This window comes from Heteronotia binoei, chromosome 13 (assembly GCF_032191835.1).
Source record: "Heteronotia binoei isolate CCM8104 ecotype False Entrance Well chromosome 13, APGP_CSIRO_Hbin_v1, whole genome shotgun sequence".
NCBI lineage: Eukaryota > Metazoa > Chordata > Lepidosauria > Squamata > Gekkonidae > Heteronotia > Heteronotia binoei.
This window is the reverse complement of record NC_083235.1, coordinates 5110929-5253331: the sequence shown is the minus strand read 5'-3', so window position 1 is coordinate 5253331 and position 142403 is coordinate 5110929. Positions and strand designations below refer to the sequence as shown.

Here is a 142403-nt window from a genome sequence, read left to right as displayed (position 1 = left end):
GGGGACTTTGGGGGGTGGAGCCAGGAGACTTTGGGGGTGGAGCCAGGAGGCATTGCGGGATGGATAGCCAGGAACAAGGCTGTGACAAGTATAACTGAACTCCAACGGGAGTTCTGGCCATCACATTGAAAGGGACCGCACACCTTTTCAATGGGAAATAATGAAGTAGATAGGGGCACTTTCTTTGGGGGCTCATAGAATTGGACCCCCTGGTCCAATACTGTTGAAACTTGGAGGGCGTTTGTAGGAGAGGCACTGGATGCTATGCTGAAAGAACTCAAAGTTGAACTTGTGGATCTTCTAACAAAAATCTGTAATCTTTCATTGAAATCTGCCTCCGTTCCTGAGGACTGGAAGGTAGCAAATGTCACCCCCATCTTTAAAAAGGGTTCCAGAGGAGATCCGGGAAATTACAGGCCAGTCAGTCTGACTTCAATACCGGGAAAGTTGGTAGAAACCATTATCAAGGACAGAATGAGTAGGCACATTGATGAACACGGGTTATTGAGGAAGACTCAGCATGGGTTCTGCAAGGGAAGATCTTGCCTCACTAACCTGTTACATTTCTTTGAGGGGGTGAACAAACATGTGGACAAAGGAGACCCGATAGATGTTGTTTACCTTGACTTCCAGAAAGCTTTTGATAAAGTTCCTCATCAAAGGCTCCTTAGAAAGCTTGAGAGTCATGGAGTAAAAGGACAGGTCCTCTTGTGGATCAAAAACTGGCTGAGTAATAGGAAGCAGAGAGTGAGTATAAATGGGCAGTCTTCGCAGTGGAGGACGGTAAGCAGTGGGGTGCCGCAGGGCTCGGTACTGGGTCCCATGCTCTTTAACTTGTTCATAAATGATTTAGAGTTGGGAGTGAGCAGTGAAGTGGCCAAATTTGCGGATGACACTAAATTGTTCAGGGTGGTGAGAACCAGAGAGGATTGTGAGGAACTCCAAAGGGATCTGTTGAGGCTGGGTGAGTGGGCGTCAACGTGGCAGATGCGGTTCAATGTGGCCAAGTGCAAAGTAATGCACATTGGGGCCAAGAATCCCAGCTACAAATACAAGTTGATGGGGTGTGAACTGGCAGAGACAGACCAAGAGAGAGATCTTGGGGTCATGGTAGATAATTCACTGAAAATGTCAAGACAGTGTGCGTTTGCAATAAAAAAGGCCAACGCCATGCTGGGAATTATTAGGAAGGGAATTGAAAACAAATCAGCCAGTATCATAATGCCTCTGTATAAATCGATGGTGCGGTCTCATTTGGAGTACTGTGTGCAGTTCTGGTCGCCGCACCTCAAAAAGGATATTATAGCATTGGAGAAAGTTCAGAAAAGGGCAACTAAAATGATTAAAGGGCTGGAACACCTTCCCTATGAAGAAAGGTTGAAACGCTTAGGGCTCTTTAGCTTGGAGAAACGTCGACTGAGGGGTGACATGATAGAAGTTTACAAGATAATGCATGGGATGGAGAAAGTAGAGAAAGAAGTACTTTTCTCCCTTTCTCACAATACAAGAACTCGTGGGCATTCGATGAAATTGCTGAGCAGACAGGTTAAAACGGATAAAAGGAAGTACTTCTTCACCCAAAGGGTGATTAACATGTGGAATTCACTGCCACAGGAGGTGGTGGCGTCCACAAGCATAGCCACCTTCAAGAAGGGGTTAGATAAAAATATGGAGCAGAGGTCCATCAGTGGCTATTAGCCACAGTGTGTGTGTGTGTGTGTGTGTGTGTATATATATATATATATATATATTTGGCCGCTGTGTGACACAGAATGTTGGACTGGATGGGCCATTGGCCTGATCTAACATGGCTTCTCTTATGTTCTTATATGCTGAAAATTGGGTACCTCTACCTAAAAAAAACAGTTCCTCCAGAGCCTCAAATGCCCATGCCCAAGTCATTGTTGGCCCATGGAGTGACCACACCTCCCCAAGTTGCCTTGGTTTTTAAAAAGTTTTCTTTTTGAGAAGGCTGAGCCAAGTTCTGGGCCCCCTTGCTGGGGTTGCCAAGTCTGTTTCAAGAAATCTCTGGGGACTTTGGGGGTGGAGCCAGGAGTCTTTGGGGGTGGAGCCAGGAGTCTTTGGGGGTGGAGCCAGGAGTCTTTGGGGGTGGATAGCCAGGAGACTTTGGGGGGGTGGATAGCCAGGAACAAGGCTGTGACAAGTGTAACTGAACTCCAAAGGGAGTTCTGGCCATCACATTGAAAGGGACTGCACACCTTTTCAATGCCTTCTCTCCACTGGAAATAATGAAGGATAGGGGCACCTTCTTTGGGAGCTCAGAGAGTTGGACCCCCTGCTCCAATACTTTTGAAACTTGGAGGGTGTTTTGAGGAGAGGCACTGGATGCTATGCTGCAAATTTGGTGCCTCTACCTCAAAAAACAGGGGCGCTCCAGATGCCCGCAGATTGATTCTTCATTATATCCTATGGGGATCAGCCTCCATAGGGAATATAGAGTGCCCAGCAGACATTCCCCCCCCCACTTGCTGATGACCCTGAATCGGGGGGAGGGCCTCCAAACCAGGGGGGTCCCCTGCCCCCACCTGGGGATTGGCAACCCTGCCCCTTGCTGATTGAACAAATGCTCCTGGATGCCTCCAACCTCCCGCTTTGCAAAGCCTCTCTGCTCACTCCGAAATTTTCGCACTGTTTAGGGGTTTTTTTTGGGGGGGATGCATAATCTCCCCACCAAGAACAACCCTCCATGGATTTGCCCCAGTGCACTCTGGTAAAGAAATGCTGCATGAAAGAATCAACGTATCCGCCTTAAACTGAGTCAGATAAAGGGTTGCTGGCTCTGGGTTGGGAAATACATGGAGATTTTGGGAGTGGGGCCTGAAAAGGGCAGGGTTTGGGAAAGGGGAGGGCCTTCAGCAGGGATGTGATGTCCTAGAGTCCAGTCCCCCCTCCAAAGCAGCCCTTTCCTCCAGGGGAACTGATCTCTGTAGTCTGGAGAGGAGCTGGAATTCTGGGGGATCCCCAGGTCCCCTCTGGAGGCTGGCATCCCTGCACCTCAGTGGGGCACAAGGCCACAGAGTCCCCCCTCCAAAGCAGCCCTTTCCTCCAGGGGAACTGATCTCTGCAGTCTGGAGAGGAGCTGGAATTCCGGGTGATCCCCAGGTCCCCTCTGGAGGCTGGCATCCCTGCACCTCAGTGGGGCACAAGGCCACAGAGTCCCCCCCTCCAAAGCAGCCATTTCCTCCAGGGGATCTGATCTCTGCAGTCTGGAGAGAAGCTGAAATTCTGGGGGATCCCCAGGTCCCCCCTGGAGGCTGGCATCCCTGCATCTCCGTGGGGTCCAAGGCCACAGAGTCCCCCCTCCAAGGCAGCCATTTCCTCCAGGGGAACTGATCTCTTTGGGGGCTCATGGAATTGGGTCCAATTCTGATTTTTGAAACTTGTGGTGGGGGGTTGTTTTGAGGAGAGGCACCAGATGCTATGCTGAAAAGTCAGTGCTTTTACCTCAAAAAACAGCCCCCCTCCCTGATCCCCAGATACTCACAGATCGATTCCCCATTATACAGTTCCTCTGGAGAGCCAACAACAGGGCAGAGAGTCCGAGGCCTTCCCCTGAGAAGAACATCGGAAGAGTCCTGCTGGGTCAGACCAGGGAGGGTCCATCTAGTCAGCCTCCCGTCTCTCACAGCAGCCCACCAGTTCCTTTGGAGGGCCAACAATCATGGTTGCCAATCCCCAGCTGGGGGCAGGGAATCCCCTGGTATGGAGCCCACTTCAGGGCTATCAAGAATTAGGGGAGGAGGGAATGACTATGGGGCACTCCATTATACCCTGTGGAGTCCAGTCCACGCAGGGTATAATGGAGAATTGATCTGCAGGTATCTGGGGCTCTGGGGAAGACTGTCTTTTGTGGCAGAGACGCCAAATGCCTCTCTTTAAACAAACCCTCAAGTTTCAAAAGGATTGGACCAGGGAGTCCAATTCTATTAGCCCCCAAAGAAGGTCTCTCTATCCTTCATTATTTCCAATGGAGGGGAGGCATTTAAAAGGATTTTTGGCCACTGTGTGACACAGAGTGTTGGACTGGATGGGCCATTGGCCTGATTCAGCATGGCTTCTCTTATGTTCTTATGTGACACAGAGTGTTGGACTGGATGGGCCATTGGCCTGATCCAACATGGCTTCTCTTATGTTCTTATGTGACACAGAGTGTTGGACTGGATGGGCCGTTGGCCTGATCCAACATGGCTTCTCTTATGTTCTTATGTTCTTAGGAGTGCAGTCCCTTTAAATGTGGTGGCCAGAACTCCTTTTGGAGTTCTGTCGTGCTTGTTACACCTCCAACGGATATGGAGGGGACAAACCTTTCTGCAAAAAATGATGGGAAATGTTAATGGGGAAGTACTGGGATTGTTCTTTATCAATGGTTTTTACTTGAACCAGGGGCCTCGCTGATGTATTTAGAGAAATGCGGACAGAGCGTGTGTGTGTGTGTGTGTGTGTGTGTGTGTGCATTTGTGTTGAATCTGAGGAAATTTCCACTTCCCCACACAAACCTAGCAGATAAATGCTACCCTTTGCTGTTGGGGCCAATTATTTCTACTGGCATTAAAGCGATTTGTTTTGGTTACCAAGCCGCCGACATCAAAAACCACCCGAAGAAACGCCTGTGTTGGATTTGGTGCTTCTAGTTAGGGAAGCGGTGATGGAGAAGATGGTTATTGGGGCTAACCGGGGGTCAAGTGCTAACAGATTAGTCGAGCTTGATTTAACTGGGATGGTAAGTGGAGCTTGAACTGCAAACGGAAGTATTTTGAGACGCTTAAGAAGGTTAATAGACACATTAGCTGTGGGAGGATCTGGTGCTCTCAAGTGCTGAAGGCAACTTTGCAATGTCTTTCCGTCAACTCTCCCTGGATTATGGACAGCTCCCATACTAGCCTTGTTGCCAACCTCCAGGTGATTACACAACCCCCCCCCCCATATAACTGTGAAACATAATAAATCAGCTAATTGATGATTAACATGAATTTTACTTACAGTATTAAAAAAGGTGAAGGTAGTCCGCTGTGCAAGCACCAGTCGTTTCCGATTCTGGGGTGACGTCGCTTTCACATTTTCACAGCAGACTTTTTTATGGGGTGGTTTGCCATTGCCTTCCCCAGTCATCTACACTTTCCCCCCAGAAAGCTGGGTACTCGTTCGACCGACCTTGGAAGGATGGAAGGCTGAGTCAACCTGGAGCCGGCGACCTGAAAACCCAGCTTCCGCCGGGGATCGAACTCAGGTCGTGAGCAAAGGGCTCCGACTGCAGTACTGCAGCTTTAACACTCTGCACAGGAAAGAAGGAAGGCAGGAAGGGAAAGGAAAGGGAAAGGTCCCCTGTGCAAGCACCAGTCGTTTCTGACTCTGGGGCGATGCTGCTTTCACAACGTTTTCACAGCAGACTCTTTACGGGGTGGTTTGCCATTGCCTTCCCCAGTCATCTACACTTCCCCCCCCAGCAAGCTGGGGCCTCATTTGACCGACCTCGGAAGGATGGAAGGCTGAGTCAACCTCGAGCCGGCTACCTGAACCCAGCTTCCGCCGGGATCGAACTCAGGTCGTGAGCAGAGCTTAGGACTGCGGTACTGCAGCTTTACCGCTCTGCGCCACGGGGCACTTTACTTACAGTTTTAATCGACGTTAAATGCCATGGGACAACAACATATGTTCTATCATTCAATAAAGATCAGGCTTCAGAGTACATTCTACATGAGTGTAATTAGGAATATACCGGCCTCATTTTGGGCAGGAACTCACAGGAATGGGGCTCCAGAACCTCTAAATCAGGGGTGTCAATGAGGCCCCCGAGCAACTGGCTCTTGTCAGCTTCCTTCTCCTTTTCTCTTGCTTCCTTCTGCATCGCAGCTTGCTTGGCAAGGCTTGCTCGATCGCACCAGAGCTACAGAGCAAAACCTCAATTTTTCTCCGTTGGCTGAGGCTCCTCTCCCTCCTGGTCCCCTGGGGAGGGAGGGAAAGAGCCGGAGTTGCTGACTACCTGGCTTATTAGCCTTTCATAGGGCCTGTAAAACAGAGCTGTTCCGCCAGGCTTTTGGATGAGGCAGTGGGTAGTTGTCCAGTAGATTGGTTGGCCTCCCCTACTGTGTTGTTCTGCGATATCATCCTGCTATACCATCTTGCTGGACCTTCCTGTTGTACTTTTACTAAATATCGTAACTGGTTTTTATTATGATACAACTGTGATTTTATTTTTATTATGATGTACTCCACTCTGAGCCCCCACGGGGGGATGGGCGGAATATAAATATAATAATAACAATAACAACAATAATAACAATAATACTTAATAAAGAGTTTCCTTTCCCCAGTTCCGTGGATCCCATGGGAGAAATACAAAAAAAAGCACCTTTAAGACCAACAAGTGTTAACGTTTTAAGCAGGTTTCAAGGATTTAAATTGTGTTTGCCTGTGTCCTTTATAACAGGGGTGTCAAACATGCGGCCCGGGGGCTGAATCAGGCCCCCGGAGGGCTCCTATCAGGCCCCCGAGCAACTGCCTGTCATCTGCTTCCTTCTTTCCTCTCTCTTGCTTCCTTCTGCATCCCAGCTTGCTCTGCCAGGCTTGCTCAATTGCACAGGAACTACAGAGCAAAACCTCAGTTTTCTCCATTGGCTGAGGCTCCTCCCCCTCCTGGTCCTCTAGAGAAGGAAGGAAAGAGCCAGAGCTTCCTTTGCCCAGTTCCCTGGATCCCATGGGAGAAATTTTTAAAAAGCACCTTTAAGACCAACGAGTGTTAATGTTTTAAGCATGTTTTATTTTAAGGTTTTAAAAAAAAATCTTTAGTCATGTTTGTGTCCTTTAAAAAGTTTATAAACCTGCTAACTAATCTTAAATAGGGCCCAACACGGCCCAACAAGGTCTCGTTTAGGTCAGATCCGGCCCTCATAACAAATGAGTTCGACAATATTATTGTGCACTTTCTTTCTTACTCCCTCCCCCTCCCCCCCACACAAATACTTGCTTCTGGGCTCTATCGTTCAAAACCCCCGGTGAGAAATTTGCTGAACTCTTTCAGATTTGACAAACTTTCAAATATTTTTCCCCACAAAAAAAAAAAGGGAAAATAACGAAAACATTTCAAGCAGACAGACGGAAATCATCATCGTGCCCGTGTAGCCGCAGAGGAGAAAGTAATTTTTAAAAATATGATGGGAGTCAGGTGTTGTTATAATTCAAGAAGCATTTTAAGGTAGATGCTAAGCGGATATGATTTAGTGCACCTTCCAGCGATGTCGGGTATGTGGTGCATGCAAATGTGTTAATGAGCTCCAGCACCTCTTTTTCTACAAAATGACCCCCGGGAATATAAGAAAGTCACTATAATATCACACAGGTAGCTACCATAAAATTGCACGTCCAACCATTTCGATCCAAGGTGTGATCGGACAACATTCCTGCCATATAACAAACACGACGACAAACCAAAAACGAAGGATAACTCAGAAACGACGTGCCGTTTTCTCCAGGGGAATTGTTCTCTGTCGTCTGTAATTTTGGGAGATCTCTAGATACCATCTGGGGGTCAGCAACCGTACCTGATAGACGAAGGACATTTCTTTCAGCGTGACCTTTCGTGAGTCGCAGCCTGTTTGTTCAGATATGGGAGGCTTGTTGGCGAAATGAGTGATGACTCACAAAACTTCACGTTGAAATACTCCGAAAGAGTGTGTGTACACATGAAGCTTATACCCCCTCCCCCCCCAAAACCCGGGGTATACATCTGCAATTCTTCTTCTTCTTCTTCTTCTTCTTCTTCTTCTTCTTCTTCTTCTTCTTCTTCTTCTTCTTCTTCTTCTTCTTCTTCTTCTTCTTCTTCTTCTATGATTCTAAGGTGGGAAGGAAGAGGTGGAACTCTCAGAAAGGCTCAGGAGCTGCGCTCCCGTGAGCTCCCGCTGAATCCGAGGCCTGCAAATTCACGAGGACAAGGGCACATGCAGCTGAGTCCTCACATATCAAACAGCTGCGGTCAGCGGTTTCTCGCCTTTGCCCACGCATTGCCTCACAGTGCTTTCCAGTGGACTTCGCTGCTGCATCCAGAATGGGGTTAGATACACCGTGTGCCACGCAGACGAGCCCCCGCACTGGCAGATCCCTCCCTCTTCCCTTGCCGCGTCATTTAATACGGTTAACCACATGACTCAATCCTGCCAAGAGTGAGCTAGCACTCTGCCTTGGGGTTCTCCAGTGGGGGTGGGGAAATGCGCTGTGAAATTCCCCCCCCCCCCCGCTTTAAATGTGATCCTGGGTGAGCAGACCTTGCTCACGCAGGTGTCGGCACGTGCTTTTCAGCGCTTCCCCGCGTAAACAGGAAACATACCCAACAGGAAGAGAAAGGGGCTAGAGCCGGACTCCCTGCTGCGCCAATCTTTGTTTTTCTTCCGTACAAGGAAGCATTTAAGACGCACACACACAGAGGGCTTTTTTTGTAGCAGGAACGCCTTTGCATATTAGGCCGCACACCCCTGATGCAGCCAATCCTCCTGGAGCTTACAGTAGGCCCTGTACAAAGAGTCCTGTAAGCTCTTGGAGGATTGGCTACATCAGGGGTATGCAGGGGTGGAATTCTAGCAAGAGCTCCTTTGCATATTAGGCCGCACCCCCCTGATGCAGCCAATCCTCCTGGAGCTTACAGTAAGCCCTGTACTAAAAGCCCTGTAAGCTCTTGGAGGATTGGCTACATAAGAGGGGTGTGGCCTAATACACAAATTCAGGGCTTCTCTTGTAGCAGGAACTCCTTTGCATATTAGGCCGCACACCACTGATGCAGCCAATCCTCCTGGAGCTTACAGTAGGCCCTGTACGAAGAGCCCTGTAAGCTCTTGGAGGATTGGCTACATAAGAGGGCTGTGGCCTAATACACAAATACAGGGCTTCTCTTGTAGCAGGAACTCCTTTGCATATTAGGCCGCACACCACTGATGCAGCCAATCCTCCTGGAGCTTACAGTAAGCCCTGTACGAAGAGCCCTGTAAGCTCTTGGAGGATTGGCTACATCAGGGGTGTGTGGCCTAATATGCAAAGGAGTTCCTGCTACAAAGAACGCCCTGCCTTGACTACTTACAGATGGGAAGTTTGGGGCGGATGCGAGGCATCCCAAATTGGGCCGGCGCAGAAAGAAACATCCTCAACAGTCCACACACTCACCCCTCGGGCCGTTTCCACCCCATCCGCGGCGCGGTCGGACGGCTGTCGCGCACCATCCCTGCCGCTTGGTTTGGGTTTCTTTTCCCCCATTCGTTTATCGGTTGTGTGCATGTGCGCTCATGCCCCTATGCGCTTGAAATCGATATTTTTTAAAACAAAAACGCCGGAAGCGGCTTGGGCCAGCTTGGCGGATTCACACCACCGAGGCGCCTCACTTGTGTGCTTACGTGTCTAGATGCTAGTGAGGCGACCGGCGTGTAGCTTAGAAATTTGCCAAGCCTTTTGAGCCACTCCGAGGATGCCAGAGGACGGGGTGAGTATGGGATGGAGGCAGGCGGGAGATGCACTCGTTTTGACGGGTTTTTCTACTTGGTTTCTGAGGTGTCTCTGGGTTGCCTCAAACCGCCTGTCTGTTAGCAGCTATTGTGTGGCTCCCGAAGCCCTCACCACCCCATTGGCTGACTTGGAGAAATCTCTTTAAATCGCTTTCCCAAGCCAAGCCAGCTGGCAGCTTGGAAAATGCATTTAAAGTTAAAGTTGCATTCTTTTGACCTCTCCTTCCCCCATCTATATCCTTCCTCCCTCCCTTTCCGTCTTGCAGTTCTCAAACATCTGGTTTATGCTTTGTGACTCTTATGTTAAGGAAGTTTGGCCACCCCGATAGAGACCCTTTGAATGTATTTTTGGGTGAATGAAACTGACGTATACACTTTTGTGCCGAATCGATGACCTTTATTAGAGGACTGTGAAACCTTGCAGAGTTTTGCAGTGCTTTTTCACGGTGCTTGCTCTCGTATTAACCAGCTGGATGTTAGCAACCCTAATTGAGAGGACTGAAAATGTTATCACCAGGGCAGGAACGCACGGGGACGCAGTCCTGGTTGGCTTGGCTTCAGGGGGTGTGGCCTAATATGCAAATGAGTTCCTGCAGAGCTGCAGAAAAATTGCTTTCTAACCCCCCCCCTCTTGGGGTATGAGGGTTATATATAAGCTCGGCCCTGGCATTTTGTGGTTAGCTTTTCCTCCTGTGGTAGGCATTTTGTGACCACGCCCACCACCCCATGTCAAGATTCCAAAGGCGCCCACAGGCTCAAAAAGTATTTGAGGCCAACTTCTTTGGCACTAAGGACTGGTTTTGTGGAAGACAGTTTTTCCACAGACTGGGAGCGGGGGGGATGGTTTCGGGATGATTGTGCACTTTATTTCTAAAGCGTTTGGTGTGGTGGTTCAGTAAGCGTTTGGATTCTTATCTGGAAGAACCGAGTTTGAATCCCCACTCCTCCACTTGCAGCTGCTGGAATGGCCTTGGGTCAGCCATAGCTCTCGCACAGCTGTCCTTGAAAGGGCAGCTTCTGGGAGAGCTCTGTCAGCCCCACCTACCTCTGTTGTGGGAGAGAAAGATAAAGGAGATTGTGTGAGCCGCTCTGAGATTCGGAGCGGAGGGAGGGATATAAATCCAGTCAAGTCGCACCTTTAAGACCAACCAGTTTTTATTTACAAAGCTTTTGTGTGCTCTTAAGCACACTTCATCAGACGAGGAATCCAGCACAGTGAGCAAAGCCATACAGAGGTGAACAGAGCCATACATAGCTGGTCGGCCGTGGCCCAGAATGCAGCATGGTACAGATTTAAGAACCAATGACAGTGAAGTAAAATTATCTGGTAGGCAGTGGTTTAGAATGCAAAATGGTACAATGACAGAATAGTAAAATTAACAAAATGAGCAAACTTTTGATCTGAGTAGCATGAGCATAGGAAAGCAACAAAACAGCTGTATGCAGTAAAATTAACATATGAACATATGAAGCTGCCTTATACTGAATCAGATCTTTGGTCCATCAAAGTCAGTTTTGTCTACTCAGACTGGCAGCGGCTCTCCAGGGTCTCAAGCCAGGAGAGCCAGTTTGGTGTAGTGGTTAAGTGTGCGGACTCTTATCTGGGAGAACCAGGTTTGATTCCCCACTCCTCCACTTGCACCTGCTGGAATGGCCTTGGGTCAGCCACAGCTCGGGCAGAGGTTGTCCTTGAAAGGGCAGCTGCTGTGAGAGCCCTCTCCAGCCCCACCCACCTCACAGGGTGTCTGTTGTGGGGGAGGAAGGGAAAGGAGATTGTGAGCCGCTCTGAGACTCTTTGGAGTGGAGGGCGGGATATAAATCCAATATCATCAAGCTGAGGTTTTTCACGCCTACTTGCCTTGACCCTTTTTAGTTGGAAATGCCGGGGATTGAACCGGGGACCTTCTGCTTACCAAGCAGATGCTCTATCACTGAACCACCGTCCTTCCCCTAAATTGAGCAAACCTTTGATCTGAGTAGCATGAGCAAAGGTTTGCTCAATTTGTTAATTTTACTATTCTGTCATTGTACCGTTTTACATTCTCAACCACTGCCTACCAGATAATTTCACTTCACTGTCATTGGTTCTTAAATCTGTACCGTGTTGCATTCTGGGCCACTGCCGACCAGCTCTGTACGGCTCTGCTCCGCTCTGTATGGCTTTGCTCACCGTGCTGGATTCCTCGTCTGAGGAAGTGTGCTTAAGAGCACACGAAAGCTGATGTTCTAAATAAAAATCGGTTGGTCTTAAAGGTCATACTTGACTCCTGCTTTGTTCAACTGCTTCAGACCAACACGGCTGCCCGCTTGGATCATTACTACATTGTAATATATAATGAAATAATTATACAACTCACAGCCCGGTTGCTAACAGGCCGTGGACTGGTACCAGTCCATGGCCTGCGGATTGGGGACCCCTGTTCTAGGATAAGAGAAATGGACCCTCCCTCTAGGGCAAGAGATCGAGGGGTTGGGAGCCCCTGGAGGGAGAGTGTTATAGGCATGCCCAAGATTTCTGGAAATAAGTTGCATCTCAGGTTCGAAGGATCTCGGGTGGCTCGTTAAGGAAGTCTTCTCCCTGCCCGAGTCCCTGGAGATCCGTTGCCAGTCAGACTAAACAATGGGCTCTGGTTGGGCCAAAGCAACCTTGTACATTCACAAGCGTGATCCGAATCCGGTAGCACCAGCGAGGTTTTCCGGGCATGAGCTTTCGAGAGCCAAAGCTCCCTTCGTCAGATACGAGCAGGAATGGCGAACCCTTTTATATCCCAATCTGAAGGTGGGAGGGGTGTTGCAGAGAAGAGAATCAGGATGCAAAGGTGCAATGCGAAATCTGTCGAGCTTGATACGTCTCACAGGAATATGAAAATGCAGTGACTCTCTATTCTGACTGTAGCGGCCCCGTGGCGCAGAGTGGGAAAGCAGCAGTACTGCAGAACTGTGGTCTGAACTCTCTGCTCACGACCTGAGTTCGATCCCAGCGGAAGCTGGTTCAGGTAGCAGGCCCAAGGCTGACTCAGCCTTCCATCCTTCTGAGGTCGGTCAAATGAGTCCCCAGCTTGCTGAGGGGAAAGTGAAGGTGACTGGGGAAGGCAAGGGCAAACCACCCCGTAAAAAGTTTGCCGTGAAAACGTTGCGAAAGCAACGTCACCCCAGAGTCGGAAACAAGTGGTGCTTGCACCTTTCCTTTCCTTTTCCTATTTTGACTTTCATTTCAAAAGCATATACCCTGAAACTCTGAAAGTCTTGTTGTTCACTAAAGGTGTGCTGGGCTAATATCTTGCTCATTAAGCTTGCTATATCTCATGGGGATATCAAAATGCAGCGATCTCGTACAGAACTATATGTACTAAATATTTGTCAAATCACATTACCAAAAAAAAAATGAAAAGGCTGTTACTGCATATTATTACTATAGCGAGGATACTGTATGCTAAATACTGGAAAAAGCCACAAACGCCAAGCAAAAACGAATTTTTGTCTAAATTAATGGAAGCAGCAGAAATGGATATGTTAACGTGTAGACTGAAAGGAGGAAATGTGGAAGAATGTAAAGAGACCTGGAATCCGATGCATTTATGGGCTAAACAATTAGGGTATGAAATGATTTGAAAAAAATGATAGCTATAGTTTTTTCTTAGCTCATTCGCTCCATTAAATGTTTTATGTTAGTTAGTAGATATTGATGTGTAGGTGTGTGTACTTTATTGTGTGTGTTATGTGTATGTTATATTGTGTATGTTGTCCCCATATGTAAATTGTTTTGTAATAAATAAAATTTGTTTTCGTGAAAAGAAAAAAAAAATGCAGCGATCTCTATTCTGACTCTCATTTCGAAAGCATATACCCTGAACGTCTTGTTCAGGGGTGGAATTCTAGCAGGAGCTCCTTTGCATATTAGGCCACACACACACACCCCGATGTAGCCAATCGTCCAAAAGCTTGCAAGGCTATTTTGAAAGCTCTTGGAGGATTGGCTACATGAGGGGGTGTGGTCTAATATGCAAAGGAGCTCCTGTTAGAATTCCACCCCTGGTCCTCTTGGTCACTAAAAGGGTACTGGACTAATATCTTGCTCATCTATTGCAGATCTTATGGCTGCCTGCTTGCAATTTTCGTCCATGCTCACGTGACCCATCTCCCCACAGGTCTGCCCTTGCTCTCATTTAACAGCATCACTAATAGGATCTTTCTTCTGATTTTGTTTTTCAGAAGGACCTTCCTCTGCCCAGGAAAAGCAGCAGGTAAGTACAGGATTTTTTTTGTCCGTGGTGGAGGCTGCACAGAGAACCCCAAGAGACAATAGTATTTCTTGAATCCATGGGGCTGTTCTCCCAGCTTAGGAGCCGGTTTAAACATTCTGGCCTCGCCTGTGGAGAGGGCCCTAAAGGCCTCCTGGTTGGCCAGCAGAATGTTGAAAAGCTTCAAAAGAGAGCCAGTTTGGTGTAGCGGTTCAGAGCAGTGGACTCTGGAGAACCGAGATTGATTCCCCAGCCCTCCTCCATATGCAGTTGCTGGGTGACCTTGGTCAGTCACTCTTCTCTCCGAGTTCTCTCAGCCCCACCTACCTCACAAGGGTGTCTGTTGTGACGAGAAGAAGGGGATTATAAGACGCTCTGAGACTCTGAGTGAAGGGTGGGGTCTACATTCAACTCTTCTTCTCCTTCTTATTCTTTGTCTCTTCCTCCTCTTCTTCTTCTTCCTCCTCCTTCTCTTCCTCCTCCTCCTCTTCTTCCTCCTCCTCTTCTTCTTCCTCTTCTTGAACATATGAACATATGAAGCTGCCTTATACTGAATCAGACCCTTGGTCCATCAAAGTCAGTATTGAGTATTGTCTACTCAGATTGGCAGCAGCTCTCCAGGGTCTCAAGCTGAGGTTTTTCACACCTATTTGCCTGGACCCTTTTTTGGAGATGCCAGGGATTGAACCTGGGACCTTCTGCTTCCCAAGCAGATGCTCTACCACTGAGCCACCGTCCCTCCCTTCTTCCTCTTCTTCCTCCTCCTTCTCTTCCTCCTCCTCTTCCTCCTCCTCTTCTTCCTCTTCTTCTTCCTCCTCCTCTTCTTCTTCTTCCTCCTCCTCCTCTTCTTCCTCCTCCTCCTCCTCTTTTGCTTCTTCTTCCTCTTTCTCTTCTTTGTGTGTCCTTAGAGTGAGGACTTTCCAGTGTTACCCCCTATCATACAGAGTACTACTGCGGGAAAGAACCTTCTGGAAGCTTCCATCATAATATTTCACAAGCCCCCAGCATGGTGCCCACCATGATACCCTTCCACACCTTTCCTGGTGTCCCCCCCCCCACCTCAAGTACTTTTTGACAGTGGAACGGGCAAGGCAAGGCCCTTGCCCCGTAGTGCTTCTGATTGGCTGTGCAGAATTTAAAAGCATCCCGTGAAGCAGAGCTTATGCCTGAAGAATTACTCTTCAGCTTGCCCCTGGCAGTTCGTGGTCAGCTCCGCCTCCAGTGGCAGCCATTTTGTGGTTCCGCCCACCATCCTGTGTCAGAGCTCCTAAGGGGTCTGCAAAGCTCAAACAGGTTGGGGACCCCCGTTTAAATATTTTAATTGGATCATAACAAGGGTTTTAAAGTTTCGGTTTTATTGAAATGTACAGCGTTTATATCTTAATCAGAGTGATTCCATTTCAGACATCCTCAGCGCCAGCTCTAATGCTCATTCCGTGTTGCAGATAAAGCCTCTCTCTCTCTCTCTCTCTCTCTCTCTCTCTCTCTCTCTCTCTCTCTCTCTCTCTCTCTCTGGATCTTTTTTCTAATTAATCAGCTTGAGACGATACTTGTAGAAAAACAGCTTTGCCTTAGATGTCTCAAGTTACTGACTCATAGTAGCGGGGGAAGGCATTGTATATTTATCCGTAGCTGTCTGGGTAGCGGTAACACAGAACTGGAATTTGGAGGTTGTTCCCTGAACCAGCTCCGTTAAAACATTCTTCATTCGGCACAGACAGAAATACTTCGCTAACTACAACCGCAATTTTCTGTATAAGAGGGCAATTGTTTGTTTGGGTTTTTCCTTTACCAATGCAGAAGTCTTCCGATGTTTTGAGAATTTTGCAGACGATTTTAGACTCCATTACTTGAATGGCCCAGTCTAGTCTGATCTGGTCAGATTTTGCACGTTCAAAAGGGACGTTAAATGTTAAAAAGGGACGGCCCTGGTTAGCACTTGGATCATTTGGAATACTGTCCAAAAAAAGATGTTGTAGCATTGGAATAAGGGCAGAAAAGGGCAACTAGAATGATTCAAGGGTTGGAACACTTTCCCTATGAAAAAAAGTTTAAAGCGCTTGGGGCTCTTTAGCTTGGAGAAATGACGACTGAGGGGGTGACATGATAGAGGTTTACAAGATTATGCATGGGACAGAGAAGGAAGAGAAATACTTCCCTCTTTTTCTCACAATATAAGAACTCATAGGCATTCAGTGAAATTGCTGAGTGGTCGGGTTAGAACAGATAAAAGGAAGTATTTTTTCACCCAAAGGGGGATTAACACATGGAATTCACTGCCTATGCTTGTATGGCAGATACAAGCATAGGCAGCTTCAAGAGGGGATTGGATCAACATCTGGAGCAGAGGTCCATCAGTGGCTATTAGCCACAGCGTATTGTTGGAACTCTCTGTCTGGGGCTAGTGATGCCGTGTCTTCTTGGTGCTTGGGGGGGGGGGCCACAGTGGAAGGACTTCTAGTGTCGTGGCCCCACTGATGGTCCTCCTGATGGCACCTGGGTTTTGGCCACTGCATGACACGGAGGGTTAGACTGGATGGGCCACTGGCCTGATCCAACAGCGTTTCTCTTATGTTCTTCTGTCTGCGGCAGTGATGCTCTGTCTTCTTGGTGCTTGGTGGGGAGGGCACAGTGGAAGGACTTCTAGTGTCGTGGCCCCACTGATGGTCCTCCTGATGGCACCTGGGTTTTGGCCACTGCGTGACACAGAGTGTTAGACTGGATGTCAGATGTTTGAGAGCCAGTTTGGTGCGGTGGTTAAGTACGCGGACTACTATCTGGGAGAATGGGGTTTGATTCCCCAATCCTCCACTTGCATCTGCTGGAATGGCATTGGGTTAGCCATAGCTCTCACAGGGGTTGTCCTTGAAAAGGCAGCTGCTGTGAGAGCCCTCTCAGTCCCACCCACCTCACTGGGTGTCTGTTGTGAGGAGAGAAGATATAGGAGATCGTAAGCTGCTCTGAATCTCTGATTCAGAGAGAAGGGCGGGGTATAAATCTGCAATCTTCTTCTTATCTGGGAGAACCGGGTTTGATTCCCCACTCCTCCACTTGCAGCTGCTGGAATGGCCTTGGGTCAGCCATAGCTCTGGCAGAGGTTGTCCTTGAAAGGGCAGCTGCTGTGAGAGCCCTCTCAGCCCCACCCACCTCACAGGGTGTCTGTTGTGGGGGAGGAAGATAAAGGAGATTGTGACCACTCTGAGACTGAGATTCAGAGTATAGGGTGGGATATAAATCCAATATCTTCTAGAGAGCCAGTTTGGTGTAGTGGTGAAGTGTGCGGACTCTTATCTGGGAGAACTGGGTTTGATTCCCTACTCCTCCACTTGCAGCTGCTGGAATGGCCTTGGGTCGGCCATAGCTCTGGCTGAGGTTGTCCTTGAAAGGGCAGCTGCTGTGAGAGCTGTCTCAGCCCCACAGGGTGTCTGTTGTGGGAGGAGAAGATAGACTGTAAGCCGCTCAGAGTCTCTGATTGAGAGAGAAAGGCGGGGTATAAATCTGCATCCTTCTTCTCGAGAAGAGGCAAGCCACTTTTCAGTTTAGAAAGCGGCTGACCTCTTCAGCCATTTGAGTTTGTGCAGCGAAAATGCCAAAAGGCAGCATGATCGGACTGTTTGGTGGCTCATTGACTGTCCTCGTACGTTACTCTTTGGATCATGGCAATTCTGCTTTATCTTCAGCGAGGAGTGCCCGGATGGAATGTATGCAGGAGATGCTGGAATTACAAATCCCCATGATTTTCTAGGAAATGCCCTCTGACAGACTAAATTAGTGGGCAGCTCTGTCCGTGAAATTCATAATTGACGAGCAAATGACAGGAGTGTGATGTTTTCTGTGCTTCTTGCTTTTCGTTTCTGCTCGCCCACGATGATTCTCGATCCAGCCTTATAAAACATGGCCGTCTTCGATGGCTGTTGGTTGCTAAGCAAGCAAATAGGCAAGCAGGGATTGGAGTCATAGAATCATAGAGTTGGAAGGGACCTCTAGGGTCATCTAGTCCAACCCCCTGCACAATGCAGGAAACTCACAAACCCCTCCCCCTAAATTCACAGGATCTTCATTGCTGTCAGAATGAGTCATGGCTGATGATGTCATAAAGGGTGCCCCCTGGTAAAAATGGCTTTTTCAGAGAGTGAATTGCACAGCATTGTACCTTGCTGAGTCCCCTCCCTTCCCCAAATCCCGCCCACTCCAGGCTTCGCCCCAAATAGCCAGGTATTTCTCAACCCACCGCTGGTAACCGTAGGGAAGGGGTGGCCAGACTTGCTTAATGTCAGAGCCACATAGGAAAAAAATGTCAGATGTTTGAGAGCCACAAGATATGAATGTCAGATGTTTGAGAGCTGCAGTACATAAGAACATAAGAGAAGCCATGTTAGATCAGGCCAATGGCCCATCCAGTCCAACATTCTGTGTCACACAGCGGCCAAATATATATATATATATATATATATATATATATATATATATATATATATATATATATATATATACACACATACACACATACACACTGTGGCTAATAGCCACTGATGGACCTCTGCTCCATATTTTTATCTAACCCCCTCTTGAAGGTGGCCATGCTTGTGGCTGCCACCACCTCCTGTGGCAGTGAATTCCACATGTTAATCACCCTTTGGGTGAAGAAGTACTTCCTTTTATCCTATTATACAGGAAGGGAGGGAGGAAGGAAGGGAGGAAGAAAGAAAGAAAGAAAGAAAGAAAGAAAGAAAGAAAGAAAGAAAGAAAGAAAGAAAGAAAGAAAGAAAGAAAGAAAGAAAGACGGGCGATGGGGAGGGAGGGAGAGATAGAAAGAAAGTAACTTTAACCTTAAATGCATTCTGCAAGCTGCCAGCTGGCTTGGCTTGGTGAGGTGATTTAAAGAGAGAAATTCCTTCATCAAAAATCAGCCAACGGGGTGTTGGCTACTTCAAGAGCCACACAATACGTTTGAAAGAGCCACGTGTGGTTCCTGAGCCACCGTTTGGCCATCCACGCCCAAGAGATCTGAGAAGTCTGTTTTGTGAGTTAAAGGTTGCAGGTTCTCCTAAAACCTTTTAAAATATATATCTTTTTTTTTTAAAGGTAATGATATATAAGAGATACAAAACAAAAGAAGGGTTATATAATAATATATAAGACATACAGAAAAAATACATTATAGGGCGTATAAACTGAAAATATTTCTCCCCTACTGCTCTTCATTATAATTTTAAGACATTTCATACATTTTTGAATCCCAGATTTCATAACTAATCTATTTTACAACTATATTATTAATTTCATCATTGCTACATATTCTGTATTAAATATTTCATCGTTTCTGTATTAAATATTTCATCATTACTAATTATTGCTTTTAATATACCAAAATTGAAAGGGAAGTCTATTATATATCTCACAAGCATAGACAGCTTCAAGAGGAACTGGATAAACGTCTGAGCAGAGGTCCATCAGTGGCTATTAGCCACAGGGTATAGATGGAACTCTCTATCTGGGGCAGTGATGCTCTGTATTCTTGGTGCTTGGGGTGGGGGGCAACAGTGGGAGGGCTTCTAGTGTCCTGGCCCCACTGGTGGACCTCCTGATTGGCACCTGGGTTTTGGCCACTGTGTGACACAGAGTGTTGGACTGGATGGGCCATTGGCCTTATCCAACATAGCTTCTCTTATGTCCTTATGTTTGGGGCAGTGATGCTCTGTATTCTTGGTGCTTGGGGGGGGCACAGTGGGAGGGCTTCTAGTGTCCTGGCCCCACTGGTGGACCTCCTGATGGCACTTGGGTTGGTTTTGGGGGGTTTTTTGGCCACCGTGTGACACAGAGTGTTGGACTGGATGGGCCACTGGCCTGATCCAACATGGCTTCTCTTATGTTCTTAATAAAGGATCTCTCTCCCAATGAAGAATTGTATAATTATATATCTCACAATAAAGCATAAAGGATGTTTTTGTTCAAAAATCAATTCCCTATGCTTTCATATTCAAAGCTAATACTCATTTTGCTTCTGCGTTCTAATTCATTTTGTGGCCTTGCCATACATTTATGCACGATTTTAAATTGTTGCTCATTTTAAGTTCTGAACTGTTTCTCCTGAGTTTGTCTCCTGCTTACATAATAGACATCAGGTTCCCCTGAAGACCTGTTATCTTTTCTCCTCCATGTTTCCAAAATCTCAGCAACCTTTGCGAAGCAGGTGGACTGGCAAGATTGACAGATTCCAAAGCAAGAAACGCTTGTAACATTTATTTATTTTCTGCCCAGTGAGGACCCAAAACAACTCTCACTCCCCTTTCTCTGTTTTGTTGTTGTTCAGTCGCACAGTCGAGTCTGACTCTTTGCGACCCCCTGGACCAAGTCACGCCAGGCTCTCTTGTCTTCCACCATCCTCCAAAGTCTGCTCAAATTCGTGTTGGTTACATCAGTAAAGCTGTCCAGCCATCTTGTCTTTTGCCGTCCCCTTCTTCTTCTGCCTTCTGTCTTTCCCAGCATCAGGGTCTTCTCCAGGGAGTGCTCCCTTCTCATTGGGTGGCCAAAGGATTTGAGCTTCAGCTTCAGCATCTGACCTTCCAGGGAACAGTCTGGGTTGATTTCCCTTAGGACTGACTGATTGGATCTTCTTGCAGTCGAAGGGACTCTCAAGATTCTTCTCCAGCACCACAGCTCAAAAGCAGCTATTCTTCTGTGCTCGGCCTTCCTTATGGTCCAGCTCTCACAGCCATACATCACTACTGGGAATACCATCGATTTTACTATACGGACTTTTGTTGGCAGGGTGATGTATCTACTTTTTATCATACTGCCCAGGTTCACCATAGCTGTCCTCCCAAGGAGCAAACGTCTTTTAATTTCATGGCTACAGTCACCATCTGCAGTGATCTTGGATCCCAGAAATGTGAAGTCCGTCACTACTTCCATGTCTTCCCCTTCTATTTGCCAAGGTGTGATGGAGCCGGATGCCATGATCTTAGGGTTTTTTGATGATGAGTTTCAAGCCTACTTTTGTGCTCCCCTCTTTCACCCTCAACAAGAGGTTCTTTAGGTCCTCCTCACTTTCTGCAATTGGAGTAGTGTCATCTGCATATCTGAGGTTGTTGATGTTTTTCCCAGCAATCTTAATTCCGGCTTGTGCTTCATCCAGACCAGCATTCCGCATGATGTACTCTGCATATAAATTAAATAAGTAGGGTGACAATATACATCCTTCTCTGTTTTACCCTCCAACAATGCCCCTGTATAAATCGATGGTGCGGTCTCGTTTGGAGTACTGTGTGCAGTTCTGGTCGCCGCACCTCAAAAAGGATATTATAGCATTGGAGAAAGTCCAGAAAAGGGCAACTAGAATGATTAAAGGGCTGGAGCACTTTCTCTATGAGGAAAGGTTGAAACGCTTGGGGCTCTTTAGCTTGGAGAAACGTCGACTGCGGGGTGACATGAGAGAGGTTGACAAGATTATTCATGGGATGGAGAAAGTAGAGAAAGTACTTTTCTCCCTTTCTCACAATACAAGAACTCATGGGCATTCGATGAAATTGTATATTTCTTGGAGGTTCTCTTTTCCAGACCTCTCCCAAAAGATCCAAATATACTTGTGCATCGCTGTGAAGCAGCCATTTGCATTTGTATGTGGCTGGGCTGGTGCGTTAGCTATGTTCTGGCATGTGCTCATACATTCATGTGCATAGAACCAAGTGACACAGAGTGTTGGACTGGATGGGCCATTGGCCTGATCCAACATGGCTTCTCTTATGATCCTATGAGACATAGAGTGTTGGACTGCATGGGCCATTGGCCTGATCCAACAGGGCTTCTCTTATGTGACACAGAGTGTTGGACTGGATGGGCCATTGGCCTGATCCAACATGGCATCTCTTATGTTCTTATGTCAAAATGTGAGAATGTCTGTTAATCACTCTATTATTATAAGCCTGGGCAAAAAAGAGGGCATTTCTTTCTCAGAGGTTTTCCTCATCCAACTAATTTACCTGTTAACATGTAACATACATATATTTTGCCATTAGAAGAAAAATACTTTAAAATATAGTGGAAGACGGGTTTAGTATATGCAATGAGATAAGCTCCTACTTTATTCATGTGCATACTTCCAGAAAACAATAACTTTTTTTATTATTTGCTTATTGATGCTATTTATAGTTCTCCTTTCTCAGTAAAGCCCAAGGTGGATTATGCAGAGCGGGCCGGTTCCATCCATACAGGATGGAATGTTCAGCAAATAAGGAGACAGCCTTCGGGTTGCGGAAGCAACTGGGCTGCTTAAAAAAGAACCGAAGCAAAGCTTGAGTATGAACACGACGCGTTAGACGATGCAAAATTACATAGCAGGATCCTACCGGTTGCAAGTCATACTCAGGCCACGGTCCTTTAATAATGTATCCAGGTCATATTGTGAATCATTTTTTTTTTTTTTTTTTTGCAACGTGACCCTATTGGCACAGCAGGAAAAGGCCCTGTGGAATAATTCAGGGGGGTTTTGCATCGAAAAGAACCAAACGCAGGAGCGCCTGCAGCTGCAGCTCTCCAAGAAGCAGGGGCCCTTTCGACATCCACAACACGGCACTCACGCTCAGTGTGCCCCCCCCCCCAGGGAAAGGATGCACCTGCATCTACCTGTGAGCTCCCAGAGCCCACAGGTACGAAGGTGCTTCTGCCCAAGTGGAGGCGCTCCCGGCTGGCTTGCGTTGGCACTGGCACGGCAGCGCCGCCCCCTCCCGCCTCCCCCCTCCCTGCTCTGCCTTTCCCCATCTCTCCCTCCCTCTTGCTCTCCCCCCCCCCCTCCGCCCCCAGTCCGCCTTTCTTCTCCACCGGGGAAGGCTCCAGCTGTAGCTCTCTGCTCTCCCCCCACACATACACCTCTTCCACCTTTTGCTCTCCCCCCTCCAGCTCACCACCATGACCCCCCGGGGGGAGAATGTCTGAGTCCCTCTGGACGGCGCTCTCCAATTTCTCTATGCCCGATTTCCTTGACAACAGCATGTTTCGACGCACCAAAAGGTACCCAGGCTGGGGGGGGGTGGTGGCGGCGGTGGAAGCATCTCTCCTTCCTCCATCTTCTTCCCCATCTCTGGCCCTTCCCTGTGCTGTCTCCGTCCTTGCTGCTTTTTTCCATTCTTTTACTGCCTCCTTCTCTTCTCCCTTTACCTCCTCTCCATCCTCCCTCCGTCCCTGGGTCTCCTTCCTCAACACTGCTTTCTCCCAAAGGATGGAGACCTGGAAGAAGCACTCTGGCTCATTTGTGGCCGCAGGGATGCCTGGCTGGGCTTAGATTTCACCCCCTTCCTCCCCCCATCAGGGGCTGGAGGCTCCGGGAAGAACAAAGCAGGAGTCAAGTATGACCTTTCAGGCTAACCAATTTTTATTTAGTACGTCAGCTTTCGCGTGCTCTTAAGCACACTCCATCCGACGAGGAATCGTGTGCCTAAGAGCCCATGAAAGCGTCCGTTCTAAATAAAAATTGGATGGTCTTCAAGGTGCCACTTGACTCCTGCTTTGTTCAACTGCTTCAGACCAACGCGGCTGGCCGCTTGGATCTATCTCGGGGAAGGTTGTGGCGCAGTTGGGGGAAGGGGAGAAGGGTTCCCCGGGCAACAGCAGGAGGAGAGAGGGTGCCATGGAAACCGTCAGGGACACAGGAGCAAAGGCTGCCTAGAAACTGAGTGGTCCAGGGATGTGGCTCTCTAACTGGTGTTGGAGTTTGGATTCTGGTGTGTGTGTGTGTTTGTGTGTGTGTGTGTGTTTGTGTGTGTGGGAGCCCTTCTTTCGGGCAAGGCAGTGGCTGAGCAAAGGCCGCCTAGAAACTGAGTGGTCCAGGGATATGGCTCTCTAACTGGTGGTGGGATTTGGATTCTGGGTGTGTGTGTGTGTGTGTGTGTTTGTGTGTGTGGGGGGGGCCCTTCTTTCGGGCAAGGCAGTGGCTGAGCAAAGGCCGCCTAGAAACTGAGTGGTCCAGGGATATGGCTCTCTAACTGGTGTTTGGATTCTGGTGTGTGTGTGTTTGTGTGTGGGGGGGGGGGGGCCCTTCTTTCGGGCAAGGCAGTGGCTGAGCAAAGGCCGCCTAGAAACTGAGTGGTCCAGGGATATGGCTCTCTAACTGGTGTTTGGATTCTGGTGTGTGTGTGTTTGTGTGTGTGTGTGGGGGGGCCCTTCTTTCGGGCAAGGCAGTGGCTGAGCAAAGGCCGCCTAGAAACTGAGTGGTCCAGGGATATGGCTCTCTAACTGGTGGTGGGATTTGGATTCTGTGTGTGTGTGTGTTTGTGTGTGTGTGTGTGGGGGGCCTTCTTTCGGGCAAGGCAGTGGCTGAGCAAAGGCTGCCTAGAAACTGAGTGGTCCAGGGATGGGCACTTTGTGAGGACTTTCTAAGACGGTGTTATGAGGGAGGAGGGAGAGAAATGTCTGCGGGGCACTCCACTATTCCCTATGGAGACTGATCCTCATAGGGCATAATGGAGAATTGATCCTTGGCTATCTGGGGCTCAGGAGGCTGTTTTTTGAGGTAAAGGCGCCAGCTTTTCAGCGTAGCATCGGATGCCTCTCCTCAAAACCCCCTCCGAGTTTCAAAAAGATTGGGCCAAGGGGTCCAATTCTGTGAGCCCCCAAAGAAGGTGCCCCTATCCTTCATGATTTCCAGTGGAGGGAAAGCATTTAAAAGGTGTGCGAAGGACAGAGATGCCCCTGGGCTGGAGCAAGGGGAGGGGGGAATGGGGGGCTGAAGATGGGGTGTGCATTGTGGAGGCAGGCAATGAGGTGGTGGCATTCTGGGGATGCGTGCAGCTGGGAGTCTTCCCCAAGCCTGTGAGCCTCGGTGCCAGCACCTGGTACCTTGTTCTAGCCCAGGGAGGCGAGGGGTGGATGTGCAGAATCCTCCGACGTCGCAGTAAATGACAGCGTTGTGCAGAACAGAGTCGCCTCCTCCTCCTCCTCCTTGCTGAGTTCCCTCCTAGCAACAGCCGCCACCCTTGTGTCTTTTCTTTCCCAGCCTGCCGGGGAGCAGGGCGAAGTCTGTGTTTTGAAGTCAGGCTAAAGGACATGCCCAGAGACAGCCAGAGGAGGTAGTGGCAGAGGACGCGGTTGAAAAATCCTTTCTCCCTGCTAGGTTGGCTTGTCAGAAAGAGGCTGGGTGGGAGCTGTTTGGCTCGGCTCAGTTTGATTTGTTGCCATTACCCTAGTGGCTCTTGACGTTCCTCTATTATCCTGGTACAATCTCAGTCTGTGCCTTTAAATATCGACGATGGAGGGAGAGAGGGGTTTAGAGGACAAAGTTTGGAAAGGTGCATGTCTGATGGGGAGGGTAGCATGTGTTAAATGTAAAGAGGACAGAGCGTGTGTTGTCACTGCGAGTAAGCACGTTTTAAGAATTGTGCACTGAACTGCAACACTAGAAGACACTGTGAGATGTGCTGGCTGACAGCAGGCTCTCTCCAAAAATTGACCACCACCACCACCACCACCACCACTCAGTGCAGAATGTTCCTAGCAGAGAAAGGCAATTGCTGAGCATCAAAGAAGGGACACCAAGAAAAGAGAGACAGAAAGGCAATTTCTTAATTAATCAATCAATTTATTTCTTACGGTGAGGCAGTTTCTCCCCCATTGCTCCATCAACAGCCAAGGTGTGTCCTCAGACTAGTAGGAAAAACTTGACTGGACAATTCCATCCATGTGGTTGGAAATGAAAGTTATGTGTTTCCTGTGTCTTTAATCCCTTTCTTCCTCCAATGATAGCAGATAAGAGGGGTGTCCCATTTTATCTTCACAACAACCCTGTGAAGAAGGCTTGGATCTCTGAGCAATGGAACTCAAGGTCACCCAGTTATATTTTTTCAGAGGGCAGTCACATTGATGTGTACATAAGAACATAAGAGAAGCCATGTTGGATCAGGCCAACGGCCCATCAAGTCCAACACTCTGTGTCACACAGTGGCAAAAAATGTTATATACACACATACACTGTGGCTAATAGCCACTGATGGACCTGTGCTCCATATTTTTATCTAAACCCTTCTTGAAGGTGGCTATACTTGTGGCCGCCACCACCTCCTGTGGCAGTGAATTCCACATGTTAATCACCCTTTGGGTAAAGAAGTACTTCCTTTTATTCGTTTTAAACCTGTCTGCTCAGCAATTTCATCGAATGCCCACGAGTTCTTGTATTGTGAGAAAGGGAGAAAAGTACTTCTTTCTCTACTTTCTCCATCCCATGCATTATCTTGTAAACATCTATCATGTCACCCCGCAGTCGACGTTTCTCCAAGCTAAAGAGTCCCAAGCATTTCAACCTTTCCTCATAGGCAAAGTGCTCCAGCCCTTTAATCATTCTAGTTGCCCTTCTCTGGACTTTCTCCAATGTAGTAGTAATGCTTTCTCCAATGCTATAGTGTAGTAGAACAGCCAGCAGAGAGGCTGAGGTCTTCCGTGATAAGAACATCAGAAGAGCTCTGCTGGATCAGACTAGTGAGGATTCATCTAGTCCAGCCTCCTGTCTCACACAGTGGCCAACCAGTTCCTCTGGAGGGCCAACAACAGGGCAGAGAGGCCGAGGCCTTCTCCTGAGAAGAATGTCAGAAGAGCCCTGCTGGGTCAGACCAGTGAGGGTCCATCTAGTCCAGCCTCCTGTCTCACACAGTGGCCAACCAGTTCCTCTTGAGGGCCAACAACAGGGCAGAGAGGCCAAGGCCTTCCCCTGAGAAGAACATCAGAAGAGCCCTCCTGGATCAGACCAGTGAGGTACCACCTAGTCCAGCCTCCTGTCTCACACAGTGGCCTGCCAGTTCCTCTGGAGGGCCCACAACAGGGCAGAGAGGCTGAGGCCTTCCCCTGAGAAGAACATCAGAAGAGCCCTGCTGGATCAGACCAGTGAGGGTCCATCTAGTCCAGTCTCCTGTCTCACACAGTGGCCAACCAGTTTCTCTGGAGGGCCAGCAACAAGGCAGAGAGGCCGAGGCCTTCCCCTGAGAAGAACATCAGAAAACCCCTGCTGAATCAGACCAGTGAGGGTCCATCTAGTCCAGCTTCCTGTCCCACACAGTGGCCAACCAGTTCCTCTGGAGGGTCAACAACAGGGCAGAGAGGCTGAGGCCTTCCCCTGAGAAGAACATCGGAAGACCACTGCTGAATTAGACCAGTGAGGGTCCATCTAGTCCAGCTTCCTGTCCCACACAGTGGCCAACCAGTTCCTCTGGAGGGTCAACAACAGGGCAGAGAGCCTGAGACTTTCCCCTGAGAAGAACATCGGAAGACCACTGCTGAATTAGACCAGTGAGGGTCCATCTAGTCCAGCCTCCCGTCTCACACAGTGGCCAGGCAGTTTCTCTGGAGGGCCAACAAGTCACAGATGCAGAGGCCTTCCCTTGATAAGAACATCATCTGAGCCTTAATGGATCAAACCACTGAGGGCCCATCTATTCCCCGCCTCACACATTTGCCAGTCAGTTCCAACAACAGGGTAAAGAGGCCGAGGCCTTCATAAGAACATCAAAAGAGCCCTGCTGGATCAGACCAGTGAGGGTCCATCTAATCCAGCCTCCTGTTTCACACAGGAGCCAACCAGTTCCTCTGGAGGGCCAACAACAGGGCAGAGAGGCTGAGGCCTTCTCCTGAGAAGAATGTCAGAAGAGCCGTGCTGGGTCAGACCAGTGAGGGTCCATCTAGTCCAGCCTCCTGTCTCACACAGGAGCCACCCAGTTCCTCTGGAGGGCCAACAACAGGGCAGAGAGGCTGAGGCCTTCCCCTGAGAAGAACATCAGAAGAGCCCTGCTGGATCAGACCTGTGAGGGTCCATCTAGTCCAGCCTCCTGTCTCACACAGGGGCCAACCAGTTCCTCTGGAGAGCCAACAACAGGGCAGAGAGGCTGAGGCCTTCCCCTGAGAAGAACATCAGAAGAGCCCTGCTGGATCAGACCTGTGAGGGTCCATCTAATCCAGCCTCCTGTTTCACACAGGAGCCAACCAGTTCCTCTGGAGGGCCAACAACAGGGCAGAGAGGCTGAGGCCTTCTCCTGAGAAGAATGTCAGAAGAGCCGTGCTGGGTCAGACCAGTGAGGGTCCATCTAGTCCAGCCTCCTGTCTCACACAGGAGCCAACCAGTTCCTCTGGAGGGCCAACAACAGGGCAGAGAGGCTGAGGCCTTCTCCTGAGAAGAATGTCAGAAGAGCCCTGCTGGGTCAGACCAGTGAGGGTCCATCTAGTCCAGCCTCCTGTCTCACACAGAAGCCAACCAGTTCCTCTGGAGGGCCAACAACTGGGCAGAGAGGCTGAGGCCTTCCCCTGAGAAGAACATCAGAAGAGCCCTGCTGGATCAGACCTGTGAGGGTCCATCTAGTCCAGCCTCCTGTCTCACACCGGAGCCAACCAGTTCCTCTGGAGAGCCAACAACAGGGCATAGAAGCCGAGGCCTTCCCCTGATGTTGCCTCCTGGTTCTGGGATTCAGAGGTTGACTGCCACTGAATATAGAGGTTCCCCTCAAGTCACCAGGGCTAGTAGTCATTGATAGACATCCTCCCTGAATCTAGTACCCTTTTAAAACTGTCTATTCCTGTGGCCATTACGACATCTTCTGGCAGCGAATTCCACATTTTAATCACTCTCTGCATACAGTAAAGACCTTTGACTCTCAAAAACTTAAACCACAAAAAAAGAGAGAGAGAGAAAGCGTGGGCTTTGTGAGACCATTCCAGAAAACAAATCGTACGGCTTTCTCAATATTGGACATGGTTTTTCCAAAGCACTTGAGGGAAGAATCACTGTCACGTTCTTCTGAGAGGAGCAGAGACCACTCTGAGCGTAACTTCCCCGTGTGTACATGAACAGGTCAATGTGAATGAGCCAACATGGCTGCCCTTTTCATGTTTCATGACAAGACTTTCGTGATCGGTCTGTCTCCGTCTTCTGACCTGGAGGGGAAGAAATTTTCCTCTAGAATCTGACCCTTTCCCGAGTTTGTCTTATGAATTCTTGCCTGCTGTCCCTGCGTGGAAGATCTTTGGTGGTGCTTGTTTTTTAGATATTGGATTTATATCCCGCCCTCCACTCCAAAGAGTCTCAGAGCGGCTCACAATCTCCTTTCCCTTCCTCCCCCACAACAGACACCCTGTGAGGTGGGTAGCTTAGGCTGAGAGTGTGTGGCTGGAGCAAGGTTACCTAGCAAGCTTCACGACAGAATGAAGATTCAAACCTGGATCTCCCAGATCTCACTGCACCATGCTGGACTTGGAGTCTTAAAGATCTGAGTTCCGGAATTCCCAGTCAGACCTTGGGCAAATGTCCAGCAAACATTTTCAAGTACTGTTTCTTATTTGCAGGGCTTTCTTTCTTTTCTTTTCTTTTTAGCAGGAATGCACAAGAATGCAATTATGGCTGCTTTAGGGTTGCCAAGTCCAATTCGAGAAATATTTGGGGACTTTGGGGGTGGAGGCAGGAGACTTTGGGGATGGAGCCAGGAGGTGTTGGGGTGGAGTCAGGAGCAAGTTGTGACAAGCATAATTGAACTCCAAAGGGAGTTCTGGCCATCACATTGAAAGGGACCGCACAACTTTTAAATGCCTTCCCTCCACTGGAAATAATGAAGGATAGGGGCACCTTCTTTGAGGGTTCATGGAATTGGACCCCCCAGTCCAGCCCTTTTGAAACTTGGAGGGTATTTTGGGGAGAGGCACAAAATGCTCTTCTGAAAAATTGGTGCCTCCACCTCAAACAACAGCCCCTCCAGAGCCCCAGATACCAGTGGATCAATGCTCCATTGTATCCTATGGGAATCAGTCTGCATAGGGAATAATGGAGTGCCCAGCAGCCATTTCCCTCCCCTCTCCTGCTTTCCGATGACACTGAAGCAGGGGGAGGGCCTCCAAACCGGGGGATCCCCTGTCCCCACCTGGGGATTGGCAACCCTATGAGGCTGGCTTGGTGTCAGGAAGTGTGGCCTAATAGGGAAATGAGGCCCTACTGAGCTTTTTCTACAGAAAAACAGCTCTGCTTATTTGTATTTCATGCAAGCCTCATTTTGGGCAGGAGCTCACAGGAGCAGATCTGTGTGGAACCCCTAAATTTTATTGTGCACTTTTAAAAATTCCTCACCTCCAAGAGCAGACTTGCTTCTGGGCTCTATTGTTCAAACCCCCCTCCCCTGTGAGAATTTTTGCTGAACTTTAAGAGTTGACAAAATGTCTAATATTGTTTCCCGCCTCCCCCCGCCACCAAAAAAAAGGGAAAGCAACCAAAACCTCTCAAGCAGACAGATGGAAATCTTCATCACGTTATTGTGGCCATACAGGAGACAGTAATTTAGAATGTAGGAGGGGAGCAAGATTTTCTGATGACAGTTATAATTCAAGAAGCATTTTAAGGCAGATGCTGAACTGACATTGTTTAATACATCTTCCAGTCATCTGGATGCAAATGAGTTATGCAAATAAGTTGTGCCAATGAGCTCCAGCACCTCTTTTTCCAGTCACCTGGATGCAAATGAGTTATGCAAATAAGTTGTGCCAATGAGCTCCAGCACCTCTTTTTCCACGAAACGATCCCCGATTCCATGTACGTGCAAGACAAAGAACAGGGAATCCGTTATTGTTTCGCTTCTGTCTTATAGTCACACGATGCGATATAGCTAGATTAGAGACCGACACAATTGGGGGGGGGGGAGGGTGTCTAAATTTTCGAGAGCTCCTTTTGTGAGATACGAGTTGGAATCCAGCTGTTCTAACACAGACCTCAAAGCACACCATAATGTCTACGTCAACCGCATGCAAGATGCATGGAACGTTTGCGCGCGTGTGCCAGGAAGGCAGGATTATCTGTACCCAGCACGTTCACACAGCAGCAACCATGCATGTAATCGGGAATATAACGTTGGTAGCAATCGCGCACGTAATGCATCACGCTTCTCCCAGCTTGTGGCAACTTCCCCTCGAAGAAGCGACCTGGGTCAGGCAGAGTTTAGCTGCGCGCGAGTGCTGTGGGAATACGGTTGCCAATTCTGTGTTGGGAAATACCTGGAGATTTTGGAAACGGAGCCTGGGGAAAGGTGGGAGGATAGAATGCCACATGTGGGTATAGAATGTCACAGTAACCACCCCCCAAAACAGCCATTTTCTCTCTTTTTAAAAAAATGTTTTATGAAGAAAAAAAATTCATTACAGATACATGAAAGTAAAAAAGACATCATTGTAAAGCTAGGAGGAAAATCTGCAAACAGTAAATTACATTTCCGATGAGAAAATCGGATAAATTAAAAAATAAACCCCATGACCGGTCTTTTCAGGGTACACCATAATTCAAAATAAACACGTCTTATAAAATACCAACAATATAAATGTATCAAAATAAGAAGGAAAACCACACCTTAAGCCAACATCTATAGTCATTATTTCTAGGCAGAAATTTATTTCCACTCAGGTAATATACAATGGGACTCTATACTTCCTCAGACGACTTCTTATCCAAAGGATAGACTGGCGCAGCAAAAAAATGGATTTTGGACTATTTTATCCATTAAACAAATCTCCCATATTTTCCCTTGCCTCTTTTCTATTGTTGGACCTCTGGAATCTTTCCAACGAGATACAATAACTAAACGTCCAGCCGCTATCATTTTAGAGTAAGCAACTTCCTTTGCTTTGATATATCGATACCTTTCCACAAGAACTCCTTTGCATATTAGGCCACACCTCCATGATGTAGCCAATCCTCTAAGAGCTTACAGGGCTCTTCATACAGGGCTTAATGTAAGCTCCAGGAGGACTGGCTATATCAGGGGTGGGTGGCCTAATATGCAAAGGAGTTCCTGCTACAAAAAAACCTCTGCTTATATCAAATAGACAAAATTGGTGATGATGATAATATTGGAGTTGTATCCCGCCCTATACTCCAAATCTCAGAGTCTCAGATTGGCTTACAATCTCCTTTATCTTCTTCTCCCCACAACAGACACCCTGTGAGGTAGGTGGGGCTGAAAGAGCTCTGACAGAAACTGCCCTTTCAAGGACAACTCTGCAAGAGCTATGGCTGACCCAAGGCCATTCCAGCAGCTGCAAGTGGAGGAGTGGGGAATCCAACCCGGTTCTCCCAGATAAGAGTCCGTGCGCTTAACCACTGCACCAAATTGGATAGACTGTAGAGGCTTAAATTTAGTTATTGTATATATGGCAGCCATTGTCTCCAGGGGAACTGATCCCTGTCTTCTGGGGATCTGTTGGAATCCTGGGAGATCTGTTGGAATCCAGGGAGACCTGGAGCTTTGCAACCATATGTGGGAATACTTTGTTTGTCTGCAAACAAAAAGGGATGTGGGCAGAACGTAGCATTGGGTGCAGGATTCTGGAAGAGCTCTTTTCAGCAAGCCTCTTTTTTCACCCTTCCGGTCGCAAAAACGCTCCTAAAAATGAGCAGGGGAAAATGCACAGTGAATTTCTGGAGCTGAAGGGGGAGACGGAGGGTGTGACGTCAGCGCCTTCTTCCCCCTCCCCTTGGTTAGCCGAGCGTGAAATAATGAAAGATGCAGGATAAATTATGCAAAACGGGAGAAAAGTCTGCAAATGGATGTAATTTGCATAATTCATACAGGTCACAGTGCCGCGTCTCTCCTCCCCGAATTATTTTCCCCTGTAGTGTGCCGTAATGGCCCTTGAAGATAATGAGTGGCCATTAAACCTTATTCTCTAATAAAACACAACAGACAGATAGAGCCCAGCAGGCAGGCTGGGGTGGATAAAAGGGTGGGTTGTGCCCTTTGTTCCTTGGTTGCATAAGGTCAGAGTTCAGTTCTGTGGGGTGGGGAAGCGCAGCAAACTGGGCTTTTAAAAATCCACACCTACGCAGAGGGTGAGGGGCTGTGGCTCAGTCGTAGAGCCTCTGCTTGGCATGCAGAAGGTCTCCGGTTCAATCCCCAGCATCTCCAGTTAAAAGGACCAGGCAGGAGGTAATGGGAAAGACTTTGACCTGAGACCCTGACTCAGTAGCAGAGCCTCTGGTCGGCATGCAGAAGATCCCAGGTTCAATCCCCAACATCTCCAGTTAAAAGAACCAGGCAGGAGATGATGGGAAAGACGTTGACCTGAGACCCTGGCTCAGTGGCAGAGCCTCTGCTTGGCATGCAGAAGGTCCCAGGTTCAATCCCCAACATCTCCAAAAGGATCAGGCAGGAGGTGATGGGAAAAACCTTGGCCTGAGAGTCTGGCTCAATGGCAGAGCCTCTGCTTGGCATGCAGAAGGTCCCAGGTTCAATCCCCGGCATCTCCAGTTAAAAGGACCAGGCAGGAGGTGATGGGAAAGACGTTGACCTGAGACCCTGGCTCAGTGGCAGAGCCTCTGCTTGGCATGCAGAAGGTCCCAGGTTCAATCCCCAACATCTCCAAAAGGATCAGGCAGGAGGTGATGGGAAAAACCTTGGCCTGAGAGTCTGGCTCAATGGCAGAGCCTCTGCTTGGCATGCAGAAGGTCCCAGGTTCAATCCCCGGCATCTCCAATTAAAAGGACCAGGCAGGAGGTGATGGGAAAGACCTTGACCTGAGACCCTGGCTCAGTGGCAGAGCCTCTGCTTGGCATGCAGAAGGTTCCAGGTTCAATCTCCATTTAAGAGGACCAGGCAGGAGGGGATGGGAAAGACCTTGACCTGAGACCCTGGATCAGTGGCAGAACCTCTGCTTGGCATGCAGAAGGTCCCAGGTTCAATCCACTTGCAGCTGCTGGAATGGCTTTGGGTCAGTCATAGCTCTCACAGAGTTGTCCTTGAAAGGGCAGCTGCTGGGAGAGCTCTCTCAGCCCCACCTACCTCACAGGGTGTTTGTTGTGGGCAAAGGAGAAGACATTAGATTTACACCCCGCCCTTCTCTCTGAATCAGAGTCTCAGAGCGGCTTACAGTCTCCTTTATCTCCTTCCTCCACAACAGACACCCTGTGAGGTAGGTGGGGCTGAGAGAGCTCTCCCAGAAGCTGCCCTATAATATAGTGGGTTCCATGCACTGGTGAGGCGAAGTGGTAGTGATAACAAGCTCTTCATTAGATACAGCATAGTTGAGGGCTGTACTCCAAAAGACTGGAGGACTGGGCCAGTGGGGCCAACTATATACAACGTTGGGTTCCACCGCCAGCACGTTATTGGTTCATTCAAACCAGCTGGGGGTCTCTGATTGCTGCAGGGCAGCCGGGGTTTGGATCCTGCTGCCCATTGTTGCCGAGTCCCCAAGCTCAGTTCGTGTGGCTCCATTGAGCCTGGCAGGAACTCCTAAAACAGTCTTCACTTGAGTGATGCCATTCCAGCAGGTGCAAGTGGATTGAACCTGGGACCTTCTACATGCCAAGCAGTGGCTCTTCCACTGAGCCCCACCTACCTCACAGGGTATCTGTTGTGGGGTGGGGTGGGGGGCGGTAAAGGAGATTGCGACTGCTCTGAGACTGAGATTCAGAGTATAGGGTGGGATATAAATCCCATATCTTCTTTATAGCTGGGCTGCTGGCTGCAGAGCAGGGGTGGCATGCATTTATATCCCACCCTTCACTCCGGATTTCAGAGTCTCAGAGCAGCTCACAATCTCCTTTACCTTCCTCCCCCACAACAGACACCCTGTGAGGTGGGTGGGGCTGAGAGAGCTCTGACAGAACCTGCCCATTCAAGGACAACTCTGCCAGAGCTGTGGCTGACCCAAGGCCATTCCAGCAGGTGCAAGTGGAGGAGTGGGGAATCAAACCCGGTTCTCCCAGATAAGACTCCGCACACTTAATCACTACACCAAACTGGCTCTCTAGAAAAATAGGTGGTGGAGCTCAACCAAAGATTGTTATGCAGCTGCACCTGCCATTCAGTGGACAAGGCGGGAAGGAGGAGGTAGAACTCTCAGAGGTTCAGGAGCTGTGCTCCTGTGAGCTTCCAATGAATCCGAGGCCTGCTTTTATGTGACATCTTGTGCCATGGGTTAAGAGTCTGAAAGCAAATCTTTCCCTGATGTTATCGTATGGAGAAACAGTTGGGTATAAAATCGTCTAGAGTACGTAGTTGGGCTCAGGAATGTGGGGTGGAAAATTTAGCAGTAGAATATTGCTGCCAATATGTTAAGTATTTTACAGCCACAGAGCTTCACAAGATCACAGCTTAGACAAATTCAAAATGACTAAAGCAACTCAGATGCAGTGGGAGCTCACAGGAGCACAGTTCCTGAACCTTTCAGAGGGTTCCACCTCCTCCAGAGAGTTCCGCCTCCTTGTCCATTGAATAGTATGTGCAGCTGCATAACAATCCCTGGATGAGCTCCACCACCAATTTTTCTGCAAAACGATCCTTAGTCCTGAGCATCATATACTGTCCATATACTGATGCTTTAGTCATTTTGAATTTGTCTTAAGTCATGAATCTGTCGAGCTCTCGCAGAGTTGTTCTTCAAAGGGTAGCTTCTGGGAGAGCTCTCTCACAGGGTGTCTGTTGTGGGGGAGGAAGGAAAAGGAGACTGTAGGCCCCTCTGAGATTCAGAGTGGAGGGCAAAATATAAATTCAGTTTCTTCTTTTTTCTGGGAGAGCTCTCTGAGCCCCACCTACCTCACAGAGTTTCTGTTGTGGAGGAGGAAGGAAAAGGAGATTGTGAGCTGCTCTGTGACTCTGAGATTCAGAATGGGGGGCAGAATATAAATCCAATGTCGTCGTCGTCGTCTTCTTCTTCTTCTTCTTCTTCTTCTTCTTCTTCTTCTTCTTCTTCTTCTTCTTCTTCTTCTTCTTCTTCTTCGTCGTCTTCTTCTTCTTCTTCTTCTTCTTCTTCTTCTTCTTCTTCCTGGCGGTAAAATGCTAATGTGTCACTCACTGAATGTTCATATTTTGTTGATTGTACTGGCACTCTGTGCAACCCACCTTGCGTCCCTGTGAGAGAAAGACAGACTATAAATAAAATGAAATAAAACAAGCCGTGCTTTTAGTGTGCCTTCCGAGCTCACCGTTATAGAGCGTTCAGGGCTCCATTTTAAGATGATCACCATGTTGAGGGCACCTTCTTATGTGATGGGGGAGAGGGATGTCAGAAGCTGTGGGTCAAATATGGGAAAGATGCAGGGCATGGCTACCCCGTCCGCATATCCACATCACCGTGCCCAGGAACTGGGGTGGCTGGGATGGTATAAGGAACAGCAAAACAGACCTCTGCTGTGTGCTCCCGGTCTTCAGTTGGTGTAGTGCAGAGGTGGCCGAACTTGCTTAAAAGAAGAGCCACATAGAATACAAGTCAGATGTTTGAGAGCCGAAAGACATGAATGTCAGATGTTTGAGAGGAGGAAGGGAGGGAGGGAGGAAGGAAGGAAGGAAGGAAGGAAGGAAGGAAGGAAGGAAGGAAGGAAGGACGGAAGGAAAGAAAGGAAGGAAAGGAAGGAAGGAAAGGAAGGAAGGAAAGGAAGGGAAGGAAGGAAAGAAAGAAAGGAAGGAAAGAAAGGTGGGAAGGGAGGGAGGAAGGAAGGAAGGAAGGACGGAAGGAAGGAAGAAGAAGATATTGGATTTGGGGAGGGATGGTGGCTCAGTGGTAGAGCATCTGCTTGGGAAGCAGAAGGTCCCAGGTTCAATCCCTGGCATCTCCAAAAAAGGGTCCAGGCAAATAGGTGTGAGACCCTGGAGAGCCGTTGCCAGTCTGAGAAGACAATACTGACTTTGATGGATCAAAGGTCTGATTCAGTATAAGGCAACTTCATATGTTCATATCCCGCCCTCCACTCCGAAGAGTCTCAGAGCGGCTCACAATCTCCTTTACCTTCCTCCCCCACAACAGACACCCTGTGAGGTAGATGAAGATATTGGATTTATATCCCACCCTCCACTCCAAAGAGTCTCGGAGCGGCTCACAATCTCGTTTCCCTTCCTCCCCCACAACAGACACCCTGTGAGGTAGATGAAGATATTGGATTTATATCCCGCTCTCCATTCCAAAGAGTCTCAGAGCGGCTCACAATCTCCTTTCCCTTCCCCACCCCCCACAACAGACACCCTGTGAGGTAGATGAAGATATTGGATTTATATCCCACCCTCCACTCCAATAAGTCTCAGAGCGGCTCACAATCTCCTTTCCCTTCCTCCCCCACAACAGACACCCTGTGAGGTAGATGAAGATATTGGATTTATATCACGCCCTCCACTCCGAAGAGTCTCAGAGCGGCTCACAATCTCTACCTTCCCCACCCCCTACAACAGACACCCTGTGAGGTAGATGAAAATATTGGATTTATATCCCGCCCTCCACTCCGAAGAGTCTCAGAGCGGCTCACAATCTCCTTTCCCTTCCTCCCCCACAACAGACACCCTGAGAGGTAGATTGAGATATTGGATTTATATCCCGCCCTCCACTCCAAAGAGTCTCAGAGCGGCTCACAATCTCCTTTACCTTCCTCCCCCACAACAGACACCCAGAGAGCTCTCCCAGAAGCTGCCCTTTCAAGGACAGAGTCTCAGAGCGGCCTACAATCTCCTTTCCCTTTCTCCCCCACAACAGACACCCTGAGAGCCAGTTTGGTGTAGTGGTTAAGTGTGCGGACTCTTATCTGGGAGAACCTGGTTTGATTCCCTACTCCTCCACTTCCACCTGCTGGAATGGCCTTGGGTCAGCCATAGCTCTGGCAGAGGTTGTCCTTGAAAGGGCAGCTGCTGTGAGAGCCCTCTCTAGCCCCACCCACCTCACAGGGTGTCTGTTGTGGGGGAGGAAGGTAAAGGAGATTGTAAGCCGCTCTGAGATTCTTCGGAGTGGAGGGTGGGATATAAATCCAATATCTTCATCTACCTCACAGGGTGTCTGTTGTGGGGAGGAAGGTAAAGGAGATTGTAAGCCGCTCTGAGACTCTTCGGAGTGGAGGGCGGGATATAAATCCAATATCTTCTTCTTCTTCTGTGAGGCGAGTGGGGCTGAGAGGGCTCTCCCAGCAGCTGCCCTTTCAAGGACAACCTCTGCCACAGTGATGGCTGACCCAAGGCCATTCCAGCAGGTGTAAGTGGAGGAGTGGGGAATCAAACCCGGTTCTCCCAGATAAGAGTCCGCACACTTAACCACTACACCAAACTAGCTCTCTTTGGTTATTATATTATACAAGCAGGAGACCTGCACGCACTTGTGTGTGTGTGTGGGGGGGGGGGTAGGGGGAGGAATCTCAATTTCCCTTCCCCCACTATTTTCTCTTTCCCTTCCCTAGAAGCTCCTACAGCCCCTCCTCTTTTTCCTGCTTCCTTCCCTCCTTCCCATTCCCCCCAGCCAACTTACCTTTATCTGCTCCCTGGAGAGCCAGTTTGGTGTAGTGGTTAAGTGCTTGGGCTCTTATCTGGAAGAACCGGGTTTGATTCCCTCCTCCTCCAGTTGCACCTGCTGGAATGGCCTTGGGGCAGCCATGGCTCTCGCAGAGTTGTACTTGAAAGGGCAGCTTCTTTCAGAGCTCTCTCAGCCCCACCTATCTCACAGAGTGTCTGTTGTGAGGAGGGGGAGGTAAAGGAAATTGTGACCCCTCTGAGATTCAGAGTATAAGGCGGGATATAAATCCAATATCTTCTTCTTCACCTCTTCCTCTTTCGCTCCCCCGGCACTCTCTCCCAGGGAAAATTCTGCATGGTTCTAGCTGCCGGTCTGAGCCAGACCCAGGTGCATGATGGGAAACCCCCCTCCCCACACTATTTTCTCTTTCTCTTTCCACATCCTCCCGTTGCCCTGCTTCGTTTTCTCCTTCCTTCCTTCCCACCAACCTTTGTTTTGCCTTCTTCTCTGCTCTATTTATTATGTTTATTTCATTTACACTCCACCTTTCCTCCCCATTGGGGACTCAAAGCAACTCATATCATTTTCCTATCCTTTTTCCTTACAACAACCCCATTAGGTGGGTTAGGCTGAGTGTGTTTGACTGCCCCGAGGTCACCCAGGGAGTTTCCATGGCCAAGCGGGGATTCGAACGTGGGTCTTCCAGATCCTAGCCTGAAGCTTGAATCACTGCACCATGCTGGCTTCTTGGTAAAACAATTTTTATTAGTAACGTATGGTAATAAATCTATATCTATATCTTACATCTTTAAAAATTTCTTTTATCTACCCCATATATTACTTTCCACCCATCCCTCCCCCCGTTACTTGACCTCCACCAGTGTTATTTACTATATATATATATATATATATATATATATATATATTTTAAAGGTACCCTTAACTATTAAAACAAAAATTTATATTCTTCTTCTTTTTAAAGCTTATTACCAAAAGTTGTTTAATATCCTTTTATTTTCCACTCTTTTTCTATATATCTTCTAAACTTTTTCCGCTCCGTCTTAAAAACTTCTAAATCATGGTCTCTTAATATTCTTGTTATTTTGTCCATTTCACTCCATGTCAAAACTTTTATAATCCAATCCCATTTCTCTGGTATTTTTTCTTGCTTCCACAACTGCGCATACAATGTCCTAGCAGCTGAAAGCAAGTACCAGATTAAAGTTCTATCTTCTTTTGGAAATCTTTCCATTTGTAATCCCAATAACTTTCATTACTTCATATCCCAATATCCTAGAAATTTCTTGTTGAATCATTTGCCAATACTGTTTTGCTCTTTCACAAGTCCACCACATATGGTAGAAAGAACCTTCATGCTTTTTACATTTCCAAAATCTCTCTGGCATCTTGTTATTCATCTTTGCTAATTTTTTAGGAGTCATATACCATGCACCATGCTGGCTTCTGTGGGGTAGTTGGTGTTGAGCAGAAGCAAGTGGCTGGGCCTGGTGGATCATGCCCAGTTGTAGTAGCCAGTTGCCTGCACTGGCCCCCTTGAGTCCTCCCTCAAAGGTCCTGCCTCTGCCTTTTCCTGACAGAACCCAAGGCTTGAAGGCTGGCTGTACTGTTGTGGTTGCCTAGCAACCATCACTGAGGGCATTCATTTCTTAAAGCTACAGGTGCTGCATCTATCATTATGGTAGATTTTAACCCCCCAAGTGTTCTTTTTTCCTTTAAGATTTCAGATTTTCTGCAAACCTGGGGCTTTCCTAAGATTGGAAGAATTTTATGCCTTGCCTATCCATGGCCCCGGTCTCCAGATTTAAGTATCCACAGATGGGGCCAGGCTGAGAATTAGAGCTGTTGATGTTCCATATGATCAAACGCCATAGCATCTTTGGTTGCCATCAATGTTCATGACTTTCTTAGTCTGGGCTTCTCAGAAGCCTGGGGTGCAGCTCAGTCAGAGTGGAGGCTTGAACCTGGGTCTTCTGGATCCTAATCCAATGCTGTAACTCAGATTTGGCCAAACTGTGGCTTGGGAGCCACATGTGGCTCTTTCACACATATTGTGTGGCTCTCAGATTCCCCACTGCCCCACCACTTCTCCAAGCCAGCCAAAGGCTTGGAGAATGCAAATTAAAGTTGCTTTCTTTCCCCCTCTCCCTCTGTGGTGCCCCTATCCTTCATTATTCCCTATGAAAGAAAGGCATTTAAAAAGGTGCGCTGTCCCTTTAAATGTGATGGCCAGAACTCCCTTGGAGTTCAATTATGCTTGTCACACCCTTGTTCCTGGATCTACCCCCATTGTCTCCTGGCTCCACCCCCAAAGTCTCCTGGCTCCGCCCCCAAAGTCCCCAGATATTTCTTGAATTGGACTTGGAAACCCTACTCAGAAGTGACATGCAGAGAGCCAATTTGGTGCAGTGGTTAAGTGGGAAGTCTCTTATCTGGGAGAACCGGGTTGAATTTCCCCACTCCTCCACTTGCAGCTGCTGGAATGGGCTTGGGTCAGCCATAGCTCTGGCAGAGGTTGTCCTTTAAAGGGCAGCTGCTGTGAGAGCCCTCTCAGCCCCACCCACCTCACAGGGTGTCTGTTGAGGGGGGAGAAGATATAGGAGACTGTAAGCCGCTCTGAGTTCAGAGAGAAGGGCAGGGTATAAATCTGCAGTCTTCTTTTTCTTGTTGGAACTCTGTCTGAGGCAAGTGATGCTCTGTATTTGGTGCTCGGGAGGCGGGGGAACAGTGGGAGGGCTTCTAGTGTCCTGGCCCCACTGGTGGACCTCCTGATGGCACCTAATTTGAGTGTTGGACTGGATGGGTCATTGCCCTGATCCAACATGGCTTCTCTTATGTCCTTATGATCATAGCAGACAAGGGTGGATCCAGAATTTCTGCCCATAGCTGAAGTGTCTGTGAGAGATTCCAGGTTCTGGAGAAGTAGGACTCAGTTCGGTAGTTCTCTTTTCAACTCACATTTGGGGGTGGGGCTGTCCCGTTGCTGTTAATGGTCACATCTCTTAACCTTAACTCTGCCGTTCATAACCCTTCACACAAGGATTATCTGCCAACCGATATGCTCTGTCTCTGGAAGAGGTTCGGAGCCGAATGGTGGAACCCGTGCTTTGTATTCTGTCTTCATCATCTCCTGAGTCTCAGGTGGCAACTCTCAGAATATCCTCCTTAGCTGAGTTTTTGAGATAAATTCTTCTGAGTAGGCCTCATTTTGGGCAGGCGCTCAGAGGAGCAGAAGTCTGGAACCTCTGATTTTTTGTGTGTGCTTTCTTTCTTTCTTACCCCCCCTCAAAAAAAAAATTCTTGCTTCTGGGCTCCGGTGTTCAACCCCCCTGTGAGAATTTTGCTGAACTCTTACGATTTGACAAACTTTCTAACATTTCTCCCCACAAAAAAAAAAAAAATGGGGAAATGATTAAAACATATCAAGCAGACGGATGGAAATCTTCCTCGTGCCACTGTGGCCCCACAGGAGAAAGTCATTTAAATAGTATGAAGGGAGTAAGGTTTTATTAGGGCAATTATAATGAATGAAAACTGATAAAAGGCAGTCCTTCACCCAAAGCGTGATCAACATGTGGAATTCACTGCGACGGGAGGTGGCGGTGGGTACAAGCATAGACAGCTTCAAGAGGGGATTGGATCAACATATGGAGCAGAGGTCCATCAGTGGCTATTAGCCACAGCGTATTGTTGGAACTCTCTGTATGGGGCAGTGATGCTCTGTATTCTTGGTGATTGTGGGGGGGACACAGTGGGAGGTTTTCTAGCCCCACTGGTAGACCTCCTGATGGCATCTGGGTTTTTTTGGCCACTGTGTGACACAGAATGTTGGACTGGATGGGCCACTGGCCAGTTTGGTGTAGTGGTTAAGTGTGCGGACTCTTATCTGGGAGAACCGGGTTTGATTCCCCACTCCTCCACTTGCACCTGCTAGCATGGCCTTGGATCAGCCATAGCTCTGGCAGAGGTTGTCCTTGAAATGGCAGCTGCTGTGAGAGCCCTCTCCAGCCCCACCCACCTCACAGAGTGTCCGTTGTGGAGGAGGTTGTCCTTGAAAGGGCAGCTGCTGTGAGAGCCCTCTCCAGCCCCACCCACCTCACAGGGTGTCTGTTGTGGGGGAGGAAGGTGAGCTGCTCTGAGACTCTTCGGAGTGGAGGGCGGGATATAAATCCAATATCTTCTTGATCCAAAATGGCTTCTCTTATGTTCTTATGTCCTGATGGCACCTGGGGTTTTTTTTGGCCACTGTGTGACACAGCGTGTTGGACTGGATGGGCCATTGGCCTGATCCAACATGGCTTCTCTTATGTTCTTATGTCCTGATGGCACCTGGGGTTATTTTTTGGCCACTGTGTGACACAGTGTTGGACTGGATGGGCCATTGGCCTGATCTAACATGGCTTCTCTTATGATCTTACATTCTTATGAAGCATTTTAAGGTAGATGCTGAGCTGATACAATTTAGTACACCTTCCGGGGATGTCAGGGGTGGGTGTCAGATGCACAAGTTATGTAAAACAAAGTTGCGCTAATGAGTTCCGGCACCTCTTTTTCGACAAAATGACCCCTGGATCGGCCAAACGTTCCGCGCGTTCTGGAGAAATCCGGCCTCCCGTGTCCTGGCGCACCCTGACTTAGGCCTGTCTTCTTTCCCTCTCCTTCTTCCCTCCTCTTGTTTCCTTACAGCTGCCGAACCAGTAACAGGAAGAGCTTGATCCTGACAAGTACGTCGCCGACACTGCCACGGCCTCACTCGCCGCTCCCAGGTCACATTGGTGAGTTCAGCCCTTGACCAGGCCCGGCGCTAGGTTGAATCCTGCCACTCCGCCCCCTGTGGTAAATTCGCTCACTCCCCAATGACGTCACCGCCACGCTCCCCCGACTTCGTCGAGGCCTCCCGGGGCTTGGGAGGCCTCGGTGAAGTCCGGAAGGCAGTGGGCGCGCTCAGACTTCGCCCTGTCAGGACAAAGTCAGGACGGCAACGGGCGTGCAGCATGAGGAGAGGGGGTGCCTCGTGGAGCACCCAGGCCAGGTGGCACCCTAGGTGGCTGTCTACTTGGCTACTCCCATGCTCCGGCCCTGCCCCATCCTACTTTCCTAAATTTCATCCCGGATGAGCCTCATCCGAAATGGACTGTGGCCTCCAAAGGGAAGCGGTCGCCTTGGGTCCTGTCTCTGGGTCTCTGCCCAGGTAGTGGTTTGCCAGGTTCTGCTGAGCTGCCCACTAGACTGTCTTTGAGAAGGCTGCCCGTTTCCAGGACTCGCAGGTCTCTGATTCCTCACCAGTACGATCCTGGTCTTAAGTCCTCTGTTCTTGCTCTTCAACAAGCTTTTGAAAGTTTGTAGTTCCCCCACAATTACCCCAAGGTTGTTTGAACAACAAGGGTTGTTTCGTGGCTAGTCACACATGGTGTATTTTCCACAACGTGGCAGGGTCACCCCATCACTCCAAAGAGAAATCTCACCACCTCAATTTTAAGATTATGTACACCCAGCAGCCATCATTAAATAAACTCCGGAGCACATCAGACTGGGCTTTTCCAGAATCAATGTTGGCTGTTTCGGGTTTCATCCATCTTTTCTGTCTTCTTGGGGAGGGGCCAGAGCTCAATGGTAGGGCCTCTGGTTGGCATGCAGAAGGTCCCAGGTTCAATTCCAGGCATCCCCATTTAAAAGGACCATGCAGGAGGTGATGGGAAAGACGTTGACCTGAGACCCTGGCTCAGTGGCAGAGCCTCTGCTTGGCATGCAGAAGGTCCCAGGTTCAGTCCCCAGCATCTCCAGTTAAGAGGACCAGGCAGGAGGGGATGGGAAAGACGTTGACCTGAGACCCTGGCTCAGTGGCAGAGCATCTGCTTGGCATGCAGAAGGTCCCAGGTTCAATCTCCAGCATCTCCAGTTGAAAGAACCAGGCAGGAGGTGATGGGAAAGACGTTGACCTGAGACCCTGGCTCAATGGCAGAGCCTCTGCTTGGCATGCAGAAGGTCCCAGGTTCAGTCCCCTGCATCTCCAGTTAAAAGGACCAGGCAGGAGGGGATGGGAAAGACGTTGACCTGAGACCCTGGCTCAGTGGCAGAGCCTCTGCTTGGCATGCAGAAGGTCCCAGGTTCAATCTCCAGCATCTCCAGTTGAAAGAACCAGGCAGGAGGGGATGGGAAAGACGTTGACCTGAGACCCTGGCTCAGTGGCAGAGCCTCTGCTTGGCATGCAGAAGGTCCCAGGTTCAATCCCCTGCATCTCCAGTTAAAAGGACCAGGCAGGAGGGGATGGGAAAGACATTGACCTGAGACCCTGGCTCAGTGGCAGAGCCTCTGCTTGGCATGCAGAAGGTCCCAGGTTCAATCTCCAGCATCTCCAGTTGAAAGGACCAGGCAGGAAGTGATGGGAAAGACGTTGACCTGAGACCCTGGCTCAGTGGCAGAGCCTCTGCTTGGCATGCAGATGGTCCCAGGTTCAATCCCCCGCATCTCCAGTTGAAACGACCAGGCAGGAGGTGATGGGAAAGACGTTGACCTGAGACCCTGGCTCAGTGGCAGAGCCTCTGCTTGGCATGCAGAAGGTCCCAGGTTCAATCTCCAGCATCTCCAGTTAAAAGGACCAGGCAGGAGGTGATGGGAAAGATGTTGACCTGAGACCCTGGCTCAGTGGCAGAGCCTCTGCTTGGCATGCAGAAGGTCCCAGGTTCAATCCCCGGCATCTCCAGTTAAAAGGACCAGGCAGGAGGTGACGGGAAAGACGTTGACCTGAACCCTGGCTCAGTGGCAGAGCCTCTGCTTGGCATGCAGAAGGTCCCAGGTTCAATCCCCGGCATCTCCAGTTAAAAGGACCAGGCAGGAGGTGACGGGAAAGACGTTGACCTGAGACCCTGGCTCAGTGGCAGAGCCTCTGCTTGGCATGCAGAAGGTCCCAGGTTCAATCTCCAGCATCTCCAGTTAAAAGGACCAGGCAGGAGGTGATGGGAAAGATGTTGACCTGAGACCCTGGCTCAGTGGCAGAGCCTCTGCTTGGCATGCAGAAGGTCCCAGGTTCAATCTCCGGCACCTCCAGTTGAAAGGACCAGGCAGGAGGGGATGGGGAGGACCTTGACCTGTGACCCTGGAGAGCGGCTACCAGTTTGAGTAGACAAGACTGACCTTGATGGACCGAGGGTCTGGTCCATAGACAGAAGTTTCATGTGTTCTTCATTCACACTATAATTTTCCCACTGATCTGTCTTTTTGTTTGCCTGTGTCTCTAGGCTGTCTGTCTCTCTTTTCCTCTGTACATTTAGCCATGAGAACACTGAAATCACCTTCTCATCTTCTCATTGTTCTTTTCATTCGTGTGTTCCTTCATCTAACTCCTCACCTTTTCCTCCGACTGCTTAACTAACTGCTCGATGCTTGGTGTTCCATCCATCTGTTCCATCAATTTATTAAAATCTCCCCCCCCACAATCTAATTTTGTTTCTCTCTCCACCCAGCATTCTGTTTCTTAACATCTCTGTGGCTTCTGTTTTGATGTGTAACCGGGGCTTTTTTTGGTAGCAGGAACTCCTTTGCATATTAGGCCACGCCTCTCCTGATATAGCCCATCCTCCTGGCGCTTCCAGTATGCCCTGTAAGAAAAGCCATGTCAGCTCTTGGAGGATTGGCTGGATCAGGGATATTATGCAGGGGTGGAATTCTTACAAGATCTCCTTTGCATATTAGGCCACGCCCCCCTGATGTAGCCAATCCTCCAAGAGCTTACAGTAGGCCCTGTAAGAAGAGCCCTGTAAGCTCTTGGAGGACTGGCTACATCAGGGGGGCATGGCCTAATAGGCAAAGGAGTTCCTGTGTTTAACCCATGCTGTTCGGTAGCTCCGGTCCTCAGGGCTGGTTTTTAGGATTGCCGTGACGCTCTCCATCCGCAATATGTGATGCCCTCTGTGTCTTCTTTTCCTGCCCTTTCTACAGGTAGTAGCCCTCTTGACAGTCCTCGGAATTTCTCCCCAAATACACCCGCCCATTTTTCCTTCGCTTCTTCCCGCAGGTAAGAGCTGTTCCTCCTTACTCAAGAGACTAAACTGGTTTTGTGGAGGCAGAATTTGGCCACTAATGAAGGGAGCTTTGGCTCTCTAGAAAACTTAGAATCGCTGAGTCGGAGGGGGCCCTAGAGGCCATCTAGTCCAACCCCCGGCTCGGTGCAGGATCAGCCTAGAGCATCCCTGACGAGTGTTTGTCCAGCTGCTGCTTCAAGACTGCCAGGGAGGGGGAGCTCACCACCTCCCTAGGTAGCTGATTCCACTGTTGAACATCCAGCCAGTACCTTCCCACCCTGAATTTAAACCCATGATTGCGAGTCATAGAATCGTAGAGTTCGAAGGGATTCCCCAAGATCATCTAGTCCAACCCCCTGAACAATGCAGGACATTCAGAAATACTTCCACCTAAGTCCACAGGATCCTCATTGGTGTCAGATGGCCATCTAGCCTCTGCTGAAAAACCTCCAAGGAAGGAGAGCCCACCACCTCCCCAGAGGAAGCCTGTTCCACTGAGGAACCGCTCTAACAGTCAGGAAGTTCTTCCTAATAGAATCCTAGAGTTGGAAGGGACCTCCAGGGTCATCTAGTCCAACTCCCTGCACAATGCAGGAAACTCGCAAATACCTCCCCTTAAATCCACAGGATCCTCATTGCTGTCAGATGGCCATCTAGCCTCTGTTTAAAAACCTCCAAGGAAGGAGAGCCCACCACCTCCCGAGAAGGAAGCCTGTTCCACTGAGGAACTGCTCTAATGGTCAGGAAGTTCTTCCTAATAGAATCCTAGAGTTGGAAGGGACCTCCAGGGTCATCTAGTACAACTCCCTGCACAATGCAGGAAACTCGCAAATACCTCCCCTTAAATCCACAGGATCCTCATTGCTGTCAGATGGCCATCTAGCCTCTGTTTAAAAACCTCCAAGGAAGGAGAGCCCACCACCTCCCGAGAAGGAAGCCTGTTCCACTGAGGAACCGCTCTAACGGTCAGGAAGTTCTTCCTAATAGAATCCTAGAGTTGGAAGGGACCTCCAGGGTCATCTAGTCCAACCCCCTGCACAATGCAGGAAACTCACAAACACCTCCCCCTAAATTCACAGGATCTTCTTTGCTGTCAGGTGGCCATCTAGCCTCTGCTTAAAAACCTCCAAGGAAGGAGAGCCCACCACCTCCCAAGAAGGAAGCCTGTTCCACTGAGGAACTGCTTTAGCGGTCAGGAAGTTCTTCCTAATAGAATCCTAGAGTTGGAAGGGACCTCCAGGGTCATCTAGTCCAACTCCCTGCACAAGGCAGGAAACTCACAAATACCTTCCCCCAAATTCACAGGATCCTCATTGCTGTCAGATGGCCATCTAGCCTCTGTTTAAAAACCTCCAAGGAAGGAGAGCCCACCACCTTCCGAGGAGGAAGCCTGTTCCACTGAGGAACCACTCTAAACTCACAAACACCTCCCCCTAAACTCACAGTATCCTCATTGCTGTCAGGTGGCCATCCAGCCTCTGTTGAAAAACCTCCAAGGAAGGAGAGCCCATCACCTCCTGACGAAGCCTGTTCCGCTGAGGAACCGCTCTAACAGTCAGGAAGTTCTTCCTAATGTTGAGCTGGAAATACTTCTGGTTTAATTTTGACCCTTTAGTTCTGGTCTGATCTTCTGGGGCAACAGAAAACAATTCTGCACCATCCTCTCTATAATAGCCCTTCAAGTCCTTGAAGATGGTGATCCTATCACCTCTCAGCTGCTTCCTCTCCAGGCTAAACATGCCCAGCTCCTTCAACCTTTCCTTCTAGGACTTGATCTCCAGACCCCTTACCATCTTCATCACCCTGCTGTCCTCTGCTGCCAACAGAAATAGCTCCCTGCCCTCCAATTCTAAGTGACAGCCCTTCAGATACTTCCAGAGAGCAATCCTGTCCCCCCCCCCTCAACCTCCTTTTCTCCAGACTGAACCTTCCCAACTCCCTCAGACTTTCCTTCAAGGGCTTCTTGGTCTCTAATGAGAAATTAATTTCAAAAGTATACAAATTACTCTTACAATGGTCTACAGAAGATGAAGTAGTAAAATCTCAAATGATAAAATGGGCAATTAATGTAAATAAAGAAATGAAGATGGTATCTTGGGAATATCTGTGGAAGAACTCTATGAAACTCGCAACATGTCAAAGTATTAAAGAAAATTGTTTTAAGATGATTTATAGATGGTACATGACTCCCAAAAAATTATCAAAGATGAACAACAAGATGGCAGACAGGTGCTGGAAATGTAAAAAGCATGAAGGTTCTTTCTACCATCTGTGGTGGACTTGTGGAAGAGCTAAAATGTTTTGGCAAATGATTCAGCAAGAGATTTCTAAGATTTTGGGATATGAATTCAGCAAAGATGCAGAGATTTTTCTGCTGGGATTACAAATGGAAAAATTTCCAAAAGAAGATAGAACTTTAATATGGTACTTGCTCTCAGCTGCTAGGAAATTGTACGCGCAGCTGTGGAAGCAAGAAAAAATACCAGAGAAATGGGACTGGATTATAAAAGTTATGTCATGGAGTGAAATGGACAAATTAACAAGAAAATTAAGAGACTATGATTTGGAGCTTTTTAAGTTGGACTGGAAGAAGTTCAGAAGATATGTAGAAAAAGAGTGGAAAATAAAAGGACACTGGACAATTTTTGATAATGATTAAGTTTTTATTTTTTTCAAAACAAAAGTATAATTTTAATAGTTAAAGTTCCCTTTAATAATTGTTTTTTCTAAGTCAATAACACGGGCGGGGGTCAACTAACGGGGGGAGGGGTGGGGGAAAAGTAAGATATGGGGTAGAAGAATTTTTTCTTTTTTAAGTCTTTATAAGATGTAGATATAGTTTTGCTACCGTATGTTACTAATAAAAATTGTTTATTCCAAGGGCTTCTTGGTCTCCAGGCCCCTGAGCGTCCTTATCGCTCTCCTTTGCGCCCGCTCTGTTCTGTCCACATCCTTCTTGAAGTGAGGCCTCCAGAACTCCACACAATTCTCCAAATGCGGGCCTGACCAGGGCAGTGTACAGTGGAACTAGGATAACGTCTCCACCCTCAAAATTTTTGTTTGTCTACGCCCCTAACCACCACACCAAACTGTCTCTCACAAAAGGCCATCTTGTGGCTTTTCAGGTGCTGCCAGATTTCCATTTTCTTTTACAACAGATTAAGGAGGGTCCCCCTCTGGAATTTCCAAACATCTGTCTGGCAAGGCAAAGGCCCAGCTGAGGGACTGCTTAGCGAGCAGTTCAGTTGGGCTAGGAAGGAAAATAAGAACATGAGGGAAGCCATTTTGGATCAGGGCAGCGGCCTGTCCAGTCCAACACTCTGTGTCGCACGGTGGCCAAAGCCAGACGCCATCAGGAGGTCCACCAGTAGGGACAGCACTCTAGAAGCTCTTCCACTCTTGCCCCCCAAGCAAGAATACAGAGCATCACTGCCCCAGACACAAGAATGTAAGAGAAGCCATGCTGGATCAGACCAGTGACCCATCTAGTTCAACACTCTGTCACACAGTGGCCAAAACCCAGGTGTCATCAGGAGGTCCATCAGTGGGGCCAGGACATTAGAAGCCCTCCCAAGCGCCAAGATGACAGAGCATCACTGCCCCAGACATAAGAACATAAGGGAAGTCATTTTAGATCAATCCAATGCCCATCCAGTCCCAGCACCCTGTGTCACACAGTGGCCAAAACCCAGGTGCCATCAGGAGGTCCACCAGTGGGGTCAGAACTCCAGAAGCCTTCCCACTCTTACCCCTCAAGCACCAAGATTACAGAGCATCACTGCCTCAGATAGAGCATTCCATTTTTTCCTTGTGGCTAACAGCCACTGATGGATCTCTGCTCCATCTGTTTATCCAATCCCCTCTTGGAGCTGGCTATGCTTGAAGGTGCCACCAGAGTTCCCTCTAAGCTGAGTTAGCATGAGATTTTTAGCCTCCAGCTCACACATTTTTGTCTTAGCTCAGGAAAAATGGCCCCAGAGCACAATAATTGATACAGTAGCTCCCAACTTTAATGCCAGTAGCTCACAAAGTAGAATTTTTGCTCACAAGATTGCAGTTTAGAGGGAACTTTGGCCGCCACGACTTCCTGTGGCAGTGAATTCCACATGTTCATGACTTTTTGGGTGAAGAAGGACTTCCTTGTCTCTGTTCTAAACCTACCGCTCATGGATATCATGGAGTGCCCAGGACTTCTTGCCTCGTGACAAAGGGAGAAAAGTACTTTTTTCTCTACCTTCTCAATCCCTGCCCAGTTTGCCAGCTTCCTATCTCTCACGCAGACCATAGCAAGATCCTCCTCTTCTTGTGGGTTTCAAAGAAATGTCGGGTTCTGACTCTGCATCTGAAGCTGGGTTCACTTTGCCAGGCCACACAGAGAGAAAGTGGTACACGGGAACACGCGAGGCGGTACTGCAGCATCTAGAGCTGCCTCCCCCCCCCCACTCCCCATCTGCTCCCTGTTTTTTTTTTAGACTCACGTGTGCCACTCCCTCCCTCCCACCTCCGCCCCACAAAATCCAGGGAACAGGCTGTGAAGTTCCACCTTGCGTCGATAAGAACATAAGAGAAGCCATGTTGGATCAGGCCAGTGGCCCATCCAGTCCAACACTCTGTGTCACATAAGAACATAAGAGAAGCCATGTTGGATCAGGCCAATGGCCCATCCATCCCAACACTCTGTGTCACATAAGAACATAAGAGAAGCCATGTTGGATCAGGCCAATGGCCCATCCAGCCCAACACTCTGTGTCACATAAGAACATAAGAGAAGCCATGTTGGATCAGGCCAATGGCCCATCCAGTCCAAAACTCTGTGTCACATAAGAACATAAGAGAAGCCATGTTGGATCAGGCCAATGGCCCCTCCAGTCCAACACTCTGTGTCACATAAGAACATAAGAGAAGACATGTTGGATCAGGCCAATGGCCCATCCAGCTCAACACTCTGTGTCACATAAGAACATAAGAGAAGCCATGTTGGATCAGGCCAATGGCCCATCCAATCCAACGCTCTGTGTCACATAAGAACATAAGAGAAGCCCTGTTGGATCAGGCCAATGGCCCCTCCAGTCCAACACTCTGTGTCACATAAGAACATAAGAGAAGCCATGTTGGATCAGGCCAATGGCCCCTCCAGTCCAACACTCTGTGTCACATAAGAACATAAGAGAAGCCATGTTGGATCAGGCCAATGGCCCATCCAGCCCAACACTCTGTGTCACATAAGAACATAAGAGAAGCCATGTTGGATCAGGCCAATGGCCCATCCAGTCCAACACTCTGTGTCACATAAGAACATAAGAGAAGCCATGTTGGATCAGGCCAATGGCCCATCCAGACCAACACTCTGTGTCACATAAGAACATAAGAGAAGCCATGTTGGATCAGGCCAATGGCCCCTCCAGTCCAACACTCTGTGTCACATAAGAACATAAGAGAAGCCATGTTGGATCAGGCCAATGGCCCCTCCAGTCCAACACTCTGTGTCACATAAGAACATAAGAGAAGCCATGTTGGATCAGGCCAATGGCCCATCCAGTCCAAAACTCTGTGTCACATAAGAACATAAGAGAAGCCATGTTGGATCAGGCCAATGGCCCCTCCAGTCCAACACTCTGTGTCACATAAGAACATAAGAGAAGACATGTTGGATCAGGCCAATGGCCCATCCAGCTCAACACTCTGTGTCACATAAGAACATAAGAGAAGCCATGTTGGATCAGGCCAATGGCCCATCCAATCCAACGCTCTGTGTCACATAAGAACATAAGAGAAGCCCTGTTGGATCAGGCCAATGGCCCCTCCAGTCCAACACTCTGTGTCACATAAGAACATAAGAGAAGCCATGTTGGATCAGGCCAATGGCCCCTCCAGTCCAACACTCTGTGTCACATAAGAACATAAGAGAAGCCATGTTGGATCAGGCCAATGGCCCATCCAGCCCAACACTCTGTGTCACATAAGAACATAAGAGAAGCCATGTTGGATCAGGCCAATGGCCCATCCAGTCCAACACTCTGTGTCACATAAGAACATAAGAGAAGCCATGTTGGATCAGGCCAATGGCCCATCCAGACCAACACTCTGTGTCACATAAGAACATAAGAGAAGCCATGTTGGATCAGGCCAATGGCCCCTCCAGTCCAACACTCTGTGTCACATAAGAACATAAGAGAAGCCATGTTGGATCAGGCCAATGGCCCCTCCAGTCCAACACTCTGTGTCACATAAGAACATAAGAGAAGCCATGTTGGATCAGGCCAATGGCCCATCCAGCCCAAAGCTCTGTGTCACATAAGAACATAAGAGAAGCCATGTTGGATCAGGCCAATGGCCCATCCAGTCCAACGCTCTGTGTCACATAAGAACATAAGAGAAGCCATGTTGGATCAGGCCAATGGCCCCTCCAGTCCAACACTCTGTGTCACATAAGAACATAAGAGAAGCCATGTTGGATCAGGCCAATGGCCCATCCAGCCCAACACTCTGTGTCACATAAGAACATAAGAGAAGCCATGTTGGATCAGGCCAATGGCCCCTCCAGTCCAACTCTCTGTGTCACATAAGAACATAAGAGAAGCCATGTTGGACCAGGCCAATGGCCCATCCAGCCCAACACTCTGTGTCACATAAGAACATAAGAGAAGCCATGTTGGATCAGGCCAATGGCCCCTCCAGTCCAATACTCTGTGTCACATAAGAACATAAGAGAAGCCATGTTGGATCAGGCCAATGGCCCATCCAGCCCAACACTCTGTGTCACATAAGAACATAAGAGAAGCCATGTTGGATCAGGCCAATGGCCCATCCAGTCCAACGCTCTGTGTCACATAAGAACATAAGAGAAGCCCTGGTGGATCAGGCCAATGGCCCCTCCAGTCCAACACTCTGTGTCACATAAGAACATAAGAGAAGCCATGTTGGATCAGGCCAATGGCCCCTCCAGTCCAACACTCTGTGTCACATAAGAACATAAGAGAAGCCATGTTGGATCAGGCCAATGGGCCATCCAGCCCAACACTCTGTGTCACATAAGAACATAAGAGAAGCCATGTTGGATCAGGCCAATGGCCCATCCAGTCCAACACTCTGTGTCACATAAGAACATAAGAGAAGCCATGTTGGACCAGGCCAATGGCCCATCCATCCCAACACTCTGTGTCACATAAGAACATAAGAGAAGTCATGTTGGACCAGACCAATGGCCCATCCAGCCCAACACTCTGTGTCACATAAGAACATAAGAGAAGCCATGTTGGATCAGGCCAATGGCCCATCCAGCCCAACACTCTGTGTCACATAAGAACATAAGAGAAGCCATGTTGGACCAGGCCAATGGCCCATCCAGCCCAACACTCTGTGTCACATAAGAACATAAGAGAAGCCATGTTGGACCAGGCCAATGGCCCATCCAGCCCAACACTCTGTGTCACATAAGAACATAAGAGAAGCCATGTTGGATCAGGCCAATGGCCCCTCCAGTCCAACACTCTGTGTCACATAAGAACATAAGAGAAGCCATGTTGGATCAGGCCAATGGCCCATCCAGCCCAACACTCTGTGTCACATAAGAACATAAGAGAAGCCATGTTGGATCAGGCCAATGGCCCATCCAGTCCAACGCTCTGTGTCACATAAGAACATAAGAGAAGCCCTGGTGGATCAGGCCAATGGCCCCTCCAGTCCAACACTCTGTGTCACATAAGAACATAAGAGAAGCCATGTTGGATCAGGCCAATGGCCCCTCCAGTCCAACACTCTGTGTCACATAAGAACATAAGAGAAGCCATGTTGGATCAGGCCAATGGCCCATCCAGCCCAACACTCTGTGTCACATAAGAACATAAGAGAAGCCATGTTGGATCAGGCCAATGGCCCATCCAGTCCAACACTCTGTGTCACATAAGAACATAAGAGAAGCCATGTTGGACCAGGCCAATGGCCCATCCATCCCAACACTCTGTGTCACATAAGAACATAAGAGAAGTCATGTTGGACCAGACCAATGGCCCATCCAGCCCAACACTCTGTGTCACATAAGAACATAAGAGAAGCCATGTTGGATCAGGCCAATGGCCCATCCAGCCCAACACTCTGTGTCACATAAGAACATAAGAGAAGCCATGTTGGACCAGGCCAATGGCCCATCCAGCCCAACACTCTGTGTCACATAAGAACATAAGAGAAGCCATGTTGGACCAGGCCAATGGCCCATCCAGCCCAACACTCTGTGTCACATAAGAACATAAGAGAAGCCATGTTGGACCAGGCCAATGGCCCATCCAGCCCAACACTCTGTGTCACATAAGAACATAAGAGAAGCCATGTTGGATCAGGCCAATGGCCCATCCAGCCCAACACTCTGTGTCACATAAGAACATAAGAGAAGCCATGTTGGATCAGGCCAATGACCCATCCAGTCCAACAGTCTGTGTCACATAAGAACATAAGAGAAGCCATGTTGGATCAGGCCAATGGCCCATCCAGCCGAACACTCTGTGTCACTCAGTGGCCAGAAAACCAGGTGCCATCAGGAGGTCCATCATTGGGGCCTGTACATCAGAAGCCCTCCCACTGTTGCCCCCCCCCAAAGTACCAAGAATACAGAGCATCACTGCCCCAGACATTTCCAATAATATGCTGTGGTTAATAGCCACTGATGGACCTCTGTTCCATATTTTTATCCAATCCCCTCTTGAAGCTGGCTATGCTTGTAGCCGCAACCACCTCCTGTGGCAGGAAATTCCACATGTTAATCACCCTTTGGGTGAAGAAGTACTTCCTTTTATCCGTTTTAACCTGACTGCTCAGCAATTTCATCAAATGCCCACAAGTTCTTGTATTGTGAGAAAGGAAGAAAAGTACTTCTTTCTCTACTTTCTCCATCCCATGCATAATCTTGTAAACCTCTATCATGTCACCCCACAGTCGACGTTTCTCCAAGCTCAAGAACCCCAAGCATTTTAACCTTTCTTCATAGGGAAAGTGTTCCAAACCTTTAATCATTCTAGTTGCCCTTTTCTGCACTTTTTCCAATGCTAGGATATCGTTTTTGAAGTGCGGTGTCCAGAATTGCACACAGTTTTCCAAATGAGACCGCACCATCAATTTATACAGGGGCGTTATGATACTGGCTGATTTGTTTTCCATTCCTTTCCTAATAATTCCCAGCATGGCGTTAGCCTTTTTTATTGCAATCGCACACTGTCTTTGAGTTATCTACCAATGAATTTGAAATTATTTCACAGTCCATTTTACAATATACAGTGTTTTTCTTCAAGTGTAGGACTTCGTGAAGTCCAATTCACCAATACAGCTGTTGTTGCAATTCCCAAACTGGGTGTGGCTGCAACTGGACTGCGGCTTCCATCCACTTTCAGAGAATCCTTCTTTAGGCAGCTCACCAAGGGACCGACGTGTCACAAAAAATTTTTTTCCAGTTAACAATATTCAAATGCATTTTCTAGAGTCTTATTCAAGGTACTCCCATATATACTCTCATATATGCTTGCTACACGCAGGGGTGTCAAACATGCAGTTCGGGGGCCGAATCAGGCCCCCGGAGGGCTCCGATCAGGCCCCCGAGCAACTGGCTGTCATCTGCTTCCTTTTCCCTCTCCCTTGCTTCCTTCTGCATAACAGCTTGCTTTGCCAGGCTTGCTCAATCGCACAGGAGCTATAGAGCAAAGCTTCCATTTTCTCCATTGGCTGAGGCTCTTCCCTTGGGGAAGGAGGGGGGAGGGACAGCTTGCTTTTGTCAGGCTTGCTCAATCGCACAGGAGCTACAGAGCAAAGTCTCTATTTTTTCCATTGGCTGAGGCGCCTCCCTTGGGGAGGAAGGGGGGAGGAATAGCTTGCTTTGCCAGGCTCACTCAATCGCACAGCAGAACTACTGAGCTAAGACTCTCTTTCTTCTATTGACTGAGGCTCCCCCCACCCCCAGTCCCTGGGTAAGGAAGGAAAGAGCCAGAGTTTCATTTGCCCAGTTTCCTTGATCCCCTGGGAGAAACACAAAGAAAGCACCTTTAAGACCAACGAGTGCTATCATTTTAAGCATGTTTTTAAGTTTTTAAAAAATATATATTTGTGTTCTTCATAAAGTTTATATTTCTACTATCTAATCTTAAATAGGTACTCACATGGCCCTGCCCAACATGTCTCAGCCCAACCGAACACGGCTCGTCCCAACAAGGTCTCATTTATGTCAGCTCCGGCCCTCATAACAAATGTGTTCGACACCCCTGTACTACAGTTTCTTTTCTTTTTTTTTTGTAAATCAGATTTTTATTATTTTTGCAATATATCGAAAAGTATACTTCTAACATAACCCAAATATAATCCGCCAATATACTACAAATTTTCCTCCCCCACCCCACCTCTAATTCATGACCTCCGCCGGTATTGAAAATATATAAACAACATTCTAAAGGTAAAATTCATAATTATAGAATCTTCACTAAATATTACTATTATTTTATCTCAAAGATGGTTATTATGCTTTATCCTCTACTTAATTCTCAGTTATCTAATTTGCATATTGAATCACATATCAATAATCACAGTTCTCTTCTCTTCTCTTTAAGTTATTGTTGTCAAAACCCGCTAAATGTCTCTTCGCTTTCCATTGTTTCTCTACATAGTTTTGAAACTTCTCCCAGTCTTCTTTGAATTTCTCTAAATTACAGTCTTTCAAGATTCTAGTAAGTTTGTCCATTTCACTCCAGTTTAGTACTTTTAAAACCCAGTCCCATTTTTCGGGTATTTTATCTTGCTTCCACATTTGCGCATACAATGTTCTCGCAGCTGAAAGCAAATACCACGACAATGTCCTGTCTCGCTTCGAAAAGCTTTCCATTTGCAATCCCACCAGAAAAACATCCGGTGCTCTCTTATATCTCAAGATTTTCGAAATCTCTTGTTGAATCAGAAGCCAAAATTGTTTCGCCTTTTCTCAAGTCCACCACATATGGTAGAAAGAACCTTCATGTTTTTTACATTTCCAACACCTGTCTGAAGCGTGATTGTTCATTTTTGCTAATTTTTTAGGTGTCATATACCACCTATACAGCACTTTAAAACAGTTCTTTTATATTACAGCACGTCGATATTCTCATACAGTTCTTCCATAGGTGTTCTCATGCCTCCATTTGTATTTCATAAGAACATAAGAGAAGCCATGTTAGATCAGGCCAATGGCCCATCCAGTCCAACATTCTGTGTCACACAGCGGCCAAATATATATATATATATATATATATATATATATATATATATATATATATATATATATATATATATATATATATATATATATATATATATATATATATATACACACACATACACACTGTGGCTAATAGCCACTGATGGACCTCTGCTCCATATTTTTATCTAACCCCCTCTTGAAGGTGGCCATGCTTGTGGCCGCCACCACCTCCTGTGGCAGTGAATTCCACATGTTAATCACCCTTTGGGTGAAGAAGTACTTCCTTTTATCCGTTTTAACCTGTCTGCTCAGCAATTTCATCGAATGCCCACGAGTTCTCGTATTGTGAGAAAGGGAGAAAAGTACTTCTTTCTCTACTTTCTCCTTGTTAAAGTTTATTGCCCATTTAATCATTTGAGGTTTCACCACCTCCTCTTCTGTAGACCATTTCAGTAACAGCTTATAAATCCTTGAAATCAGTTTTTCATTTTCACCCAATAGCATTTTTTCCATTTCTGTTTGTTCATGTCTTATACCTGCATTCCTAATATCATTCTCTACCAAGCTTTTAATTTGTTGCAGTTGAAACCAACTAAACTTATCTTGCAACTCTTCGGCCGATTTCAATTCTACTTTGCCTCCATGAATCTTTAGCAGTTGTTTGTATGATACACATTTTCCTTCCTGTGTACTTGAAGACAACTTTATAACTTCTGTTGGCACTATCCAAAGTGGTTTTCTCTCATCACCATATTTACTGTATTTTTTCCAAGTATTCAACAAGTTCTTCCTTATATAATGGTGTGAGAAAAATGCATCCATCTTCTCCTTCCCATAATACATATAAGCATGCCAACTAAAAACATTACCATGGCCTTCTAGTGCCAATAATTTTCTATTAAGTAAAGTTATCCATTCCTTAATCCATACCAAACAAACTGCATCATGGTATAACCTTAAATCAGGTAGTTGGAAGCCACCTCTTTCTTCCGCATCGGTCAGAATTTTCATTTTAATTCTTGGTTTTTTGCCCGCCCATACAATTTCTGAAATCTTTCTTTGCCAAAGATTAAATTGTCTCTTATATTTCACTATTGGAATAGTATGAAAAAAACCACATAATTCTTGGTAGAACATTCGTTTTAACTGCAGATATCCTCCCCAGCAGAGATAAATTCAATTTGTTCCACTTTAACATATCCTCTTCAATTTTATGCCAAAGCTTTTCATAATTGTTCTTGTATAAATCAGTATTTCTCATCGTAATCTCCACACCTAAATATTTTACTTTTGAGGTAACTTCACATCCAGTAGCATTTTGTAACTCTTTCTGTTTGCTTAGTGACAGATTCCTCCCTGCACTACATTTTCAATTTGGCTCTGCTCTGCTTCTCTCAAGGGATCAAGCACGGCTCCACATTTCTCTTTGTCCTTAGCTTCTTTTGAAAGGGCCGAATAAGAAATCCACAGGAGCCAAATTTATGAGGAGCTTCCCCCAGAGTTTCCAATTTCATTGGGAGTATGCTAACATAAGACTTCTAATTTCCAAAAAACCAGAAACAACTTAGAACTTTCAGCAATAACAACCATTTTTACAGAAGTCCATCAGTGGCTATTAGCTACAAGTATAGATGGAACTCTCTGTCTGGGGCTGTGATAAGAGCATACGAACATAAGAGAAGCCATGTTGGATCAGGCCAGTGGCCCATACAATCCAACACTCTGTGTCACATAAGAACATAAGAGAAGCCCTGTTGGATCAGGCCAGTGGCCCATACAATCCAACACTCCATGTTTACAGAGTTAGTCTCTCGTTTTCTTGGTGCTTGGGGACAGGGGGGCAACAGTGGGAGGGCTTTTTTAAAAAAATTGAATCGGGGCCGAGAGAGCTCTCCCAGAAGCTGCCCCCTTTCAAGGACAACTCCTGTGAGAGCTATGGCTGACCCAAGGCCATTCCAGCAGCTGCAAGTGGAGGAGTGGGGCATCTAACCCGGTTAAGAACGTAAGAACATAAGAGAAGCCATGTTGGATCAGGCCAATGGCCCATCCAGTCCAACACTCTGTATCACACAGTGGCCAAAAAATTTTTGTATATACACACACACACACACACACACACTGTGGCTAATAGCCACTGATGGACCTCTGCTCCATATTTTTATCCAATCCCCTCTTGAAGCTGTCTATGCCTGTAGCTGCCACCACCTCCCGTGGCAGTGAATTCCACATGTTAATCACCCTTTGGGTGAAGAAGTACCTCCTTTTATCCATTCTAACCCGACTGCTCAGCAATTTCATCGAATGCCCATGAGTTCTTGTATTGTGAGAAAGGGAGAAAAGGACTTTTCTCTACCTTCTCCATCTCATGCATAATCTTGTAAACCTCTCTCATGTCACCCCGCAGTCGACGGTTCTCCCAGATAAGAGTCCATGCACTTCACCACTACACCAAAGTGGCTTCTGGCCCCACTGGTGGACCTCCTGATGGCACCTGGGTTTTTTTGGCCACTGTGTGATACAGAGTGTTGGACTGAGTGGGCCACTGGCCTGATCCAACATGGCTTCTCTTATGTTCTTATGCCATAGAGTCCACCTTCAAAACAGCCATTTTGTCCAGGGGAATGGATCTTGGTGTAGTTTGGTGTAGTGGTTAAGTGTGCAGACTCTTATCTGGGAGAACCGGGTTTGATTCCCCACTTCTCCACTTGCACCTGCTGGCATGGCCTTGGGTCAGCCATAGCTCTGGCAGAGGTTGTCCTTGAAAGGGCAGCTGCTGTGAGAGTCCTCTCAGCCCCACCCACCTCACAGAGTGTCCGTTGTTGGGGAGGGAGATAAAGGAGATTGTGAGCCGCTCTGAGACTCTTGAGTGGAGGGTGGAATATAAATCCAATGTCGTCGTCTTCTTCATCTGGAGGTCAATTGTAATAGGAGGAGATCTCCAGGTCCCACCTGGAGATTGGCAACCCTACCTCCTGCTGAGTTCTCTTTCCCCCCTCTCCTCCCCGTTGCCATGGTGTGCCGGCAACACTGACTCACACGCCGCTTCTGTCCCTCTGTGATGCCATCAGTATATATAGTGATCTCACGCAGCCTGTCGCCTGACTTCAATCCCAGATTATGAGGTTGAAGTTCCCTTTTTTCTGGTTGTCCAGAAAAGATGTTTGTTAACTACACACTGTTGGTGGCTTTCGAACGTAAAGTTTTGCCTCTGTAAGTATCTGGTGGGAGAAATGCCCCATGGACATCCTCTGCGGTTGCCAACCACCAGGTCTGGTGTGACTGGAGATCTCTTCAAATTGCAGTTAATCAACTTTGCACGTAGACTCTAAGAGGTTTCTGTATTCAGTTACAGAAGAGGCCAAGGGCCCCGTGGCGCAGAGTGTTAAAGCTGCAGTACTGCAGTCCTAAGCTCTGCTCACGACCTGAGTTCGATCCCCGGTGGAAGCTGGGTTTTCTGGTAGCAGGCTCGAGGTTGTCTCAGCCTTCCATTCTTCTGAGGTTGGTCAAATGAGTGCCTAGCTTGCTGGGGGGGAAGTGTAGATGACTGGGGAAGGCAATGGCAAACCACCCCGTAAAAAGTCTGCCATGAAAATGGGAAAGCAACATCACGCCAGAGTCGGAAACGACTGGTGCTTGCACAGGGGGCTACCTTTACCTTAAGAGCCCCATGGCGCAGTGTTAAAGCTGCAGTACTGCAGTCCTAAGCTCTGCTCATGACCTGAGTTAGATCCCTGGTGGAAGCTGGGTTTTCAGGTAGCAGGCTCAAGGTTGGCTCAGCCTTCCATCCTTCCAAGGTCGGTCAAATGAGTGCCTAGCTTGCTGGGGGGGAAGTGTAGATGACTGGGGAAGGCAATGGCAAGCCACCTTGTAAAAAGTCTGCCGTGAAAACGTTGTGAAAGCAACGTCACCCCAGAGTCAGAAACGACTGGTGCTTGCACAGGGAACCTTTCCTTTTTCCTATAGAAGAGACACAGGGCTGGCCTGCTTAAAACCATACAGTTAAGTGGCTTTGAGCTAATTTGCTGCCAAAAGAATGTCTTGCTCGAAATTAAAACTGAATAAATAAATAATAATTATAGAGAGTATGAGAGCATTTGGCCGTCTAAAAGCACAGCTTGCTTCTAATAAAAATATTGCAGAGAGCTCTTGGCCAGCAGACTCCAGAAGGCTTGTGCATCTGGTTAAAAGAATAAGTTTGGACTGGTTTAAGCTCCTAGTAGAAATATATGTACTTAAGTGTCATTGAGTGGATGAGAAAATTTGAGATAGAAGATGTTGCAGAAGAGCATTAACATTGGGTTGTTATGAGAGGCCGGTAACCCTGGAAGAAGTACAGGAAGGATTACTCCTGAGGAAGTCCATTGACGAAAGGAGCCTATCTCTGGGTGCTCATAGGCCAGGAGTGGCAAATGGTAGCGCTCCAAATGTTTTTTTGCCTACAACTCCCATCAGCCCCAGCCATTGGCCATGCTGGCTGGGGCTGATGGGAGTTGTAGGCAAAAAACATCTGGAGAGCTACCATTGGCCGCCCCTGTCATAGGACATTTCTTGTAATATTGAAATGTGAGAATGGACCTCTGTGATAGTATTGTCATGTGAATGGATGGTTCTAGTGAAGTATAAGAAGATATTTTAAAAGGTTTTCAAATGGTTTTGTTAAACGTTGTTAGCCAGCACATCACAGTATTTGTTCCTTTCGTTGTCTGTCTTATCAACTGTGATTCGTTTTTGTTTATTACACCCCCTCCAAAAAAAGTGACTGTTTTGGAGGGTGCACCTCCTGAACTCGCTTCCCTCTCCGATTTCTGCCCTTCCTAGGCTCTGCCAACAAATCTCCAAAAATTTGCCCATCTGGAGCTGGAAACCCCCATGTCATTGTCACATATGGAAAAAATGTCCCAAGGATTTGGAGTCTCTTTCCTATGTGCAAAGGTTTAGCGCAGGGGTGGCCAAACTGTGCTCGGGAGCCACACGTGGTTCTTCCGCACATATTGTGTGGCTCTTGAAGCCCCTAGCACCCATCGGCCAGCTCGTAAAATGCCAGTTTGGTGTAGTGGTGTGCAGACTCTTATCTGGGAGAACCAGGTTTGATTCCCCACTCCTCCACCTGCACCTGCTAGCATGGCCTTGGGTCAGCCATAGCTCTGGCAGAGGTTGTCCTTGAAAGGGCAGCTGCTGTGAGAGCCCTCTCCAGTCCCACCCACCTCACAGAGTGTCTGTTGTGGTGGGGGAGAAGATAGAGGAGATTGTAAGCCGTTCTGAGTCTCTGTCCTTGAAAGGGCACCTTCTGTCAGAGCTCTCTCAGCCCCACCCACCTCACAGGGTGTCTGTTGTGGGGGAGGAAGGGAAAGGAGATTGTAGGCCGCTCTGAGACTCTTCGGAGTGGAGGGCGGGATATAAATCCAATATCTTCATCGACCTCATCCAATATCTTCATCGACCTCACAGGGTGTCTGTTGTGGGGGAGGAAGGGAAAGGAGATTGTGAGCCGCTCTTCGGAGTGGAGGGCAGGTTATAAATCCAATATCTTCTTCTTTAAATCATTTCACCAAACCAAGCCAGCCGGCAGCTTGGAGAATGCATTTAAAAGTTAAGTTGCTTTCTTTCCACCTCTCTCTCCCCATCTATTTCCTTCCTTCCTTCCTTCCTTCCTTCCTTCCTTCCTTCCTTCCTTCCTTCCTTCCTTCCTTCCTTCCTTCCTTCCTTCCTTCCTTCCTTCCTTCCTTCCTTCCTTCCTTCCTTCCTTCCTTCCTTCTCCAAACATCTGAGGTTTATTCCATGTGGCTCTTACGTTAAGCAAGTTTGGCCACCCCTGGTTTAGCATATGGGGGCTTTTTTTTAACTTGGAGGGGGGACACAAAAGAAGATTATAAAGCTGTAAATGGTATTGAGAAAGGGGATAGGTTGTCTCTCTCATAACCTGGGGCTGTCCCCCCAAAGTTGATTGGAAGTCGGTTTAGGACGGCAAAAGGAAGTACTTTTTCATACAGCGCTTAGTTAAATTATGGAACTTACAGCCTGAAGCCCTGGTGATGGTCACGAGGCTGTTGTTTTGTAAAGGTTGGTTGAAATGCATGATGGGAGAAGCCTGTCAAGCATTCTTGGCAGTAGAGCCCTGCAGTTGGGTGGGACTGTGGAGGGCATCAACCCTCTGCTGAAAATCTGAAGCCAGAGTTGGGTTGGCTGAATGCTAAGAAGCAGGACCTTTTGGTGTACTTGCCTATTTCATTCGTTCCTTTCTCCCCTTGCCTTTCTCCGCAGTGGGGAATGAAAACAGCTGATGTCGTTTTCCTCTTCACTGTTTTATCCTCACAACAGTGCAGTGAGGCAGGTCAGGCTGAGGGAGCGTGAGTGGCCCGCGGTCACCCAGCGAACTTCCAGGACATCAGTGGGGATTCGAACCCAGGTCTCCCAGATATGAATCCGACACTTTTTCACCACTGCACACACTGGCTATTTAGAAGCAGTATACCTTTGAGGTGCAGCTGGTGGGGGACAAAGGAGGTGACTGTTCTAAGTTCTATTCATAGAATCACTGAGTTGGGGAAGAAGGGGCTGTCCAAGCCATCTAGTTCAACCCCCAGCTCAGTGCAGGATCCGCCTCGAGTGTGGGTGGCCAAATTGATTAATGAAAGAGCCACATAGAAGAAACCTCAGAAGTTTGAGAGAAGAGAGGGAGGGATGGAGGGAGGGAGGGAAGGAAGGAAGGAAAAGCAAATAGATGGGAGGAGAGAGAGGTGGAAAGAGAGCAACTTTAACTTTAAATGCATTCAAGAAAGGAAGGAAGGAAAGCAAATAGATGGGAGGAGAGAGGTGGAAAGAGAGCAACTTTAACTTTAAATGCATTCAAGGAAGGAAGGAAAGCAAATAGATGGGAGGAGAGAGAGGTGGAAAGAGAGCAACTTTAACTTTAAATGCATTCAAGGAAGGAAAGCAAATAGATGGGAGGAGAGAGAGGTGGAAAGAGAGCAACTTTAACTTTAAATGCATTCAAGGAAGGAAGGAAAGCAAATAGATGGGAGGAGAGAGAGGTGGAAAGAGAGCAACTTTAACTTTAAATGCGTTCAAGGAAGGGAAGCAAATAGATGGGAGGAGAGAGAGGTGGAAAGAGAGCAACTTTAACTTTAAATGCATTCAAGGAAGGAAGGAAAGCAAATAGATGGGAGGAGAGAGAGGTGGAAAGAGAGCAACTTTAACTTTAAATGCGTTCAAGGAAGGGAAGCAAATAGATGGGAGGAGAGAGAGGTGGAAAGAGAGCAACTTTAACTTTAAATGCATTCAAGGAAGGAAGGAAAGCAAATAGATGGGAGGAGAGAGAGGTGGAAAGAGAGCAACTTTAACTTTAAATGCATTCAAGGAAGGAAGGAAAGCAAATAGATGGGAGGAGAGAGAGGTGGAAAGAGAGCAACTTTAACTTTAAATGCATTCAAGGAAGGAAGGAAAGCAAATAGATGGGAGGAGAGAGAGGTGGAAAGAGAGCAACTTTAACTTTAAATGCGTTCAAGGAAGGGAAGCAAATAGATGGGAGGAGAGAGAGGTGGAAAGAGAGCAACTTTAACTTTAAAAGCATTCTCCCAGCTGCTGACTGGCTTGGCTTGGAGAAGCCATATAAAGAGAGAAATGCTTTCTCCAAGCCAGCCAACATGGGTGGTGAGGACTTTGAGAGCCGCACAATATTCTATCAAAGCCCAAAGCCTGCTTCAGCAGAGAGGGCAGGATAAATAAATAAATAAATACATCTGTGTGAAAGAGCCACATAAAACCTGAGTCCCATCATACCTTTAAAAGGACTTTCTCCTATGTGGCCACAGTGGCATGAGGAATATTTCCCTCTGTCTGCTTGATGGGTTTGGGGTTTTTTCCCATTTTTTGTAAGGAAAGAAAAAGTTTGTCAAATCTTAGAAAGTTTGTGAAATCTTAGAGTTCAGCAAAATTCTGACAGGGAGTTTGAACAATGGAGCTCAGAAGCGAGTATTTGGGGAGGCATAAGAAGAAAGAACACAAACAGGGCCTGCTCTTTCACTAGGCAGACTAGGCATTTGCCTAGGGCACAGGCCCTGGAGGGGCACCAAATTAGGCGCCCCCAGCTTTTTGTTTTAAAAAATTCCTTCCCCTCCCTCCCTGTCCCGAATTGCTGTTGTCTTCCCCCCATTGCTGCTGCTCCTTGCCACCTCCTTCCCCTCCCTCTCCACCCCAAATCGCTGCTGTCTTCCCCCGTTGCCGCCACTTCTCCCAGCCTCCTTCTGCTCCCTCCCTGCCCCAAATCACTGCTGTCTTCTCCCCCTGTTGCCCCTGCTTCTCGCTGCCTCCTTCCCCTCCCCAAATCACTGCTGTCTTCTTCCTGTTGCTGCTGCTTCTCCCCACCTCCTTCCCCTCCCTCTCTGCCCCGAATCGCTGCTGTCTTCCCCCCATTGCCGCTGCTCCTTGCAACCTCCTTCACCTCCCTCTCCTCCCTGAATCACTGCTGTCTTCCCCCCATTGCCGCTACTTCTTGACACCTCCTTCACCTCCCTCTCCACCCTGAATTGCTGCTGCCTTCCCCCATTGTTGCTGCTTCTCGCCACCTCCTTCCCCTCCATCTCCCCTCCGCCCCGAATCGCTGCTGTCTTCCCCCCGTTGCCACTGCTTCTTACCGCCTCCTTCCCCTCCCTCTCTGCCTTGAATCGCTGCTGTCTTCCCCCCATTGCCGCTGCTTCTCCCCACCTCCTTCCGCTCCCTCCCCACCCCAAATCGCTGCTGTCTTCCCCCTGTTGCTGCTGCTTCTCCCCACCTCCTTCCCTTCCCCAAATCGCTGCTGTCTTCCCCCCATTGCCCCTGCTTATCGCCGCCTCCTTCCCCTCCCCACATCGCTGCTGTCTTCCCCCTGTTGCCACTGCTTCTCCCCATCTCCTTTTCCTCCCTCTCTGCCCTGAATCGCCTCTGTCTTCCCCCCATTGCTGCTGCTTGTTGCCACCTCCTTCTCCTCCCTCTCCGCCCAAATCGCTGTTGTCTTCCCCCCGTTGCTGCTTCTCGCCGCCTCCTTCCTCTCCCTCTCCGCCCCGAATCGCTGCTGTCTTTCCCTCGTTGCCACTGCTTCTTGCTGCCTCCTTGCCCTCCCCAAATCGCTGCTGTCTTCCCCCTGTTGCCGTTGCTTCTCCCCACCTCCTTCCCCTCCCTCTCTGCCCCGAATCGCTGCTGTTTTTCCCCCGTTGCTGCTGCTTCTTGCCACCCCCTTCCCCTTGCTCTCTGCCCCAAATCGCTGCTGTCTTCCCCCTGTTGCCGCTGCTTCTCCCCACCTCCTTCCGTTCCCTCCCCGCCCCGAATCACTGCTGTCTTCCCCCTGTTACCACTGCTTCTTGCCACCTCCTCCCCCTCCCTCCCTGCCCTGAATCACCACTGTCTTCCCACCCTTACCGCCGCTTCCCCCTGCCTCCTTCCGCTTCCTTCTCACCCTTAATCACTGGGGATTGCTGCTGTCTTCCCCCCACATTGCCGCTGCAATGGGAGAGTGGGGGGAGCAGTGGGGGACAGCGGTGGGAAGCAGGGCTGCCTGGGGCGCTACAGGGCCTAGGGCCAGCCCTGAGCACAATCAAATCTAGAGGTTCCAGAGCTCCACCCCTGTGAGTCCTGCCCAAAATGAGGTCTGGTTTCAGGAGGGTAACTGTGTTGGTCCATAGCAGAAGAGCTGGATTCAAGTCCAGTCACACCATTAGAGGCCAATGGGGGTCAAAGCTCCCTCTGCCAGATACATTTCTACAAAAATTAAGACGTGCTCAACGTTTGTTTCCATCTTGGTCATTTCAGGGCCGATGGCCGGCGTTGGTCTTTGGCTTCCCTGCCATCGTCTGGATATGGAACCAACACGCCCAGCTCCACTGTATCGGTAAGATCTTCTTGGGGAAGGGGGAGATGGATGAACCCAGGAACTGTTTAAGAGACACCACGTGGGAGAGGTGGGCCTGGATCCAGAATAAATGTTCTCCTGACGCAAAAGAGCGGGCAATGCAAGGAACTAGAAGGGGGAAGTCGGCACGTGGCCTCGAGATCCAAAATTTTGTGCAGTGATTCCAGGCTTCTCTCAAATCACATTTAACGGACAACCCAGTGACATTTTGCTTTGTGCGCCGGAAGACTTCCGCAGCAAAGGTGTGCTTCACGGCAGCACTGCTTTTTTGGGCCAAGCCCGGGGCAACGCAGGTGCCCAAACGCCAGGGGGCGCCCCACTCCAGAGCCAACTGCACATCAGCATGAGCTCAGTTTGGTGTAGTGATGAAGTGTGCAGACTCTTATCTGGGAGAACCGGGTTTGATTCCCCAGTCCTCCCCTTGCAGCTGCTGGAATGGCCTTGAGTCAGCCAGAGCTCTCGCAGGAGTTGTCCTTGAAAGAGCGGCTTCTGTCAGAGCTCTCTCAGCCTCACCCACTTCACAGGGTGTCTGTCTCCTGAGAGCTAGTTTGGTGTAGTGGTGAAGTGTGCGGACTCTAATCTGGGAGAACCGGGTTGGATTCCCCGCTCCTCCACTTGCAGCTGCTGGAATGGCCTTGGGTCAGCCAGAGCTCTCTTATCTGGGAGAACCGGGTTTGATTCCCCCCTCTTCCACTTGCAGCTGCTGGAATGGCCTTGGGTCAGCCAGAGCTCTCTTATCTGGGAGAACCGGGTTTGATTCCCCACTCCTCCACTTGCAGCTGCTGGAATGGCCTTGGGTCAGCCATAGTGGTTAAGTGTGCGGACTCTTATCTGGGAGAACCGGGTTGGATTCCCCGCTGCTCCACTTGCAGCTGCTGGAAGGGCCTTGGGTCAGCCATAGCTCTGGCAGGAGTTGTCCTTGAAAGAGCGGCTTCTGTCAGAGCTCTCTCAGCCCCACCCACCTCACAGGGTGTCTGTTGTGGGGGAGGAAGGTAAAGGAGACTGTGAGCTGCTCTGAGTCTCTGATTCGGAGAGAAGGGCGGGGTATACATCTGCAGTCTTCTTCTTCTTCGAGTGTGGTAGGAGGCAATGATGGTCTTTCTCTTTTCCCCAGTCCTCCTGCTCCTCCCAAGAGCGCCTTCACCAGCTGCCTTATCAGCCCACCGTGGACGAGCTGCACTTCCTTTCCAAGCATTTCGGCAGCACAGAGAGCATCACCGACGATGACGGGGGTCGGCGGTCCCCCGCGGTGCGGCCCCGGTCCCGGAGCCTCAGGTGAGTACGGACCCACTGAGAATCCTCAAAACTGCAGCCTCCCTTTGTGACCTGGGTAGAAGTAGCCATTTCAGTCTATAGCAGCTAGATTCGAGTCCTTAAGAAACCCAGGGGTGGAATTCTAGCAGGAGCTCCTTTGCATATTAGGCCACGCCACCCCGATGCAGCCAGTCCTCCAAGAGCTTACAAAAAGGAGCCTTGTAAGCTCTTGGAGGATTGGCTACGTCAGGGGTGTGTGGCCTAATATGCAAAGGAACTCCTGCTAGAATGCCTTGTAAGCTCTTGGAGGATTGGCTACGTCAGGGGTGTGTGGCCTAATATGCAAAGGAACTCCTGCTAGAATTCCACCCCTGAAGAAACCAACCAGATTCTCAGGGTGTGAGCTGTCAAGAGTCAAAGTATCTGAAGAAGGGACTGTTAACTCCCAAAAGCTCATACCCTGGAAATTGGGTTAGTCTTGAAGGTGCTGTGGTCTCAAACCCAGTCTGTTATTACCATAAAACTGATTGGAGAGCAGGCTTTGGGCCGGTTATGCTATCCCCAACGCTCCCTCTAAGCTGTGGAGTCGCGTGAGCAAAAATTCTACTTTGTGAACTCCTGGCATTAAACTTGGGAGCTCCTGCATCAATGAGTTTGGTTTAGGGCCATATCTCCAGAGCGAGGACAAAAAGGCGTGAGCCAGAGGCTAAAAAACCCTGTGAGCTAGCTCACGCTCACTCAGCTTAGAGGGAACCCTGGCTGTCTCATCCTAAAACTGTAGAAAGAGAGAAGAGGGAAACCACAGACACCGCTCTGAGCTCCTGGGAGGAAGGAGGAGATAAAATGGAGAGGAAGTGAAATAGATAGAAATAGATCAGGGAGGCCAAACCTGCTTAACATAAGAGCCATGTAGAATAAACCTCAGATGTTCGAATGCTGCAGGATGGGAACGTCAGATGTTTGAGTGGGAAGGAAGGGAGGGTGGGAGGAAAGGAGGAAGGAAGGAAGGAAGGAAGGAAGGAAGGAAGGAAGGAAGGAAGGAAGGAAGGGGAGGGAAGGAAGGAAGGAAAGAAGGGAGGGAGGGAAGGGAAGGGAGGGAGGAAGGGAGGGAAGGGAGGAAGGAAGGAAGGAAGGAAGGAAGGAAGGAAGGAAGGAAGGAAGGAAGGAAGGAAGGAAGGAAGGAAGGAAGAAAGAAAGAAAGGGGAAGGGGAGGGAAGGAAGGAAGGAAGGGAGGAAGGAGGGAGGGAAGGGAGGGAGGGAAGGGGGAAGGGAGGGAGGAAGGAAGAAAGGAAGGAAGGAAGGGAAGGAGGGAGGAAGGAAGGGAGGGAGGGAAGGGGGAAGGAAGGAAGGAAGGAAGGAGGAAGGAAGGAAATGGAGGGAGGAAAGATGGAAATGGAGGGAGGGAGGGAGGAAATGGAGGGAGGAAGGGAGGGAGCGAAGGAAGGAAGGAAGGCAAATAGATGGGAGGAGGGAGATGGAGGTGAAAAGACAGCATCTGCCCCAGACAGAGAGTTCCATCAATACCTTGTGGCTAATAGCCACTGATGGATCTCTGCTCCAGATTTTGATCCAACCACATCTTCTTTTGCAGCCCGGGCCGGTCGCCCTCTTCCTACGACAATGAGATCGTGATGATGAATCATGTTTACAAGGAGCGGTTCCCCAAGGTAAGAGCTTTTGTATCAAAGACCCTTGTGTGGGGACTGCCCGACCCAGAAACCTGAGAAACAGCCAAGCAGCTGGCTAGTGGGGAAAAGCATCAAAGAGACAGGTACTGGCCCCAACGCCCTCACCCAGAGACAGCATCTTGTCAGAGAAGGCGATTTCTTTGTCTCATTCTCGTATAAGTTTAACAATGACAATATTCCACCCACACACACTCAAAAAACGTTGAGGAAGATTTGAGAATGTTGAGAAAGGAGAAAGAATTAGGACTGGATCGGAACCAAACAGGTGCATTGGTACCTGAATATGAAGTGTAGTCAGGGGTGGAATTCTAGCAGGAGCTCCTTTGCCTATTAGGCCACACCTCCCCGATGTAGCCAATCCTCCAAGAGCTTACAAGGCCCTTTTTTTGTAAGCTCTTGGAGGATTGGCTACATCAGGGAAGTGTGGCCTAATAGGCAAAGGAGCTCCTGCTAGAATTTCACCCCGGAGTGTAGTTATTGCTTATATGGATAAATATTACAGAAAATACAAGGGGGGGGGGGTTGTCCAAAAAAGAAAATAGGAAGACTAAACTAGGAGATGCCCTGTGTCAGGTGCTTGACAGAGAGAAAGAGGGGCTGTATAAAGGTAGACGATTGATCAATGTTTCCATCTTTATGTCTGGCCTAAGGAATAGTTCGGGGAGGGACGGTGGCTCAGTGGTAGAGCATCTGCTTGGGAAGCAGAAGGTCCCAGGTTCAATCCCCGGCATCTCCAAAAAAAGGGTCCAGGCAAATAGGTGTGAAAAACCTCAGCTTGAGACCCTGGAGAGCCGCTGCCAGTCTGAGAAGACAATACTAACTTTGATGGACCAAGTGTCTGATTCAGTATAAGGCAGCTTCATATATATATGTTCATATGTTCTGACATACCAAGTATTTTATTTAAACACAAAGGTTCTCATAAGCCAGATTTTCATTATTTCATTTTTAATTTGTGGAGCATAGAGAGTACAGTGGGTTGTTTGGGACCCCGAACTCTTTGGCTTTTCTTATCTCAGCTTCAGAAAAAGGGCAAGGCCTTACTTAACCCTGCGTTCCTCGAACAAGTCCTCTTTCCCCCTGGCACGAACCTTCGTTTCTTACCCGAACAGGCCACAGCTCAAATGGAAGAGAAGCTGAAGGATTTCACCAAGAACTACGAACCAGACAGCGTCTTGCCTTTGGCTGACGGGGCTCTCAGTTTCATCCACCACCAGGTCATCGAGCTGGCCCGAGACTGTTTGGCCAAGTCCCAGGAAGGCCTCATCACCACCGTCTATTTCTACGAGCTGCAGGAGAACATGGAGAAGCTGCTGAAAGACGTGAGTGGGGAACAACTTGGGGAAGGAGTTGTTGCTTGGTAGAACAAGGCAGGGTGTCAGAAGTGTTTCTTGCTAGTGCAGCCCGCCCAGGTTGGCTTGAAGGAGATCTCTAGAGAATGCTGGATTTAGGAGTGGATGGTGAAACGTTCATAAGAAACCGCCCGTAATGGTCATAGTGAGGCATTTGGGACCCCAGAAGTTTGGAGAGGAGATGACTGAGAGGTGATGTGATGACCATATTCAAGTACAAGTACTGTCATCTAGAGGATGGGGTGGAATTGTTTTCTGTGGCCCCAGAAGGTAGGATCAGAACAAATGGATTGAAATTAAATCAAAAGAGTTTCCGGCTCAACATTTGGAAGAACTTCCTGACCGTTAGAGCGGTTCCTGAGTGGAACAGGCTTCCTCCTTGGGAGGTGGTGGGCTCTCCTTCCTTGGAGGTTTTTCAACAGAGGCTAGATGGCCATTGGACAGCAATGAGGATCCTGTGAATTTAGGGGGAGGTGGCTGTGAGTTTAGAGCGGTTCCTCGGTGGAACAGGCTTCCTCCTCGGAAGGTGGCGGGCTCTCCTTCCTTGGAGGTTTTTCAACAGAGGCTAGATGGCCACCTGACAGCAATGCAGATCCTGTGAATTTAGGGGGAGGTGTTTGTGAGTTTAGAGTGGTTCCTCAGTGGAACAGGCTTCCTCCTCGGGAGGTGGTGGGCTCTCCTTCTTTGGAGGTTTTTCAGCAGAGGCTAGATGGCCACCTGACAGCAATGCAGATCCTGTGAACTTAGGCAATTCATGAGCGGGAAAGCAGGAAGGGTTGCATCAGTGCTTATTAAGGTGCTTGTAGCCCTTCTTTACACCCTCAGGGAGATGTGGATTGCCACTTTGAGGTCAGAAAGCAATTTTTCTCCAAAACTGTTCAGCCAGGGATCCTGGATGTGTGTTTTTGTTTTTTTTTGGGGGGGGGGCGCATTTTCTGGACATGGAACAGGGGTCACTGTGGGGAAGGTATTTTGTAAATTTCCTGCATTGTGCAGGGCGTTGAACTAGATGACCCTGGCGGTGTCTTTTAACTCTATGATCCTATGAGAGTCCCTGCAAACTTCTCTGACCGACTGCCTCTTTCTGTTGCTTCTAGGCCTACGAGCGATCCGAGAGTGACGAGATGACCTTTGTCACTCAGCTGGTAAAGAAACTTCTGATTATCATCTCCCGTCCGGCCCGGCTACTCGAGTGCCTGGTAAGACATTGAGAGGTGTGGAAGGCGGGGGGAGAACAGGTAGAACCAGGACTTTTTTTGTAGCAGGAACTCCTTTGCATTTTAGGCCACACCCCCTGATGTAGCCAATCCCCCAAGAGCCTAAAGGGCTCTTCTTGCAGGGCCTACTGTAAGCTCTTGGAGGACTGGCTACATCCGGGTTGTAGCAGGAACTCCTTTGCATATTAGGCCACACCCCCTGATGTAACCAATCCCCCAAGAGCTTAAAGGGCTCTTCTTCAGGGCCTACTGTAAGCTCTTGGAGGACTGGCTGCATCCAGGGTGTGTGGCCTAATATGCAAAGGAGCTCCTGTTACAAAAAAAAGTCCTGGGTGGAACATCTTAGAAGGATTCGTTCCACTGGCGGAAGAGCCAGATTTCAAAAGCAGGAACATCTTGGAGACCAACATTGGTGCTCAGTATCTTCAGTTATGAATTAGCAGAATCAGGGCTTTCTTTCTGTAGCAGGAACCCCTTTGCCTATTAGGCCACACCGCCCTGATGCAGCCAAGCCTCCTGGAGCTTACAGTAGGCCATGTAAGAAAAGCCCTATGAGCTCTTGGAGGATTGGCTACATCAGGGGTGTGTGACCTAATCGGGAAAGGAGTTCCAGCTCCAACAAAAGCAGAATTACGGTGGGCGAAGCAAGAGGCAAGGTGCTGTTCTCCCACTTCAAAAAGAAAAAAATGCTATGATGCGTACTGCAGAAACCCCTCAACGTAAATCTGAATTATTCGTAAAGCGACAGGAAGGGAACTGTTAGATTCGAATCCAGGAGCACCCAGACAACAAGGGTTTGGGGGTTAGAAAAGGTTGACTTTCAGAGCTCCCTTCGTTAGACCCGAGTAGAGTAGAAATGGAGATCTCAGAGCCGTTCTCTCCCAGTCAGGTGGCTGATCCAGCAGGGGTCTCCTGATGTTCTTATGACCTTCATTTCTTTGCAACACAAAGTCCTGCCCGAGATGGCAACACTTTGGAATGACTTCACAGAACAATAATTATTGCTATTCCTTTTCCTACTTCCTGTAGTTACATCCCGCCTTCCTTGAGAGCCAGTTTGGTGTAGTGGTTAAGTGCGAGGACTCTTATCTGGGAGGACTGGTTTCGATGCCCCACTCCTCCACTAGCAGTTGCTGGAACGGCCTTGGGTCAGCCGTAGCTCTCGCAGAGCTGTCCTTTAAAGGGCAGCTTCTGAGAGAGCTCTCTCAGCCCCACCCACTCACAGGGTGTCTGTTGCAGGGGAGGAAGGGAAAGGAGATTGTGAGCCACTCTGAGACTCTGTTCTTGAAAGGGCAGCTTCTGTCCGAGCTCTCTCAGCCCCACCTACCTCACAGGGTGTCTGTGGTGGGGGAGGAAGGGAAAGGAGATTGTGAGCCACTCTGAGACCCTGTCCTCGAAAGGGCAGCTTCTGTCCGAGTTCTCTCAGCCCCACCTACCTCACAGGGTGTCTTTGGTGGGGGAGAAGATAAAAGAGATTGTCAGCCACTCTGAGAAACTGATTCAGAAAGAAGGGTGGGGTATAAATCTACGGTCTTCTTCTTCTTCTCAAAGAGCAACCAAGACAGCTTACAAACAGAGCATATCCTGTTCTAATACAGACATCAAATAACAAACGATCCGTCAACGGAACAGTGCCGGTTTTCAAGGTTTACAGGCAGCTGGGGGTGGGATTGAGCAGCCAGAAAAGCCCAACTTTAAAGGGCAAGTTTTCCCAGGCGAGGCTGTTCAGTGATGGGGGGGTCATTGCAAGCATAGAATGTTATATTTTGGAGTGCTCGGAAATGTGTACATCTTCGCACCCAGGAACAACTTTGTGAGAAGACTTGTTGTGTCCAGTGTTACCTCTAAGCTGAGTTAGCGGGAGCTAGCTCACAGATTTTTAGCCTCCAGCTCACACATTTTTGTCTTAGCTCCGGAAGGAGGACCCCAGAGCACACTAATTTATGCAGTAAGAAAAGGTAGTCCCCTGTGTAAGCACCAGTCATTTCCGACTCTGGGATGACGTTGCTTTCACAACGTTTTCACGGCAGACTTTTTAACGGGGTGGTTTGCCCTTGGCTTCCCCAGTCATCTACACTTTTCTCCCATCAAGTTGGGGACTCATTTGACTGACCTCGGAAGGATGGAAGGCTGAGTCAACCTGGAGCCAGCTACCTGAACCCAGCTTCTGTCGGGATCAAACGCAGATTGTGAGCAGAGTTTAGGACTGCAGGACTGCTGCTTTACCACTCTGCGCCACGGGGCTCTTAATTCGTGCAGGAGCTCACCACTTTAAGGCCAGGAGCTCACCAAGTAGAATTTTTGCTCACAAGACTCTGCAGCTTAGAGGGTTGGTTGTGTCCCCTGTGCAGCCAAATCAAGAGCTACGTAGACTTTTGGGGAAGGCGACCAGCTCTGCAGTAATGCCCCTTGAATGCATCAACCAAATACGCAGGCCCAATTGCTATCAAAGCAGAAGACAGGCCCCCTTTCCCCAGCCGTGGCTAGAGGGAGCCCAGATCCCGGCTCTCCATCAGCTCACTCCATCTGTGCCCGGCAGTGCTGAAGATGCCTCCTCGGTTTCCCTAGCAACTGTCCAGCCAACCGGAAGGAAGGATTGCTTCCTCCACCTGGCCAATAGGCACCCGGCTGGCGGATGCACTGCATTGCATTGGTCCGGCTAAACGTCAAGGGCTGTTGCTGTGCTCTAAGACATCACTTGCGAAAGGACGAGAGAGGCGGCAGAGAGAAAGAGAGAGATGGCGGAGCACCCCGCAGCTCCGGGTTGCCTTTGCCTTCGCTGGCCAACTGGAAGGGCGGAGTAGGGTTGCTAACCTCCAGGTAATGGCTGGAGATCTCTGGGACTGCAGCTAATCTCCAGGCACCAGAGATAGTTTTAGGCAAGAAGGCTGCTTTGGAAGGTGGACTCTACAACATTATACCCTATCGATAAAGATAAAGAGAGCCCCGTGGCGCAGAGTGGTAAAGCTGCAGTACGGCAGTCTTAAGCTCTGCTCACGACCTGAGTTTGATCCCAGCAGAAGTTGGGTTCAGGTAGCCGGCTCGAGGTTGATTCAGCCTTCCAGCCTTCCGAGGTTGGTAAAATGAGTACCCAGCTTGCTGGGGGGGAAAGGGTAGGTGACTGGGGAAGGCACGAAAAAGTCTCCCGTGAAAATGTCATAATGCGATGTCACCCCAGAGTTGGAAATGATTGGTGCTTGCTTTTACCTTTAGTCCCCTGTGCAAACACCAAGTCATTACCGGCCCACGGGGTGACGTCACATCCCAGCGTTTTCTTGGCAGACTTTTTACGAGGTGGTTTGCCATTGCCTTCCCCAGTCATCGACACTTTACCCCCAGAAAGCTGGGGACTCATTTTACCGAAGGATGGAAGGCTGAGTCAACCTTGAGCCAGCTGCCTGAGCCCGGCTTCCACCAGGATCGAACTGAGGTCATGAGCAGAGCTTGGACCGCAGGACTGCAGCTTGACCACTTTGTGTTACAGGGTTCCTCCAAGGTAAACGTAGTACCAACCCATGGGGTGGCATCACATCAAGACGTTTTCTTGGCAGACTTTTTACGGGGTGGTTTGCCATTGCCTTCCCCAGTCATCGACACTTTAACCCCCAGCAAGCTGGGAACTCATTTTACCCAGCTTCCGCCAGGATCGAACTCAGATTGTGAGCAGAGCTTGGACTGCAGCTGGCTCCGGGTTGACTCAGCCGTCTCTCCTTCCGGAGGTCAGTCAAATGAGTCCCCAGCTTGCTGGGGTTAAAGTGTAGACTACTGGGGAAGGGCAATGGCAAACCACTCCATCACAAACAAAGTCTGCCCAGAAAAAAATCATGATGCGATGTCCCCCCACGGGTCAGTAATGACTCAATGCTTGCGCATTTACCTTTACCCCATTGATACCCCTCCCCTGAGGCGTTACCTTGGAAATCTCAAGGTATTTTCCAACCCAGAGCTGTTATCATGGAAGCCGACTGGGTGACCTTGGACCTGTCACACAGTCTCCCGCCTAACCTACCTCACAGGGTGGGGATTGTTAGGACATAAGAGAAGCCATGTTGGATCAGGCCAATGGCCCCTCCAGTCCAACACTCTGCGTCACATAAGAGAAGCCCTGTTGGATCAGGCCAATGGCCCATCCAGTCCAACACTCTGAGTCACATAAGAACATAAGAGAAGCCCTGTTGTATCAGGCCAATGGCCCCTCCAGTCCAACACTCTGTGTCACATAAGAATATAAGAGAAGCCATGTTGGATCAGGCCAGTGGCCCATCCAGTCCAACACTCTGAGTCACATAAGAACATAAGAGAAGCCCTGTTGGATCAGGCCAATGGCCCATCCAGTTCAACACTCTGAGTCACATAAGAACATAAGAGAAGCCATGTTGGATCAGGCCAGTGGCCCCTCCAGTCCAACACTCTGTGTCACATAAGAACATAAGAGAAGCCATGTTGGATCAGGCCATTGGCCCATCCAGTCCAACACTCTGTGTCACATAAGAACATAAGAGAAGCCACGTTGGATCAGGCCAGTGGCCCATCCAGTCCAACACTCTGAGTCACCGAAGAACATAAGAGAAGCCATGTTGAATCAGGCCAATGGCCCATCCAGTCCAACACTCTGTGTCACATAAGAACATAAGAGAAGCCATGTTGGATCAGGCCAATGGCCCCTCTAGTCCAACACTCTGTGTCACATAAGAACATAAGAGAAGCCATGTTGGATCAGGCGAATGGCCCATCCAGTCCAACACTCTGTGTCACATAAGAGAAGCCATGTTGGATCAGGCCAGTGGCCCCTCTAGTCCAACACTCTGTGTCACATAAGAACATAAGAGAAGCCATGTTGGATCAGGCGAATGGCCCATCCAGTCCAACACTCTGTGTCACATAAGAGAAGCCATGTTGGATCAGGCCAGTGGCCCATCCAGTCCAACACTCTGTGTCACACAGTGGCCAATATATGTGTGTGTGTGTGCGTGTATACACACACACACACATATATATATGTACTGTGGCTAATAGCCACTGATGGACCTCTGCTCCATATTTTTATCCAATCCCCTCTTAAAGCTGGCTATGCTTGCAGCCGCCGCCACCTCCTGTGGCAGTGAATTCCACATGTTAATCAACCTTTGGGTGAAGAAGGACTTCCTTTTATCCGTTTTAACCCGACTGCTCAACAATTTCATTGAATGCCCACGAGTTCTTGTATTGTGAGAAAGGGAGAAAAGGACTTCTTTCTCTTCCTTCTCCATCCCATGCATAATCTTGTCAACCTCTATCATGTCACCCCGCAGTCGACGTTTCTCCAAGCTAAAGAGCCCCAAGCGTTTTAACCTTTCTCCAAACCTTGAATCATTCTAGTTGCCCTTTTCTGCACTTTTTCCAGTGCTATAATATCCTTTTCGAGGTCCGGTGACCAGAATTGCACACAGTACTCCAAATGAGACCGCAGCATCAATTTATACAGGGGCATTATGATACTGGCTGATTTGTTTTCAGTTCCCTTCCTAATAATTCCCAGCAGGATGTTGGTCTTTTTTATTGCAATCGCACACTGTCTCGACATTTTAATGTTAGGATAAAGTGGAGGGAAGGAGAATAGAGTGGGCCACTTTTGGGGGCAATGTGCATGACCTTGACCCAGTCACTGGCAGCCTAGCCTGCCCCACAGGGTTGCTATGGGGATAAAGCAGAGGAGAGGAGAAGGAAGGAAGGAAGGAAGCCATTTTGGGTCCCCCTTGTGGAGAAAGGTGAATTGTACATGAGTTAATTAAATAAAATGGTCGTCCTTCCAGAGGAGATAGCTCTTCTAGACTGTTGCAGCAGCCCTAAACTGGAGTCTTGGGGCACCTTAAAGTTATAACTGCACCAAATGTACATAAAATAGCATTATCCTGAGGATCCAACTCATTGCCTCTCACAAAGTGAGCCAGGGGGATTTTTGCTGGAATAAAAACCGGCTCGTCTTCAAGGAGTTGTTTGTTTTGCCGGCTGTTACAGTGCGACTCGTTACTCAACGCAGGTGACCTCAGAGCCAAGGAAAATAGCGTAAGGCAGTTAAACCCTGTTCTCACGGCGTGAGGATTTTCCCGCATCGGTTCCCCCCCGCTGCAAAATGTTGGGCTGCAGGCTTGGAGGACCCGATACCTGCTTCTGGCAACAAATGATAACGGATGACCCCGTTGCATCTGTGTTAAATTACTGCAAAGAATCCCTGCAAGAAGTTTTAGGTCAGGGCTCCCCAACCTGGTGGGGAGTTTTAGGTCAGGGCTCCCCCATCAGGGGAGAGTGGCCTAATATGCAAATGAGCTCCTTCTGCAAAAAATGCCCTGGGTGGAACCATTGTAAGGCAGGGATTGTTATTGGCTGCCCTTGTTCAGATGTAAGGGTTTTTCACCAGAGGACTGGTACACTCCCTCCCTCCCTTCCTTCCTTCCTTCCTTCCTTCCTTCCTTCCTTCCTTCCTTCCTTCCTTCCTTCCTTCCTTCCTTCCTTCCTTCCTTCCTTCCTTCCTTCCTTCCTTCCTTCCTTCCTTTAGAACAACTTTTATTGAACAATAAAAATAAAATGCAAATTCAATAAAAGCATAATACAAAATACATTGGATAAGACAATACAAAATAACACACACACAATTTAAGCAACGCACGTGGAAAGTATCCTACCTCATCTTCCCAGATCCCCCGTGAGATTAATCAGGCTGAGAAAGCAGCCTGCTCAGACTTGCCTGGTGAGCTTCACATCTCTGCAGGGATTTGAATTTGGGTCTCCTCTCAAGCAATGACATCATGTAGCCTCACTTTTTTATGACGTCCGCAAAGGATTCTCTTGCTGCTAGGATTCTGCTGTCTTGGGAGTTCTGTTGGAATCATGAAATCTTTGCAGGACAGTCCCGAATGCTAATTCTGACCGTTCTGTTGCATTTTAGGAGTTTAACCCCGAGGAGTTTTACCATTTGCTGGAAGCGGCGGAGGATCACGCCAAAGAGGGTCACCTGGTGAAGACGGATATCCCTCGCTACATCATCAGCCAGTTGGGCCTCACCCGGGACCCCTTCCCAGGTAGCATAGCAAAAAAAACCCCACAAAACCCACTACACAGTCAGTCAACCTTGTATTTATGTACCTGGGCCACAATACATGTCATGTGGTAAATGGTCTGTGATCCCATGCATGTCTCAGCATGCCTGCCTTGTGACGTCTGTGGGTTCCGGCTGTTCAGTGGGGTCTTACGTTGATCCTGAGAACCACAGACTGTTCGCCCCCCTCAAAAAAGGTATTTTTCCACCGGAAGCTGCTTTCATTGTCTCTGCAATAGTTAGGGAAGGGTTGTCAGTGTCCAGGTGGGACCTGGGGATCCCCTGGAATTCCAGCTCCTCTCCAGACTGCAGAGATCAGTTCCCCTGGAGGAAAGGGCTGCTTTGGAGGGGGGACTCTGTGGCCTTGTGCCCCACTGAGGTTCAGGGATGCCAGCCTCCAGGTGGGACCTGGGGATCCCCTGGAATTCCAGCTCCTCTCCAGACTGCAGAGACCAGTTCCCCTGGAGGAAAGGGCTGCTTTGGAGGGGGGACTCTGTGGCCTTGTGCCCCACTGAGGTTCAGGGATGCCAGCCTCCAGGTGGGACCTGGGGATCCCCCGGAATTCCAGCTGCTCTCCAGACTACAGAGATCAGTTCCCCTGGAGGAAAGGGCTGCTGTGGAGGGGGGACTCTGTGGCCTTGTGCCCCACTGAGGTTCAGGGATGCCAGCCTCCAGGTGGGACCTGGGGATCCCCTGGAATTCCAGCTCCTCTTCAGACTACAGAGATCAGTTCCCCTGGAGGAAATGGCTGCTTTGGAGGGGGAACTCTACAAAGGTCCCTCCCATCCCCAAACCTCATCCTCCTGAGGCTCCACCCCCCCCTCCAGAAACGTCCGATTTGGAGTTGACAGCCCTTAGGGCAATATATATATCTCCATGTGCTGGGGTGTTAAAGTTTGTTGGTCTGCTTTTTAAGCATAAATCCAAATAAAGAAGTGCTAAACGGTCGGTTGTCAGGATAACAACTTCAGAGTCTGGTTATTTCTAAGGTCTTATTGAAGAAGGGATTTCGGGGAGGGGAGGGGGCAAAGCTATCAGTGGGGTGCCCCACAGAGGAACAAGAGCGACAGGGAATTGGCACCCTTTGTGTAAGTTACAAATTTCGGAGGGCAGGATTGTACCGAGTCATTCACAAACTGATATTCAGAACACATAGGCTTGCCAATGCCCAGGTCCCAGTGGGGGTTCTTCTGCTTTCCCAGGCTCCTTCCTGCCCCCAGTCAGCTGGCCGGCAGGGGAAGCCACGCCCCCACTGGACCATGTGCCTTTCCACCGCTGGAGGCTTCAGTCTCCCATTGAAAGGCTTCCTCTTGGGATGGGGTGTCTGTGTTACTTGGAAGAAGTTGGCAGCAACTCGTGAGTAGAGAGGCCAATCCCTCCCTTCAGAGTCACCAGAAAACGGGGGGGAGAGGGGAGGAACGTCTGCTGAGCACTTCATTATTCCCTATGTGGAGATCGATTCTCATAGGGTATAATGGGGAATTCTGGAGGTTTCGGGGGCTCTGGGGGAGCTGTTTTTTTAGGTAGAGGCACCAAATTTTCAGTATAGTATCTAGTGCCTCTCCCCAAAGTAGCCCCAAGTTTCAAAATGATTGGACCAGGGGGGTCCAATTCTATGAGCCCCAAAAGAAGGTGGCCCTATCCTTCATTATTTCCTATGGAAGGAAGACATTTAAAAAGATGTGCTGTCCCTTTAAATGTGATGGCCAGAACTCCCTTGGAGTTGTTATGCTTGTCACACCCTTGTTTCTGGCTCCGCCCCAATGTCTCCTAGCTCCACCCCCAAAGTCTCCTGGCTCCACCCCCAAGCCCCCAGATATTTCTTGAATAGGACTTGGCAACCCTCTCTCAGGGGGGGGGGCGCTTCTCGCTTCCCCCTGGCCCATTGAGAGCCAAACTACGCGTGTTGAAGGAAATCCTCGGTCTGCTTCTTGACTAATTTCGTCTGAGAGGGCGGGGCGCTCTAAATCCGATCAAAGCACCTGCATTGGGGAGGGTGTCTATGTCTAGCTGTTCTTTAAGCACCTTTTCTCTCTGGGGGAAAGGGATACCTGAGACCTTGGCCCTGTCATGTGTAGCTCAGCCTAGCCACCTGACTAGAATCATAGAGTTGGGAGGGACCTCCAGGGTTATCTAGTCCAACCCCCTGCACATCACAGGAAACTCAAAAGTACCTCAGATTCCTCAAAAATACCGCAGATACCTCCCCCTAAATTCACAAGATCCTCATTGCTGTCAGATGGCCCTCTAGCCTCTGTTTCAAAACCTCCAAGGAAGGAGAGCCCACCACCTCCTGAGGAAGCCTGTTCCACTGAGGAACCGCTCTAAACTCACAAACACTTCCCCCTAAATCCACAGGATCTTCATGGCTGTCAGAGGGCCATCTAGCCTCTGTGGAAAACCTCCAAGGAAGGAGAGCCCACCACCTCCCGAGGAGGAAGCCTGTTCCACTGAGGAACCGCTCTGAACTCACAAACACCTCCCCCCTAAATTCACAGAATCTTCATTGCTGTCAGATGGCCATCTAGCCTTTGTTGAAAAACCTCCATTACATTGGTTTGTCAGGAATCATCTGGGTGGACTCGGGATTCTAACTTTCAGGAAAGTACAGATCCAATTTTGGGGTGTCAGGGGACATCCAGGCCCCCAGGTTGTAGGAAGGCCCCAAAATTGCACATCCAGATAGCAAATGCAGATGAATAAGTATACCTACCTGATAGCATACACTGTCACCTCGGCAAGCTAGCGTGCATTTCTGGCTATGTTTGTAAGTGTGAAGTGTGTGTGTATGTTTGTGTTTGTGTGCCCAGAGTTTCATAGCTGTGTCGGTGTTCCAGTGTAAGTGAAACATCTGTTATATGAGCCGGATTCGAGACCCGTCACACCTTAGAAACCAGTGAGATTTTGGGGGTTCAAGCGCTGGAGAGTTGAAGCTCTCTCTGTCCGATAAGGACTTTCAAAAGCTTGTACCCTGAAAATCTTGGTCTGAGGTCCCTCTAGACCAGGGGTCCTCAAACTACGGCCCATGGGCCAGATGCGGCCCGCTGAGGTCGTTTATGCGGCCCGCCGGGTTATGGCAAAATCAGACCGGAAGTGACGTTCGACTTAAACTCGCGTTAGCAACGCACACTTCCGGCACTGGGCTGAGGCGGCAGAGACAGAGTGTGAGGCGATACCGAGGTGAGGTGAGTTTCCAGGCTGGGGTGTGTGGTGTGGGGAAGGGAGAGAGATGCAGAAGACGGAGAACTGACAGCCCGCGGCCTTGTACAGTAACGGCAGTCCGGCCCTCCAGCAGTCTGAGGGACAGTGAACTGGCCCCCTATTTAAAAAGTTTGAGGACCCCTGCTCTAGACCCTCTGGTGGAGGTGGCAGTCCCCAGTCAGCAGGCTCCCCTGCTCCCCCCCGCCCCCCACTATGCATCTGGTGGATGGGGGGACTTACTCCCCAAAAAGACTGAAGTCCAGCTGATATTGGAGCGATGCATCTGTATCACTTTTGTGGGAAACGCTCTGGTATTTGGGCAAACACTCTATAGCAGAAGCCAAATTGACCGTAGAGCGTTTGCCCATATACCAGAGCCATTGCCCTGACGTTGCTGTGTGATGATGTCACTTCCGCATCACAGAGGAAGTGATGTTGGCACATCACTGCAACGTCGGCTGGGTTTCCCTCCCGCTCCTGGTAAGCTCCGCCCCACCCCTTTCTGGTTGCTAGGAGGGAAGCAGCAACCCTAAGATTCTGGACTCCGATCTAACTTTTACTGCAACATGGCTGTTCTCTGAAACTCGGCTGTTCTATGAACACCTGCACGCATGTTGCTAACACGCTCATGTTTTACTGTGTGTTAACACCAGGGCTTTTTTTGTAGCAGGAACTCCTTTCCCTATTAGGCCACACACCCCTGATGTAGCCAATCCTCCAAGAGCTTGGAATTCTAGCAGGAGCTCCTTTGCATATTAGGCCACACACCCCGATGTAGCCAATCCTCCAAGAGCTTGGAATTCTAGCAAGAGCTTCTTTGCATATTAGGCCACACACCCCTGATGTAGCCAATCATCCGAGAGCTTACAGGGCTCTTCTTACAGGGCCTACTGTAAGCTCCATGAGGATTGGCTTCCCCAGGGAGGTGTGTCCTAATATGCAAAAGATTTCCTGCTACAAAAAACGCCCTGCCTGGATGTAGCCAATCCTCCAAGACCTTACAGGGCTCTTAGTACAGGGCCTGCTGTAAGCTCCAGGAGGATTGGCTACATCAGGACGGTGGGGCCTAATATGCAAAAGAGTTCCTGCTTCAAAAAACGCCCTGCCTGGATGTAGCCAATCCTCAAAGAGCTTACAGGGCTCTTAGTAAAGGGCCTGCTGTAAGCTCCAGGAGGATTGGCTACATCAGGGAGGTGTGGCCTAATATGCAAAGGAGTTCCTGCTCCAAAAAAAAGCCCCGGTTAACACGCATGGGAGCATGCCTTGCCTGTGGTTTTGTGTCAGCAAGCACACAAGCTCCGTCTCCTGATTCGCCAGCTAAACATACGACAGCATGCTGGTTGGTTACGTTACGTCTCACCCACGTGTCTTTGCTTGCTGAGCCTGTGCATGTTATACATGCATGCGCCTCCGTGCGCATGCATGGTCGTGCATGCGCCTCGGCTTCGCCCTTTCTGTGCTTTCATGAATGACAACGGGGATGCTAAAGTCTTGTTCCCTTGGCTCTCCCTTTGGCTCTTTCCAAACCCTGTTGTCGTCAGATGTCCTGTATGTGGAGGAGCACGATAGCGGAGGATCGAACACGCCCGAGACAGAGGAGTTCGCGGAGGTCAGTAAGCCGGGCTCGGCTCTGCCGGCGCCGCTCCAGCCTTGTGCATTCCACCCCAGCTTTTCACACGTACACAGATCTCCGGAGCCATCTTTGCCTTCACCCCTGTTTACCGTTTCCACTGCAACCCAAACAACTTGGATCTTGCTGGGGAAGGGGTGCCGGTGGAAGCGAGCTGCCCTGTCTGATCCTCGGACACACTTTGAGCTTGGCCAAACATTCAAACTGGTTTTCCACTAGCCTTACGCCGCTCTCGCACTCCTAGAGAGCCAGTTTGGTGTAGCAGTTAAGTGTGCGGACTCTTATCTGGGAGAACCGGGTTTGATTCCCCACTCCTCCACTTGCACCTGCTGGAATGGCCTCGGGCCAGCCATCGCTCTCGCAGAGCTGTCCTTGAAAGGGCAGTTTCTGGGAGAGCTCTCAGCCCACCCACCTCACAGGGTGTCTGTCCCCTGAGAGCCAGTTTGATGTAGTGGTGAAGTGCATGGACTCTTATCTGGGAGAACCGGGTTTGATTCCCCACTCCTCCACTTGCACCTGCTGGAATGGCCTTGGGTCAGCCAGAGTTCTCTTATCTGGGAGAACTGGGTTTGATTCCCCACTCTTCCACTTGCAGCTGCTGGAATGGCCTTGGGTCAGCCAGAGCTCTCTTATCTGGGAGAACCGGGTTTGATTCCCCACTCTTCCACTTGCAGCTGCTGGAATGGCCTTGGGTCAGCCAGAGCTCTCTTATCTGGGAGAACCGGGTTTGATTCCCCACTCTTCCACTTGCAGCTGCTGGAATGGCCTTGGGTCAGCCAGAGCTCTCTTATCTGGGAGAACCGGGTTTGATTCCCCACTCCTCCACTTGCACCTGCTGGAATGGCCTTGGGTCAGCCAGAGTTCTCTTATCTGGGAGAACTGGGTTTGATTCCTCACTCCTCCACTTACAGCTGCTGGAATGGCCTTGGGTCAGCCATCGCTCTCGCAGAGTTGTCCTTGAAAGGGCAGTGTCTGGGAGAGCTCTCAGCCCACCCACCTCACAGGGTGTCTGTCCCCTGAGAGCCAGTTTGATGTAGTGGTGAAGTGCATGGACTCTTATCTGGGAGAACCGGGTTTGATTCCCCACTTCTCCACTTAAAACTGTTGGAATGGCCTTGGGTCAGCTATCGCTCTCGCAGAGTTGTCCTCGAAAGGGCAGTTTCTGGGAGAGCTCTCTCAGCCCACCCACCTCACAGGGTGTCTGTCTCCTGAGAGCCAGTTTGATGTAGTGGTGAAGTGCGGGGACTCTTATCTGGGAGAACCGGGTTTGATTCCCCACTTCTCCACTTAAAACTGTTGGAATGGCCTTGGGTCAGCCATCGCTCTCGCAGAGTTGTCCTTGAAAGGACAGTTTCTGGGAGAGCTCTCTCAGCCCACCCACCTCACAGAGTGTCTGTCTCCTGAGAGCCAGTTTGATGTAGTGGTGAAGTGTGGGGACTCTTATCTGGGAGAAACGGGTTTAATTTCCCACTTCTTCACTTACAGCTGCTGGAATAGCCTTGGATCAGCCGTAGCTCTTGCCGGAGTTGTCCTTGAAAGGGCAGCCACTGTCAGAGCTCTCTCAGCCCCACCCATCTCACAGGGTGTCTGCTGTGGGGGGAGGAAGATATAGGGGATTGTAAGCTGCTCTGAGTCTCTGATTCAGAGAGAAGGGTGGGGTATAAATCTGCAGCCTTCTTCTTCCTCTTCTCTGCAGGGCTTCCATCAGATTTCACACTATCTGCCCCGGGGTTGCAACTCACTTCACCTTTTTCACGCAGCAAACAGAAACTGGTTTTTAGAGGATCTTGTTTGCTGTGCGAAAGAAGCGGAAGAGTGTGAGACGGGCGTGAGGCTTGTGGGATATCGGTCTCACTCTTGGCCAGGGGTAGGAACATAGGAAACTGGGCTTCAGGGTTAAAAACAACGATTCATGGCAGGGTGATGGCAATTTGATGTGGCAAATTGTGGCAATTCGATTTATAGTAGGAATTTAAAATGTTTGATTTATGGGAAATCCAATTTATGGCAAGCCCATAAGGCAGGGTGTCAAGCTCATTTGTTATGAGGGCCGGATCTGACATTAAGGAGACATTGTTGGGCCGGGCTGGGCCAAGTGTGTACCTGTTTTAAGACTGGGTAGCAGAGATCCCAGCAAAAGCTGGTTTCAGGTAGCCAGCTCAGGTTGACTCAGCCTTCCATCCTTCCAAGGACGGTCAAATGAGTCCCCAGCTTGCTGGGGGGAAAGTGTAGAAGACTGGGGAAGGCAATGGCAAACCATCCCATAAAAAGTCTGCTGTGAAAACGTTGTGAAAGCAACCTCACCCCAGAGTCGAAAACGACTGTACTTGCACAAGGGACTACCTTTACCTTTAGAGCCCCGTGGCGCAGTGTTAAAGCTGCAGTACTGCAGTCCTAAGCTCTACTCACGACCTGAGTTTGACCCCTGGTGGAAGCTGGGTTTTCAGGTAGCCGGCTTGAGGTTTACTCAGCCTTCCATCCTTCCGAGGTCAGTAAAATGAGTCCCCAGCTTGCTGGGGGGAAAGTGTAGATGACTGGGGAAGGCCATGGCAAACCACCCCGTAAAAAGTCTGCCGTGAAAACGTTGTGAAAGCAACGTCACCCCAGTGTCGGAAACGACCGGTGCTTGCACAAGGGACTACCTTTACCTTTTTAGCAGAGAGACAAACTTTTTAAAGGACACACACAAACACAACTAAAAACACGCTTAAAACATTAGCACCCGTTGGTCAGAAAAATGCTTTCTTTGTATCTCTCCCGTGGGATCCAGGGAACTGGGCAAAGGAAGCTCTATCTCTTTCCCTACCCCCAGGAGGGGGAGGAGCCCCAGCCAATGGAGAAAATAGAGGCTTTGCTCTGTAACTCCTGTGTGAATGAACAAGCCTTGCAAAGCAAATTGAGATGCAGAAGAAAACAAGAGAAAGGGAGAAGGAAGCAAACGAGCCAGTTGCTTGAGGGCCTGATTCGGAGCCCTCCGGGGGCATGATTCGGCCCTTGGGCCATATGTTTGACATCCCTGCCATAAGATTCTTCAGGAAAGATCCATACAGAGGCATTTGCCATTGCCTGCCTCTGTGTAGCAACCCTGGGCTTCCTTGGTGGTCTTCCATCCAAGTACTAACCTGGGCCGACCCAGCATAGTTTCTGAGATCTGATGAGATCAGGCTAGCCTGTATGGGCTCCTTTTTAGGTTACAAAAAAAAAATCCGTTTCCCTGTAGTTGCGGCTTCAGATGTTGTTGCTTTCATTTTGAAGCCCAATAAAGCTTGAGGAGCAGATAGAAAACCTGTTGCAACACCATATAAAAACCTGTTGCCAGTTTGGTGCAGTGGGGAAGTGTGCGGACTCTTATCTGGGAGAACCGGGTTTGATTCCCCACTCCTCCACTTGCAGCTGCTGGAATGGCCTCGGGTCAGCCAGAGCTCTGGCAGAGATTGTCCTTGAAAGGGCAGCTGCTGTGAGAGCCCTCTCCAGCCCCACCCACCTCACAGGGTATCTGTTGCGGGGGGGGGGGGGGGCGGGGAGAAGATATAGGAGATTGTGAGCCGCTCTGAGTCTCTGATTCAGAGAGAAGGGCGGGGTGTAAAGCTGCAGTTCTTCTGAGAACATTTCTCCAAGCTAATGAGCCCTAATCTCTTCAACGTTTCTTCACAGGGAAGGTGTTCCGTCCCCTGAATCATTTTAATTGCCTTTTTCTGCGCTTTTCCCCAGTGCTACAATAGTCTTTTTGAGATGCAGTGAGCAGAACTGCACACAGTATACCAAATGAGGCTGCGCTATCGATTTATACAGGGACATTATGATACTGGGGGATGGTTTTCAATTTCAGTTTGTTTTCCATTGAGGTTCAGAATTATCCCCTCGCTTTTGCTTTAAAGCTACCGCTCACCTAGTTATCGCCCTTCCTACAGTCTCCATATTCACTTTTTGATGCGTGTGTGTGTGTGCGTGCATGTGGTTTTGTTTGTTTGCTTCATCTTTGCCCTGCCTTTCTCCCATACGCAGCTCCACCGCGGTTTACCCCTGTCTCCTCCATTGAATTCACACATTTGTTGAGCCTTTTTGCCCCTGTCTCCAAAGCCAGGCTGTCCTCTAGATTAAAAGAATCCTGAATGTTCCGTCCCTCTTCCCAAGAAGTTTGCAGCTTCTTGTCCATTAATTTCATGCGCACCCGTTTCTGATCTCATATTTTGTGCTGGGTTATTTATTAATATCTCAGGCTAGGCTGCCAGCTCTGGGGTGGAAATAACTGGAGATTTGAGGGGGAGGGGGGAGACTGGGAAGTAGAGTTGCCAATCTCCAGGTGGGGGCAGAGGATCCCCCAGTTTGGAGGCCCTCCCCCCGCTTTAGGGTCATCAGAAAGCGGAGGGCGAAAAATGTCTGCTGGGCACACCATTATTCCCTATGGAGAACGATTCCTGTAGGGCAGTGTTTCCCATTTGCCGGGTCGCAACCCGGTACCGGGCCACGGAAGCCTCAATACCGGGTCACAAGAATAACCAAAGCTAGCCCCGCCCCCAGCAAAGCATGAGCTCTGCTCTGCTTCCTTCCTTTCCTGCCTCTCTGTTGTGCAGAGAAAAGCTAGGCTTGAAGACTGACACCGGCTGCAAAGCCTGAGCTCTGTTTTCCTTCCAACCCCCAACATCTCTGTGTTGTGCTAAGAAAAGCTAGGCTTGAAGACTGACACAGGTTGCAAAGCCTGAGCTTCGCTTTCCTTCCTTCCGTCCCTCAATGTCTCTGTGTTGTGCAGATAAAAGCTAGGCTTGAAGATTGACACAGGCTGCAAAGCCTGAGCTCCACTTTCCTTCCTTCCATCCCCCAACATCTCTGTGTTGTGCAGATAAAAGCTAGGCTTGAAGACTCACACAGGCTGCAAAGCCTGAGCTCCGGTTTCCTTCCTTCCATCCCCCAATGTCTCTGTTACGCAGATAAAAGCTAGGCTTGAAGACTGACACAGGCTGCAAAGTCTGAGCTCCGTTTTCCTTGGAGACCTCTATAGATGAAAGAGACAGGCTTTCCTGTCTACTGACTCCACCCCCAAAGTCTCCTGGCTCCGCCCCCAAATTTTAGTAGGCCACAAAGGAGAAGTGTAAAAATAACCGGGCCATGTGGGGGAAATGTTTGGGAAACCCTGCCGTAGGGTATAAATGAGAATTTATCTGCAAGCATCTTGGGCCCTGGGGGCGGGGGCTGTTTTTGAAGTAGAGGCACCAAATTTGCACCATAGCATCTGACGCCTCTCCCCAAAATGCCCTCCAGGTTTCAAAGGGATTGGACCAGGGGGTCCTCAAAGAAGGTGCCCCTGTCCATTATTTGCAATGGAGGGAAGGGATTTAAAAGGTGCGCAGCCCCTTTAAATGTGATAGCCAGAATAGAATCATAGAATCCTAGAGTTGGAAGGGACCTCCAGGGTCATCTAGTCCAACCCCTGCACAATGCAGGAAACTCACAAACACCTCCCCCAAAATTCTTCATTGCTGAGCTTCCTTTGGAGTTCAATTACACTTGTCACAACCTGGCTCCACCCCTAATGTCTCCTGGCTCCACCCTCAAAGTTTCCAGATATTTCTTGAATTGGACTGGGCAACCCTAATCGGGAGCCTTGGTGGGCAAAAACCCTATCTGGGCCCATCCATTTTCTAAAAATGCTTCTCAGGTACAGGAAAGGTGTTGTCAGGCTCCCTTCCGGGTGATGTCATCGCACCACATAGAATCATAGAGTTGGAAGGGACCTCCAGGGTCATCTAGTCCAACCCCCTGCACAATGCAGGAAACCCACAAATACCTACCCCATATTCACAGGATCTTCATCGCTGTCAAATGGCCATCCAGCCTCTGTTTAAAAACCTCCAAGGAAGGAGAGCCCACCACCACCTCCCGAGGAGGAAGCCTGTTCCAGTGAGGAACCGCTTTAAGGGTCAGGAAGTTCTTCCTCATGTTGAGCCGGAAACTTTTTTGATTTAATTTCAACCCGTTGGTTCTGGTCCTGCCTTCTGGGACCACAGGAACCAATTCCACATCCTCCTCTATACGACAGCCCTTCAAGGACTTGAAGATGGTGATCCTATCACCTCTCAGCCGCCTCCTCTCCAGGCTAAACAGGCCCAGCTCCTTCAACCTTTCTTCATAGGACTTGGTCTCCAGACCCCTCACCATCTTTGTCATCCTCCTCTGGACCCCTTCCAGCTTGTCTAGATCCTTCTTAAAATTTGGCACCCAAAACTGAACACAATAGTCCAGGAGAGGTCTTACCAGCAAGGTCTCCCTCTGTGTCCGTACTGTGGACCGCTTATACCAAGAGTGTCAAACTCATTTGTTATGAGGGCCGAATCTGACATAAATGAGACCTTGTCGGTCCGGGCCATGTGTGTATCTATTTAAGATTAGGTAGCAGAGACATAAACTTTATAAAGGAAACAGACAAACACAATTAAACTTAAAACACGCTTAAAACATTAGCACTCATTGATCTTAAAGGTGCTTCCTTTGTAGATCTCCCATGGGATCCAGGGAACTGGGCAAAGGGAGTTCTGGCTCTTTCCTTCTTTCCCCAGGGGATGAGGAGGGGGAGGAATAGAAGGAAGAGAGACTTGACTCAGTAGCTCTGCTGGGCGATTGAGAGAGCCAGGCAAAGGAAGCTTTCCCTCCCCCACTTCCACCCCAAGGGAGGAGGCTCAGCCAATGGAGAAAATAGAGGTTTTGCTCTGTAGTTCCTGTGTGATTGAGCAAGGCTTGCAAAGCAAGCTGTTAAGCAGAAGGAAGCAAGAGAGGGGGAGAAGGAAGCAGATGATAGCCAGTTGCTAGGGGGACCTGATAGGAGCCCTCCGGGGGCCTGCTTCGGCCCCCAGGCCACTTGTTTGGCACCCCTAGCTTATACCTTCTGACCCGATAACCTTGCCAATTACAGAACCGCGGGACAACTCCAAAGCTGAAGAAGCCTCCGGGAGAAGGGGACTTTGAGACGATCAAACTGATCAGCAACGGAGCATATGGGTAAGTCCGCTGCCCTGCGATACCAGCCTGCTTATAACCAGGGCCTTTTTTTTGAGCAGGAACGCAGTTCTGGCTGGCTTGGTGTCAGGGGGTGTGGCCCAATATGCAAAAGAGTTCCTGCTGGGTTTTTAAAGCCCTGTGTGGAACACTGGTGATGTCGGGGGGGAGTGGCCTAATATGCAAAAGAGTTCTTTCTGAGCTTTTAAAGCCCCATGTGGAACAGTGGTGATGTCAGGGGGAGTGGCCTAATATGCAAAAAAGTTCCTGCTGTGCTTTTAAAGCCCTGTGTGGGTGATGTCAGGGAAAGTGGCCTAATATGCAAAAGAGTTCCTGCTGGGCTCTTAAAGCCCGTGGTGGTGATGTCAGGGGGGGTGGCCTAATATGCAAAAAAGTTCCTGCTGGGCTCTTAAAGCCCCGTGTGGAACAATGGTGCTGTCAGGAGGAGTGGCCTAAGATGCAAAAGAGTTCCTGCTGGGCTTTTAAAGCCCTGTGTGGAACAATGGTGCTGTCAGGAGGAGTGGCCTAAGATGCAAAAGAGTTCCTGCTGGGCTTTTAAAGCCCTGTTTGGAACAATGGTGCTGTCAGGAGGAGTGGCCTAATATGCAAAAGAGTTCCTGCTGGGCTCTTAAAGCCCCGTGTGGAACAGTGGTGATGTCAGGGGGAGTGGCCTAATATGCAAAAGAGTTCCTGCTGGGCTTTTTCTACCAAAAAAGAGAGCCCTGATTATAACAAACCGGCAGTGCCAAGGATGGAACCTGAGAGCTGCTGTGGCTGCAGCCGTGCACGACGACTCCTAGACTGATTCCACACTTATTTTTATTTATTTAGTAGGCTTATATTCTGCCTTTTCCCGTAAACGCACCACCGGCAGACAGGGCACAGCGCATCAATAGCCAGTTGCCCTGTAATAAGCACGATGTCACCACAAGGGAAGTGGCCCCATGGCTCAGAGTGGTAAAGCAGCAGTACTAAGGAATTGAAAAGGTGTGCCGTCCCTTTAAATGTGATGGCCAGAACTCCCTTGGAGTTCATTTATGCTTGTCACACCCTTGCTTCTGGCTCCGCCCCTAATGTCTCCTGGCTCCACCCCCAAAGTCCCCAGATATTTCTTGAATTGGACTTGGCAACCCTACCGGTGGCCAAGTCTTGACAAAGCCTCTCCCGAACACGTGCCATCCGCGGGGGTGAGTCGGGAGGGCTTTGTGCTTGTGGTTGCTCAGCTGCAGGGAATGAGGGCGGTGGCAGCCAACTGGCAGTTTGTTCTGAGGGACCAGCTGCTGTGCCGCCAGAGGGCTCAGCTGCTGACTCTGCCGCAACCAGCAGCTCCACAGCCGGCAGCTCCCCTTCATCATCGCCCCATGACACCGAGTTGATTTCAGGATGGGTTGCGGAGCCCGATTGGCCAGCGCCCGGAACGCGATTCCTCTCCCGCTAACCCCCCTCTCCTCCGCTTCTTCCTTCTCTCAGGGCTGTGTATCTGGTGCGCCACAAAGAGACCCGCCAGCGCTTTGCCATGAAGAAGATCAACAAGCAGAACCTCATTCTGCGCAATCAGATCCAGCAGGCCTTTGTGGAACGGGACATCCTGACGTTCGCCGAGAACCCCTTCGTGGTCAGCATGTTCTGCTCCTTCGAGACCAAGCGCTATCTCTGCATGGTCATGGAGTATGTTGAAGGTAGGGAGCGGAGGGCTACGGTTGCCAAGCTCCGGCCAGGGGGCGGGGATCCCCACAAATAGTCCCATTGGCGTGCGCCATCCCTGGTGCGATGACTTCACCCAGAAGTTACCTCATTGCACCAGGGATGTCACGCTGGAGATGCTCTAGGACTTGCACTAAAAACTCTATGGTACCATAAAGTTTTCACTGCGAATCCTAGAGTTTTTCTGGTGTGACCCTCTAGGAATCACGGTAAAACTCTACGGTACGATAGAGTTTTATCACAAGTCCTAGAGTATCTCTGGCACAATGTCCCCAGTGCAATGACATCACTTCTGGGTGATGTTATTGCACCCCGCGCGCAGAGCATGTGCACAGAACATGTCCCCTACTATGGAAGGTCCTGTTGGGATGCGGTCTTGACAGTTGCCTTCACCTAGTCTAAGGGGTCCCCAACGTGATGCCGTGGGCACCGTGGCACTCGCTGGCACCTTTTCTGTGATACTGTGAGCCGCCCTGAGTCCGCTTGCGGAGAGGGTGGGATATAAGTCAAATGTAATAAATAATAATAATAAATAAATAAATTTTCTGGCATCTGCCAAGTGTTTTGAGAAAGTGAGCAGGGCTGGGTTTTTGATTGGCCACTGGAGACTCAATTGGATATACAGATTTTTGTAAAGGGTTGCTTCAGTGGCGGCTGCCACCACAGTGCAAGGATCTTCACTGTGTCACTAAAGGTAAGTTGCGGCAGCCATTTTGTGGCAACTGTTTTGTGGTTGAATCCCGTTGTGTCAGAATCCCAGAAGCACTCACAGGCTCAAAAAGGTTGGTTGTTCATGAGCTAGTCTGTGCCTGGACAACACTGGTGAAGGTTCAGGGAGCAATCGCATTGAACAGCTTCAGAGGGCTGTTGGGGGGGCAGGATTTTACAGAGTACATTTGTCCTTCTGCAAGTTACTGAAAACTTCCGTATAATGTCAGAAATCAGCTCCATTTCCATTTGGTTTGTCTAACCCGAGAACCTGCTTAGATTAACATGCCACCATCTTGCTTCCGCACAAGAGTGTTATTTCATTCATGACACACTTGTGTGTCAGGCAGAAGCCCCAGAATAATGGGCTGCCATTAGAGTTGCCAAGTCCAATTCAAGAAATATCTGGGGACTTTGGGGGTGGAGCCAGGAGACTTTGGGGGCGGAGCCAGGAGACTTTGGGGGGTGGAGCCAGGAGACTTTGGGGGCGGAGCAAGGGTGTGACAAGCATAATTGAACTCCAAGGGAGTTCTGGCCATCACTTTTAAAGGGACCACACATCTTTTAAATCCCTTCCCTCCATAGGAAATAATGAAGGATAGGGGCACCTTCTTTTGGGGCTCATAGAATTGGACCCCCTGGTCCAATCTTTTTGAAACTTGGGAGGTATTTTGGGGAGAGGTACTGGATGCTATGCTGCAAATCTGGTGCCTCAACCTCAAAAAACAGCCCCCTCAGAGCCCCAGAAACCCGCAGATCAATTCTCCATTATTTCCTATGAGAATAAGTCTCCACAGGGAATAACAGTTCCCTCCCCTCCGCCCGTTTTCTCTCTCTCTCTGGTGCAAGTGGGCAGCCTGTTGGTCCGAAGCAGCGGAACGAAGCAGGAGTCTCTGGTGCCTCCACAAGGAGGTCTGGAAAGTACAGGGGCTGCGCTGCTCTTTTACACACCCACCCACTCCCTCGTCCGAAAGGAAAGCCAAGCAAGCAGAGGGGCTGCACTCTCACGAGGTCTGCTGTTGCTAACCCTTCCCCATGAAGCACTTCCGGCTCCAATTTAAAGGCACACCCACATTTTAAACCTGGACCTGTTTGCAGGTCCTGCCCAAGATCTGGAGCTCCAGGGTGGCTGTGGGGGAGGAGCTTCTCCTGCCGGCCAGCTGGCTGGGGGCAGGGGAAGGCTGTAAAACTGGGGCATCCCCCGCTGGGACCTGGGGATCGGGAAGCCTAGCTGCCATCCTCCACACGCTGTTTTCACAAAACACCAGCTCTGGGCCTCTCCCTAACCATTGGGCCTTCCTTCCACCAGGTGGGGACTGCGCCACGCTGCTGAAGAATATCGGGGCACTGCCTGTCGAGATGGCCCGCATGTACTTTGCCGAGACCGTCCTTGCCTTGGAGTATCTGCACAACTACGGCATTGTCCATCGAGACCTGAAACCTGATAAGTACGAGGCCGAGGGGCAGCCCTGTCCTCTTTTCCCTAAGGACAGACAGCGCCATTCCTTGCTGAAGAGTCCTGATCCTCCCTATGCTATCCTTGGTCAAGGGGAGGGGGCGAGATGTAGCCGTTATGTGGTATCCAGCCAGTCTGATGTAGTGGTTAAGCGCTTATCTGAGAGATTCCCCACTCCTCCACCTGCAACTGCTGGAGTGACCTTGGGTCAGCCGTAACTCTCTCAGAGCTGTTCTGCTTAAGAGCAGTTTCTGTCAGAGTTCTCTCGGCCCTACCTACCTTGCAGGGTGTCTGTTGTGGGAAGGGGAAGGGAAAGGAGATTGGAAGCCGCTCTGAGACTCTGAGTCAAGGGCGGGTATAAATCCAATCGCCTGCTCCTCTTCTTCCAAATACATTTTATTGTGAAGTTTGATCATGGTACAAGATTGAAGGCATCTGCATAGCACATGTTTACAGCAAATGGAATAGAAGCGTCAGTCAAGTCAAAATAATAATAATAATAATAATAATAATAAATGACAGAACATAAGATGAAGCAAGCTGAAGTAACTTTAACATTAAGAAATCGTACCATAAAGCTAACTCATTTTCAGCAGCAGGTATGACACCTTGTGAGGAGAGAGCAGACGTTCAAGTTGAGCAGTGATGTCAGCTGTTTTGGCCATAATGTACGTGGACCAAGGCTTTGTGTGCTGGAGGCAAGGGCTGGAGGATTGTTTGGTTTCCATCTTGTGGCCACTGCTGTCCTAGCGGCCAAAATATTTCTTCTCCTCCCCCTCCTCCTCTTCTTCTCCTCTCCCCTCCTCTTCTTCTCCACCTCCTCCTCTTCTTCTCTTCTTCTCCTCCTCTCCTCCTCCTCTTCTTTTTTCTCCTCCTCCTCTCCTCCTCCTCCTCCCCTCCTCTTCTTCTTTTTTCTCCTCCTCTCCTCCTCTTCTTCTTCTTCTCCTCCTCCTCCTATTCTTCTTTTTCCTCCTCTTCCTCCTCCTCCTCTTCTTCTCCTCCTCCTCTTCTTCTTTTTTCTCCTCTTCCTCCTCCTCCTCTTCTTCTTCTTCTCCTCCTGTACTTCTTTTTCCTCCTCCTCCTCCTCTTCTTCTTCTTCTCCTCCTCATCCTCTTCTTCTTCTCCTCCTCTCCTCCTCCTCTTCTTTTTCCTCCTCCTCGTCTTCTTCTTCTCCTCCTCCTCCTCGTCTTCTTTTTCCTCCTCCTCGTCTTCTTCTCCTCCTCTCCTTGTCTCCTCCTCTTCTTCTTTTTCCTCCTCCTCCTCTTCTTCTCCTCCTCCTCCTCTTCTTCTTTTTCCTTCTCCTCCTCTCCTCCTCCCCCTCTTCTCCTTCTTCTTTTTCCTCCTCCTCTACTTCTTCTTCTCCTCCTCCTCCTTCTCTTCTTCTTTTTCCTTCTCTCCTCTCTCCTCCTCTTCTTCTCCTCCTCTTCTCCTCCTCCTCTTCTTCTTTTTCCTCCTCCTCCTCTTCTTCTTCTTCTCCTCCTCATCCTCTTCTTCTTCTCCTCCTCCTCCTCTCCTCCTCTTCTTTTTCCTCCTCCTCCTCTTCTTCTCCTCCTCCTCCTTCTCTTCTTCTTTTTCCTCCTCCTCCTCTCCTCCTCCTCTTCTTCTTCTTCTCCTCCTCCTCGTCTTCTTCTTCTCCTCCTCTCCTCTTCTTCTTTTTCCTCCTCCTCGTCTTCTTCTTCTCCTCCTCTCCTTGTCTGCTCTTCTTCTTTTTCCTCCTCTTCCTCCTCCTCCTCTTCTCCTCCTCCTCCTCCTCCTCTTCTTCTTTTTCCTTCTCCTCCTCTCCTCCTCCCCCTCTTCTCCTTCTTCTTTTTCCTCCTCCTCTACTTCTTCTTCTCCTCCTCCTCCTTCTCTTCTTCTTTTTCCTTCTCTCCTCTCCTCCTCTTCTTCTCCTCCTCTTCCTCCTCTTCTTCTTTTTCCTCCTCCTCCTCCTCCTCTTCTTCTTCTTCTCCTCCTCATCCTCTTCTTCTTCTTCTCCTCCTCTCCTCCTCTTCTTCTTTTTCCTCCTCCTCCTCTTCTTCTTCTCCTCCTCCTTCTCTTCTTCTTTTTCCTCCTCCTCCTCTCCTCCTCCTCCTCTCCTCCTCCTCTTCTTCTTCTCCTCCTCTTCTTCTTTTTCCTCCTCCTCGTCTTCTTCTTCTCCTCCTCTCCTTGTCTCCTCCTCCTCCTCTTCTTCTTTTTCCTCCTCTTCCTCCTCTTCTTCTCCTCCTCCTCCTCCTCTTCTTCTTTTTCCTTCTCCTCCTCCCCCTCTTCTCCTTCTTCTTTTTCCTCCTCCTCTACTTCTTCTCCTCCTCCTCCTTCTCTTCTTCTTTTTCCTTCTCTCCTCTCCTCCTCCTCTTCTTCTTCTCCTCTTCCTCCTCTTCTTCTTTTTCCTCCTCCTCCTCCCCCCCCTCTTCTTCTCTGATGAGCTTGCTTTGGGTCCCACTTTCTCAGCCTCCAGCTGAGGCCTGGAGATCACCTGCTGTTGCAGCTGCAACCGCTACTGCAACGTCTTCTGCTTTCTCCGCAGCCTCCTCATCACTTCCATGGGGCACATCAAGCTGACAGACTTTGGCCTCTCCAAGATGGGGCTCATGAGCCTCACCACCAACCTCTACGAAGGCCACATTGAGAAAGACGCCCGGGAGTTCCTCGATAAACAGGTATGGGGTGTCTGTGTCTGCTAGCTGTTTTATTGGTTCCTGTTGGTGTGGCTCCTCCTTCTGGAGAACTCGCAAGGGGTGGCGTTGATTTATTTTATTTTATTTTATCACTTTAGTTTTCTATCCCGCCCCCTCCGCAAGCGGACTCAGGGCGGCTAACATTCAATTTAAAAAACAATTTAAGGTTACAACTTAAAACAATTAAAGAATAATTAAAATACATTTCATGGTGCTGCTCAAAATTTCAGTCTAGGCGGGATCATGACCTGCACTGGCTGCCTATAGAGCAGGGGTGGCCAACAGTAGCTCTCCAGATGTACCACTCCCATCAGCCCCAGCCATTGGCCATGCTGGCTGGGGCTGATGGGAGTTGTAGGCAAAAAACATCTGGAGAGCTACCCTTGGCCACCCCTGCTATAGAGTACCGGACCCGTTTCAAGGTGTTAGTTTTGACTTTTAAGGCCTTGCACGGCCTGGGACCAACATACCCACGGGACCGTCTCCTCCCATATACACCCAAGAGCTCGCTTTGCTCGGCCTCCCAAGATCTTCTGACCTTCCCCTGGCCCAAGAGATGCCCGTCTTGCCTCTACCAGGGTCTTTCTCAGTCCTGGCCCCGACCTGGTGGAATCAGCTCCCTGGCTTGATGGCCTTTCGTAGGGCCTATAAAACAGAGCTGTTCCGCCAGGTCTTTGGATGAGGCAGCGGGCATCTATTCATCGATCGGTTGGCCTCCCCTCCGCTGCTCCGCTGCTCTACTGCACTGCTGTGCTGTGATCCTGTATTGCGGTACTATTTTGTGCTATCCCGCCTTGCGGTCGTGTCATCGGGCTGAATCCTCTTGCTGCACTCGGATGAAGGTTGTGATGGGTTTTATGATAAGAACATAAGAGAAGCCATGTTGGATCAGGCCAACGGCCCATCAAGTCCAACACTCTGTGTCACACAGTGGCAAAAAATGTTATATACACACATACACTGTGGCTAATAGCTATGATGATCTTATTGCCATTTTATTTCAATTTGCCGCACTCCGCTCTGAGCCCCCAATAGGGAAATGGGTGGGATATAAATAAACTAATAATAATAATAATAACAACAACAACAACTTTCTTTCGTCTGACAGTGGTGGTCGTAATTCCTCATGCGTGATGTCGCTCAGCAGTGTGGAGTGGCCGTCCTCTCCCATATAGGTGTTAAAGGCCTGTCGAAATGATTCAGTTTTACAGGCCCTGCAGAATTGGGAGAGATCCCGCAGGGCTCTTGTGGCCTCTGGGAGGGCGTTCCGCATGGTTGGTGCTGCCACTGAGAAGGGCCCTAGCCCATGTAGAGCACAGGCTACCAGGGGTAGGGAACATTGGCTCTCCGGATGTTTTTTTTGCCTACATGGCCAATGGCTGGGGCTGATGGGAGTGGTAGGAAAAAAAACCATCTGGAGAGGCAACCCCCTTGGTCCAGGGATAGGTAACAGATTTTGCATCCCTGCAGGGCTCTTTTTCTAGCAGTTGCTCCTCTGCATATTACGCCACACCCCCTGATGTAGCCAATCGTCCTGGAGCTTCCAGTAGGCCCTACACGAAGAGCCCTGGAAGCTCTTGGAGGATTGGCTCCATCAGGGATATGCAGGGGTGGAATTCTAGCAAGAGCTCCTTTGCATATTAGGCCACGCCCCCCTGATGTAGCCAATCCTCCTGGAGCTGACAGTAGGCCCTGTACGAAGAGCCCTGTAAGCTCTTGGAGGATTAGCTCCATCAGGGATATGCAGGGGTGGAATTCTAGCAAGAGCTCCTTTGCATATTAAGCAGCACCCCCCTGATGTAGCCAATCCTCCTGGAGCTTACAGTAGGCCCTGTAAGAAGAGCTCTGGAAGCTCTTGGAGGATTGGCTCCATCAGGGATATGCAGGGGTAGAATTCTAGCAAGAGCTCCTTTGCATATTAGGCCACACACCCCTGATGTAGCCCAATCCTCCTGGAGCTTAGTAGGCCCTGTAAGAAGAGCCCTGTCAGCGCTTGGAGGATTGGCTACATCAGGGATATTATGCAGGGTGGAATTCTAGCAAGAGCTTCTTTGCATATTAGGCCGCACACCCCTGATGTAGCCAATCCTCCTGGAGCTTACTGAAGGCCCTACACGAAGAGCCCTGTAAGCTCTTGGAGGATTGGCTCCATCAGGGATATGCAGAGGTGGAATTCTAGCAAGAGCTCCTTTGCCTATTAGGCCACACACCCCTGATGTAGCCAATCCTCCTGGAGCTTAGTAGGCCCTGTAAGAAGAGCCCTGTCAACGCTTGGAGGATTGGCTCCAGCAGGGGGCATGGCCTAATATGCAGAGGAGCTCCTGCTAGAAAAAGAGCCCCGTGTCTCTGAACACAGTGCTCTCTGGGGAACCTATGGAGAAAGGCAGTCCCATCGATAGTCAGGCCCTCGACCATATAGGGCATTCAGTTCTGGATGTTTATTCATCCTAATAAGAGTCAGGTTGGGCTTGGCTAGATTTGACATTGGGTATGGAATGAGATACTTTACTCCCGCATCCAAATAGAGCAGGGGTGGGCAGCGGTAGCTCTCTAGATGTTTTTTGCCTACAACTCCCATCAGCCCCAGCCAGCATGGCCAATGGATGGGGCTGATGGGAGTTGTAGGCAAAAAAAACATCTGGAGAGCTACCAGTGGCCACCCCTGCAATTGAGAATCTGAACCTATTAGTTCAGTAAGAATTAATCTGTTTAACTGTTTAGCCTCTCGGGGATCTTACTGATAACAATTGCCTTGCAACCTTCAATTTTTGATAGCACAAATGAATTCATTGTGAATTTTGTTATTTGAACTAATGCCAGCACGCCAGACCGAAAAACGTCAGAGAGTTTTATCTTTTCTTGAAAAAAATAATGTTTTATAACACACTCAAAAATGCAAGCGTGTGGAAATTAATCCTATCGCTACTGCAAAAAAGTGTGTCAGCCTTTTCAAACTTCCTACCATTTCTCAACTATTATGCTTCAGGTCATTGTCTAAAACTGCTTTTTGGGATTTTTGTATAGACCCAAGTCTCACACACACACACCTCATCTATTCTCTTCTGAGAGTTCCATCCTGAGAAACGAAATCCATTTTGCTTATCCCGCTAGCACATTTTATAGAAAAAAAACGACTGTCATAATCTTATGCAAAATCTTTTCCAAATTAAACATGTGATTATCATCTAGATCAGAGTGGCCAAACTTGCTTGATGTAAGAGCTACATCGAATAAATATCAGATGTTTGAGACCCACCTGACAGGAAGGAAGGAAGGAAAACAGATGGGAGGAGGGAGGCGTGGTAGAAAGAAAACAACTTTTAACTTTGAATGCATTCTCCAAGTCGCTGGCTGGCTTGTCTTGGAGAAGTGATTTAAAGAGACAAATGCCTTTTCCAAGCTGGGCAGCAGGCCGGTGGGAAGTTCAAGAGCCGCACAACATGTGTGGAAGAGCCACAGTTTGGCAACCCCGGAATCTGATCTAGGTCAATGGGTTGGTACTTATTGATGAGATAATCAAACAGGTGCATCTAAAGACACCTCTGATGCACGCTCATTATCCTTTCTTGAGCAAGATTAGAAGGCCAGACCTAACTCTTAATCCCTATTAAAGGGCCATAAATCTAATATGTCTGGAACTGTTCTAATTAGCTGTCAAAGATAAAAGAAAACCCTTATGCAATCAGAGTTCGACGATAGGTGAACCCGGTGTGAGCTCATAGGACAGGAAAACATGTATGATCACCAAGGAAAGTTATATAAAGAGAATGTCTAATGAAATCACTGCTGCAGCTGCAAAATCCCCAATTCCCTAGAGCAAGGGTGTCAAACTCATTTGTTACGAGGGCCAGATCGGACATAAATGAGACCTTTTTTATATATATATTTATTTATTTATATATATATAAATAAAGTTGTTTTGTTGTTGTTGTTGTTGTTGTTGTTGTTATTATTATTATTATTATTATTATTATTATTATTATTATTATTATTATTATTATTATTATTCTCAGGCCGGGCCATGTGTGTACCTATTTAAGATTAGGTAGCAGAGAGATAAACTTTATAAAGGACACAGACAGACACAAAGATTTTTTTTTTTAATCTTAAAACACGCTTAAAACGTTAGCACTCCTTGGTCTTCAAGGTGCTTTCTTTGTATCTCTCCCATGGGATCCAGAGAATTGAGCAAAGAAAGCTCTTGGCTCTTTCCTTCCTTCCCCAGGGGATTAAGAGAGGGAGGAGCCTCAGCCAATGGAGAAGAGTGAGGCTTTGCTCTGTAGCTCCTGTGCGATTGAGCAAGCCTGGCAAAGCAAGCTGTGATGCAGAAGGACGCAAGGGAGAGGGACAAGGAAGCAGACAAGAGCCAGTTGCTCAGGGGCCTGATAGGAGCCTTGTGGGGGCCTGATTCGGCCCCCTGAGCCACAAGTTTGACATTCCTGCCCTAGAGAGTTCAGTGGCATTGCCCCAAATTTTAAACGCAAGAGATTTTCAGAGTTGATTTGCTATTGCCCGCTTCTGTGTAGCAGCCCTGAACTTCCTTGGTGGTCTCCCATCCAAATACAATCCACAGCCAACCTTGCTTAGTTTCTGAGATCTGATGAGACAGGACTAGTCTGAGCCGTCCAAGTCAGGGCAAAGCTGGTTTACCATTGTCTGCCTCTGGGCTGTGACCTTGGACTTCGTTGGTAGTCTCCCATCCAAGTATTCGCCAGGGCCGACCCAGCTTAGCTTCCAAGACCTGAAGAGATCAGGCGAGCCTGGGCCATCCAGGTCAAGTCAGGAGATGAGCAGAGGTGGTTGGTCGTTGCCTGCCTCTGCGTAGCAACCCTGGACTTCCTTCCTGTCCAAATACTCGCCAGGGCCGACCCAGCTTAGCTTCCAAGACCCTAAGAGATCAGGCGAGCCTGGGCCATCCAGGTCAAGTCAGGAGATAAGCAGAGGTGGTTTGTCGTTGCCTGCCTCTGCGTAGCAACCCTGGACTTCCTTCCTGTCCAAATATTCGCCAGGGCTGACCCAGCTTAGCTTCCAAGAGATCAGGCGAGCCTGGGCCATCCAGGTCAAGTCAGGAGATGAGCAGAGGTTGTTGGTCATTGCCTGCCTCTGCGTAGCAACCCTGGACTTCCTTCCCATCCAACTACCACCAGGGCCTATCTTGCCTAGCTTCCAAGATCTGCCTCAAGCTAGCCTCGGCCATTCAGGGCAGGGCAGGGCAGAGCTGAGGTAACTGGATGAAAATTGACATTTCAGCAGGTGTGCGGCACTCCTGAATACATCGTAACCCTAGACTTCCTTCCTGTTCGCATATTAGCCAGGGCCAACTCTGCTTAGCTTCCAAGACCTGAAGAGATCAGGCTAGCCTGGGCCATCCAGGTCAGGTCAAGAGATGAACAGAGGTGGTTGGCCATCGCCTGCCTCTGCACAGCAACCCTAGACTTCCTTGGTGGTCTCGTCTTCAAGTACTAACCAGGGCTGACCCTGCTTAGCTTCCAAGACCTGAAGAGATCAGGCTAGCCTGGGCCATCCAGGTCAAGTCAGGAGATGGACAGAGGTGGTTGACCATCGCCTGCCTCTGCACAGCAACCCTAGACTTCCTTGGTGGTCAAGTACTAACCAGGGCTGACCCTGCTTAGTTTCCAAGACCTGAAGTGATCAGGCTAGCCTGGGCCATCCAGCTCAAGTCAAGAGATGAACAGAGGTGGTCAGCCATCGCCTGCCTCTGCACAGCAACCCTAGACTTCCTTGGTGGTCTCGTATTCAAGTACTAACCAGGGCCGACCCTGCTTAGCTTCTAAGATCTGAAGAGATCAGGCTAGCCTGGGCCATCCAGGTCAAGTCAGGAGATGAACAGAGGTGGTCGGCCATCGCCTGCCTCTGCACAGCAACCCTAGACTTCCTTGGTGGTCTCGTCTTCAAGTACTAACCAGGGCCGACCCTGCTTAGTTTCCAAGACCTGACGAGATCAGGCTAGCCTGTGCCATCCAGGTCAAGTCAGGAGATGAACAGAGGTGGTCGGCCATCGCCTGCCTCTGCACAGCAACCCTAGACTTCCTTGGTGGTCTCGTCTTCAAGTACTAACTAGGGCCGACCCTGCTTAGTTTCCAAGACCTGAAGAGATCAGGCTAGCCTGGCCATCCAGGTCAAATCAGGAGATGGACAGAGGTGGTTGACCATCGCCTGCCTCTGCACAGCAACCCTAGACTTTCTTGGTGGTCAAGTACTAACCAGGGTTGACCCAGCTTAGTTTCCAAGACCTGAAGTGATCAGGCTTGCCTGGGCCATCCAGGTCAAGTCAGGAGATGAACAGAGGTGGTCGGCCATCGCCTGCCTCTGCACAGCAACCCTAGACTTCCTTGGTGGTCTCGTCTTCAAGTACTAACCAGGGCTGACTCTGCTTAGTTTCTAAGACCTGAAGAGATCAGGCTAGCCTGGACCATCCAGGTCAAGTCAGGAGATGGACAGAGGTGGTTGGCCATTGCCTGCCTCTGCGTAGCAAACCCTGGGCTTCCTTCCCCTCCAAGTACCAACCTGCCTAGCTTCCAAGGGTCTGCTCTGGCTAGTCTCAGCCATCCAGGGCAGGGCAGAGCTGAGGTAACTGGATGAAAATTGACATCTCGGCAGGTGTGCGGCACTCCTGAATACATCGCTCCTGAGGTGATCCTTCGCCAAGGCTACGGGAAGCCAGTGGATTGGTGGGCGATGGGCATCATCCTGTACGAATTCCTGGTGGGCTGCGTGCCCTTCTTCGGAGACACGCCTGAGGAGCTGTTTGGCCAGGTCATCACCGGTATGTGGAAAGCGGATGTCAGTATTTTGGTACGGCTGGAGCAGGGATGGAATTCTAGCAGGAGCTCCTTTGCCTATTAGGCCACACACCCCTAATGTAGCCAACCCCTCCAAGAGCTTACATGGCTCTTTTTTGTAAGCGCTTGGAGGATTGGCTGTATCACGGGGGGTGGCCTAATAGGCAAAGGAGCTCCTGCTAGAATTGGCCAGGAGTAGTTAAACAGCCTTAGAACCAGGGCTTTTTTTGTAGCAGGAACTCCTTTGCATATTAGGCCTAGGGTTGCCAAGTCCAATTCAAGAAATATCTGGGGTCTTTGGGGGTGGAGCCTGGAGACATTAGGGGGTGGAGCCAAGATCAAGGGTGTGACAAGCCTCGTTGAACTCCAAGGGATTTCTGGCCATCACATTTACAGGAACGGCACACCTTTTCAATTCCTTCCTTCCATAGGAAATAATGAAGGATAGGGGCACCTTCTTTTGGGGCTCATAGAATTGGACCCCCTGGTCCAATCTTTTTGAAACTTGGGGGGGTATTTTGGGGAGAGGCACTAGATGCTATAATGAAAATTTGGTGCCTCTACCCAAAAAAACAGCACCCCCCCCAGAGCCCCAGATACCTGCAGATCAATTCTCCATGATTTTCTATGGGAATGAATCTCCCTAGGGAATAATAGAGTTCCCAGCAGACATTTCCCTCCCCTCCCCCCCGCTTTCTGACGACCCTGAAGCGGGGGGAGGGTCTCCAAACCGGGGGATCCCCTGCCCCCACCTGGGGATTGGCAACCCTAATTAGGCCCCACACCCCTGAGGTAGCCAATCCTCTGAGAGCTTACAGAGAGCCAGTTTGGTGTAGTGGTTAAGTGTGCGGACTCTTACCTGGGAGAACCGGGTTTGATTCCCCACTCCTCCACTTGCACCTGCTGGCATGGCCTTGGGTCAGCCATAGCTCTGGCAGAGGTTGTCCTTGAAAGGGCAGCTGCTGTGAGAGCCCTCTCCAGCCCCACCCACCTCACAGGGTGTCTGTTGTGGGGGAGGAAGGTAAAGGAGATTGTGAGCCGCTCTGAGACTCTTCGGAGTGGAGGGCGGGATATAAATCCAATATCTTCTTCTTCTTCTTCTTGTAATAAAAGCCCTGTAAGCTGTTGGATGATTGGCTACATCAGGGAGGTGCAAAAGAGTTCCTGCTACAAAAAATTCTCTGCTTCAAACTCCCTTGTGGTATCACTAAGGGGGTGAGGGAGCCTATGTTCTTTTCTGGCAGTGAACGCAGGATCAAGCCGGAGTAGGGGCGGTGTTCTGCCAGACCAGAAAGAAGACAGGCGGTCAGGGATTCCAAGATGCTTTCCTCTTCAAGTTGGGATAATTCTTGAGATACAGAATTCTACAGAGAGGTGTAATGTTTAAGTTGTAGCTTCGATCGGTCAACACAATAAAATTGATTTGAAACACAGAAATGCAAACATAAAGGTGACCTAAAAAATCCAATACAATAAATAATAAATAAGAGCTCTGCTGGGTCAGACCAATGAGGGTCCATCTAGTCCAGCCTCCTGTCTCACACAGTGGCCAGCCAGTTCCTCTGGAGGGCCAACAACAGGGCAGAGAGGCCAAGGCCTTTCCCTTATAGGAACATCAGAAGAGCCTGCTGGATCAGACCAGGGAGGGTCCCATCTAGTCCAGCCTCCTGTTTCACACAGGGGCCAACCAGTTCCTCTGCAGAACCAACAACAGGGAAGAAAGGCTGAGGCCTTCCCCTGAGAAGAACATCAGAAGATCCCTGCTGGATCAGACCAGGGAGGGTCCATCTAGTCCAGCCTCCTGTCTCACACAATGGCCAGCCAGTTCCTCTGGAGGGCCAACAACAGGGTAGAGAGGCCAAGGCCTTTCCCTTATAGGAACATCAGAAGAGCCCTGCTGGATCAGTCCAGTGAAGCTCCATCTAGTCCAGCCTCCTGTCTCACACAGTGGCCAACCGGTTCCCCTGGAGGGACAACAACAGGGCAGAGAGGCTGAGGCCTTCCCCTGAGAAGAACATCAGAAGAGTCCTGCTGGATCAGACCAGGGATGGTCCATCTAGTCCAGCATCCCATCTCACACAGTGGCCAGCCAGTTTCTCTGGAGGGCCAACAACAGGGCAGAGAGGCCAAGGCCTTCCCCTCAGAAGAACATCATCAGAGCCCTGCTGGGTCAAATCAGTAGTCCATCTCTCTGCAGCCTCTACATAGCAATCCAGACTTCCTCTGTGGTCTCCCATCCAAGTACCAACCAGGACCGACGCTGTTTGGGTTCTGGGATCTGACAAACCTGGACTATCCAGCTCAGGGCTCAGGAAGTAATTATTCATATATATTTTCTTTGAGGACACTCCTGATCTTTGAGGATGCTTATGTACCTTCAGCCTATATGCCCGTCTCTTGGAGGCTCACCGGCTGTTCGTGAGAGTGGAGTTTCCATGCTCTTACAGTTGCTGAAACTCTTATATTCCAACTACGGAAAGATAAATATCCACCTCCTGTAATCCGATGGATTGAGGATTTTACAACCTTAGAAACATTTGCGCATAAAGAATACAGGCAGTGGTGCACAGACATATTTTGAGATATTTGGAAACCTTTTATATTTTGGGAGGGACGGTGGCTTAGTGGTAGAGTGTCTGCTTGGTAAGCAGAAGGTCCCAGGTTCAATCCCCAGCATCTCCAACTAAAAAGGGTCCAGGCAAAAATAGGTGTGAAAAACCTCAGCTTGAGACCCTGGAGAGCCGCTGCCAGTCTGAGTAGACAAGACTGACTTTGATGGACCGAGGTCTGGTTCAGTAGAAGGCAGCTTCATATGTTCATATGATAGGAGAGGGACGGTAGCTCAGTGGTAGAGCATCTGCATGGTAAGCAGAAGGTCCCAGATTCAATCCCCGGCATCTCCAACTAAAAAGGGCCCAGGCAAGTAGGCATGAAAAACCTCAGCTTGAGACCCTGGAGAGCTCCTGCCAGTCTGAGTAGACAATACTGATTTGGGGAGGGATGGTGGCTCAGTGCAGAGCATCTGCTTGGTAAGCAGAAGGTCCCAGGTTCAATCCCGGCATCTCTAACTAAAAAGGGTTCGGGCAAATAGGCGTGAAAAACCTCAGCTTGAGACCCTGGAGAGCCGCTGCCAGTCTGAGTAGACAAGACTGACTTTGATGGATCGAGGGTCTGATTCAGTATAAGGCAGCTCCATGTGTTCATGTGTTCAAAGGCTTATCAAGTTGACTTGCATTGTTGCTTTTTCTCATGTTTTAATTTTGTTCTGTTTTGGGGATTTGATTTATCTTAAACATTTTAAAAAGAAATAAAGGTCGGGCTGGGCAAGAGGGCACTGGCGGAGTTTCTGCACACAGATGACCTCTTCCAAGAGTTTTCACTATGCTCTGCTGCTTTCAGATGACATCCTGTGGCCGGAAGGGGAAGAGGCACTTCCTGCGGATGCTCAGGACCTCATTTCCTGCCTCTTGCAGACCAGCCCTCTTCTCCGTCTGGGTGCAGGTGAGGACTAATGCCGTCAGGTGAGCTACTGCAGGAAATGGCCCTGCTAGGAACTCCCTAGTTTTCTGTTTCTGTAATTTTGGAACACGGGACTCCAAACTATTGACAGACTTTGGGTTTGATAAGGTCAGGCCTCGGATTCAGCAGGAGCTCACAGGAGCCCAGCTCCTGAACCTTTCTGAGGGTTCCCCCTCCTCCTGCCCATCTTGTCCATTGAATACTAGGTGCAGCTGCATAACAATCCCTGGATGAGCTCCAACACCTATTTTTCTACAAAACAATCCCTGGATAAGGTCATAAGAACACAAGAAGCCCTGGTGGATCAGACCAATGGTCCAGCATCCTGTCTCACACAATGGCCAACCGGTTCCTCTGGAGGGCCAACAACAGGGCAGAGAGGCTGAGGCCTTCCACTGAGAACATCAGAAGAGCCGGCCGGGTCAGACCAGGGAGGGTCCATCTAGTCCAGCATCCTGTCTCACACAGTGGCACCCAGTTGCTCTGGAGGGCCAATGAGAGGGCAGAAAGGCCGAGGCCTTCCCTGAGAAGAACATCAGAAGAGCCCTGCTGGGTCAGACCAGGGAGGGTCCATATAGTCCAGCCCCCTGTCTCACACCATGGCACCCGGTTGCTCTGGAGGGCCAATGAGAGGGCAGAGGCTGAGGCCTTCCCCTGAGAAGAACATCAGAAGAGCCCTGCTGGGTCAGACCCATGAGGGTCATTCTAGCCCAGCCTCCTGTCTCACACAGAGACCAACCAGTTCCTCTGTGGGACCAACAACAGGGCAGAGAGGCCAAGGTCTTCCTCTCATAAGAACCTAAGAAGAGAACTCTGCAGGATCAGACCAGTAGTCCATCTGGTCCAGCGTCCTCTCTTGGACAGTGGTCAACCAGTTCCTCTGGAGGGCCAACAACAGGGCAGAGAGGCCGAGGCCTTCCCTGGATGTTGCCTCCTTACTCTGGGATTCAGAAGCTGACTGCTTCTGAATGTGCAGGTTCCCCTCAGTCACCAGGGCTAGTAGGTACTAACAGACGTCTCCTCCATGAATCTATCTAATCCCTTTTTAACCTTGTGGCCATCACTACATCCTCTGGTGGCAAATTCTGCAAGTTAACCCCACTCTGTGGACAGGAGTCTTTCTTTTTGCCTGCCCTGGGCCTCCTGCCCATCAGCTTCGTGGGCTGCCCTCAAGTTCCCGTCTTTTGGGAGAGGACGAAAAGGTCCTTGTAAGCCTTTCCCATTTTCACTGTTTAGGAGCTGAAGCACCTAGGGTTGCCAACTCCCCTGTGGCCTTTGGCAACTGACGTCATTACGCCAGCAGCATTGCGTGCGGGACACTCTAGGAACGTCCTGGGGGAACTCTATGGTTTCCCCAGACACTCTAGCAATTTGGGAGGGAAAACTCTACGGTGCCACGTGGTTTTCATGTGGTACCAATAGTTTTCGTCCCAAATTACTAGAGCGTCCAGGAAAACCATAGAGTTTTCCTTGAGTGGCCAGCGCACGATGTCGCTGGCACGATGACGTCACTTCCAAGTGACATCATCGCTCTGGCGATGTCAGGGGAGGATCCCCCCGCCAGCCCAATGTGGCCCACTCATTTGCACACCCTTTGCGGTATAATCTGGCCCTCAGTCATCACCCTCCTTTCCCCCCTGTTTTCTTTGTGATGGTTTCCCAGAGAGGACAGGAGTGTCGATTGTTTTGCAGGCGGGGCTTACGAAGTCAAGCAGCACTCCTTCTTCAAAGACCTGGACTGGAACGGACTGCTGAGGCAGAAAGCGGAGTTCATCCCCCACCTGGAGTCCGAGGAAGACACCAGCTACTTTGACAGCAAGTATCTCGCAAGAGTCACCAGGCTGGCCTGCTGAGGGAATAGAAATGGGAGCCTTGAAGCACCTTAGAATCCTAGAGTTGGAAGGGACCTCCAGGGTCGTCTAGTCCAACCCTCTGCACGATGCAGGAAACCCACAAATACCTCCCCCTAAATTCACAGAATCCTCTGTTGCTGTCAGATGGCCATCCAGCCTCTGTTGAAAAACCTCCAAGGAAGGAGAGCCCACCACCTCCCGAGGAGGAAGCCTGTTCCACTGAGGAATTTAATAACTACACCAAACTGGCTCTCATAAGCCCACTGGCTCTGATAAGCCCACTCTTTCCCTGACCCATTGGGGGTCTTTCGAGGTTCCTCTTCCGGTCATGACACCCAAAACCTCAGTAAACTCCACCAGTTTCTTCTCTTTCGCAGCCCGTTCCGACCGCTACCACCACATCAACTCCTATGACGAAGACGACACAACTGAAGACGAGCCAGTGGAGATCCGGCAATTCTCGTCTTGCTCCCCCCGGTTCAGCAAGGTGGAGTCCTCATTTCCTGCAGTTCATTTAATTGCGTTGTTTAGTTGTGTGAGCTAGAGGAGCGGGGGAGGCACAAAAGATGAGCCGGGAAGTCCCCACTTCCGATTTCACTTCCCTGCGGAAGCTGCCATTCTTTTGTCCCTGCTGGTCTGCAGCAGAAGAGCCAGATTCGAATTCAGCAATGCATTAGAAATCAGCAAGACCTTGGGAGTGTCCAGGGGTGCAATTTTAGCAGGTGGGGCTGAGAGAGCTCTGACAGAAGCTGCCCTTTCAAGGACAATTCCTGAGAGAGCTATGGCTGACCCAAGGCCATTCCAGCAGCTGCAAGTGGAGGAGTGGGGAATCAAACCCGGTTCTCCCTGATAAGAGTCCGCACATTTCATAGAATCATGGAATAGAATCATAGAGTTGGAAGGGATCTCCAGGGTCATCTAGTCCAGCCCGCTGCACAATGCAGGAAACCTACAAATACCTTCCCCAAATTCCCAGGGTCTTCATCACCTTTACATATTACAGGGGTGGCCAACGGTAGCTCTCCAGATTTTTTTTTTTGCCTACAACTCCCATCAGCCCCAGCCATTGGCCATGCTGGCTGGGGCTGATGGGAGTTGTAGGTAAAAGACATCTGGAGAGCTACCGTTGGCCACCCCTGACATATTAGACCACACACCCCTGATGTAGCCAATCCTCCAAGAGCTTACAAGGCTCTTTTGTGTAAGCTCTTGGAGGATTGGCTATATCAGGGGGTGTGGCCTAATATGCAAAGGAGCTCCTGCTAGAATTTCACCCCTGGGAGTGTCAGCTTTTGAGAGTCAAAGCTCCCTGTGTCAGATAGGGGAAGAGCAACATTCAAACCCCAAGAGCAACTCAGAAACTCACAAGATGTCTTTATTTAGATAGGTTGGCTCTGCTTTTCTTCCCAGTGGGAATCCAAGGCTACTTACAGCATCATTCTCCTCTGTTTTATCCTCACAACGACCCTGTGAGGTAGGTTAAGGCTGAAAGGGAGTGACTGGCCCGAGGGGATTTGAACCCAGGTTTTGCAGAACCTTGTCCAGCACTCTGACCACTCTACCACTCTGACCACTCTACCCCAGGTCAACTACTCTGAGAATACAAAGATAGGTGCATTTGCGCAGATGAATGGGCAGCGGGGTGAAGGGGACCGTTGTGCCTCGAGTTATAATTCTTGCAAGGAGGTACTTGTGTCATCTGGAATTTTTGTTTCAGGCATCTGTAGTATCTTTGAAGATAGTTTCAGAGGGTAGCTCTGAATTCAAAGTACTGAATTTAACCTACAAAGGCCTTCTTGGCTTGGGACCGTTAACCTGTTGGAGTGCCCCTCGCGCTTCAGTCTACCCGGACACTGTGCTCAACCTCTGGGGCATTCATTCCGAGTGTCAACCCCTCAAGACGCTTGGAGGGTAGCAACAAGGGGAAGAAGGGCCTTTTCAGTGGTGGCCCACATCTTTGAAACAACTCCCTCACCGCTATGGCCTGCCTGGTGCCAAATTTATCATCTTTTTAGTGCCAGGTTAAAACAACCCTCTTTATAAAGGCCTTTTACAGGGGTGGCCAAACTTGTTTAATGAAAGAGCTACGCAGAACAGATGTCAGATGTTTAAGAGTAAATGCCAAATGTCTCTTGCTTCCTTCTTCCTTAAGACCGAGTGCTAACGTTTTAATCAAGTTTTCCTTGAAATAAAAAAAAAATCTTTAATTGTGTTTGTGTCCTGGAGAAGGCAATGGCAAACCACCCTGTAGAAAGTCTGCCGTGAAAACGTGGAAGCAACATCGCTCCAGAGTAGGAAACAACTGGTGCTTGCACAGGGGACCTTTTCCTTTCCTTTCCTTTCCTTTCCTTTCCTTTCCTTTCCTTTCCTTTCCTTTCCTTTCCTTTCCTTTCCTTTCCTTTCCTTTCCTTTCCTTTCCTTTCCTTTCCTTTCCTATCCTTTCCTTTTCTTTCCTTTCCTTTCCTGTCTTCCTTCCTGCCTGCCTTCCTTCCTTCCTGCCTGCCTGCCTTCCTTCCTTCCTTCCTTCCTGCCTGCCTTCCTTCTTTCCTGCACAGAGTGTTAAAGCTGCAGTACTGCAGTCTGAGCCCTCTGCTCACGACCTGAGTTCGATCCCCAGCGGAAGCTGGGTTTTCAGGTAGCCGGCTCGAGGTTGACTCAGCCTTCCATCCTTTCGAGGTCGGTCAAATGAGTCCCCAACTTGCTGGGGGGGAAAGCGTAGAGGACTGGGGAAGGCAATTGCAAACCACCCCGTAAAAAGTCTGCTGTGAAAACTTTGTGAAAGTAACGTCACCCCAGAGTCGGAAACGACTGGTGCTTGCACAGGGGACCTTTCCTTTCCTTTATATAGTTTATATATCTGCTACCTGTGTTGTGAGCCACCCTGAGCCTGCTTTGTGGGAGGGCGGGATATAAATAAAAAGTATTATTATTATTATTATTATTATTATTATTATTATTATTACTATTATTATTATTACTATTACTATACTATTATTATTATTATTATTATTATTACCTGGCATTATATTTCATGACACATGGCTTGGGCCCAACCAGGTCTCATTTGTGTCAGATCGGCCCTCATAACGAATGAGTTCGACACCTCTGGTATAAGCTTTCAAACAGCATCAAAGCTTTTTTTTGTTGTCTGTCCTAGAATCCTAGAGTTGGAAGGGGCCACAGAGACCATCTAGTCCCACCCCCTGCTCCATGCAGGATCAGCCTAAAGCATCTCTGACAAATACCGTAATCATCCAGCTATGTTTTGAAGACTGCCAATGAAAGGGAGCTCATACAATTTGATGAACAAACGCGATTGCCCCTTGGGGTGGGGGGAGCCATCTATCTCCATTATAGTCTTTTTCATTCCTTATTATAAGAGTACACCTTCCTAGGCAGCTGGCTCCATCTCTGAACTACTCTGACAGTAAACATTTTTTTTCCTAATATCCAGCCGGTACCTTTCTGCTTGTAGTTTGAGCCCCATCGCTTTGGGTCCTATCCTCAGCTGCCAAGTGGAACGGCTCCTTCCCCTCCTCTAAATGACGGCCTTTCGGATATTGAAAGAGAGTAATTCTGTCCCCCCTCGACCTCCTCTTCTCCAGACTGACGTTCCCAAGGCCCTCAGCCTTTCCTCAGAGGGTCCTTCCTCCAAGCCCTTGATCCTCCTCCTTGCTCGTTGCTCTCTTCTGCAACCGCTCGATTTTGTCTGCATCTTTTTTGAAGTGAGGCCTTTGATTCTCAAAAGCTCATACCCCGACATGACCACCTTTGGGGTCTCTAAGGTGCTCCTCGTCTCAAATCATAGTATCTTTTGGTTGACCTTCTGGCTTGACAGGTCAAGACATGACCTGAACACAATGCGACACATCCCTTATCTGACGCCTTCCTTGAGTCTTTTGTTAACTGTCCTGCCTCTAGGTGTACAGCAGCATGGAGCATCTGTCCCAGCACGAACAGAAGACTCCCGGGGTCACCGAAGCGGGACCAGAGCAACAAACACAAAGACGAGAAGATGGGGAAACGGGAGAGTTTGGGCAGCTTCACGCTTCGAGACAAGAGCTGGCGCACAAACTCTCCGAGATGTGAGTCCTGTTTGGTTGACTCCTGCAGCTGTAGCCTTTCCCTCCTCCCCCCAGATCTGAAGGAAACCCCATGATTGGGAGAATTGGGGGACCAGGGCATTGGGGCTCCTGTCTTTTGATGAAGAGGTAAAAGCGAGGGGCTTCTAGGATGTTCAGGGGATCTACTCACACCTTCTGTCCCTCAGAGATTCTTAGTCGTCGTTGAAGGCAAGGAAGTCATTTCACACACCCGTGGGGGGGGTTATCAGTGTCAGGGTGCAGTCACACGTGCTAAATAATGCCGTTTCAACCCATTTCCGAAAGTGGATTTTGCCATTTCGCATAGCAGAATCCCGTTGGAAAGTGCCTTGAAAGCTGATTGAAAGTGCATTATTTAGTGTACATGTAAAAGGTATATTGCCCTGTGGCGCAGAGTGGTAAAGCTGCATTACTGCAGTCCGAGCCCAGTCACGACCTGAGTTCGATCCTGGCAGAAGCTAGGTAGCCGGCTCCAGGTTGACTCGGCCTTCCATCCTTCCAAGGTCGGTCAAATGAGTGCCTAGCTTGCTGGGGGGAAGGTGTAGATGTCTGGGGAAGGCAATGGCAAACCACCCGGTAAAAAGTCTGCCGAGAAAACATCATGAAGGCAACGTCACCCCAGAGTCGGAAACGACTGGTGCTTGCACAGGGGACTACCTTTTTTTTTTACCTTAAAAGGTAAAGGTAAAGATAGCCCCCTGTGCAAGCACCGAGTCGTTACTGACCCAGGGGGTGACATCATATCATGACGTTTCTTGGCAGACTTTTTACGGGGCGGTTTGCCATTGCCTTCCCCAGTCGTCTACGTTGCACCCCTAATGGATTTTAAAAAGATTTTTAAATGAATTCTTTCAATCTCAAAACTCCAATTAATTCGTCATCTCGCTAATCCAGTAAATCAGTTAAATCCACGTTTAAAGAAATTTGGATATTATGAAAACCTCAGAGCTTTGTTCATATACTGAAGGAAATGTGAGATTATACAGTTTGATGAACAAAAGCGATTGCCCCTTGGGGGATGGGGTAGCCATCTATCTCCATTATAGTCTTTTTCATTCCTTATTATAAGAGTACATTGGGTGGAGAAAAACATCAAAGATAGCTCCCGTTTAAAAATTTGTGCAGAACCTGTAGCTCAAGAGCCCCCAACCTTTTTTGAGTCTGTGAGCACCTTTGGAATTCCCTCAGATGGATGGAGTTAGCCACAAAATGGTTCCTGCAGAAGGCAGTGCCTGCCACAAAATGGCTGCCTCAGCTTGCCTTCCATCACACGGTCAAGATTGTTGTGCTGTGGCGGCAGCCGGTCAAATTTCCATTGACTGGTCAGAAGTCTTGCTGGGCAGAGCTCCACCTGACTCTGCCTAGTTTCCAAAAACACTGAGAGCCAGTTTGGTGTAGTGGTTAAGTGCGCGGGGTTTGATTCCCCACTCCTCCACTTGCAGCTGCTGGAATGGCCTTGGGTCAGCCATAGCTCTGGCAGAGCTGTCGTTGAAAGGGGAGCAGCTTCTGGGAGAGCCCTTTCAGCCCCACCTACCTCACAGGGTGTCTGTTGTGGGGAAGGAAGATAAAGGAGATTGTGAGCCGCTCTGAGATTCGGAGTGGAGGGCGGGATATAAATCCAATATCTTCATCTTTTTCTACTTCTGCTTTGCAGGTGCCTGGAAAGGTGTTGTGGAGCACCATGGTATAAAGTCACTGTGTTGGGACCCATGCTGTGGTTGATTTAGAGATGCCAACCTATGGGAGGGGTGGGGGTGGGCTGGGGATCCCCCAGAATTCCAGCTCCTCTCCAGACTACAGAGATCAGTTCCCCTGGAGAAAATGGATAATAAAAGGAAATCTCCGGAAACAACGTAACTTTCACAAAACAGTGTACAAATATATTTATACACTGAATTGTACAATATATTTGTACACTGAATTTGTACACTGAATTGAACAAAAAGAACAGAACACTGAGTATACAGTACGAATAATGTCCCCACAAAGTCTTTCCACAGCCTGAAAGTCGGCTTCTTCTGATAGACACAGGGGTGGGCAAAATCCTTTGAACTCAGCGTTCAACTCCAATTGGCATGGAGAAAGTAAGGAGGAACCGCTTATTGCAGGACTCCTCACAATTTTGACAGAATATACTTCATCAGCTTCCTTCTCTGGACGTTATGCGGAGCCTTAACTAAATGTTCTTTGCACATGGATTAATGCATGCTCTTCTACAGGCTGATGAAGTATATTCAGAAGGAGGCTGATGAAGTACATTGCACTAAATATATTTGTACACCGTTTTGTGAAAGTTAGTGGCCCCGTGGCACAGAGTGGTAAAGCAGCAGTACTGCAGTACTGTGATCTGAACTCTCTGCTTACACCTGAGTTCTATCCCAGCGAAAGCTGGTTTAGGTAGCCGGCCCAAGGTTGACACAGCCTTCCATCCTTCTGAGGTCGGTAAAATGAGGACCCAGCTTGCTGGGGCGAAAGCGTAGATGACTGGGGAAGGCAATGGCAAACCACCCTGTCAAAAATCTGCCGTGAAAACGTTGTGAAAGCAACGTCACCCCAGAGTCGGAAACGACTGGTGCTTGCACAGGGGACCTTTCCTTTCCTTTCCTTTTATTGAACAAGAGCCCCATGGTGCAGAGTGTTGAAGCTGCAGTACTGCAGTCCTAAGCTCTGCTCACGACCTGAGTTCTATTCCAGTGAAAGCTGGTTCAGGTAGCCAGCTCCAGGTTGACTCAGCCTTCCATCCTTCCGAGGTCGGTCAAATGAGTCTCCAGCTTGCTGGGGGGAAAGCGTAGATGACTGGGGAAGGCAATGGTAAACCACCCTGTAAAAAGTCTGCCGTGAAAACATGAAAGCAACGTCAGCCAATAGTCGGAAACGACTGGTGCTTGCACAGGGGACCTTTCCTTTTCCCTTTCCTTGTGAAAGTTACGTTGTTTCCAGTGATTTCCTTTTATTATCCATGGAGTACACTTTTCAAGTTTTGTTTATCACCCCTGGAGAAAATTGCTGCTTTGGAGGGGGGGGACTCTGTGGCCTTGTTCCCCCCAGAGGCTCCTGTCCTCAGGAGTTTCCCAACCTGTATCTGACACCCCTAAGTTGATTAGGCTTCAGATCTCCCTCAGACCCATTGTGTGGCTACGCCACAATGAACAAAGCGTCACATTAAGTCCCGGCCAAGTTTTTTACTCCGGTTCTAACCTCCAGGAGGCTGCTGAGGCCTAACCAGCATGCTTGCTTCTGTCTTGCAGGAAGCGCCTCTCAGCCTCCGAGTCGTCCTACACAGAGAGCGATTCCAGCCCCACCTTGGGGGCGCGCCGGCGTTTCTCGGCCCTGATGGACACCAACCGTTTTGCTGTGCCGCTGGAAGCCGATGGCGAGACACTGGCCAAGGGGCCCGCGAAGGCTCTCGCAGAAAACGGGGCTGCGGGGGCTGCTCCACAGGCTGAAAGCAAAGAGAACAAGGACGGAGCGGCGGCCGAGGCAGGGCAGTGCCCAGCTGCTGGAGAGGTTGAGGCAGGTGAGCAGTGCCGAAGGTCAGGCGGGAGAGCCTCTTGTGAGAAGTGGTCACTCTGGTAGGTTAAGGGAGCGACTTGTCAAAGGCTATCGTGAGATAGGTGTGCAATATCTGAACTGTGGTCATACTTGCTACCACAGGGGAGGGACGGTGGCTCAGTGGTAGAGCATCTGCTTGGTAAGCAGAAGGTCCCAGGTTCAATCCCCGGCATCTCCAGTTAAAAAGGACCAGGCAGGAGGTAATGAGAAAGACCATGACCTGAGACCCTGGCTCAGTGGCAGAGCCTCCGCTTGGCATGCAGAAGTCCCAGGTTCAATTCCCGCCATCTCCAGTTAGAAGGACCAGGCAGGAGGTGATGGGAAAGACCCTGACCTTAGACCCTGGTTCAGTGGTAGAGCCTCTGCTTGGCACGCAGAAGCTCCCAGGTTCAATCCCTGGCATCTCCAGTTAAAAGGACCAGGCAGGAGGTGATGGGAAAGACCCTGACCTTAGACCCTGGCTCAGTGGTAGAGCCTCTGCTTGGCATGCAGAATGTCCCAGGTTCAATCCCCGGCATCTCCAGTTAAAAAGACCAGGCAGGAGGGGATGGGAAAGACCTTGACCTGAGACCCTGGCTCAGTGGCAGAGCCTCTGCTTGGTAAGCAGAAGGTCCCAGGTTCAATCCCCGGCATCTCCAGTCGAAAGGACCAGGCAGGAGGTGATGGGAAAGACCTTGACCTGAAACCCTGGCTCAGTGGCAGAGCCTCTGCTTGGCATGCAGAAGGTCCCAGGTTCAGTCCCCGGCATCTCCAGTTGAATGGACCAGGCAGGAGGTGATGGGAAAGACCTTGACCTGAAACCCTGGCTCAGTGGCAGAGCCTCTGCTTGGTAAGCAGAAGGTCCCAGGTTCAATCCCCGGCATCCCCAACTAAAAAGGCTTCAGGCAAAAATAGGCGTGAAAAACCTCCACTTGAGACCCTGAAGAGCCGCTGCCAGTCTGAGAAGACAATATTGACTTTGAAGGACCGAGGGTCTGATTCAGTATAAGGCAGCTTCATATGTTCAAAGGCAGCATATGTATGTATTCTTTTCCCAAGTCCACAGGATTCCTTCTATCCCTTCTGTCTCTTCTATGGGGAAGACGCATTTTGGCCCAGAAGGAAACTTTGTGGCATTTGGGGAGAGGGAGAAGACGCAGGGTGAAATTCTAGGAGTTCCTTTCCATATTAGGCCACACGCCCCTGATGTAACCAATCCTCCAAGAGCTTACAGGGCTCTTCTTACAGGGCCTACTGTAAGCTCCAGGAGGATTAGCTACATCAGGGAGGTGTGGCCTAATATGCAAAGGCCAAAAAAAGCCATGCTGAGTATACAAGACTAACCTTGATGGACCAAGGGTCTGATTCAGTATAAGCAGGGGTGGAATTCTAGAAGGAGCTCCTTTGTATATTAGGCCACACACCCCTGATGTAGCCAATCCTCCAAGAGTTTACAAGGCTTTTTTTTTTTGCAAGCTCTTGGAGGATTGGCTACATCGGGGTGGGGGGTGGCTTAATATGCAAAGGAACTCCTACTAGAATTCCACCCCTGAATACAGCCAAAGGCATTTAGGCATCTGCAGAAAGATCCCGACTTCTCCGGTTGCATTTTTGATGTTATTGTAAATCTCAAGCCGACATTTGGCCGTAAAGGCTGTTTTATTACGCAATAATTAAACCGTTGCTGGTAGGTGCAGAGCAGCTCTTGCTTCAGCTGCCAGGAAATTATAATTTCCCAGCACTTGGAGCGGCAAATTTGTGTTGCCTGGAAGATATACACTTGGAGCGGCAAATTTGTGTTGCCTGGAAGATGGCACACATCTCCGTGTGCCACATCCCTTGCAGTTGAGCTCTGTGCAATGTGGTTGACTCAGTGTCAGACGTAACGATTGGATACAGGCCCGGGCAAGAAACATTTTGGTGCGCGAGGCAGGAAATTAAAATATTGGTGTCATCCTCATGAATCGGTGCAATGTCTGATCTTTTCAGTGGTCCTTCTGCAGGAGACCTTCCCAGTAGATGCGATGCCCCATGGGTCAGTTCTCTCTGCCTCTCATTTGGGGCCACTGTTTGTGTTGCCTGGAGTCTACCACGCTGGGGCGGCTGCTTCCTTTTACTTTGTGCTTTGTTTGTAGTTGACTGGAGGGTTCCCCTGGCGTGCTGCAGAATATTCGCCGAGCCTTCCAAAACGAAACAAGGGGTGGAGCTCTCTCCAGTAACACCCAGTCGTTTTACTAACTGCTTTCTTTCCCAGGTTGTTTTTTTTTTTCCGGAGGGGGGGGCGGAGAGGAGAGATTTTTTTTTCAGAGAGAGACCTTTTTTCAGACAGCCAGTTTGGTGTAGTAGTTAAGTGTGCGGACTCTTATCCGGGAGAACCGGGTTTGATTCCCCATTCCTCCACTTGCACCTGCTGGAATGGCCTTGGGTCAGCCATAGCTCTGGCAGAGGTTGTCCTTGAAAGGGCAGCTGCTGGGAGAGCCCTCTCCAGCCCCAGCCACCTCACAGGGTGTCTATTGTGGGGGGGGGGAAGGTAAAGGAGATTGTGAGCCACTCTGAGACTCTTCGGAGTGGAGGGCGGGATATAAATCCAATATCTTCTTCTTCTTCCATAGCTCTGGCAGAGGTTGTCCTTGAAAGGGCAGCTGCTGTGAGAGCCTTCTCAGCCCCACCCACCTCACAGGGTGTCTGTTTTGGGGGGAGAGGAAGGTAAAGGAGACTGTGAGCCACACTGATACTCTGAGATTTGGAGTGGAGGACGGGATATAAATCCAATATCATCTTCTTCTTCTTTGAAGGTTGTGAATCCTCCCCTCCCCACCTTCGTCATAGGAGTGCACATTTCTCCTTTAAAAAGAGAAAGGAAGTGGCTCTAAAACTCCCTCCCTTCCATTCCTTACGGTTGGGATTTGTGTGCCGCTGGCATGAGACTGGGTTTGGAAGAGGTGCTGTCGTGCTAAGAATAAAACAGAGGTGTTGGGTTGGTGGAAGTTCCTTGATAAAGCCCTGAGAAAATGTTGTCAGCGGGTGCTCTGTCCCCCTGCTGCTGCACTCTGCTGTCAACAGACACCCGCGTACCGATAGCCAGCCCTTCTGTTAGACCCTCCGTTCAGCTCTTGGATGGCCTGTGTAACTTCCCTGCCTCACAATTCACAGCTGTAGATGCTCAAAGGCTCGAAGAAATCACAAGATCTTTAAGCGGGCTGCCGCTGTTTCTGTGTTCTACGTTTGTGGAAACATCTGAAGCGTGAGGCTGTCTTCACGTTTTGTCAGGAGCGTTGTGGCTGCAGACGTCTCGAAATTCCTAAAATACACCAGACGTGTCTGACAACGCAGTCTCGTACAGCGGAGCTCTGATCTCAGGGGAACGGAGGGCCTGGCAGTCGGGATCCCGTGCTTGCGGCACGCAGCACTCCGGCAGATAGCATTACTACCCCTATGCTTCCCGCATAGTATTTTTGGAAGACATGGGATGGAGAAGGGGTCCCACGACACCCTACAAGGTGGCTCGTATGACTAAGAAGGTATGGGGTAGAAATCTCCTTGGCATGGTTGAACCTGGCAGCCCGAACAAACCAGCCGTGTGGCTTTGATCCTGCAGCAACCCAAGTTACCCCAAAGCTGCTCCATCTGATCCTTGGACTTGGATCACCAGTCATGAGGACTGGTAGCTTGGCATTAGCGATATCAGATGTGTGCAGCACTTTGGGCGTGCAAAGCGCTAGGTAGCCGTTCTCTTTTCCCCTTTCCCCTCTATTCCTGTGCTGTTCTTAAGCAAACCAGGATTTAAACGCAGGGTCTGCGGTCTCCTGCCTGGGGTCCACTCAATGCCTCTCATATCCTGCATTTTATATCGAGAAGGTTACGGCCGGGTCAATTTCTCCTGAAAAGTGGGGACATCTACCAGCCGTTTGGGGAAAAAAGGGGAGCGTGGGGCAGAGACTCAAGATCTCTGAGGGGTGGGCAGTGCCTGAGGTGGAGCCCCCAGGGGTCCCTGAAGGGTGGTCCTGTGGTGCAGGGCTGGCGTCATCATCCCTCTCTCTCCACTCCCCAATAGGCGATAAATCAAAAGCGGGTGAGCTGCAGCCCCCAAAGGAGCTGGACCCATCAGCCCCCAAAGCTACCAATGACTTGGTGCTGCGTCGGGCCCGGCACCAGCAGCTCTCAGGGGACTCTACGGCTGAGAAGCGCAGTCCCCGCACTGGGGGCAAGGTCATCAAATCCGCCTCAGCTACTGCGTTGTCCGTCATTATCCCCACAGGTACGGCCCTCCTCCTCTTGCCCCTCCTGCACACCCACCCCCAGACCAGCCAGCAGGCATAGCACTGTCTCATCATGCTTCAAGCCTGGCCCCTTTTCCGGTGCCCACAAACCACCACCCTCCAGCGGCACCACACTCCTCCCCGGAAAGACTATCCTACCGACACTCTTCTGACCCCTTCTTTCTCCACAGTATCCTTCCCGTGTTTCACCCACCTTGCACAGAACTATACCCTCTCCACCTGACCAGCCAGTTTCAAGGGGACACTCTGATGAAGACTGTCCAGCCCCCACAGAGGCCATTTGTCCCCATTCCCCGCGCAGGCTGTTTCCCTCCCACAAACAAATCTCCTAGCGGATCCATGGCTTATTTCCCCGCATGCTGCACCCATCCTCCGCTATAAGTCACATAGCTGCTGGGGCTATGTGTATTCTGCAATAAAGACCCTGCTGCTGGGAAAGTGGGATTCCGCAATCCGCATAAATTATGCAGGCGATGCGTATTTGCACGATATCTTTTTTGTTTTTGCATGACTGTTCTGCAGATTCTGCTGTTTCGCATAATTTGTTCTGCTTCTGCTATTTGTGGGGAAGGGAAGGAGCTAAACAGGAAACTCAAAGGTTCCCCATTCAGCAGTTCCCTCTGGCTTCTGGGATTTCACCTGCTATTGTCCCTACAAGATTATCTTCAGCACCATAAGGACTAGAATCTTGTTTTTCATTTTACATGAAATGTGAGATTCTCGAGAAGCCAAATTTTGTGTGTCATTCTGTGGCTTAGAATTGCTGCATGTATGTGGCCCTGACAGTTGGCCCTCTGTGACCAGGAGTTAATGCTGTGTGCTTAAAAACTATGCTTAGATGGGTCATACTGAGGGATCATAGCTGGGTACCATTTTCCCTGTCTAACTCAAAACATATCCCAGGCATTATTTGCCTTCGGGACAACAGGAAGAGCTTATTTCTGCCTTACTAACCCAGCCTGAAGTATTGCTCTCAAAGCCTCAGGCCCACCTCCCTCATTTTACCCTCAAACGAGCCCTCGCTGCTTTAGGGTATTGACCCACTCCTTTGCTGCACACAGGAGCTGGGAAATTACTAAGTTATCCAACTTCAGAAGCCTCCCCTAGGCTAGCTGTAGAGACCAAAGAGCAACAGTGGTCTAGAGCAAGGCAGGCTGGGAGACTGGAATCTTGGGTTCTGTTGTCCATTTGGGGAGGCCAGAGGTGCTACTGACTCCCCGCTAGCCTTGTCCTGGTCTCATGCTTCTCTTCTCCGTGGGGCTTCCGTCCGATTTCTCTCAGGCTGCCCTGGGGCTGCAACTCGCTCTGCCTCTTTTCCACAGCAAGCAAGATCCTCTGAAAACTGGTTTCTGCTTGCCACGGGAAAGAGGCAGAGTGAGTTGCAGCCCCAGGGCAGCTTGTGTGAAATCAGATGGAAGTGCCATAGAGAAGAGAAGTGCGAGACCAGGACAAGGCTAGTGGGGAATTGGTCTCTTTATGCCATACAGCTGCGGAGGCCTTTCTGCTTACCCTTTGTCCTTCTCTCCCAACAGTGGAACAGCACAGCAGCTCCCCCCTGGCCAGCCCCATGTCCCCCCGGTCACTCTCCTCTAACCCATCCTCCCGAGATTCTTCACCATCACGAGACTATTCACCAGCAGTCACCAGCTTGCGCTCACCCATCACCATCCAGCGCTCCGGGAAGAAATATGGTTTCACACTGCGCGCCATCCGAGTGTACATGGGGGACAGTGATGTCTACAGTGTGCATCACATTGTCTGGGTAAGTATGCCTGGTAAAAGAGGCTTCAGAAGGCTTTTGTATCTGGTTAGAGAAGAGCTTCAGGACTGGCTTGCTCCTAAATTAAACACTTAAGCGGCACTGAGAGCATTTTGCTATCAAAACACAGAAGGCTTTTGCATCTGGTTAGAGAAGAGGTTCAGTAATGGCTTGTTCCTATTATAAATATAATGTAGAGAGCATTTAGCCACCAAAATCCAGAAGGCCTTTGCTTCCGGTTAGAGAAGAGGTTCAGGAATGGCTTGATCCTAATATAAATATAATGCAGAGAGCATTTTGCCAGCAAAATCCAGCAGACTTTTGTAGAAGAGGCTTGCTCCTAATGGAAAGAGCTTTGGGAATGGCTTGCTCCTTGTAGAAATATAATGCAGAAAGCATTTAGTCAGCAAAATCCAGAAGGCGTTTGCATCCGGTTAGAGAAGAGGTTCAGGAATGGTTTGATCCTATTATAATTATAATGCAGAGAGCATTTAGCCACCAAAATCCAGAAGGCCTTTGCATCCGGTTAGAGAAGAGGTTCAGGAATGGCTTGATCCTATTATAAATATAATGCAGAGAGCATTTAGCCACCAAAATTCAGAAGGCCTTTGCATTCGGTTAGAGAAGAGGTTCAGGAATGGCTTGATCCTATTATAAATATAATGCAGAGAGCATTTTGCCAGCAAAATCCAGAAGACTTTTGTAGAAGAGGCTTGCTCCTAATAGAAAGAGCTTCAGGAATGGCTTGCTCCTTATAGAAATATAATGCAGAGAGCATTTAGTCAGCGAAATCCAGAAGGCTTTTGCATCCGGTTAGAGAAGAGGTTCAGGAATGGCTTGATCCTATTATAAATATAATGCAGAGAGCATTTAGCCACCAAAATCCAGAAGGCCTTTGCATCCGGTTAAAGAAGAGGTTCAGGAATGGCTTTCTCCTAATATAAATATAATGCAGAGAGCATTTTGCCAGCAAAATCCAGAAGACTTTTGTAGAAGAGGCTTGCTCCTAATAGAAAGAGCTTCAGGAATGGCTTGCTCCTAACAGAAATATAATGCAGAGAGCATTTAGTCAGCGAAATCCAGAAGGCGTTTGCATCTGGTTAGAGAAGAGGTTCAGGAATGGCTTGATCCTATTATAAATATAATGCAGAGAGCATTTAGCCACCAAAATCCAGAAGGCCTTTGCATCCAGTTAGAGAAGAGGTTCAGGAATGGGTTGATCCTAATATAAATATAATGCAGAGAGCATTTTGCCAGCAAAATCCAGAAGACTTTTGTAGAAGAGGCTTGCTCCTAATAGAAAGAGCTTCAGGAATGGCTTGCTGCTTATAGAAATATAATGCAGATAGCATTTTGCCAGCACAATCCAGCACATCTGGATAGAGAAGAGGTTCGAGGCTGGCATGCTCCTAATATAAATAAGCTGTATTGGGAGGATGAGAGATTTTGAAGAAAATAAAGTGGTCGCAGAGAGCATTTGTACCAGCCAAATTCAGGAGGCTTTTGCATCTGTTTAGAGAAGAGGTTAAGGCCTGGCTTGTTCCCAGTATCAATACTGAATCATAACAAGAGGCTGATAACTTTGAAAGAAATAGGAATACTCCCGAGGAAGACTTTTGACGAAATGAGCCTACATCCAGGTGCTCGTTGGATAGACTTTTCTTTGTAATATTGTAAAGTTGTACTTCTTTTATAAGGTGTACAAAAGATTTATATGACGCCTAAGAAAAGTTTTACTAAATGTTGTTAGCCAGTATATCACCGTGCTTGGGTTTTTAAAAAGAATTTCCTGGTACAAGAGCCCACCAGGGAGGCAGCACTCGGCAAAGCAAGGGCGCTGAGGGTCTGTGCAGGTCAGGATCCAGCTTTACAATCAGCTCCGTGTCTTTTCCCGGCAGCACGTGGAGGAAGGGGGTCCAGCTCACGAGGCAGGTCTGTGTGCAGGAGACCTTATCACCCACGTCAATGGCGAGCCAGTGCATGGGCTGGTGCACACTGAAGTTGTCGAACTCATCCTGAAGGTATGTGCCACTTGGGTGGGCTTCTCCCGGTCTGCCACAGACACTTCCCCGGTCTGCCGCTGATAGTTGTCAGAATATATTGGTAAAATTTTCAGTGTAATTTATGAAATCGGGGGGGGGGGGGGGGGCGGCTGGAAACCCCACTACCATCAAAACTTGATATAATGAATACAGAATGCTCATTAAAAGGCTTTATCGGAATTCCATTCAAGCTCTAAGTTCAAAACCTTAAGTTCGTGATAATTCTTTCACACACATTGTGTGGCTCTCGATGCTCCCGCTGCCCCATCAGCCAACTTGGAGAAGGTGTTTCTCTCTTTAAATTACTTTCCAAGCCAAGCCAGCTGGCAGCTTGGAGAATGTGTTTAAAGTTGCTTCCTCTCCTTTCCATCTCTCTCCTCCTTCCCATCTATTGTCCTTCCTTCCTTCCTTCCTTCCTTCCTTCCTTCCTTCCTTCCTTCCTTCCTTCCTTCCTTCCTTCCTTCCTTCCTTCCTTCCTTCCTTCCTTCCTTCCCTCCCTCTTTCCCTTCCTTCCTTCCTTCCTCCCTCCCTCCCTTCCTTTCTTCCTTCCTGCCCTCCCTCCCTCCCTTCCTTCCTTCCTCCCTCCCTCCCTCCTTCCATTCCTTCCTCCCTCCCTCCCTCCCTTCCTCCCTCCCTTCCTTCCTTCCCTCCCTCTTTCCCTTCCTTCCTTCCTCCCTCCCTTCCTTTCTTCCTTCCCGCCCTCCCTCCCTTCCTTCCTCCCTCCCTCCCTTCCTTCCCTCCCTCTTTCCCTTCCTTCCTTCCTTCCATCCTTCCTCCCTCCCTCCCTCCCTTTCTTTCTTCCTCTCTCCCTCCCTCCCTCCCTTCCTTCCTTCCTTCCTTCCTTCCTTCCTTCCTTCCTTCCTTCCCTCCCTCCCTTTCTTTCTTCCTCCCTCCCTCCCTTCCTTCCTTCCTTCCTTCCCTCCTTCCCTCCCTTCCTTCCCTCCCTCCCTCCCTCCCTCCCTTTCTTTCTTCCTCCCTCCCTCCCTCCCTCCCTCCCTCCCTTCCTTCCTTCCTTCCTTCCTTCCTTCCTTCCTTCCTTCCTTCCTTCCTTCCTGTCTTGTGGCTCTCAGACATCTGAAGTTTATTCTATGTGGCTCTTAAGTCAAGTAAGTTTGGCCACCCCTGATCTAGAGGACAGGTAAGAACAGAAAGAATCAGCTTTGGGAGAAGTTCCATACCAAAAGACCTTCAGTCCAGAGGGACACATCAAGAGCTTCAGTCACAACTATTTATGAACTTGTGCATATCTTTGTTTGCACAGCTGGGGATCACGGGGCGTTGGCTCTCCCTTCGAATAGCAGTCTGCTCTAGGAATGAGATTTGTGGAGCGGCCCCTTTAACTAATGAGTGGCATTCCTTGAAGCCAAGATCTGCAAATGAGAAAAATAGATCAGATTGTTACCGGGGTCATTTGTTATTGTATGGAATTGTGTATATAGTTACGAGTGTTCTTTGTGAATAAGACAGCGTATCTTTATAGACCTACTATATATTCAATACAGTGTTTCCACTTTCCCTTTTACCAGGGGCTTGAGAGGGACTGAATGTCACTTGAATGGAATTCTGAGAAAGTCTTTTAACAAGTATTCTGTATTAGTTATATCCAGGGGTGGAATTCTAGCAGGAGCTCCTTTGCATTTTAGGCCACACCCCCTGATGTAGCCAATCCTCCGAGAGCTTACAAGGCTCTTTTTTGTAAGCTCTTGGAGGATTGGCTACATCAGGGGTGTGTGGCCTAATATGCAAAGGAGCTCCTGCTAGTATTCCACCCCTGATTATATTGTGTATTGTGCCAATTGTGTACCGAGTTCATTACAAGGTGCTGGTTATTACCTTTAAAGCCCTATATGGCCGAGGACCTGCCTACCTTAGGGACCGTCTCTCTCCATATGTTAGAACATAAGAACATAAGAGAAGCCATGTTGGATCAGGCCAATGGCCCCTCCAGTCCAACACTCTGTGTCACACAGTGGCAAAAAATATATATATATAGACACACACTGTGGCTAATAGCCACTGATGGACCTGTGCTCCATATTTTTATCTAAACCCCTCTTGAAGGTGGCTATATTTGTGGCCACCACCACCTCCTGTGGCAGTGAATTCCACATGTTGGGTGAAGAAGTACTTCCTTTTATCCGTTTTAACCTGGCTGCTCAGCAATTTCATCGAATGCCCACGAGTTCTTGTATTGTGAGAAAGGGAGAAAAGTACTTCTTTCTCTACTTTCTCCATCCCATGCATTATCTTGTAAACCCCTATCATGTCATCCCGCAGTCGACGTTTCTCCAAGCTAAAGAGCCCCAAGCGTTTCAACCTTTCTTCATAGGAAAAGTGTTCCAGCCCTTTAATCATTCTAGTTGCCCTTTTCTGAACTTTCTCCAATGCTATAATATCCTTTTTGAGGTGCAGCGACCAGAACTGCACACAGTACTCCAAATGAGACCGCACCATCGATTTATACAGGGGCATTATGATACCGGCTGATTTGTTTTCAATTCCCTTCCTAATAATTCCCAGCATGGCATTGGCCTTTTTTATTGCAAACGCACACTGTTTTGACATTTTCAGAGAGTTATTTACCACAACCCCAAGATCTCTCTCTTGGTCAGTCTCTGCCAGTTCATACCCCATCAACTTGTATTGGTAGCTGGGATTCTTGGCCCCAATGTGCATTACTTTGCACTTGGCCACATTGTTCCCCAGAGAGCACTGTGATCTAGTTCGCAAAACCTTCTGAAAATCCCTGGGCCAAGGAAGGCCAAGCTAAAAACAACACGGGAGCAGGCCTTTTCGATAATGGCTCCCCAATGGTGGAACCAGCTACCGGAGGAGGTGCGGGCCCTGCGGGATCTTGACCAGTTCCGTAGGGCTTGTAAAACCGCCCTCTTCCAACTTGGCTTCTAAGGTGGAATCTTGTAATGATATCCAGCCATCTTTATTTATATATGTACTGAAACTGTAGCACCATTAATTTATACCGGTTTTAAATTATTTACTTAATTTAAATTCATGAATTTGTATTTTAACTGTATTTTATTGTTATATCATGGTATATGTATCATGTCTTGTAAGCCGCCCTGAGCCTGCCTTGGCGGGGAGGGCGGGATATAAATAAAAATGTATTATTATTATTATTATTATTATTATTATTATTATTATTATTATTATTATTATTATTATTATATCAAATTTTGTGTTTTAAGCAATTTATTGATAACATATGGTTACAGTATCTAATTATATTCTTGCTATCTCTAACCCATATGATATTTTCAATCCCCCCCTCCCTCCTATCAAATTTTGACAGGCAGTTGTTGGTCGGCTATCGGCTGGGCCCGTCAGACTTCTGCTTCATTCTCACAGCTCTCTTCTTTCCCCTTCCCCTAGAGCGGGAATAAGGTGATGGTGACCACCACCCCTTTTGAGAACACCTCCATCCGGATTGGCCCGGCTCGCAAGAGCAGCTACAAATCCAAGATGGCTCGGAGGAACAAGAGAAGCACCACCAAAGAAGGCCAGGAGAGGTGAGAAGGGCAAAAGGGAGGTGGGACCACGGCTCAGAGGTGGAGCACTGACTCAGCATGCCAAAGATGCCGGGTTCAAATCCTGGCATCTCCAGTTAAAAGGACCAGGTGATGGGAGAGGCCCTGGAGAGAGAGCTAGTTTGGTGTAGTGGTGAAGTGTGCGGACTCTTACCTGGGAGAACCGGGTTGGATTCCCCACTCCTCCACTTGCACCTGCTGGAATGGCCTTGGGTCAGCCATAGCTCTGGCAGAGGTTGTTCATGAAAGGGCAGCTGCTGGGAGAGCCCTCTCAGCCCCACTCACCTCACAGGGTGTCTGTTGTGGGGGGAGAAGATATAGGAGATTGTAAGCCGCTCTGAGTCTCTAATTCAGAGAGAAGGGCGGGGTATAAATCTGCAATTCTTCTTCTTCTTCTTCTGCCAGTCAGAGCAGGCAATACCGGCATGGATGGACCCTGATGGTCTGATTAAATACCAGGCAGCTTCATCTGCGTTCAAGGGGAGAACATAGCGTTGCTAAGCTTGACTCTGGGAGCTTCGCGGGTGGAGCCAGGGGCAAGGTTGCGACAAGCATGTCTGAACTCCAAAGGGAGTGGGCAGAAGGGGGCGTTCCTCTTGCGGAGCAAAGTGTGCTTGGAGAACAACTGCCATCTGTCAGCAAAGGGTTCATTGAAGTTTCAAAATAATCAGACTCGTCTTTGTTCTAAGACTAAGCTTCATTTATTGATTACAACAATGTTACTCTCTACATGGATTCATTGAAACTGATAACGAAAAGCTTGAACCATTGGCATTTATGTATACACTTTATGTATACATAAAGTCTTTGGCCTTTAAATCATTTCTCATAATAAAACTACAGTTGTCCCTGCGAGCAATCCATTCCCATGCCTGCTTATCTGGTACCGGGGATGTAGGCACTCTCCCCCCCGGTGATGTCCTTGCTTTGCTTAGGAGGCGCCAGGGAGGCGATCTTAGCGTTTTGCACTTCAAAGGTCTGTACTGGCCTTTGGAGTTTTGGCACCTTCCATTCCCACCCTTCTGCTTTCTCTCGCAGGGCCCAGGGTTAGTAGCACAATGTTTTATTCAGTCATGGGGTTAGTAGGCATAGAATAAGCGTGATTAATAAGCATCAATAACTTCAATGAAGCACGACCTGACACCATCAAGTTAACATTCCTCCTTCCTCCTCTCCCTTCTCTCGCAGCAAAAAGCGCAGCTCCTTGTTCCGCAAGATCACCAAGCAGTCAAACCTGCTGCACACCAGCCGCAGCTTGTCATCGCTGAACCGTTCGCTGTCCTCCAGCGACAGCCTGCCCGGCTCGCCCACCCATGGCTTGGGTGCCCGGTCACCCACTCAGAGCCTGCGTTCCACCCCGGACTCTGCCTACCTAGGTAGAGACCCTGGGTTGGTGGGAAGCAGCAGAGGGCGGTCTGCTCCCATGAAGAGGAAGAACAACACTCTTCTTTATTTTTATTTCAGGTGCTTCTTCGCAGAGCAGCTCCCCCGCCTCCAGCACCCCGAACTCACCGGCCACCTCGTCCCACCACATGCGCCCCAGCACTCTGCACGGCCTGTCCCCAAAGCTGCACCGCCAGTATCGCTCCGCTCGCTGCAAGTCGGCTGGGAATATACCCCTTTCCCCTCTGGCACACACTCCCTCCCCCACGCAGTCCTCGCCGCCACCCCTGCCCGGCCACACTGTGGGCAGCTCCAACACGACCCAGAGCTTCCCAGCCAAGCTGCACTCGTCACCGCCGGTGGTGCGACCCCCGTCCGAAGAGTGCCGAACCCCCTCGCTCCCCTCTCCTGAAGCGGGTGCAGTCAGCGGAGAAGCTCGGCTCCCCGCTCGGCTCTGAGAAGAAAGTGGTGGTGCGGAAGCACAGCCTGGAGGTGGTGCACTCAGAATACCGCAAAGACTTCTACGGTGAGCCTGGCCTCCACAGCCTGGCCGAGTCAGACGGTGAGAGCCCCAGCGAGTCTGGAGCTCCAAAGCCCCTGGCCACCAGGCGCCTTGGCCGGCAGGAATCCCCATTGAGTTTTGGAGCAGCCGACGGGGAGGTCGCCGCAGAGACTGGCGTCAAAACCAGGGGGCCAGAATCTCTTCTCGGAGACTGCAGGAGAAGCCAAGCTGTGCAAACCGAGGAGGCATTTGCAGGAGCCAATCGGGCCCTGGCTAAAGCCCTCAGCCCTGTGCAGGAGCATGAGCAAGGCAGGAAGGGCAGTGCCGAGGCAGAGGTGGCCCCACGGGGGCCAGTCCCCATTGTGTTGGAGCCCAAGAAGAGCCAAGAGCCCGGTCCCTTAAGCAAACCGGCTCCAGAGCTCTCCCAAGACAAGGCCGGGTCGCCCAAGGAAAAGTGGATCTTGGAGGTGGTGGAGGAGCACACCACGCTGGGGACCTGTGCCAAGACCCCCAGTTGCCTGTGCCCAGAGGGGACCAAGAACGGACTGAAGCGAGCCTCGTCGGAGGCGAAGGCCAAGCGGGGCAAAGAAGAGGTGCCTGTGTTGGGGTCAGGGGGCAAGTGCGCAGGAGATGCCCCCCGGCCCTCGCCTCCTACACTGGAAAAAAAGGGGGCAGCACACTGAAGGATCAGGAAGTTGCCTTTCTCTGTCCTGGCCGCCAGGACCACACCCCCTAGAACATCTTCCTAGTTTTTGCCTTCCAGCTTGGTGCTGGTAGGGAAGCGAGGAGCCGCATTGAAGGGGCCCGGTCAGGTCCTACTTGTACATATGACAACCCACCCCACACACACCCCTCCCCCTCGCCATCTCCCTGTGAATGGCATGTCCTGTGTTAGGCCTTGTAAAGTACCTATACATATCTCTCTCTATATATATTATATTATATTATTTATATAAATATATATAAATATATATATACGAGCAAGACTATGCTATACATGAAAAGGTTAATACTGTGATCACTCCCCAGCCCTCTCCAAACTCATGTTTCAGGTTACTCCTTCGAGTCTGTATAATGAAAGGGGGTGGATCCATAGCGGAAGGATATTAAGAACTTGGAAGTCCTATAGAAAACCTAAGGTTGAGTGTGGAAGATTTTGTTAACTCACAGAAGTGCAAAAACCGAATTTTCATTCTTGTCGCACTGGGGTCTTTGCATGCAAAGCCAACAGCATCCAGATCTTCGTGTAGATGTCATCGATTCGTCGGGATTTGGACACAGCAGACAGCCCCGAGAATGGGGCAGCGTAGCTCAACACTGAAAGCACGAGCCCCCCTCCCCCCAGTCCCGCACTACCAGGTCGTTGCTGCCAACAAGTTCCATCCGTTACAACCAGAGCGAACGCACTGAGCCGGGCCTCTTTTCTGTTGCGGGGGAGCTAGAAGAGTGGCGGAAGCATAGAGTCTGTTTTGCTTTTCATGTGATGGGGAGGAAATGAGAATGAAGTTACGACATCCCACTCAAGTGGGCCATGAAAATATCAGAGTGGCATTTCTAACCAAACCGGTTGGGTCATCTGTCAGTTCCAGTGCTTGCAAACGCAACAAGAGCTAGGATTTGTATGTGATGCCTGAAAGAAAAGCTCTACCTTGCTTCCATCCCTTGAAAAATCCAACAACACAGGCACCAGTGTATTAACAACAGCAAAATTCAAATTGAATTATTACTCTCACGCATAAAGCGTGTAAATAAGTGTTTAGTGCAATATAAAACAATACATGCAGCAAAACATTAGAACGCACACCCTTTTGTCGCTCCCCCAGTCCATTTTCCCTGTCAAGGTCTTAGAGGCGTTATCTTCTGTCGCTTTTTGCAGTCCGGACCTCGGGTGGTGTTGGGGGCGTCGTTTTGTGCAACTTCTCTTCGTGAGAACAAAGACCGTATTTCCTGAATTGTTTACGGTTTCGTAAGAGTAACCCTTCGTCGGTCTTCTCTCAATGCTGCCTTTGCTGGAGCCACAGTACACCGAATTCATTCATGGATCAATCCATGCGTTCACAAATCTCCACTACTGGCTCTCTGGTAGCAGAGATTTGTGAATGCATGTGTTGATCCATGAATGAATTCAGTTCACTGTGGCTCCAGTAAAAGCAGCATTGAGAGAAGACTGAGGAAGGGTTACTCCTACGAAACCGTAAATAATCCAGGAAATACCGTCTTTGTTCTCTCTAAGAGAAGTTTCACAGAACGACGCCCCCAGCTCTACCCGAGGTCCGACTGCAAAAAGCGACAGAAGGCGATGCCTCTAAGACCTTGACAGGGAAAATAGACTGGGGGAGCGATGAGAGGGTGTGCGTTCTGATGTTTTGCTGCATGAATTGTTTTATATTGCGCTAAATGCTTATTTACACACTTCGTAAGAGTAATAATTCAACTGGTACAATTCTAAATTTTGCCCTTGAAAAATCTAAGGCAAGCCTTCCCACGAACATAGAAAGATCAAGTGGGGGCTTTGGGCCCTCCAAATAAAGGTAGGAGAGTGGGAGACAGAGGTGACCCACAAAGCACAATCCACTCGCAGGTTGCCTTGCACGAGGAATTTATTCCAGTAGGCCTCAGATACCATGTTAAGCAGTGGATGGAGATGCATTTTGGGCATTCAAAGCAGCCAAGTCATCTTGGGCTGGCATCAGTGATCTCTGAAAGAGAGGAATGCACCATCTCCCCGAATGTCGTACTCTCCTGATGGCTACCCACCGCCTCACAAGCCCCTTTGTGAGCCTTGCGTTTTCCATTTGGACCCAGCGAATTACACCTGCCAGCGAATCTTGGACTGTGAGTTCAAACACTTCCAAAGCTGATTTGAGAAAGAGGCCTGCGATATTGCATCCTGCACTCCTGTTGACAAAGGAGCCAGTCAATTTGAGGTGGAGGGGATGTTCCCAGACTGCTGCTTATTTATTATTTTATTCTTATTTTCCTGGTCTGTAAGCCTATCCGGGAAACCTCAGAACAGTTTAGACGAGGGTGGGTTGGAGTAGTCCAGCGACTGATCTTACCTGCCCGTACTTAGCTTCAAAAATGCTATGACAGCAGGTGTGCCTAAGCGGTGAATGTAGATTTGAGGGAGGGGTGTGTGTATGTGTTTGTGTGAATTAGCCCCTCGCGGCATCACAAGCAGTGTAAGTCAGCAGTTTGGTATTTAGAGGTGGAACCATGAGTTAGGAGCATGGCCTACAGCTGTTAAATGTGGTTCTGTTTACAATTTACGGTTACCAGGATGCCAGAATGAAATTTCGAATCCAGTTACCAGGATCCCTGAACTAATTTCGAATTTTCCAAGGGCTAAGCTTTTGTGAGTGAAAGCTTGACGTGAAAGGTCAATCCCTTGAAAATGTTATCGGTCTCGGTCTGTAAGGTGCGGCTGGACTCAAATCGTGTTTTGCTGCTACACACTAACTCTGCCCCACCCGAAACAGTCTTCGAGGGTCCTGAGGCTCAAATCCTGACAGGGAGGTGAAGCAAAAACAAGAGGATTGGCAATTCTGTGGGAACCGGGAGATCTGGGGTTGCAGTCTGGGGAGGGTGAAGTTTGAAGAAGGGAGGAACTTTGGCAGGGTATAATACCATAGATTCCACTCTCCAAGGCTGCTATTTTCTTTAAAGTCCCCTGTGCAAGCACCAGTCGTTTCCGACTCTGGGGTGACATCGCATCACAACGTTTTCATGGCAGACTTTTTTACGAAGCGGTTTGCCATTGCCTTCCTCAGTCCTCCACACTTTCCCCCCAGCAAACTGGGGACTCATTTGACCGACCTCGGAACGATGGAAGGCTGAGTCAACTTTGAGCCAGCTACCTGAATCCAGCTTCCGCCGGGATCGAACTCAGGTCGTGAGCAAAGAGTTTGACTGCAGTACTGCAGCTTTACCACTCTGTGCCACGGGGCTCTTTTGCTGTTTTCTTTAGAGGAACTGATATCTTTAGAGGTCAGATGTTGTACTGGGAGATCTCCAGGCCTCACCTAAAAAACAACAGTTCTCACACCGAGTCTCTACCAGCCACGTGTAGTATCTAGCGGGTGGGTGGGTGGGTGAGTGTGTATGTGTGTGTACGTGATACCTCTCATTCATGCATCAGAGGAAGCCTTGATTGGGGATTAGACCATGAGAAAATGTAGCCCTTCAGGCCCTTCTCCATTGCCTGGAGACCCTGAGAAGGTCTTTGGTCAAACCTTGCAACTGGGCCTTCTTACCTCCCTACCACAAAGATCATGATCGCACCATGCCCGTTAGGATAACAACAAATGCAGTCTTGACGGTAACCAGGGCCGGTCCTAGACGGTCTGGTGCCCCAGGCAAGGCTAACTTCCGGCGCCCCCGTCTGCACTGATAACGTCACTGAGTCACATGGGGGCACCCAATTCGGCGCCCCCAGAAGCCCGGCGCCATAGGCAATCTCTTAGTTTGCCTTGTGGCAGAGCCGGCCCTGACGGTAACTTCACTGCACTGATGCCTCTTCTGCCTGGTCCATCTCCCGCCGCCTTTCCCGATGGCACACTCCCATTCCGGTTACCTCTGAAGGGAGAAAGACACTCTATGCAATTACAAGCCAACAGCCAATGCCTCCCCCCGCCCCCTGTTCCTTTCTGTCCCTACGACAACCGAAGTCAACGGTCAGCGTTGCTATCTGCCCTGACAGCAGCTTGTATTTCGAACAGAGATCCGGACACTGAAACGCCAGATTCGCTTGCTGCTTCTGGGTGAGGTGGGGAATCACACGGCGTGTGACCTATGTGCTGTTCCATCTCAAACACGTCTTTCCACACAGGGGGCCACATCAGGCTTGTACAACGGGCTACCTGCTTGCCACGGATTTCAGCGTAAAGGCTTCTATGTTTGTGTGGACGTGCATGAAGTGTGTCTGTGTGTGTCAAGTACCCGTGGAAATCACAGTTGGTGGCTTGTGATGGGCTGCACTGGGGAGCTGCTGGGACACAAGGGGTGCAGGCTGGCTCCGCGAGCATTCCCTCCCCTTTCCCAAATCCAGGCCACCTGGCGCAACGGCTACAGCGTGCTCCAAGAGGCCCAGCCAGATGCAGCGAGTGTCATTTGAGAACCAGAGGGTGGGTGTAACTCTTCACCGGGAAAGGAGAGGAGGCAGGAAAAGATTTATCTGTAAAGTACATTTTGTCCCCTAATCTGGAGCCACTGCATCCATAGCTGGGAGGAGGGGGCCCCAGTAGGGAGTGAAAACAGAGAGATCACACTCCAAGCGAACCGTCATGCATGTGCACACGTCTGCGGATGTTGTGCCCTCTCAAGATCCGACTTGCACAAGAGCCTAGTGAGGGACCCCACCAGGTTGACATTTGTTGTGTATCGTGATCGTTAGCCTGTCACCCGCTGCCTGCTCGTGAGGAGACCGGAAGTGGGCAGCCAGCGTTTTCAGCCTGCAGGGGTGACCTGTGGCCTTTGTAACTCTTTGCAGGCTGATTAAGGCAGACGTGTTGTCATGTTAATAAACCAACCTGTACAGCTTGTCCGGTTCGTCACCTTTTGTGTCTCTTCGTAGCCTTTCGACTGGGGGGGAATTGAGGTTGGCGTGTGGTGGAAATGGGTCGCGAGGCCATTTTTACGCTCTTACGCTCTCTCTCTGCTTTAGATGTTCATGTATCCTTCAGATGTGAAGCAGCCCCGTAGCCAGAAAATTTTGGGTGGAGGGGCCCAGGAGAAAAAAAAAATGTTGCCGGGGGTGGGGGCTATGGGCTTGGCTGCTCCTTCCCTCCAGCGGCCAACCCTCCCGGCCCCAGCTCTGTCTCACCTAAAAAAAGAAAAAATGGGGTAGGAGGAAAGTTCCCGTCATATGCTTGACACCTTAAATAAAAAATGGGGTGGGGGTATTTTACAGTGTGTCTTCTCTCCTATGGACTGCTCATTTCTGATCGGGCCCCAGGCTCTCTCTCGCTCTCTCTTGCTGTTCTTCTCTTGCAGTTGCTCTCTCTCCCCCCCTCGCTCGCTCTCTCTGCCGCTCTCTCTCGCTGCCACCTTTTTGCAATTTCTCTCTCTACCACTCTTTTGCTCTCCCCTTGCTGTCGCTCTCTCTCTCTTTCTGCCACTCTCTCGCGCTGTTTCTCTCTCTCTCTCTGCTGCTCTCTCGCTGTCCCCCTTGCAGTCTCTCTCTCTCCTGTCCCCTCGCTGTCTTTCTTTCTCCCCCTCGCTGTCTCTCTCTGTCGCTCTTTCCTGCCGCCACCTTTTTGCAATTTCTCTCTCTCTGCCACTCTTTTGCTCACCCCCTTGCTGTCGCTCTCTCTCTCTCTTTCTGCTGCTCTGTCTCGCTGCTACTCTCTCGCTGTTTCTCTCTATCTCTCCTGTCCCCTTGCTGTCTCTCTTTCTCCCCGTCGCTCTCTCTCTCTCTCTCCTGTCCCCTCGCTGTCTCTCTCTCCTGTCCCCTTGATGTCTCTCTTTCTCCCCCTCGCTGTCTCTCTCTCTCTCCTGTCCCCTCTCTGTCTCTCTTTCTTCCCCTCATCGTCTCTCTCTCTCCTGCTCCCTTGCTGTCTCTCTCTCTCTCCTGTCCCCTCACTGTCTCTCTCTCTCTCCTGTTCCCCCTCATTGTCTCGCTTTCTCTCCCTTGCTGTCTCTCTCTCCCCTCGCTGTCTCTCTTTCTCCCCCTCGCTGTCTCTCTCTCTCTCTCCTGCTCCCTCACTATCTCTCTTTCTCCCCCTTGCTCTCTCTCTCTCTCTCTCTCCTGTCCCCTCGCTGTCTCTCTCTCTCCGCTGCTGTTTTGCTCTCCCCTTTGCATTTGCTCTCTCTCTCTTTCTACCACTCTCTCTCGCTGTTTCTCTCTTCTCTGCTGCTCTCTCACTGTCCCCCTTGCAGTCTCTCTCTCTCTCTCCTGTCCCCTCGCTGTCTTTCTCCCCCTCATTGTCTCTCTCTCTCTCCTGCTTCCTCGCTGTCTCTCTTTCTCCCCCTTGCTGTCTCTCTCTCTCCTGTCCCCTCGCTGTCTCTCTTTCTCCCCCTCACTGTCTCTCTCTCTCTCCTGCTCCCTCGCTATCTCTCTTTCTCCCCCTTGCTGTCTCTCTCTCTCTCTCTCTCCTGTCCCTTCGCTGTCTCTCTCTCTCTCTCTCTGCTGCTCTTTTGCTCTCCCCTTTGCTGTTGCTCTCTCTCTCTTTCTGCCACTCTCTCTCGCTGTTTCTCTCTCTTCTCTGCTGCTCTCTCACTGTCCCCCTTGCAGTCTCTCTCTCTCTCTGTGTCGCGCGCTCTCTCTCTGTCTTGTGCTCTTTCTCCCTCCCTTTTCCTCAGGTCCAACGGAGGGGCCCTACAGAAGGAGGGGGGGTTAAATAGAGCAACCTCCCCCCCCCGTAGCTATGGGCCTGATGTGAAGCCAGGGTGTGGGGGCCCGCAACAGCCACCCTGAAGGTGACATGGGGAGCAAAGAGAGGGGGAAATTCTCTGATGAATTCTCTCACGTGAATTCCAGAAAAGGAAGCTGGGCAAAGAAAAGTAGGACTGGGAGGAAGGGAAGGGAATCCCCAGTTTCCCTGATGTGTAAAACATGAGAACAGAATTAGATTCTGGACTCAGCAGGGTATGATACCGCAGAGTCCAGCCTCCAAAGCTGGTATTTTCTCTGGGGAAAACTGATCTTTAGAGATCAGTTGTCGTTCCGGGAGTCCAGCAGCACCTTTAAAACCAGCTAAGTTTTATTTAAAGTGTGAGCTTTCGTCTGCATGCCAATTTCCTCAGATAAACTGAAATGGAAGTTCAGAACACACACAAACACAGAGATATACAGATGCCTCTATATAGGTAGAAAAAGTCCACAGATTTATAGCCCGCCCTTCTCTCTGAATTAGAGTCTCAGAGCAGCTTACGATATCTTCTTCCTCCACAACAGACACCCTGTGAGGTAGGTGGGGCTGAGAGAGCTCTCACAGAAGCTACTCTTTCAAGGACAACTCTGCAAGAGCTATGGCTCTGGATAGCCCAAGCAAGCCCCATCTCATCAGATCTCAGAAGCTAAGCAGGGCTGACCCTAGCAAATACTTGGATGGGAGACCTCCAAGGAATACCAAGGCAGGCAACAAGCAAGCCACCTCTCTGAAATGTCCAAACTCCAGTAGGGGTTGCTAGATGTCAGTCATGACTGCTAGGCACACACGCCCACAAATATCTCTCCCAAAAGATTTTCAGGGTTTGTACTTCTGTGGATCAAAGCTCCCTTCTTCAAATACCATTTTGACTCTCGAAAACCTGTACCCCATGTATAGGTTTTCCAGTGGGTCTCTAAGGTGTTACTGGACTTGAATCTGGCTATGGGGGGGGGGCAGTCAGATCTTTGATTGGTGAATGAACTCTTCAGCAATCTCCCATTGCAATCTCTCCTTGAAGCTTCTTGACTAATTATCTAGCCGTTCTGCTACAGAACAAGACGGCTACCCTCTGAAACTGCCTTCCGTGTTGGACGGCTCGTAAATGAATCAGATTGCAATCCTAAATAAAACTGTCTTCCCCGTTTCTTCATGGGTTTCCCTGTGGCCGACTTCCTCCTCCTCTCCATGTGCCTCCTGGGCCACGTGTCTCTGTGCAATGACTTCCCCCATCCTGCCTCCTCCCTCTCCAAAGATGGCCTGGAATCTTTCCAGCAGCCTCCGGCCTGACAGTTACATAACAGCTGGGGCAGGGTGCCAGGAGGTTAGTGTTACAAACAAGGCAGCCGTTGCGCACGTGAGGCCCGTCTCACACGGCCGCATACATCAGGATGAGGAAACTGGAGCAAAATCATCTCCACTGGGGCAAAGGCACACCCACGGTCCAGTTTCTTGCCTGACTGGGTCCGCCGCTGCAGGTGAGTCAGCCTGTTGACTCGGTAAGCGATGAAGCGAGCCCAAGTTGTCCAGTTTTGGTCGGTCCTGGGGAATGGAGACCAGGGTGTCAGCCTTCGGAAATGGGCTACCTCGTCATCTAGGGCAGGGGTTCTCGGCCTTTCCACACCTGGAACCCACCACATTGCAAGAGTCCAAACTCGTGACCTCACTCACTGGCATCGCTGCCAGAACAGGGTGGGCCAATATAGAATTGCGGACCAACGGTGCACTAGTTCGCCCTCCGTTTCCAGAAATCTTCTTCAAGAACTGTACGCTTACAATTTTTAAATCCCAAAGGAGACATGTCAAACAGTCACTGTAGAACCATAGAATCATAGAATTGGAAAGGACCTCCAGGGTCATCTAGTCCAACCGCTGCCCAATGCAGGAAACCCACAAACACCTCCCCCTAAATTCACAGGATCCACATTGCTGTCAGATGGCCATCTAGCCTCTGCTTAAAAACCTCCAAAGAAGGAGAGCCCGCCACCTCCCAAGGAGGAAGCCTGTTCCGCTGAGGAACCGCTCTAAACTCACAAACACCTCCCCCTAAATTCACAGGATCTTCATTGCTGTCAGATGGCCATCTAGCCTCTGCTTAAAAATCTCCAAAGAAGGAGAGCCCACCACCTCCCAAGGAGGAAGCCTGTTCCGCTGAGGAACCGCTCTAAACTCACAAATGCCTCCCCCTAAATTCCCAGGATCCTCATTGCTGTCAGATGGCCATCTAGCCTCTGCTTAAAAACCTCCAAGGAAGGAGAGCCCACCACCTCCCAAGGAAGCCTGTTCCACTGAGGAATCGCTCTAACGGTCAGGAATGTTGAGCCGGAAACTCTTTTGATATAATTTCAATTCGTTGGTTCTGGTCCTACCTTCTGGGGCTACAGAAAACAATTCCACACCATCCTCTATATGACAGCCCTTCTAGGACTTGAAAATGGTGAGCAGCTTTCGTTTAAAAACTCTAGAACCCTATGGTTTACATTATGGCCTCCGGGAGGGCAGTCCACATTTCTGGTGCTGCCACTAAGAAGGCCCTGGCCCATGTGGAGCACAGCCTGGACTCCCTTGGTCCGGGTTAAATCCACCCCACAAATCCTTGCTTCTGGGCTCCATTGTTCAAACCCTTGTGAGAATTTTGCTGAACTCTAAGATTTGACAAACTTTCTAATATTTTTCTTCGCAAGAAATGGGGAAATAACCGAAAAATGTAAAGCAGTCAGATGGAAATCTTCATCGTGCCATTGTGGAGAAACTAATTTTAAAAATATGATGGGAGTAAGGTTTTATCAGGACAATTCTAATTCAAGAAGCATTTTAAAGTAAATTCTGAGCTGATGTCGGGGGGATGGCATATGCAAATGAGTTGTGCTAATGAGCTCCAGCACCTTTTTTTCTATGAAATGAAAAAAAGGTTCAATCCTCGGCATCTCCAGTTAAAAGGACCAGGCAGGAGGGGATGGGAAAGACCTTGACCTGAGACCCTGGCTCAGTGGCAGAGCCCCTGCTTGGCATGCAGAAGGTCCCAGTTTCAATCCCCGGCATCTCCAGTTAAAAGGACCAGTCAGGAGGGGATGGGAAAGACCTTGACCTGAGACCCTGGCTCAGTGGAAGAGCCTCTGCTTGGCATGCAGAAGGTCCCAGGTTCAATCCCCAGCATCTCCAGTTGAAAGGACGAGGCAGAAGGTCATGGAAAAGACCTTGATATGAGTCCTTGGCTCAGTGGCAGAGCATCTGCTTGGCATGCAGAAGGTCCCAGGTTCAATCCCAAGCATCTCCAGTTGAAAGGACCAGGCAGGAGGGGATGGGAAAGACCTTGACCTGAGACCCTGGCTCAGTGGCAGAGCCTCAGCTTGGCATGCAGAAGGTCCCAGATTCAATTCCCGGCATCTCCAGTTAAAAGGACCAGGCAGGAGGTGACAGGAAAGACCTTGACCTGAGACCTGGCTCAGTGGCAGAGCCCCTGCTTGGCATGCAGAAGGTCCCAGGTTCAATCCCCAGCATCTCCAGTTAGAAGGACCAGGCAGGGATTGATGGGAAAGACCTTGACCTGAGACCCTGGCTCAGTGGCAGAGCCTCTGCTTGGCATGCAGAAGGTCCCAGATTCAATCCCCAGCATCTCCAGTTAAAAGGACCAGGCAGGAGGGGATGGGAAAGACCTTGACCTGAGACCCTGGCTCAGTGGCAGAGCCTCTGCTTGGCATGCAGGAGGTC

The 142403-nt window shown here is 49.4% G+C and overlaps 1 protein-coding gene across 1 annotated transcript; it reads left to right on the top strand.

Annotated features, from left to right (window-relative positions):
• Positions 1-22631: 22631 nt before the first annotated feature.
• On the top strand, positions 22632-132052 carry LOC132581429 (microtubule-associated serine/threonine-protein kinase 1-like). Its single transcript, XM_060252671.1, is given in 28 exon segments — positions 22632-22753; positions 42653-42741; positions 45905-45980; positions 66977-67055; positions 68191-68351; positions 69922-69997; positions 71131-71340; positions 72468-72569; positions 79513-79645; positions 84405-84472; positions 91401-91486; positions 92954-93162; positions 95205-95343; positions 97855-97987; positions 104627-104792; positions 108208-108309; positions 110020-110142; positions 110558-110667; positions 114102-114158; positions 114160-114269; positions 117532-117800; positions 121869-122072; positions 123627-123856; positions 125752-125874; positions 129286-129422; positions 130629-130816; positions 130905-131191; positions 131193-132052. Coding segments are annotated over 28 exon segments (4566 nt in total). The 5' UTR covers positions 22632-22670; the 3' UTR covers positions 132009-132052.
• The last annotated feature ends 10351 nt before the right edge of the window (positions 132053-142403 follow it).